General features: G+C 43.1%; 1 protein-coding gene across 1 annotated transcript; it reads left to right on the top strand.

Annotated features, from left to right (window-relative positions):
- The first annotated feature begins 38,480 nt into the window (after window positions 1–38,480).
- Window positions 38,481–116,763, top strand: xylt1 (xylosyltransferase I). The gene is made up of 11 exons (XM_062388732.1): window positions 38,481–38,784; window positions 78,684–79,281; window positions 85,683–85,855; window positions 86,436–86,638; window positions 92,376–92,456; window positions 93,823–94,039; window positions 94,527–94,703; window positions 97,616–97,881; window positions 103,384–103,582; window positions 109,594–109,927; window positions 113,458–116,763. The coding sequence occupies exons 1-11, from the start codon at window positions 38,503–38,505 to the stop codon at window positions 113,778–113,780; spliced, it is 2,853 nt and encodes a 950-aa protein (XP_062244716.1). The 5' UTR covers window positions 38,481–38,502; the 3' UTR covers window positions 113,781–116,763.
- Window positions 116,764–144,179: the final 27,416 nt, after the last annotated feature.

Below are 144,179 nucleotides of genomic sequence, written 5' to 3'. Positions count from 1 at the left end.
TTATCAAAGTGCTACTGCTTTACCGCATTTCCATTCAAAAGAAAAAGTACATTTACTTTAAGAGTGAATTAAACACATAACATCATCTTCAGTGCGCATTATCTTTGAAAGGTCACCTCTACGCAGTGTAGCAGATATGTCAAGGACGAAGCCATGCAACTGATGGGCAATCTGTTTCAAAGATTGATAGCTCACTGCTGCTATCAATGATACGCCCATATGCCTCTTAGCATTCTGTAGATCTTCATTGTTTTCCTTCAAGGGCATCAGGGGTACAAAAAAACCTATAAGATGACTTTTCTGAAAAATAAATGGAGAGATGCAGGAGAAATAAAGAGAGGATAGTACAAGCCGCAACTCCCAACCCCACCCCAGCCAAATACACACACACACACACACACACCACTTTCAACAAGGCAACAACAGGTTTGGAATACAGTGTTGTAACATCTCACGGCGCTTAGAGCCTGTCATTTTGAGGCTGCCAGGAAAGGAACATCGCTGGGAAGAGTGGGGGGTGCGGCTTCAAAGATCTGTCATGTTCCAGGACGACTTTAATGGCCAGTGTGAGAATGGAGCCGCGGTGACATTCACGTCACAGAAACCCGAAGGAGTCTAAAAAGGTTTTCAATGTGCAGAACGGGGAAGGGGGATATACCTTAATTTAAACGTTTTGTTTTTCTGTGAATGAACAGTCACCCGAGCCTTTTCCTATTTTCTTTTTCCAGTGGGAGACACCTTTTACTGTCAGTGGAACGGAGACATTTTCAGGCACTTGTAATCTCTCTGATAATTTCACTCTCCTAAGTAATTCAAATCCTTCAGAGTGACAAAAAAATATCTCTGCAAGATATGAAGTCAACAATACTCTTGGCACTCGTGATAGTAATTTAATTGAAATGTCAGTCCAGACACAAGGACTTCAATTCCGCAGAATCTGTTTTTTTGTCTCTTCGGTCGCTGCACTTCTCTTCCCCTCGCACCGCTCTGAGTTACAACTTCATCTTTCAGTAATAGCCGAGGACAAGGGGTGAGCCATGCATCAGGTGACGCACTCAATGCCGCACTCATTTGACCCATCACCCCAACAATGGAAGCTGACCCTGAACTGCTCCTCCAATTAATCACCTAACCTTCCCTTCACGCCACCAGCTGCCCTCTCCTGCCCGCTCCTCTCCGCACCACCCTCTTATCCGAGTTGACCCAAGGCGGCCAAAAATGCCTCCACCGCTTCCCCGGCCTGCGAGGGTCGGAGACAGGCGTCCACCATTCCGCATGACTGCCAGTATAAATCTGACGGAAGTAATTACCCATCAGCCTCTCGGGGCCATGAGCTGGCTTCCCGCCCCCTCTTCAGCTTCAACGTAGTTCAACCTTATTATACTCATCTGGGAGGAGAACTGCGGTGCATGAGCAGGAAGAGTCGTATTTAGAGTTAATTGCCTCTGGCGGGTGAGGACATCAGTTCCACCGTGTGCCCAGGCAGATGGCTCACTGGAGGCAGGTTCAATCAACTAATTGTAGAGTTCTGATAGGGCTTCAGGGAAGCGTTGACCTAGGGTTGAGATTGAGGGATGAGAGATCCCTTAGACAGAGCACCTACGGGTCTGTGCAGACCACTATTTATTTAACATTCTACCAAATATTCGGTACATGTCAATTCACCCTTTTAAGCCGGCTTAGAAATTGCCAAAAATTTAAAATTTAAAAATGTACAAACAAACAAAACAAAATTTGACCAATTCATTCAGCAGTCCAGATTCCGTGTTGGGTCTAGGACATGGCTACAAGAGTATTTTTATTTAGGTCTTATTGTTAAAGTCAATTCTCCAGAATTCCATAAATCTAGGCTGATTCTATACTTCTGTTCACTGTTTACAGTACGACTACTTTCTTCTATCACACAAGTTAAATGTTTCTTTTTGAAAAGCACAACCAGTGATACTTTGTTGTTTTTGGTCCAGACAACATTTTGGCAAATCTCTAGGAAGGATGGATGCATTTCGTGCCATGTGTTCTGCCTCTTTTAGTCTCCACACTAATTGTTTACCAAATGTAATTAGTCAAACTACAAATGGGAACCAGAAGACTTACAGCCACAACATCTTGTGCAATCTAAGAGCAATACACCTCTGCAACACACACACACTACTGATAGGTGCATAAACGCATGCACATATAAAGCAAGGTCCTGCTCAAGCACATGTCCTTGCGGTTGCCTTGAGCTGTGGCCTTTATAGCTGAGGGAATTGGGAGAGATGTAAATAAAGTTGTAGGCTGACGTGAAATCACTCTGCTGGCCAAAACAAAAGGTAAGGAAGCCAATAGAGAAAGAGGTAAAACAAAGGAAGCCAGAGGTGATAAACAGGGACAAATCAACACCCACAACTGTGAGACAAAAGCATAAACACACACTGTATGTGCAAAATAAGATAATATTTCCTTTTAACATTGTCGTGTGAGGTCAAATTCATGCACAGCTTATCCACTGTCTTCAAATGAAAAGTCTACATAAACATAATTATACAAACCTGAGCAGAGTCGAGACATTTGAACAAGCAAAGAAAGAAGGAAGAGTGGAGCAGGAGATGGAGCGGAGCGAGGTGAGATGGATGGAGCACACTTCACAGAGCGGAGGGAGAGTGATGACAGGTCAGGTGCGCCCATGGGGCTTGTGTCAGTGAATAATCTTCAAAATTATTGTTGAGTCATTCAAACAAAATGGATCACTCAGCAGGTACAATGTCACAACAAGAATATTAAACTCTCTTCTGCCTTTTAAAAAAAGTTATCTTCACATTTCTTCAAACTCAGACTCTGGATATTTCATCAAAAAATATGTACTGTAAAAAATATTGGTGTTTACACACTTTGAACGAATTATCTATTTGAACAATCTCAATGCTTTAAGACATTTCTTTCACCTTGATATGCACAACACACTCACATTTCCCCTATGATATGAGCATATGTCAACAAAACATCTCAGTAGGAAAAGGCTTAAAAGTTTGAAAAGCTAAAGCTGATACCATTTACCTACGTGAAGCACAAATCTTCACTATCGTCTCCTCTGAAAATTGTGTTCAACTTCTGAAAGCAAGACATGATTTTAAACCATAAAGTTGGCAAAAATGTTTCATGCTGAGTTACAGGTAAAAGCAGACTATCCATTAAAACAATGATTTGGTGATTTGCAGGTTTAAAACTAAAGCGTCCAGACGTCTAACTGGGCTGTTAGGCTCAATTTGACTTGAACAGGGTTTCATGTCTATATTTTTAGCTTTCAAATGTACTCATTAAAATATGTAACTGACAGAGGTAAGAACCCAGAAGTCTAGACACCGTTTCACCTGCAAATCATCACATGGCAACTGGAACACAGAGCTGAAAACATTTCAAACTCAACAACCCTTAATTCAGCTCAATTCCATTTTATATGTACAGAACCCATCACGACTTATATTACCTCAAGTCAATTTACATAGTAAAGTTGTGACCTGACAATATTATAGGGAATGGAGAGAAAAGGGTGAAGAGAAGAGAGAGACAGGGAAGGGGAAGAAAGGGAGAAAGAGAAGAGAACAGCTGTGTAACTGTTGTACACCGACTTAACTGAGAAAAACATTCATTATCCCAAATATAATATACATTTTACAGGCACAATTCATGCTCGTATGGCTGTTTCCTACAGCTGGAATTGTCAAACCATAAGAATTGAGAAAACAAGTATACTATAATAACTATGTCGTAAACAGTTATAGACAAATTTACTATCTACTTGCTTCTTTGTTAATCGTGAAAAACCTCAAGTTGACTGCTCCCCCCTGCGTGTAGCAGCCATGACTAACATGTCAAATGTGTGGGACATATTGGTGGGCAAGTTACTTGAAAAAGCTATTAAGTTACTTTACTACTCAAACCGCAGCAACATAACTTGGTTGGATTTTTCATAGACTACTATCAGAGTTAAATACTTCCTGAATCCCAGACTTTAGGAAACACTTTGGATTCCTGTGTTTTAGTTTGGGTGGGCAGACACCGGAACCGCTGGAAATGAAGCCACAGATAAATATGTTGGCGTCCTGATTGGATCTCATCAGTCACAACCATATCTCCACTGCATTCCACTATCCAGAAGTGAAGCTAAAATACTGCCATCATGTGCCAAGGATCATTTGGAGCCTTGCAGAGTCAGCAGCAGCAATCAGGGGATCGAGTCCAGGTAGCAAGATCCCGCTGATGCATCCATTCCACCAGCTGGAAGTCAGTCTCAGCTTTCAATCATCATCTTTCACCCTTGTCTAAAAATAATATGAAATAAGTGATTAAACCAACCTTACTTGAAGAATTACCACTTGATATGGCACATCAGCATGAGAAGAACTACCTAATGTGACAAGAGACATTCTATGAGAAAACTTTTTTCGATGTGTATTTAGATTTTTTAGTTTGTTCCATATATCCAATCCACTAACATGTAGGAGGTGGGGTTCATCTTCTATCACATGACTCTTTTTCTTAAGAACATCAGGTTTAACCGCCAGTGCTGAATGCAACTGACTAATTGCAGCTGCTGCTGACCATGTTGTTTTTGCGAGCAGTTGTTGTGCAATTAGGCTCTGGCTCAGGTTTGCACTTGGCCAGTGTACATGAATGCTTTTCAGACATGCTGTAATGGACTGAGATGAAACACTGGCCTGGACAGAGATTCTGTCATTTCAAGTGTTAACATGAACACAGTGTCAGTCTAAATGAGTAAGTTGAGCAAAATGGCAGATTTAATGGCAGTTCATTATCTGACAATTATAAGCTGCCTCTGATTATTATGACATTTGAAAGCTTACCATAAAAAACATGAAACCCAGTGAAGTACTTTCAAATCTATTGCATCTCATGTTTCACTACTTCCAGCCATAGTGCTCAGGTTACGACACGATTCCAAAGCATCAAATGAGGAAAATCTTTTATGGTTGTTTGAGCATGAAGCCAAAGATGGATGTCACGGATGGATTCTTCATCAAGTGGTTGCCGCTTTAAAGTAACCATAAACTGTAGTAGTGTTTAGGAGACACCGTTTTTTTAATTGGGTCGCTGAAGCCGTGAAGGAGAATTTTCCCTTTGCTGATGCTGGGATAAACTTTTTAAGTTTTACTCTTATATCCAAGACTCATAAACAATGATGTGTGGAACAGGCACTGGCGGAAACATTTCTTGGGGAAAGTCCTTTTGTCTACTGTGATGTTGATCAGACATCAGTTTAGATGACACATGTAATGCCTCCAAGCAGCTGGCAGCTCTGCCTCTTTCTGATAGGGTATCAGTCATAAAACATGATGGTCTCCCATTCCTCATTCAGACACTCACTCAGATTCCTCAAATCCCGCAATCCCCCCCTCACCCGGCTTTCGATCCACTTTGGACCTCTCTATTCGTCACGTGTGAATTGTTGTGCCGTCGAATCACCTTGGCAAAAACATAAGAGCTGAAAAGAGCCCGACATGAGTGAAACCTCACCTTGACTTTGATGAGTCACTACAGGAGCAGAAAACAGCAATGAGCTGCTGCGGCTGAGCCAGACAAACAGCAAGTGAGAGTTTGAGGGATGAGTTGAGGTGGTGTTATACTCATCAGGCGCAATGACAGCCGTGGTGGATTGGATTTGTCTCCTTATATGTTTTTTTCTTTTTTTTCAAGCCACAACTCATTCTGCCCGTGCTGCCACTGAGCTGCAGTAGATGGGGAAAACAAGTGTTGTTTCACTGGGTTATTGAGTTTTTGTTATTTTTGTTCTTTCATTTTAGCGCAAATTAATTCAGTTCACATTTGAGTGCGACGCTTATGGCTCAAGCTGCACCATGAATATATCAAATGAAGTGTGTTACACAAGCTCCTTGCAGAACTGTGCCGCTTTCACTAAGCAATCTGTGTATGTGTGTGTTTTGTATGTGTGTGTGTGCGTGCATGTATGTGTGTGTGACTTGACATGGTCTTTGTGTGTGTTTCCACAAATGTACTCTGTATGTACGAACACTCATGTGCATTAGCAAGCAAGCAACAGGGATACAAAGTGCTTTCGCAGAGGTGAGAGTATTGAAAGTTGGGTTGCCACAGCAACCATGATGGTGACCATAAATCACGTTAATGGTGCCTCTCATTGTGCCTCCATCTTGATCAAATTGAGGTGCTGAAAAAATGAAGAGGCCCTGCTCGGATTGCCGCCTAAGCTGTCAGCGAGAAAATAAATGATTAGGGCAAGAGGCAGTGACAAGTTGGTTTCATGTGTTTTTTCAGCCAATTCTCAAAAATCTGTCTTTATATACTGTCATACATATCAGTGCAGATTAAGAGGGGAGCTGTGAGATAAAATAGTGAATTATTAACAAGTTGCAAATTTGCTGTATTTAATGTATCCATCATTTTTTGGGGTTCGGTTGCAATTGCGGCACGCTAAGTAGGGTACTCCCATTGTCCACCTCATTAGCAATTTTACTCAAAAAACGTCCTCAGCGATCCCAAGGCGTTCCCAGGCCAGATGGGATGCGTGATCCCTCCAGCGAGTTCTGGGTTTACCCCTAGGACTCCTTCCACAATAATGTGCAAAGAAAAGCTTTACAGGAAGGTACCCAGGAGGCATCACATTCCTGAACCACCTCAACTGGCTGCTTTTAAAGTGAAGGAGCTCCCTATTCATCAAAACGGTTGAGTACTAAGTCTGAATTACTGCTGATGATACACCAATCACTCTCGTGCTCCATTTTCCACTCATAAGGAAGACCCAGGAATACTTTTAATCCCTCACTTCGGGCTGCACCTCAGCCCCAATCTGGAGAGTGTAATCCACAGTTTTCTGTGAGAGAATGGCCACAGAGTTGGATGTGCTGACTCTCATCCCACACTCCAGTCGAGGTCATACACGCGGAAGATCACATTCTGATGGAACCAGCAGAACCATCAACGAAAAGCAAATATGAGTTGACTAAGGAGGAGCCAAAAGAGCGAAAGAGGGACCTTAATAAATCGACAATATCGGAGCTGCAGCACCTCAACAGCAAAATTGAAATTGAAGCATGTTCTTTGAGCCAGATCTGGGGGAAGCCTGTCGGTGATTGTGTGGTTCTCATTCTTGACTGAGTGGGCTGGCAGTGGGGTGGGGTGCTTTGTTGGGCAGGTGACATTTGAAGGAAGGAACCTGTGCCTTTTGAGTCCTGCACTGACTGGTTCTCGGGACAGTGACTCTCTGGATCCAAACACAGCATAATAACAGTTTAGTTGATATATGTAACAGCATTCATTTGGTACCATATTTGTATCCTCAGCTAAACAACTGCAAACAAGGATGGTGAGAGTAGAGAGAATGCCATTACAAACTGCAGAGTAGGGTTGTATTGGGTTTATCACTATTAACAACCCTTTCCATAATACAATTAGCTGTTTCTTCTTCAATGTGAATATACAAAATCCGTGATTGGCGCAGCTTTAAAGAAGTATTTCTCTCCTAAGTCAAAGCACAAATCCTTACCCATCACTGTCAATTGCTTACCGTTCAGTGGCCGTGGCCTTTGAGTTTAGAGGGGGAGTGGGTTAAAATGAAATTGTCAATTTGAAGCCAGACGAAAAGCCAAAGAAGCATTTGTTCACCTCTACCTCATCCTTCACAATGCTCCGCAGCTGTCTCTGCACAGACAGCAATAAAAACTTCTAAAATACAATCCTCCCCACAGCACATCCTGTGTACTACTCACAGTTCACTGAATCAGTAAATTGTCCTTCAGGTGGAGATCATTCTAAGGCAATGTATCGTTAATCTTTAATATGATCAGTAGATATGTTGTATATACTGTATTTTATCTATCATTTTTCTGCTGCAGTAATAACTAAATTCCCCCTTGGAGATCAATAGAGTTCATCTCGTCTCCTTCCTTTACCTCCTTTAACAAGACAGGAGTAAAAATGTCTGCTACAACCAGTAATGTAGCCCCCATCTGGGCCAATCTGCCGCAAATACAGAGCCTTATTTTATCCCTGTAATTTTTAGTACCCGCATTCAAAATGTAATTTGTTATGTCTGAGATACCATCAGCTCATACCGTTTGCAGCCTACCTGGGATAAGTATAATTTTGAAAACACCACAACACAGTGGTGAGAGGGACCATTTATGGATAAACAATCTAATCACGGCTGTCTCAAAAAACTCAAAGCAAACAGAAGGAAACAGTTCTCTATTGGAGAAACCCATTTTCATGTATTTGCAGCATGCTGAGCAGTTATTCAGGTAAGATAGTTCAACCACACTGTGGATGTGTTTGTTGTTATTTCCTATTTTACCCTTAGATACCTGCCATGGCTGGCTCTGATCCTGTCTTGTGAACAATTATCATCGCCGCTGCTCTGCAGGTGACTCTGTTTGACTAAACACAGGAGGCCTCATCAAATGATCTCCTTGACTGGGATAAGGATCAGTGACTGCAAAGTGCCCTGTATTCCCAGGGCCTTCATTTTCTCAGAGATGTTAGCGCCCTCCCCGGTGAATTGCTTACATATACAGAGCCATGTACCATGATCTCCCTCTGACACGAAGAGGGCAGCTGCACTGAGGCGAGACCAGGGTGCAGGGCATGAATCTAGATCACCATAAACAGAATTAAAAAGAATAAATACTTGGCTATCATAGAAGCCGAGTGATTTATTTTACGCTTTCACAGCACTGGTTGAACAACAGCCCCCAAGAAATCAATATGTAATTATAGACATCCTACCCAGGGCCGTTCCTCTCCCGGCCTCCACCTCACCCCAACCGCCTAAAAACAAATGTCAGAACAGCAATGGGCCCACATAAAAACAAGACCAAGAAGTAGAGGACTCGTATTTTACTGTTTACTCTCTATACGAGCACAGATGAGTTTGGTCGCAGCTTTGCATTGGTTCTTCCTCTGGGATTTTATATATGTCTGATTTACTATCAAATGACTAATAAAGTCAAAGTTTGACCAAGTGTCTTATAATAACAGTTTTGGACATTCCTAATTCCTATTCGTTCCCCTTCATTCTTTTCATGGCTTTTGAGTGATCGATGATTCAGCTGTTGTTTTTTTCGGAGGCACGTTTTTGAATATCTGCAGAAATGTACTTTTTTTTTAGTGTTTGTGTTTCTTTGAATACAGCTACTGTGATTATGTTCAGTACAGATATGTACTTACCAAAGAATATGTTAAATTACATCAGCCAAGATACTCATAAGTGAATGTCGCGTGGGAGGACAGATTTTCGATCACAATAATAATAATAATAGCTTGAATTTATATAGTGCCTTTCAAGAGACCCAAGGACGCTTTACATGTGTCAGTGGGGACAAAAGAGAAAAGAAAAGAAAGAGATTAGCACCAAACAGGACAGAAATAAACAGCACTAATGGACTAAACACAGTCTGTAACATGGTGCTTCCTCAGCATCTGGTGATGCAGTCGCAGCGAAGGGCCTCTGTGGGCGCTGCAGTCTCTGGCTGTGTCCCAAATCATATAGTGCACTTTATTGTCAGTTCGCCATATCATAGGGGTGTCCGAATATTTAGTCAAGTTTTTCTACCCTATATAGTGCCCTCGTTGTTTCCCATAATGCATCATGAAAAGTAGTGTACTGTCCGAACAAAATAACATCATGCATTGCGCTCGTGGTAGAGAGACGAGAGAGTGAGAGCAGCAGGAACAGCCCGACCTCCGGTTTAAATGGAAACAGAAGCAGAGCAGCACAACACAGCACAAGGTTTATTTCCACATAAATATTATCCGTCAACATGTTTTTTACCTTAAAGTATTAATAGGGTTAGTGCAAAATAAACGTAAGTGTAGTTTTGTACTGGTTCTCCACTGGCCGACGGAGAAAATGCACCGAGTAGTGTCTGGAAGCGTTTCTTTCTTTTCCCGATGAGCTCACTATGTCGTGCTCTGTATATTTACTTTATAGTGAAGTAGGGAGTAATGAATGACTGGGGCATTTCGGACACAGCATCTGACACATTGAACAACAGCTGTACAGTTCTGCAGTCTGCTCATCGCTCTGTGTTTACTCCCAGTTGAATCAATGAGGTAACCAGTCAATCCATGCCCACACTCGAGCTATTGTCAAACCCTTATCTGGCCCAGGCAGTTTAACACTGACCCCCAGCACAGGTAACAGATGGCACAGTAATCCATCTTTCCCGGCCTCAGACAGACTCATCCCATTTCATCCCATCTATCTCCCTCCTCTCTGTCTCTAGCAGCTTCACCCATTCACTTACTCCACCATGATTTCTCTCCTTCAGTCTCCCTCCTCCATGTCTTTCACAGTTTCATTCTCCCATTACTTTTTACTGTATTCCACTGTTGCAGCATTTCTCTCTGTTTATCCCGATCCCCCTCCCCACTCCCGCTCTCTGCGGGTGCCTCTCGGTCTAGCCACGGGAGGGGGAGCTCCGGTCAAATTGACACACACATCAATGCATGTCAATATCTGCTCTCAACGACGGCTGAAATGATTGGGAATCGGAGCTGGTTTGATTTGTCTACACCTTCTTCCGCCTCGGGCTCCAGCCTTTGATTACAAACAGCTTCGGTCGTGCTAGCCCAACAATGTCTGAAAATATCTCCGCTAAGTCATTTGATACAACACACCTCTCAGATTATTGCAGAGGAACAAGTGCTGGTAGCAGCTTGAGGCGCACAATGTTATCAGAGCAGCAGGCAGTGAATGTTGGAAGCAAGGAGGGTGTTGCAATTGTGGTAACAATTAGCTGATGTTATAAAAGCACAAGACGTCCTAACTAAACACTGTTTCTTGTGTTGAATCTGTGGAGGAACAGAGCACGGTGAATGACTTATTGTTAACATAAACACTTCTGCAGTGTGAGAAAAACCCTGATAAGTGAGCTTGCGAGTCGTCAGAAAGATATTTTCACATGGATGGAAAGCTGACCTCAAGGCCGAATGGGATTTTTGTATCGTTTCAAAATGGTTTTTGACCTTATGATACCACCATGTCTCCTCGGGAGATTACGTTTGCATACAACAGCACAGCAAATAGCATGTATTTTGGAGAAAATGTAATTACTAGCTGGATTATGTCCAAAGGCAACATTTATTTAAACGGATGAAGGACTCCATTAATGAACCAGTAACTGAACGGCCTGGAGGTAGGTGGGGGGGAATACTGTCACAACAGAGGCTCTGGTTTATAATTTTGGAAATATACAAAGGCAGGGTTTACATTAAGGCCAGAAATACTTGCTGTTAACTACATGTGCATGTGCGCATGATGGCTGCCTTGTGTGTAATGTGTCCATTTGGAGTGACAATTGTACACGTCCTCCGAAATTAACGCTACGAGTACGCCAGATGCAATATGCACTAGACCAGTAGGGGCAGAGTAGCGGTAGTATTAGGGAATGGGAATGCTCTGCTGAACTGATTGACTCACTGTGTGTGTTGTGGTGTATCATCAGTGGGTTCATTCGGCGGAGCACATCATCAAACTTCTTGGCGGATATTTGAAAATACTGCTAGTGTTTTTCATCCTCAATTTCTCGCATTGGCAGAACAAGAGAAACGTACTCGCCATTATCACGCCATGCTTGATTTGAGGGCCGTACAGACCATCTACGATGACTCTTTTTCTGCCGTGATTCAGAATGGTAACGTCCCTGAGTGTTGCAATGTTTATTGTTTAGATCAGAGATCAGAGGTCTTCAACGCGGACCCCTAGGGGGTCCGCGTAGGTACTGCAGGGGGGTCGCAAATTCTTTGGTTGATTAGAATTTTTTTTTAATTTGTTATAAGTTTTAATTTATTTTCGAACCAATTCTTTCCCCACAAATTTAAATTTCTTTAAATACACATTAACATTCATCCAACATATTGTGAGGCTAGTTTGACCCTCTGCCTGACAACATTCATCCGTCCAAGGTTAGATAAGGTGTTTGCTATCCATTAAGGTCCGATATCTCACTAATGTGGGAGTATGTGTGCCATCCACAGATGGCTTGAGGATTCACTGTCTCTTCTACATGAATGTTTAAAATAAAAACATGAATCTGTGAATAACTTTAATAGCTCAGTGTTGTATGCAAGATGTATATGTTTATAAATGGCAGTGGCATGGCCACCTTATACCTTGAACATGTTTAAATTAAAAACATGAACATATGAACCCGGGTAATATTTGAATAGCTTAGTACTGAATGCACAATAACAGGGTAGCTATGTTTATACATGGCACTAGGCCAAGTTTAATATAAATCACAATTTTATACAATATATATATATTAGGGGTCCCCGCTCCATCTTTCCACCATTTGGGGGTCCTTGCCCTGAAAAACGTTGAAGACCCTTGGTTTAGATCATCCAAATCTGGAACTTTCATACTGTCTGATTTCTCCGATGTGCCCTCTAGTGGTATCCGCAAGTATGTGAACAACTACGTTCACGACACAGCTGGTTGTCTACGTAAATGCATGTTTAAACAGCAAGTATCCCACTAACAGGGTGTGTCGGAGAGCAATGTTCCATCCTATTCTTAGAGCTGAAAGTACTTTGAAAGAACATGTTGGCCAGATACTAGTTAATGGAATTTGGATCCTCATTATTTTTTTCAGTCCTCTGTCTTATCTCCTCAACTGTGTATTGAATTTTGTATATTTAGTGGTATCTTTAAATTCTTATCACCATAACGACATTTTTTAAACTGAATCTAGCAGGTAAAGTGATGGCCGCAGGTTCAAAAGAGAGATTGGGACGGGGGGGAGACCTTGTTATAAGTGTGTCAAGCATTCTTCAGCTTGCTGTCATACAGGATGTCTGACGATAGGGCTGTGATACGCTGAATTGACCAGGAATTAAAGGGGAAGCGATAGAAATTGAGTGCAGAGAGAACCGAGACAAGGATGTGAACAAGAGCGAACAAAAAAATGGAGAGGCAGGAAGGAAGAGTGAAGGCCGTATCGCCACTAGGCATTGGCATTTAAGATTCATTATGGGCAGCCGTGCCGATAGAGAGAAACTCGGCCGTCACTCTGATATATGATAGCAGTGTTTCCCCCTAAATTCTGACGGCCCACAGTAATTTGGTATTTAGTAAGTGATGTTTATCTGCCCTTTTTCCTCTTTCTCCCCTCCACTCTCCGTAATAGCTGAACATTGACATTTTGGTTGGCCTTAAGGAGCTACTGTAAATAAACGAGAATAAAGTCTCTGTGGATCAGGTTTGAAAGAAAAAGAGACAGACAGCATACCAGAGCCTCTCTGTTTTTTTCCGATCAGAAGCAACATCAGGTGAAGTACACCATGGCTTCCTGGGATCCAAGAGAACATTTATACGACAGACTGGACAATCATTCTGCTGGTTCGCTGCGTGGTCGGACAGGTACGATTTGATCAATCTATGAAGTTAGTGCTACAGCGGTGAGGGGAAGGTCAGAGTCAGTGAATGTCTCACAGGTGTAGTTAAGTGTCTATTTCAGACGTGTGGGCTTTGAGAACCATCAGGTGAGGGCAGTATTTCTCAAACCTTTTTGGCTGCCATGTATTTATATTTACTGGTTGGTTGGTCAACCATTTTTTTTTTTTAAATCCCGGCTGCGAGGATTCAATAAGTTCAATTTAAAGACCTTTTTAAGTCCCAGTCCCAGAACTATTTACACTTTAAATTGATTAAAGATAAGGTGCAGTAGCCTAGTAGAAAATAACTATTGAAAAGTTAACTTGCAAACTGCAGGCAGTGAGAGTAGGTATCTGAAGTGTTTCCCACATCAAGCCGAGTGAACTGAGATACATTCAGGGTGTTAGTACTCAGGTATCAGTCCCATGCTGGTCATACTAATGTTTGTATTGTTGAGACACAACACAAAGAGACATTACAAATTATGCAAGATACCAATACACTTACTAAAAATGTAACTTATTTAAAGTGCAACGGAAGTAGCAATAAATTAGCATGGCATAATTAAGAACTACCTGCACATTTTTAAGACTGAGTGTGTAATACATGAACATAAAGACATTTTACAGCCTAACATGTTTTTTAAGAAACCACTTAAATGTCATTTGAAAGTAATCAAAAGCATGACCCTCATGCTGCTTCTCACCTTTACTTTGTTGAGTGATCGTTGTGTAAATGAAATATAAAAACTGACCTGAGATTTTAGACACAGAACTTTGACTCTGTGCGTGACTTTGATGTGTTCAAATGACGACTCTTCAGTTTTTCTGCCAAAATGATTGCAATCTTTCCCTAATGTGTTGTTTTGCAGTCAGAACAGTTGATAATCTGAATCTTGATTGCTTGCTATCATCCTGTGAGCCCTGCTTGTAGGGGCATCATGCCCCACAGGGGGGAAATGGTTTGATAATCACTGGGTTAAGGAATTACCACAGTGACATTAGCGCTGGATTGCCTTGATATGCTACGGAGGAAAAGTTTTATGATGTAGAACTGAAAACCCAAAGTGGAGACTGCCATTGGAATCATTATGGCTAAGATTGCAGATTTTTTTTTTCTTTCGGGCTTCATGACAATCATGCATCTCAACGTATTCACCTTCATAATCTGAATTCATGACATGCACTGCCATGTGTGTTTGTTTTGTGATAATTTGATCATGAATACATTTAAATAACGTAATGCATGTGTGAGTGTTCAGGTGAGATTTACATACATTAACTTGATATGCAAGGACACAGGACAAAGAGTATCTGCAGAGTCATACTATCTTACAGCATCGGGGCCTGTCCACTAGATGCAGATTTTCAAAAAGGCCTCACATCAGACCAGCTGTATTCTTTGCTCTGGGCTATGTGACATAGATATGAAGGAAACTCCAGTCTTCCTCCATCCAGGCTGTTTTCAGTCGCCCCTGAGCCTAGACACATAGCTAGAAGCCCAGCATGGCAAATCTCTGCTGGTTGCCTTGCTTTTTCTCATCATCATTCCTCACCTGGGGAGCTGATCCAGCCCTGGTTGCATATGTGACAAGAGGATAAGAGAGAGAGTGAGAGAAAGAGGGAGATGAAACTTTCATGAGGCACAGGGCTGGTGTGGGCAGCCACAATGAAAATGCAAAGATTGAACTTTTCTCCAGGACTGAGGGTGGGGTGATGAGAGTAAAAACAGCCTGGAGCTGTGTGGGCGAAGGAAAAACAGAGGTAGTGGAGGGGCTGGGAGAGTCGGGGAGTGAAGATAGCCCCTGGATGTGAGGAGGGAAGAAGAATAAAGGATTTATCATTGGGATTTTTTTCCTACTCCTCCCCTGTTTTCACCGACCCCCTTTTTGTATTGTTTACCCCCTTTCAATCTCCTCCTGTATTTATTCCACATCAGCTTCATTTTTCATTTGTTTCGTCCACTATCTCATTTGAACCTCCCACTCTATTATACTCCATTTCTACCAATGCTGCATTATCCTCCCGGATGTGGTGGGCGTCACAATGAGAACTGTGACCACAGGCTGGAGGAAGCGTCAGGAGACCCGGCTGGGAGGTGGCAGATGTCTGGGTGGCACCTCAAAGGAAGTCTCTAATGTCTTCCAGTCCACTATCATATCTGTACACACACACACACACACACACACACACACACACACACACATACACACACTAACATTGGCTGAGCACTGGCTCCATGGTTCTCCCTCATCGCATCATCTTGTCTCCCTCTTCCTGGAAATGTGTGGTGCCGTGTTATGATCGATGGGTTGCGTTCAGAGACGGAGCAGCCCCCACTGTTTGTTTGTCTCTGTTACACATGGCTGCAGAATGACAGCTGGGACCGGTGCATGTTTTTGAGTCTGTCTGGCAAGAAAAGTTAGACTCCTCTGGTGAAACTCCGGCTTCTGTTCCAGAGTAGGAGAGAGATGAGGGTTTTTGGCCGTCACCGGGCTCAGATTCGTATACCCTTTGGTACGCCATGTTCACTGCGGGCACTTGAGGAATCTTGAATATGATATCCTGCTGCTGAGATTTATCTTGTCATGGCTTGATTATGCAGCAAAAAAAAAAAAAACAGGGCAGGAGATGATTATCAAACATGTTTAAGAATATGAATTGTTTAATTTATTAAACAATCCCTTCTGTGCATTTATTCCTTGCCTGTGTGATACATTCCAATTTGTGATGTGTCTATGTGTATGTGTGTGAAATGCCAAGTCATAAAAAAGGATTAGTCAGTAACCATACACACATGTAGAGAGATTTGTTTTACGACTCAGGAAATGAGAAGGGTCTTACCTGAGTTCATTCGATAATAAAATCTGTTTTTACAGCCCAAAAAATGAAATCCGAGCATTTCCTCATCATGACTGACGATGAGTCACTGACTCACTAATCACTATTATCTTGGCATGGCGCATTGCAAATTAACCAAAACGACACTGATAAACCCCTCGTGGCAAAACTAATCTTATAACAACACTTCCAGCGTAAAAGAGTTCCAGAGGCACATTTGTCCCAAGGGATCAAAAAGGATCTCACCTGCCGTACTGGTGAAACAGATGTCACCAGTACGGCAGCTGTCACTGGCCCCGAGGCATAAATATGGAAGAAGTAGCATTGGGATCATGTGTTGTCATGTTTTACTATTGACAAGGACCTGATCTGAGGCTCTGAAGCTTCAGTAGAACAGTGATGGACTACCTCAGGCTACTTGTTTTCTCCACAGGACTTAGCATGAGGCGTTTTGCACCTTCAAACCATTCAAAAATTGCAAAAAAGTGAAAACAAAACTAAACAATAAAAACTCCATAATTGCGGAACAAAGAGATGTGCAGCATCCTCGTCTGGTCTCCACTACCACCCGTACCCATGGAGACATCAAACGAATCCTCCACACAGCAGGGAACATTTTGAAGCTGGTTAAAATGATATAGCTGAATGCAGCTGATGTATTATCATATCATCATCCTCACGAAACAGACACAGGCACACAAATACTGAGTGGCAAGCTGGCTTCACACTGCTTTCATACATCCTTCTGACAGATCATGTATCAACAGTGTAGCTCTCCAACTAAATGTCCTGTGTTGTTGTCTCCTAATGGAGCTGGCTTCACAACTGTGCATATCTCCATGAGAGATACTGAGAGATACTGATGCTACAATATGGTGAATTATTAACAATATGTATAATGTATGATAAACATAAATATATGAATGTGTAATACTGAACATGCAGTGAACACATACAGTATTTACATTTTTACCGTATTAGATACATGTAAATTGATAATGCACACTTGTGAATAAAACATGTGTTTCATATATTCATGTAAGAATGTGTAAATGAGCATGTTGCAGCTACAAGAGAACAGATGAACACGCACAAATATAATAGTATCGCTATGATATAGATACACAGGTATGGAGAGAAGTTACTGTTGATCATTATCACTGCATCTCTTGGTGCTCAACTTGCACACTAATATGACAAATATGAAAAACAATTACACCAGGAAAAGGATGCGCTTTTGTGCCAATACATAAATGTACATTAATGTTAATATACACATACACACACACACACACACACACACACACACACACACACAGAATTTGAATACAAATACTGTCCTTTTTCCTCCCTCTACCTTCACCTGTACATGCAAATAAATCCCTTGTCTCTCGAGACCCTCGCACATGAATACTTACACAGGTAGCGGAGTCGCCTCGGGTTTTCTGCTCACCTTTCGTCTTAACCTTGATGTTCTCTCCAATTGACACACATCTGTTTAACACGTGTAGCCCTGAACATGCACTTCCGCCTGAAAAAGAGAAGAGAGGGAAGAGAAGAACCGAGGGAACAGGTGTCTCAACAGACTCTGCTTGGCATTCAGAAACACAACTTCCTCTCCTCGTACCCGGCATCCCGTAGAGTCGCACGAGGCCCTCACGACGTTGAGAAACAGAGCGGGACTCCTCAGACATACCTCACTCAGAGATTATCTCTAAATACAGAATCCCTGTCAATTATGTCCATTGAGTAGCAATCGATATTTGATTGGTTTGTGTTTGGTTTTGTGTTGCATCGGGTTCAAACTTGTATTTTCTTGCAGGTGGGAGGTTATAAAGTATTTTCAGTTACTCCTTGTCAGTAGCAGCCAGTGGTTGGGGGTGCTGTTTTCCATTGGTCCATCCCTCCCACTCTTGTAAACAGGATATCTCAAGAATGCCTTGAGGAAATTTCATCTCATTTTGCTTTTACAAACACTCAATTAGACTCAAGGATGAACAGATTAGAAATTGTGAACCAAATTCAAGGTAACTGTGAACGCAACGTCTCAAGGAATACCTTAAGGGAATTTCTTAAAATTTCGTAAAAACCTTCAAGCGAACTCAAATATGAACTAATTTGATTTTGAAAAGGTCAAGTCTATCGTGACCCTGCAAAACCCTTATTTGCCTCGTGAACACGTTGTCTTAAGAGCGCCTTAAACGAAATCCTTTAAAAATAGGCACAAACTAGTAGTGTGTGGAAATAGGGTGTTGACTAAAATCCCCAGACAATGTTACAGGCCTTCAGAAGCAAACAAGGGCAAAGAAGAGTGAGGGCGAGATGGCAATATCTTTGGTTACAGGAAGAAAAAATCCTGAGTATCTCTGCCACCTTGTGTGTGAGTGTGCGTGTACAAGTGCGTGTGCGTCCGCGTGTTTGTGTGTGTGTGGATGGGGTGTTATTGCTAGGGGCAGAAAATCAAAGAGAAAATAAACCAATACAGGCTATTCTCTCCATTCTCTCCCTTGGTGGTTCTCAGATTAAAAAAAATTCAGCAGAGATGCATCCCCCTCTCTTATTATTTCCACCCATATTTGTTTTTTATTCCAGTTTTTTTTTCTATTTTACAGTTTACCATGAACCTTTCTCCATCCCTGTCCGGTTGCCCCCCCCCCCCCCCCCCCCCCCCCCCCCCACCACACACACACACTCAGACCCTCTGGAGAAAATGACTGATGCTGTCACTGCTCACTCGGGGGTTTGCAGGATGTTAAAGAATGCTGCTTGTGCCTGTAACTTAAAACGATGCCTTAAGTGACAGAAATTAATACTGGCATGCCCCCAACACACACACACGCCAGACACACACACACAGACCTGCACACGCACACGCACACACCTTAATTTGGAGCATCCACAGTCAAGTCATGCCCCCCTTGTAACCACACACCCAGGGATAGATGTTCCCGCTCTCCCACTTCACTCCAACTCCCAGCTCTTATAAACTGAGCTTGTCACCTTGTAAAACAGCCTCAATTCTTCTCTGTTTCCTGTCTGACTTTGAATGAGTCCTCACTCCATCATTCCCCCACTCCATCAACGTGATGTGACTTTCAAAAGAAGAGTGAGGGGTGGGGGGGGGGGCGGTTGTCCTCGTGGACAAACTAGTTCCTGCAGATCCTGTCCACCCATTTGTGGCTTCCATTAGCCCGGCCCCTGCAGCCTCACTGGTTTCACACTACATTTGCCCTCGTTCACTTTAACACTCCATTGGGTCTCAAAAAGGAAGGGGCGGGGTAAAATTGCATTTTGAGTGATGTTTGTGTCTTTACCTTGCCTCAAAGTCAGCGACAACAACAACAACTTAGCAACACATGCTCAGCCTTGCTTAAAAGTCACAGCTGGCAGACTGAGGCTTTCAGGAGTTACTTTGACCTAAAATTTGAATTCCCCCTTGTCTTTGCTGCATTGATATTGAGCCGATCTGTCCATCTTTCATAAGACTATAATTAATTTTTGCCATATATTTATGGGAAAAGTGTTTAAGATTCAAGGCTCTGTGTGAGTTTCCTACATAATGGTATAATAATCTTCAGAAAGCATGTAACTCCTCACATCCTCTCCCTTGCTGCAGCTCCTTTTTTCAGCCACTGTCTAAAAGGCTTGGTTGTAGCTCCTGTCTCTATAAGGCCCCCCTCCTGATCGGTCAACTGCTTGCAGCGCTTGTACAAAAGGTCGACCTCCACCCTGAAACCTTCATATCACTGGAGGAAAGAGAAAAACTGAAGAAACTTAAAATTACTTCTTCAATATCAGTTCAACAGGAGTGAAAATTTTGCATGTTTGGTGTTTCATTGTGAATGAGAAACAATAAAAAATATATATATTTCTACAGAAATGTCTCTCTCGCTATAAATATATATATATATATATATATATACACATGTGTGTTTTTGTGTGTCTGTGTGTCTTCATTGTAAAATGTGTTCCTGGAGTCACCTAATGCAGCATGAACAGAGACATATATTCGGTATCTCTGTGTGACTGTGTGGACTGTCATCATAATAGTGCCCAATAGAGCAAGATAAATTTGGAAAACTCTACAAGTATGTAGCTGGTGTATGAGTACTCATGTTCAACCGTTGTAATGACTTTAATGCTCGTATTACTGTAGTGATAACTTCTGTGTACTTGTGTAATACTGTAGTAACTAGTACTGAGTCAACAGGTTACTTGTGTTTGTGCTCCCTACATGCTACATTATATGCTGAATATACTAGACAGCTTCTGATTCGATTGGCTCATTCTTCTAAAGTGACTTCCTTTTAGCCTGACATGATGCACAACATTTTAATGACTACGTCTGAGCTGAACTTAATTTACACGTCAAGCGGATTCCAGTTGCATAAACACAGCTGCTGTTTGTTTATGTTAACAAAGTCTTGCAAGTGCCAATTGTTCCTCGGTTACTGATAATAAAATTACGCCCTCGGTTTCTACTCCAAACTGCTGCAGAGCGCTGACCAGAAATAGGCTGCTGTTTGTCACATTAATCAGCGAGTCGTTTGCCAAGGCGAGAGATCCTCAGCTGGACTGACTCATCCAATAACCATATTCCTACCCAAAATACTGCTTTGGTTCAACTTTCCTCCTCTTTGTTTGCTTTTATTGCCAAATTGGCATTGCGTGGCACAATGGTGGGCTGCTACTCACTTTCGATCCAGTCCATCTCCAAGTGCTCCTAATGTGTTGGCGTACATGTGCTACTCTGCAACATGCATATGCAAACGCATGTGTGCGAGCTTTTACTGTTTGAGCGAAGATTTGCTGTGCTTTAAATGCTAATCTGCTCAGACAACGGCACCAACCGTGTCCAGCGGCTATACACTAAGGACAGAAGGACCTTGACAGCGATGAATCTGTGTGAGTGTAAGGATGCCTCCACCGACGCTGACTGGTCAGCCTCTCTCACCGCGTGACTGTCAAGACAATTTTGATGGTGCCCGTAGCGAAGAATTACACAAATAAGGTTTGAGGGAGGAGACAACGGACTGAGGTCTAGACAACTGAAACACACTGGGGATTTCATCAGCGACTGGAGGTAGATAGATTAATGTCACGGTTCATCAATACACAAAGAATTTTTTTTTTGGCAGCATTACATTTATCACCATATAAGCATACACTCATATATACATTCATTAAATAGACAATTTAATGAATTAAAAACAAAATTAACAATAGTCAAATATGGTGGAGACAATACTCTACAAATTACACATTGTTAGCAGCAGCATCAAAGTTTTTACATGAAAAGGCTGATATCAAATGAAGTAAAGGCAAGCTTAATTGAGTGACAGGACGCAGAACAAGATAGCAGTATGACAGAAATACAGAGATAGTAGTGGTGGAGATAAAAGTCGGGAGAGAGACAGACTAAAAGAAAGAGAGATAACGGCTGGCAGCCAGTGGTGACTCTGGAGGGAGTCTGGGATTGTTGGCGGTTGAACAGCACGTCAAGCAGCTGGTCAGTCTGCGCTATTTGCTATCTTGGCCTTAAAGCACTGCTGAGATGATAGCATCCTCAATCCCAAACACTTATACATGAACAGGACACACACGCACATGCACAACCACGCACACACACACACACACACACACACACACACACACCTCCATATGTCATCCTCTGCACATAACAGACTTCTTGCTGAAACCATGCCACCTGGATATCAAATGAACTCAAGGGAAAAAGTCTGAAAGGGAGATAGAAACAAAAAAAAAAAAAACATTTGTGGGCTCAGGCCAATATTAGCAGTCCACATTCTGCAGAAATCACATGCATCAACTATAATAGCTCTCATTCATCACAATGCTCATGGAGGAAGATCAGCCTCATGCATACGTTGCACCCTGCCAAAGACATATTGCTCGTTGTCAGCGTGAGGGGCACTTTGTAGATTAGATTCATCACTGACCTCATCAAGTGCACGCAGGAAACAAATTGGCTGAAAATGTACAATGTTTGTCACTGGTTGACATGTGGCCTATTTTTCTCCCCTCTCCGGTCGCTCCCTAATTCGAGGCATTGACGCCGCAGGCCACTGCACAATGCAAAGAAATGTAAGGGCCCCTCTGCGCCGAGAGCACGCACTGACTTGTATCCAGACAAACAAATCAATAGGCAGTCCACTCCGTTTCATTATTGTTCCGGAAAAGTTAACCAGCAGCACCAACAGCGGGGGCACAACAACCACTGAGAGTCATGAGGAGGAGGAACAAAACAATATGAATTCCCAATTCATTTCAGAGCAAACACTTACTCCGGCAACTTATTGATTGAGCACAAGTTGGCTGAAAACTATTAGTGTTTTAATGCTGAATTCAGCAGCTCTCTCGTTGCAGTGCCACCACTGCCTCTGCCAAAATATCAGATGTGTTATTAAAGTCTGACCTTAAAGTGAAGTTCACTCCAGACTTCAGATGGAACTTGGAAAATTGACGTGATATTTCTCTCCTGTGTTAACTAAAACCATCATCTGTCTCCAGGGTTGTGCTTTTTGTATCTTTAAAGACGCCTATTGTGTCTTCCTGCCCATCTGTTGAGAATTTTCTGTTTTGTGTTAATCACGGAATGAATCAAAATTGTATGAGATTATTTCCCTACAGAAAGGTAGAAAGAGTGCTAAGAGTTTAAGAAAAAAACTCAGTTTGAATAAAGCTGTGAATCTGGTATCCAAGTGTGTAATAGGCTGCAGTTTGTGTTGTCGCAACCTCTCTAGCAGAGGTCATTGCTAATCAGCCAAACCAACAGGGGAACATAATCTCTCTCACCTACGCAGCTGAAAGCTGGGCTGCTCTGAGGACTTCTGGCACATATTTCCCAGGCTCTGTATCCCTCATTACCTGCCTCCCCTTCCTCTTCTTTTCTTTTTTATAAACACAGTCTCCTACTTCTCTCACATCATAGCTGTTGTTACTATTTTTACCATTCTAACAAGGTTGCTTGGTCACTGAGGACTCTGGGTAGTGGCAAGGGAAAGAAATGTTCACTGAGATCGAAGATGCAAACACACTTCTTCTGTTACGCCTGCTCGCAGAGCAAAGGGCCCTATGGCTGAAAGTGGAGCCCCCCCGAGATGGGGAGACATGGGAGTAAAAGAAGACGGAGCAGGTGCAAGAGCTGCTGCTGCTGCTGCATTCCAGGCGATGGTTAGACAAACTCTTAACCTTTAAGACAGATGAAAAGAATCAGCCTGGAGCTGAGCGAATTCGAAAAATAAAAATCAGGGTTTAAAAGAGGGTTGTATGATGTCTTTTGGGGAGGAAAAGTTAAAACTTGAAAAGTTTAAGGGAAAAAAGACTTTGATGTATCTGCTGAATGAAGAGGAACTGCACCGTACCTGTTTGAACTAGTCCTACCCTTTCATCCAGTTAACCGAATGTCAAGTATCAGTTGATCTAATGATTCTTTTAGATGTGTCTCTCTAGGAATCTTTTAATACCCTTTTACCTGCCGACAAAGCCATCCTTACTGTTTCCCCTTCGATTCCAGGCTTTATGCTTCGATAACTTGCTCCTGGCTCCAGATTCCTAATCATACAGCTATAAGAGTGGTATTAGTATTTCTTATCTAGCTTTCTGTAAGAAAGCACTTAGGTGTATTGTCAGAAACCATAAACTATACTTTTAAAGATGCCTTTTGTTTGCTATTGCTACACACTGATATTAGCAGTAAAAACTGTTTGCTTACCAATCAAGGATGGTTAGTAAATCCGAAGATAATGATTTAGCTTCTTTTTCTATCAATTCTTAGATTTTGCTGAAATTAGTATGTTAACCGGCAAGCTCGGCCCGTTTGTTACAAAAGTTGTTTGTGAAAAGATTTCGCCACTCAGCTCTCTGCTGCTCAGAGGGTGTTATATTTTAGCCTCATGTCCTTTGTATGCAACAATGGCTGAAAGTCTTGAAAATAACCCATGTTTAGCCCCAAGAGGCATAGATTTTCACCATCCAGTGTGACCTTACTCCATTGCTGGAACCATAAATAATTGACATTGGGTAAAGGTGATTTGATCAAATCACCATACAATGAGGGAAAACAGTATGCTAACTAAAACAATAGAGCTCTGAATAGATTTTGACAAAAAGCCCTTCAAAAGTCATATAAGTATAATAAGCTGATAAGAAAACAGTGCAAAATAACTGACAGGGTTACTTAATTACCAACAGACACACTAAGCCTGCATGGTGCTGCAACGATCTTGTTGTCAACAATAAAGCCTGAATATAGCTCTGTGACCATTTTTGAGGTCATATAGTTTTCCTGTGTGCTTTCCACTACAGTGTACATAGCATCAACAGTATTTTGGCAAAAGAGGGAGTTTGACAGTGTGATAAAATAATTAACCTTGTTGCTGAGAGTTGGATGAGAAGATTGACACCACCGTCCTCTATCAATTATAAATTTGAAGCAGCCAATTAGTCCAGTTCTAGCGTCAGTGGGAAACAGCTTGCCTTGCTTCGAGTCAATAAAATCCATCCAACAGCACATTCAAAGCTCATTAGTGAACTAACTCTAATATCTTCTTTAATCTGCGTAAAACACTGTTATAATGAGACAATTCATTTTATGCAGGGTTATATGTGTTGACCAGGTGTCCAAAAATGTAAAATGCCTTTGTGATATTTTGCTATACTGCCTTAGTTGTATTACCTTATAGAAAAAGATATTCACAGAAACAAATTATTAATTATATACACCGTATGGTGAAGATTTCCTGTCTTTGCTGTGCACAGCTGGGTTATGAAAGGTCCAGGACATATGGAATCCAATATCTTCCTATTTACATAGAGGTCACACAGAGTCCATTTGATCTAATCCACTGTCTTCTATGTAATACGAATAACTATTGCTCAGAGGAGAACAGTAAACGTCAATGCACAGAAAGTCCTTTTCTGTCTGTCAGACATGGAGACATATTCAAACCCATTTAACTGTGCTTTACATTATGTCCCATCAGCAAAAAAAAAGGAAGGGCTGGATCTGGTAAGGATAAATTATTCAGTGCTTTAATGAAGGCGCACAGGGCTAAATTTGCTCTGTTGTAAATGGTGCCTCACTGGAAGAGGAAGTTCACTGAGTGATTCAGGACACACAGAATAGCCGTAAGGTCATAGACTATCAATATTAATAGATGTAAAGCTACAGAGAGCCGTACTAGTCCCTAAAGGTTAATGCTAATGACAGTTTACATGACATGACATCCATACATTCTGTTTTTGTGCAGATTGAATTTAAAGTTGTCCTTTTTCTGTTTTATTCAATCACAGTGACATCCAGGGCCAGTGTGTAATATCATCCCCAATGGACAAAATGAGCAATAAAAGTGCATATTCCACATTTGTATCAGTCACAGCCATTCTATAAGCTAGGCTGTGGCTAGGTTGACCATGTCGGACAGACAGTCATCCATTTTGTATTGACATTTAAAGTTACCAGAGAATTTGTCTCATTGAGTTTTGTGATCTTATACAATGACCCTTAAGGCCACCATGAGGATGGCATTGTAGTTGTTTAGTAAAATATCGCTGCCACTTTTGGATGCACTGCCTTCATATTTCATACAGGTATTCAAGGTCATGAATTTTAATAACTTTTGTCATCATTTCATTTTGCAACAACAAGCCACATTTTCATTTCAATACATTGGTTATAACCAAATCCAAAGAGATCTTATTTCATTCCCGTCAACCCTAGCCAATCAATAAACATTAGCATGCTAACAGGCTAAACTTAGATGTTAACATAGGTGCGGAAAAGCTTTTCGAGGCGCTTTGCTGCGCTTCTGCCTCCGGTGTGAGAGGACGATGGTGTGACGTTATTGGGGTTTTGGTAAATGTATTTATCACCTCATGATTAATCAGCCTCTTGTGGCGCCCTCATGGCATTTTGCGCCCTAGGCAACCGCCTATGTCGCCTATGCCAGGAGCCGCCCCTGGTTAAGAGAAACAAAATTTCACAATCCAAGGAAGTTGTCTAAAGGATATTGTGCAAGTGCATTTAAGGAGTGTCCAAATCCACCTATGCTGATTTCGGGCTCAGAAAGGATTGCAATCAATCACAAATGTGTGTAGGGTATAAAATGCAAAAATCAAGATATTCTTCCATTCACTCAAGAAACCAGGTATGTTTGCACTTTGCCAAAATGTTTTTCCAGGAAGTAATAAGAGAAGAGGAAGCGCAATTTTTTTTTGCAGATGCTTATGTACCTTTACATATATCTTGATCAAATTAATGTCAAATAACAATGAAACACTGTAGAGTTAAGGTGCTTTCCACTGCTTCATTGACAGCAAGTTGAAAGCTATTTAAACATTTTGATGGACGTAACAATGACAACTGCATGTGTCTGAAATTAGCGTTGAACCACTTTGAACCAAGTGTAAAATAAAGCCTTTCCTCTCTTTTTTCCTCACCGCCGAATAGACCAGTAATAAAGCAACACAACAAAAATGTGTAATGGTTGACATGCTGGGAGACCACCAGCCGAGTTCTTTGAAACTGTCAGGTCCATGTTGCTGCTGCCAACACTAAAACACCACAAGCTGCTCTGTTAAGTGCTTGCTGTTCCACTATGGCAAGAAATAGGAGAAAAAAACAAATCAATTATCACAACAAAAGACAACTGTGACTCACTATATCAGTCAGTTATAAAGGTCTGTTCAATCTGCCCCACATTCATCCATCCACTATTTTAAAATGACTATTGATTAACTAAGTGTTAATTTCATCAGCATTTAATCTATCTCTACTGTATAAGTGTTGTAGATATATACTTTTTAAAAAGCATTGTTCATGTCTCATCCTTTGAACATTTCCAAAGGATGATCCCAGTGTAATTTAACTTGCTTCCTATCGGCCTTATTGAAGTCTAAATCCATGGATGTATTCACAGTCAGACCTCATTACATTCTGTGAAACGAGCACAGATTACATATGATTATGTTGCTCCACTGCTAATTAAAATATGTGAATAGAACGTGAGCTAGAAACACCCTTTTCTCTTGCAGGCCATGGTTCTAATTCTTCCCCATTTCCTTTTTCAAAAAAAGCTTCTCTTGGTTTTATATTCAGGTTCATTGGCAAGATGCTGCTGTGAATAATATGTCATTTTAAATTAAACTTATACTTCTTTGTTGCTTTATAAAGCCACTGCACATTACGTGGAAATCAATTTTTAAAAGTAGCTTATTTCTGCAGGGATCTGCTTAAAAATGTCATTCTGAATGAATTGCCTCTTTACTTCAACTCTGACAGTGTGAAATAAAGTCAAAAGGTGAAACAGATATGTATATAAAAATGAGAGAGAAAAATAAAGCAAACTTTTCTGCTCCCAAGGTGTTGTTATTTATTAACTGTATAATTATACTATAAAAAATAAATACAAATAGACGTTTATCATTTTTTGCAGGTATATTTTCTTAACCACAGACATCTATGACTCTGCGGAGGTAAGATGAACCTGCAGTGGAGCAGACAGCAGTGCATATCTTCTGAACACAGCAAATACACTGGTGGATTGAAGGCATCAATAGGAAACCACCCAAATTAGACTGTGCTGTTCCTTTACTGTGCAGCACACCAGATATAACTCTCGCCACCCGAGCAAGTCAACAAGAGATTTCACTCGACTAAAAAAATGTCATTCTGCTGCCAAGAGTACACAATCTGCCACTTTTGTTGCTTAGCAACAAAAAATGTTATGGATCTGTAAAAGTGATGTGCTGACCTTCTGCTAACTGTACAGTGGTCTTTGAAGAGGACACTGGGATCCAGGCCAGCTGCTATGGTATTGAGAGTACCACAAAGGCAGATGAAACTCTGACACGTGAATTATGGAAATCTGTCTGGTTTCAAACAACAGAAAAAATATCTCTATTCTGATATATGTTTCTACCTCTTTGGGTCTTTTGGCTGACTTCATTTTTCCTTATCCGGTTGCCCTTCTGAAGCTGTGGTTTGCACTGGATGGTTTGTTTTTCCCTAGTGGCGATTTCAGCTTTTTACCTGATAAGAAATGCTGCGTTCCTCCAGGATAAGCTGTCTGATGTGAGAAAAGCTTGGTATCCTGGAATACATCGCTTTCCTCGGGAAACATGCTCACAGTCATACACATGTGCACATGTGCCAGTGGAATCTGACAACCAGCCTCGCGCCTTGGGGGATAAGGTAACTGACTTCAGATCAATTGGCTCAGCTATTAAATGAGCCAATCACAAAAGTAAGCTGTCACCAGTGGGCTAAATGGATCTGTCACAACGTGTCCCCAAGAGGTGGGAATATTTTGGACCTCTCAGTAAGTTTGCCGTGATCTTTGTGAATCCTGGATATTGCGGTATGTGCTCTAGGACACTGAACAGTGATAAGTACTTATCTTAGTTGGTCTTGGTTTCTACAACTCCCCTTGTTGGCTGCTTGTTTAGCCACGCCCCCCGTAGTTACTGTTGCTATGCATTTTTATATTTCCCTTTTGGCAAATTTAGCCATAGAGAACCTGCTAGCATATCTATCTCTCCATCCGTTATATAAACCGCTTATGCTTTGAGGGTTGCGAGGGACTCTGGAGCCAATCCTAGCTTAGATTGGGAGGAAGCTAGGGACCAGGCCGGGTTACCAACGTATTGCAGGACCGGCATATGAGGCAAACAACAATTCATACTCAAAGGGTTTGAACTGTTGGAAGAAAAACCCGCAGAAAGCCACGCAGACACAGGGAGAACATGCTAATGCAACACAAATTGTTATGAGCCAATTAAAAACGCTATATCCAGTTGACTTTTAAATGTTGTTTTGTCTTAACAAAAGAACCTAGTCAAAATTTGGTGATGGATGGATATGATGGTATTGAGGCAGATGAATGTGATTGACCAATCATGATCAATAATTTTTTATAGTGCATCTATAAAAAACAGGCTTTTTTTAAACATGAACACAAACATCAGTGTGATAAACACTACCTAATATGATTGAAACCATCTTTGAGAAAATGAAAATGTGTAATATGACTTTTTTAGTGTGACACATGTCCCATTCACTAACACGGAGGAGACAGGGTTTATGTCCTATATACTTCAGCCAGACACCAGGGCGCAATCTAGAATATTTGACTCCACTTTATGAAGGGCGGTCATGTCGAAAATAACAATGAGTTTCACCGACACAGTTCAATCTGGCAAATCTAACATAAAAATTAGGACATAGATACTAACATCAATCTTAACTCTGATATAGAAGTGACTAGAAAATACAGAAATGCTCTAATACCTGAGATACCTGAGTAAGCTAGTTTACCGCACATGCTAATAAGATGTACGGGCGGTGTGGCCTAGTGGTTAGAGTGGTGGCTCTCCAACAAGAAGGTTGCTGGTGCAAATCCCACTCTCACCCATCTGCATGCCGAAGTGTCTTGGCAAGATACTGAACCCCTAAATAGCCCCTCATGAATGTTGAGTGTACTACTTGTAAGTCTCTTTGGACAAAAGCGTCAGCCAAATGACATGTAATGTAATGTAAAAGATGAAAAAAGTGTGTACTTCATCCTCATACTTCTACTCTCCAGCCTTAGGATGTGAGCGGTTTAAAACTCTTGAGATACAGAGTCACTTAGTGTCTAATGCACATTATTTTGATGAGGTGCAATCCTTGCGGTTGCTTAACTGTGATTGGATAATCACTGTCCAGGGAAGGGGATCAGTTCCAACAGCTAATTGAAAAAGAACCATCATGCCTTCAACTATTTTAAATCGTGCCATTTTCAATCTCTGACAGAGAGATTACAGATTAGTTTCTGTAAAACAGTGTAAACACTGCATGAACTTTTTGACAGTAGTCAACGAATGGTTCTTCCCGTTCCCGCGCGTACAGTGCGATCTGCCGTGCACCGACGCCGGCCGCTGCCATAGTCTCGTCGTATCTCAGTGGGAGAAAAAAGGCTCCCTCTGGTCTCCTGGGGCATCGCTGTCAAGGACACCTGTCTGCTGCTGTGTTTCTCTGTGTTCCGCCACTCTCCAGTCAGCACGCTGCCAGATTATATAAAACACTGAATGCATGAGAGTGTCCTACAGCAGGATGCCTGAGGCTTCACCAGTCATGCTGCGCAGCGCCCACCCGAGTTTCTCTCCCTCCTGTCCCAGACTCACTCCACCAGCTGGCTGCTCATCTGTCTCCTGCTCTCCTCCTCCTCCTCCCGGTCTCCCAGTTATGTGAACGTCAGAAGACACGCGCACAGTGTGTGTGAGGACGGGCTGCATGCTTGCATGAATCTCCCAGCGAGTTACTCTGGACAGTCGGTGTGTGTGTCTGTGTGTGTGTCTGTCTCTCTGAGTGACAAAGAGGTCGGTTATAATTAAAATCAGCATTTGTTGCCGCAGGGAATGGTAACCATCGTCGTGGCGACAGTCGGCCCACTCGGTCCCCTAAGCAACAGAGCTCCAGCTAATGAGGAGGGACGACATGGCTCTGCTGTAAAAGGAGCAAGAGCTGTTCTCTTTCTCTTTTTCCTTTTCTCTGTCTTTTAATCAATTTAGATTGTGCTCATAAATGCTTTTGTTTTTCCGCTCCCAGTATTCCCTCCCTCATCTAACTCTGTTTGTGCTCTTTACTAATTTAGCAGCCCTTTACGCACTGTTTAAAAAAAAATTGTTTCTCTCCCATTTTTTACCAACTTCACACCTTCTTTCCAATTACATCTATTTTGTCCTTCAACCGTTCTTCATCTTCCTCTCCTTTCATTTTGCTCCCATTCATGGCAGTGGGTGCATCTCGTCCTTCCCTGCTTCCTCTCATCCTCTTTCTCGTCCCTGTCATGATTAACAACTTTACATTTATTTAATTTGCACCGTCTCTCTCCTCTCCCTCATTCTTAACATTCATGAGAGGCTCGGAGATTTTTGGACAGTAGGTGAGCATATAAAGACATTTGTAATTCAACACACCATTTACCTGTCTGTGGTCTGCAGCCTTATCTCTGTAGCATTGGCTGTTCGCCTGCAGGAAATACCACTAAGTTTATCATTTCTGCTGCAATTCAAATGCCAAAATAATTTCAGGGAGCTATATGATGAGAATACAGATTAATCACTTGATCGTGGATGACAGAATACTTAAGCGGCTCTTCTTTGTGACAGGTGCCGCAATCCAACAGCATCATGCTCCTCCCGACCTAATGGATGACGGCCTGCAGTTTGGACGTATAGAATACTACTCCATATTGGGCTGTAGTTTGGTGTTCAATTGCTCCTTTGTTCCAGCTCTGGGCCACAGCAGAGGTTGACGGGGAGAACTGTAACAAACAGTTGGGCTGAAAATGAACAGCTACTGCAAGCGAACCACATGCAATCCTGGAAATGGCAGGAATGTCTAATTGCCTTGTCGATTCAAGAACCACAAGGTCAGCAGCTCCCACTCTTGAGAGAATTATCTTCCTGTGGCTCCTTTGGAGTTGTTATTTTGGGCTTTGCATAATATGCTTTGTCTGCGTGTCAGTCGAGGCATTCCTGAAGATGAAAACCACAGTGTGGTGCTCAAAATGATTACCTCTTTTTTTTGTGTTTCAGCAGCCGGTAGTGTGTAAATTCACTTCCCTATCCCAGGCTCCACAGATGCAAAACTTGTGTCTTGTGTTTAAAATTTGCATCTAGCTATTTTCTTGTTTTCCTCCCTCAATTATCCCGTGTTGCCCTTCATTCAAACATCAAACCAACTATCAATTTCTCAGGAAGCAGCAGCTTTTGTCTGAGTCAGGTCTACAATCTTACTTATTCACCTCAGTGGTTTGTTGCTCTGAAACAAAGACGGAAGGACCAACATGACTTTGACCATGAATAGCTTTTATGAGTGTCCTCAACATTATTACATAAAGTGTTAACTGAACTCCGAAGCTTTCTGAGCATTGGTTAGAAGCAGGAAGCGGAGGTAGCCAAGGTTGAACATAAGTGAAGTAAAGAAAGAATCTTGACAAACCGTTTTATTCTGGTTGATTCAGACCCTTTAAAACGTTATATGACAAATATTGTTGCTTTATTATTTGTATTTAAAGCAACATTATTTGTGTGTGTGGGCAGTTGTGTAACGGTATCTCAATCTGCGGTTGTGTAAATTAATCTGCAAATGTGTATTCAGAATCTATGCTTACGGAATCAGAGTTGTGAACAGGTAAAAAAAAACTGTAAATGTGGGATTTGTACATGTGTAGACAAATCTTCAAATGTGTGGATAGGTTTTTAAATAAGTAGTGTTTCACTCAAAGAGATGGAAATACAGACAAGCCATCAGGTATGACTCAACCAATGACTGCAAGGCAGGTCTCTCGAATGGCGTCGGTTTCATTTGAGATTTTTGCTACACTTCTGAGATGTTAGATCTGCATCTGTATCCACGTAATGTTGTAACCCTAACCCTGAACTGAGGTATGACAAGCAAAGCGGCCATTTAAAAAGATAATGTCACTTAACCACTAACATGTTTTCAAAGAGCCTGTCTCGATGACAGCAGCCATCATACCCAGGTTTGGTCAGGCAGTGTAGGGTCAGGGTTTGTCATATATTTTAAACAAAATGCATGGGGAGAACTGTGAGAAAATGCATAAGTTAATTCCCCTATTTCAGATTTTTTTTAACAAATCTGATTATGAACACATCTGCAAATCTCAGCGAACATGTCAGATTATTTTAGGTTTTTTTTAGATCTGATTACACACACACACGCACACACACAACTCAGCACACACAAATACAAATACTGCTACAAAATTGGTCCCATAAAACCAAAACAAAAACATTATTTTGGCTGATAGCCTTTAGTAGCCCAAAGCTCAATCACTTATTCAGCAGCTCAGAGTAAACATGATGCTTGATGGAGGCAGTCTCCTCTTCCAGTCACCAGTGCACTGAGTGTGTTGGAACTGTCCCTTGTGTGCCGGATCTTGGTAAATGGAAAACAATCCCTGCTGCAGTTCTCATTGTAGAGCAAATGAAGCTGCAACCTCTAGGTGAACCAATGTTACAGCTTTAACATCAGCAGGCTCAAACCTTTTACAGCAATGGCTCTTGTTTGTCACTGTGTCACAGTTGTCACTCAGAGTAGCTGAGGAGACTGTCTGGCCTCCTCATCAGAGTCTGGAGTACTGCTCTTTAAAGATGCACTAATCACTATTATTATGCAAGCGACAGCTGAGGCCATAGGCGTAATGTTTTCTGTTTGTCTGAACATTTGTTCATACAAAAAGTTTATCGGTCCATCTTATTATGAGCACAATATCTCAGAGATGCCTCGAGGGAATTTCTCGACACAAATGTGCATTAACTTTGACTCAGGCTTGAATTGATTCAAATTTGGTCATTGGTCAAAAAGGTTAAAAAGAAAACTTGCTAAAGATGTTTCTGACAATAACTCAGGCATTCATACTCAAACTAGAATGGCATTCAGTGGAGAGCTCTGCCAAGATTCCCCACAATTCTAAATTGCTTAGGTATCAGTCAACCAGGCTGGATGTTTATCATTTGCTAATTTGCTTACAAATTTAGCCAGAAAATCTTGCTTGATCCAGGCATGTGGAGTTTTAAATATGGGATATATGAATATGAAATGTTTGTGAAATTTAGAGCGATTCTATTGTTCTTCGGTATCCACTGTCCCGAAGTGTAGCCAACAGCAACTTAAGCAGAAGCTGCAGAGCTTCCTAAATTCGGAGTCACACATCAGTGCAGTTGTTAGCCTGGCATCGGCCGCAGCCTCCTCTCAGGCTGGGATTTTGTTTTGAGGGTCAAATTGTTTACAAGTAAATTACAGTCTTCAGTGCATGAAATTTACATGATTTTACATCTTATTCAAATTAAAAACGCTCTACATAATCATATTTAAATGTTGCAACTTGTTCTCTGGCTCCTCTTTATTTACCCAAAGACCTGGCAGCGTAAAACAGAGGTTTGAGAAATGACTGAGGATCTTAGGTTGATAAAAGATAGAGGCTCTGAGTAAATCTTAGCGCTTGTCGTCATAGTTTGCCACCAGGTAAGTTGGCATTTGGCCAAGCGTACCCTGCTTTTTGCCAAACGGACACTTACAAATTTACATATACAAAGCTGCTTTAGAGCTGCATATATCCAATAATTCATTATGAACTGTGTTCCAACAGTCAAGAAGATGGTGGTTAAGCTTCTTGCAGATTTGTGATATAATATTCAACCATAAGAAAGGAATTCATCAAGAACACAAAAAGTTGGTGTGTATAACACACATAGATACACAAACATATAAAAACTAGAAAATAATGTGGCTGTCTTTATAAACTGAATTTTCAAGACTCATGACCTTTGGCCACTGAAATCTAATCATTGAGTCCAAGAGACAATTGACAAAAGACATTAATTGAAATCAGACTTGAAATATCCTGCTCAAGAGGCTATCATGAACTTGACCTTTGACTTCGAATAGTTTAATCCATGGGTCTAAGTGAACACGTGCCAAATTCAAAATGATTCTCTTTTTATTTAAGATAACACTTTCAAAAGGCAAAGGGAGTTGTGTGGGAATATTTCTGCCAGACGGATGTTCCTGACATGTTACCAAAATCGAATCAGTTCATATTTCAATCTCCCTTGAGGTGTTGATGAGATGTTCCATTCATAAAACCCGAAACGTGATTTACAAGGTCACTTCGACATGGACCTTTGTGCACCAAATTCTAATCACTTCATTCCTGAGTCCAACTTAACATTTTTATCGAATTTGAAGAAATTCCATCAAGTGTTCCTCAGATATCATGTTCACTACAACGAGGAGCGTGGCTGGACAACACGGACCCACTGGCTGTATCCAGCCGAGTATAATAATTATTGGCTGTTATTAGAAGTGAAAAAAGGGAACAAGCACATTTATTTTTTGGGACTCCCACTGTTCACATTTGAAATTGTTCTTATCAACTAATTTAATTAATACGAATATCATTTCAAATGGATGACGCTGTCAGCATGAATATTTCGAATGTCCAAATAAATCATTATTCAGTTCAAGCTCTCTGATAGCTCAGTACATTGGAGCATACTTAGCACTGAGTGATGAGTGGTCTTTTCGGAGAAGTGCACTACACCATGATAAATGTTATGATGCAGCCTGGATGTGGCCATGACACACAACCTTTTTAAGGCCTGTGATTGGCTGATTCTGGATGTCTGGGTAGACATCATATTAGTCCTCATTTTACAACACTGTGGAGTCACTGGCATCAGTGCTTGAGTCACATTAAACCTTCGGTATATAAAGAAGATTTCACATTTTTTCATTTACAAATAAAAGTATGTAATAAAAGTAACATTACTTTTATAGGAGTATATGTTATTCATTTAATGAAAGGGCCGTGGTCTTTGGTTGGCACCATGAATATCATCTTGTTATCATGCACCAGGCAAAATTATATGAATTATCTTATTAAGTATAGGTGCAGTGTGTGGCTGTGCATCTGGCAGAGGAGCTTTTTCCGTCTCTGTTACTGGTGGTGTTGGCTTGTGTAAAGCTCAGGAAGCTTATTTAACAAGCATCTCTGAATCACTCCGCAGAACTGAGCTGAAAGTTTGATTGAACTAAAAATATTCCCAGCTCAGAGATTGACTTGACAGTTATTTATGAAGCTTCATACACAATCTCTCAGGAAATGGCTGACATTTTCTTGTGAGTCTAAATGATACAATCGTTTTTAACACATCGTGTGCTTTTTCTTCGCAATTAACACGCACAGTCAGGGCTAACAATCAGATCTACAAACTCTATGCAGATGCAGTGATGGATTTATTTCCTTTGGCTCCGCTCCTTAGACTAATTAATGTGAAAGTTCGGTCGTGGATTCATTACAAGGTGTATCCTCTGCGCTACTGAATGGTTTTTATGTGAGCTGTTCAGGGACAAATCCAAGAAGACCAGCAGTTTGAGAAGCATCTTTTTAAATCATTTTAAGAGGCAGAGAAGTGATTGAATAGGAATAGTGCCGATGGAGCTCCAAGGTGCAATAAACCCAGTCACAGCTGTGAGGGAGCCAAAAATATCACTGCTGTAGAACTCACCACCAATTCAATGCAAAACTGCAGGAATTTGTTTAGTGTGGAGCAGGAACAGAATTGTGTGTTCAGTGTTTTCAATATCATACATTCTGTATTCCCGCACTACAGTGCCGCTAAAAGTGCAGTACTTCTTCAGAAGAGTTCACACACAGAGTCTGCCGAGTGAGCACAAATCGGGGGCTTTTGTCTGGGACTTGTGCAACGGGGGAGAACTGGCAAATCTGGCTGAAAGTGATGTTGTGTGAACAAGGATTTTGCTGCTTCAGTTTCAGGGACCTGCTGTGGCTTCACGCCGGCTCTCTGTCACACTGTCTTGACTTACTCGGACACTCAAACAACTATGGTTTTCATACTATGGCAAACAATCTGCAGTGAAAGGGCTTATTGAAGAAGATATCAAATATTGATTGCAACCTTTATTTCCTATGGATGTTTGTGGCTCCAGTTAGAACCTTCAATACACAGCAGTCCGGTCTTTTCTTGAAGACCGGAGAAGTGAATGAGGTAAATGGTTATATTCCTGTGCCTAAAACTGAACAAAGTGTCCATCTCTGACTGATTACAATGATTTGAGATTTTTGATAAATTATTAGTTTAAGTAACAGGGTGGCATTTTGGTTAAATAAGAAAATTAGTCAATCAGATGACCAACTCACTTTATGGCAATTATCGGCCATGTCTTCGGGCAAATCATTTAATTCTTAGCAGCTCCACTGCACAGCTGTAACATACCTCCTGGAAAGCAGAGAAGAAAATGATAATTTACCTCTTGGATTCCAGCTGGGATCCAGCAAGTGGGGTGTAAATGGAGATTATGTTTCCAAAAACTTACAGAGGAGAAGACAGAAATTCCACAGGGTTGCATAGTTTAGAGGGAGCCTGAGGAAATAATATATTGGGGGGGACCCAGAGTTCCTGTAGCAACACCCCTGTATGGACAAGTTAATTCACTGTCAAGAAGTCCTAGAGGCCCAGTGATAGTCTATGATAATAATAATGGAACAGGGGAGGATCCAGGGGGGCCAAGGGGGGTCACAGGCTCCAGCTGAAATCTGATTGGCCCTGCAGTGCCCCTGTCCTGTCCCTGGTCCTTTTTTACATGAACATGAACAATACTAAAGAAAAATATGGCAATTCATTCACAATACTAATGTTCTTGAACACTGCTAAATTGTATTTTTTCAAAGCTATAGAGCTAACAGTTAAAAAGGACGGAGGCTATATCCACATTACACTGTTTTCAAATGAAAATGCATCAACTCTGCTTAGGTTTCTGACCCCGTTTAAATTTGTTTTAGACTGGATAGGAAGAAACGGATATGTTTGGAACCAATGATGTAGACACTCACAACAGCTTGCAGAATGGGTCTATTCCGTCATGAGGTTACCTTTGTAATGCAAAAGAAAACGAAAGGACATTAGCTGCCAGTGTTAAACACAGCGTGGCTAATTAATCTCAAGCAATGCTGACCCTGTTGCCTTCACTAAAAGCGATTGTACAATTTAATTTAGCATTTTACAACGATACAACTGTTGACACGAGTAGAATGCGAGCTCATACTCAAGCTATCTGCAACAATTCTGCATCTAAAAACCAAATGCCCAGTGCACGTGAGTGGTCAGGTGACGTGCGTCTGCAGGCGAATTAGTATCAAACTGATATGGAGTCAAAACTCTTGTGTGGACAGAGATCATTTTAGTTGGAAAACACTATTTTCAAATGATATTGTAGTACTATGAATGTAGTGTTAACTGTGGACCTTACTGGATTAGCAATTGTACGTGGATGTTGGCCCCTCTGTGTGATGGACATGGCCCACGCCAGAATTTGGAAGTATTGGAGTCATTATCTGAATTTCTTTAGAGATGAGCATTTAGTCCAGCGTGTGTGTGTTGTTTCTCTCACATAGAGAGGGGACACGGCTGCCTGTGAACACCCTGTCAGCCAGTTCCACCACACGGTGGCGCTGTGCCTCTCCTTCCCCACGCTCATCCTTGCCTCCGCCACCGTAAAGCTCAGCCTCCCTCCCTCCCTCCTGCTCCTCCTCCTCCTCCTCCTCCTCCTCGTCCTCCCTCTACTTCCACCGCTTCCTCCCGTCGCGCTGCGCACAGCCACAGACTGCTCCTCCAGCTCCGTGCAGCCCCGGTGCGAAGAAGATGGTCGGCGGCTTGTGCGCTCGCAGGTTGGCCCGCCGGTCGCGTTCCGCGCTGATCGCAGCCCTCACGGTGCTGCTGGTGCAGACGCTGATCGTGTGGAACTTCAGTAGCCTCGACTCCGGCGAAGACGGAGGCGCCAGTGTGCGGGAGAAGAGGGACCGGGTCGCGGGCAACAAAGCCGCCGGCAGCGACTATTTCCAGCAGCGGGTCCAGCAGCGGCAGCAGCAGCATCTTCCTCCGCCGCCGCCAGGGAGGGGGGCGGCTCGGCACATACAGCAGCCGGTAAGACACACCGAGCCGCTGCCGATGTGATCATGTCTTGTAGAAAAACAGAGGTTGTGCTCCTCGTCGCCGGGGATGGAGCCCGGAGCGGTTGGCACTGTATGGCAGGCGGGTCCAAACATTCCCAGTTGCGCTTTTTTTGGGGGGGGGCAGACGAGCACACGGCCTCGGCTCTGATTGAATGAGCGCTCGGTTGTTGTCAGCCTTCGCAGGGTCACGGTAGGATGTGTGAGGAGGCGGACGAGCCCCCGTGTTCCCCCAGTGATGATGCTGAGGAGACGGGCATCCTCGGCTTAACGCTCGCTGAGGACAGGAGGCACATTGCGCCGCGGGAACGAGCGCACTCCAGCCCGGACTCCAGCTGCAACATGCCAACGCTGGGGACGAGATGTGAAGTCAGCGTGTAGTTCACACCAGGACAGCACGGCAGGGCAAATCCCCTCCACGAGATAGCAGCCGTGGAGGTGTGTGAAGAGTCTGAGTCCCTGACTGGGGCAGTAGCTTCTACCTGTCACGCTCTATTTGGTGTTTAGAGTCAAACACAGGAGCTGCACGGCTCAGCAGCTCTGTGAGAGCAAGGCCAAACTGAAACATAATCTCATTTGCGAAGGGTTTGCTTTTGATGAGTGCACAGAGATTAGGGTCGTCTGTTGTCTGTGCGAAGACAAACTGTTTTATTGGTAGTGGCACAAAACACAAAAGGTCAAGATGGATGTGATTGTGGAGCCAGAGCACACATGCACCCCTGCACAATGAACATCTTGCAAGTAGAATGAATAAATTAAATTACACATAGCCTGTGGAGCTGGGTCCATTCTCAAGCGGAGCAGCTAATGCACAGTGGAAATTTGAAAAAATTGCTCCCCCCCATCCCAAATCTCAAATGTTTATTTGCAGACTCCGCTGACTGACTGCTCCCTGTGCCCCCGAGGCGCACACACAGAGAAGCTTTTTGTATTTGTACAGTGCTTCTTGCGGAGCATGTGATTAATTTCCCCCCAACCTGATGTCTGGAATTAAATTCTCCAAAAATTGAGCCTCGCGCTCGAATGATCTCTCAAGCAGTCAGCCCCCACCCCCCACTGCCCACAAAATGAATAAGAAAGAAATTGGACGCATTTACTCCTGGCAAGCTCGCTGGATTTTCCACCCTCCGTAAGGCTGCCAGCCATTCAAGTAGAGCCCATACTCCTCTCCAGCCACCATGCAACCAGCAGATAACCGGCTGCTGCGATGTAGTGTGATACACTGTGGCCTCTGCCGCACAGTCACTCACTTTGAGCCCTGCACTGTATCATCTGTCTCCTTCGCAGATTTTACAGTGACTCACTCACTTCATCTGCTAGGACCCGCTCGTCCCACCTGCCGGCATCTCCACGGCACAAAGTCACGGCAAGGACAGGGTTCGGTTTGGGCCATTTGTTCTGTACTCTGACAGACTGGGAATCCCGCAATGAAATATCGGTGTAATATCCCAGCAATGGTCCTGCAGGGACTGTGAGGTTTGTTAGTGAGGTGGCATTAGAGCACTTTAGGACATTAGTATTTCTCCCTGTGAGGAATATTTGTAATTGTCCTACAAGGACTCAGCGTAAACGACACAACGGCAGCTGTGGACCGGTTGTGTCACAACCTGCTCACGCTGCGTCAACACCCATTTGTGCAAATGTGTGGTGCTATTAAAGCACACAGTGGATGTGCACCCTTGTTTTTCTAAAGAAGGGCTTTCCTCCCCACGGGCCCAAAGCACTTCACACTGCCTGTGTAGGACAGTCTTTCCACCAGCCTGTCAGCCAGTCCACCCTCTCTCTCTCGCTCTCTACGGACCCCCCCCCCCCCTCCAACTCTTAACATTCAACTATATAGTCATCCTCAACTGCTTAATCACTGAATTTTCATTCTTGTGGGTGGTGTGTAGGTGGTGTGTGTGTGTTTGTGTGGCTTGGCCTGGCAGAGTGGTCCAGCCTGAGGGTGACGCATAAGCGCCAACTGATGCTATATACGAGGCACCACGCCTGACAGAAGGGAGCGCGGCACTTCCAGAATAGAATGAGCCAGAAGCTACAGTGTGACAATACTGTAGCGTCTCTACGTGATAACTTGTGTTGGACAGAAACATTATGCGCAGCCCAGGATGTGTCACCGCAGCAGGCAGGAGCTGCGGTCGTCATTGGTGGTTGTCTCCTGTTTGTGTCTTTTGAGGAAAGGGTGGTGCCGAGCGAGGATGTTGTTGTTGTTGTCGTCCGACAGACTCCACAGCTTGTTGTTCACCTCTCAATACACTATCTAAATATATAATGACAAGAAGAACATGAAGTTAGCTGGGAGCTCCAACCTGTTGCAGACGCCCCATCACAAATTCCTACTTATCAATTATTCTGTCTTGTTTTGCCTGACAGTGCATGGCCTCACAATTATAATTAATAAGTGCTTATTAGGGTAGCCCCGGTAATGGAGCGGAAAAAATGCTTTTGGGCTGAAATTAAACCAACCTACCTTCGGCAGGAGACGGAGTAAAAGCTTTGAAAGGCATCTGACTCCGAGCTTCACATCTGGTCGTCAGCATTTTCTTTCCATCTGCCACGGTAGTCATATACTGTCATGAACCCCATTGGCCCAGCGGGCGTCCGGCTCACACATGTCGTAAAGAGTTTTCCTGTTAGTCATGGTAATACATGTAGCATTACCTCTGATGTACACTGTTCCCCTTGCACGGAGTTTTCCTAAACGCTTTCCTACGGTGAAGACGGCAGTTCAAATGGTCTGAAAACGCACGTTCACCTCAGGTTTCTTCCCTCCATTGTTCCACAGCATGGTGATAATACTTACACTACAAGCTTAGCCACAAAAATATTACACATCATTTCATTATAAATATCTTCTGTGCAGTTATTTTCCCACAGTGGTACGTTTGGCTCAGGGCTAATTTATACAAAGGAACGCATGCCAGCGGATATTTTACTTGAATAGTTTGTGACTGCCAAACATCTTGTTCATTTTGTCTCTGAGAGGAAACAACAGTGCAGCACGGCTCCCGGTTCGAATCCCAGCTTGGCAGAGGGTCTCTATGTGTGGAGCTCGCATATTCTCCCTGTGTTTGCGAGGCTTTTCTCTGGCTTCGTCCCAAAGTCTAGGGACACGCAGATTGGAGTTATGTTAATTGGAGACTCTAAATAGACCTTTGGTGTGAATGTGAGGGTGAATGGTTGTTCTATTGTCTCGCTGGCAACTTGTCCAGGGTGTTCCCCGCCTCTTTGCCCAATGTCAGCAGGGACGGGCTCCATTTCTCCCCCTCGATCTGCAAACCATGGATGGAGGAAATTAAGACAATAATAGAAGCAAACATTTCATATTACCGGCTTTCCACCTGGCCATAATTTGTTTCCTATAATTTGACGAAAACACTTATTCTGACATAGTTGTGGTAACTTTTGATGCAATGTTTTTGATCAGATCCATTGAAAAAGTGTCAGAATTAAAACTAAAGGGCCTGGAAATGATACCCGCATGCTACCTAATCACAATATACTTCACATGTGCTTCTCATTTGGTAGCTTCGCTGGAACCCGTCGCTGCTACCAGCCTGTTCTCCAACCACCAGCACAACCACGACATGATTCATCCCACTGTGTCCATGATCACAGTGCTGACTCATAAACACACACACACACACACACATACACACAGGCAAACACACATACCAAACTCACATAAACAATCCAAAATTATGCAGATGCAGAGAAGCAGCTTCAGGCTAACATACCCACACACACTTACATATTTATAGCAACACATACAGTCATATATACACATTGTATAAGTAGTTTTTTAGGAATAGCCAGACAGTGTAGTGCCACGACACAGACCGGGACAAGGGGTCATACATCCACTCATAGTTGACACAGCTCCAAAGCAGCAAGGTCTTTGAGTGTGAGTGTGTAAACACAGTGACACCAAAAATCAGGTCTATGTTTGTAGCATCTTATCTACCTACTTATCCCAATGAATTGAACATGGCTTCTTCTACGTCACCAACTGGGTCAAACTGCAGGTCAAAATCGTCGCCAGAAAATTTTGTCTATTTGAAAATGTTGATTTCATCATATTGGACTGACATCATGGCAACAACATTTATTGAATCACTTGCTCTTCTTTCTAAAGATCCTGTTAGTTGTATAACAGACCCCTGAAGTAGCCGACAAGCAATGTTTGTGAATCACAAAATGATTTTTGGGTGTGGTAGCCTTTGGTGTAACTTTTTGTACACGATTATTCTCATATTTCGTGTCCTGAACATCTTTTCATTCAGTTTGCAACAGCTCGGCCCTTCTCACCTTTCCCATGCCCTTCTCTCATGTAGCGTGTTCTTTTGCCACTCACTGTCGGCGCTGGTGTTGTATTGCAGCCCAGCCACTCAAGCAGTGGGAATTGGTTCTTAAATCGCCACCCCCGAAAGTAAATCACGTGGCGAGTTTGGACATTTGAACATACATAATTACAGTCCAGAGACGACCAGAAGATGGGCTACTTTGTGATTTTAAATTTAAAATGTCCCGATCATTACGCCAATAAAGTGTTACTTGGTAAAACCTGTAATGAGAGAAAGTAAAGTACAGCCTGCCTATCAGTCCGTCCATCTGGCGTTATTTCACGCACAGCGAGCTTCTTTTTCAAGTGCTGCTAGTCTCGGAGAGAGTTGGAAACATATTCACATCTGAGGGAAGAAGTATCCACCTCAGACTTGAAAGAGATGCATCGAAAAAACCCGAGACACTTTGATGTTGAAGGGTAATTTGTATACATGACACCATCTGTCTCCAAAACCTGCGACGGAGAAAAACATTTCATTATTGTCGTAATGCAGTGCGGCGCTAAAACCCTGTCACGATGTTTCACAAAGCCGATCCCACTCACATGTAAAATATCTGTGTCAGCATGGAATCTGAAAACTTCAGACTGTATGTAGTTTTCAGACTGAAAGTTTGGGTATCCATAGCAGCACAAACATCACACGCTCGCACGTCCCCGCCGAACGCTCCGTCGAGACCAGGTGCGAAATGTTACTGCCGGTCTCTTCAGTGTGGTATCCAGGTTGTCTGTTTGCAGCAGAGACCCCAACCCTTTCTCTGTCTTCCTGTCTCTTTGCTGACTGTGTGTAAAGGAGGAATATCTATTTGACAGGTGTCAGGATGTTAGAAATACTACACACACATGCACACACACGCAGGCACACACACACCCATGACTTCGGAAGACAATACATTGACTTACGTTGATTTCTTGGAGACTCCAATCTTAATCATAGCTACTACTACCATAAACCTTACCTTAGCCTAAACCTAATCTTAACCTAAACATAACCCAATTTAAACCTAAACGTTGACCTAAGCTTAAAACATGTCTTCACCTTAAAATGTATTACTTTCCCCCATAAAGAAGACAACCTCATAATGTGACCCTATAAACAGATTTAGGTCCCCACAACATGAGTATAACCTGGACCACACGCACACACACAAACACAAACAGGTTTACGCAGCTACTGTATCTTTTATTAGAATTTTACATCGGCATCCATTGTAGAGAGCTCAATCCTAGGAGCAGCCAAACACACAGACACACACACACACCCACACACACCCACCCCCCCCCCCCACACACACACACACACCAACACTGTGGCATGACTCAAGCAGTCCTGTCAATTATGTTGAATCTTGCTCAGGAGATGAAGGTGGTGCAACTTTCATTATTGTGTTATATTTAATCGGGTTAATGGATAACTGCATAATCAAGTTTATAGCAAACAGTGCGTCGAGGGGTTAACATCAGCCCAATAGTGTATGTACACTAATCTACATAAAATATATCTCAAAAGGTCGGAAATTTAATTTAAAGAACTCTTACTCTGCCAAATCTGATGCTCATTACCAGGACGCAGTTTAATCAGCATTCAAAAAGCTAATGAACTTCAGCAGAGGAGGCTTCAATGAGACTGGTATCTACACTCATTCAACAGCCGCATGTTTTAATTTGAGCATTTCATCAAAAAGGCAGAATGTGTGAATAGCCCTGATGGAGGAGAAAGGAATGTTGCCTTAAAGATCCAGCATCTCAAATGACAATTTGCTTCTTTTTGCAAAGCTCTCCGTAGTGATAAATTTGATATTTTCGACTTTTGCTGGTGAGACAAGCAGCCTGTTTTCATATTGATGAAATGATTAATGGAAAAACTAAGGTTAATAAAATTTTAATTAAAAACATGATAGTTGCTGCTCCCTCTTTGCCAATGCTGTCATGTTTGAGATCCACTAATGAAAGACAAAAACGTACCAAAACATCTTATCAAGGTCCCTTGTATGCTGCTCATCCCTGTACCATTCTTGCAAAATGCTAAAATTATTTGTTGGCTGGTTTGATGTATTTGGTCTTAAGTTGGGATGAGATCAGGCGACTTATTTCCATTTTCCACTAAGGAAGTTCAATGGCCAGTCCTCAGCCAGTTCCTAATCTTATACTAGTTCTTTTAGTTTTGATAAAAGAAAAGAAATTCAAGTTCGACCCTCCTACCAACATTTTGCTAGAAGGAAGAACTGCTTACGTAAAAGGTTCAGGGCAAAATTATTGTGACCAACAAAACAAATAACACAATCTGAAACATTGAGATGAACATTTATAACAAACAGAGGTTGTGTCTTGTGCAGCAGGCAAAGAAGATTTAATATTTTTGGATGCCAAAGTGAAGCAGCCGAGGGACAAACCACCTCCTTGTTCTGTGGTCATCAGCTGAACTAGAGGGAGCTTCATGAGCAAAGCCTGTGGTGGAAAAATCCGAGACATAAAGAGTGAAATATGCAGTTATGTAATGAAGTGGCTCTATGGTGGACTGTGAAAAGGCTAACAGTTTTTATAAATAGGGGTAGGTACGTTTTTTTCTAGAACACTTTTTAGCTCATTTGTTGAAATCCTCTCCACCGACCATTTCATATGGTTTGAATGAAATGATTGGTCGGCGACCTGTTTGTCTCTAACCCGCCTGCCTGCCTGGGTGCACACTGCAAATGCTTTCACTGCGCATGACTGGATTCTTCAGCCAGAGAAGCAGAGGCTACAGCCAGAAGTTACAGACTTAGTCACAGAAAAGTTGGCTCCTAGCAGTGTGCATTCTTGTGTTTTGGGGGCATAGGTTTGACGAGGGGGCTGATGGGAGGTGATGAAAAGTATTGGTAAGTGTAGCCTGCTCTCGCTAGCTGCTCCAGGATTAGCTTTATAAGGTTCCCAAGTTGAATTAACTCTGAACCAGCCCTATTGCACTGTCACCAGGTTCACCTTAATCGCAAAGGGTTACAGTACATGAGGGCCATATCACAGACAGAGAAGATGCCTCATGTCTTAGTGAAAACTGTATGCTGTATTTTCTAGAGTCCAAACTCGTAATTTTCAGGGCTATACTGTACGAACACGGAAACTTTGTCTGAAAAGGGAAACGTGGTGATTTCAAAAGAGACCTTCACAGAAAATCCCCTCTGAGTCTTTTGTAACAGTGCTTTTTAAAAGGGATTTAACGAACACATAACTTACTACCATCTTGTCCTTCGTTAGAGTGTGAATGCTGTGTGTGTGTGTGTGTGTGTGTTTTTGTGTGTGTGTGTCTGTGTTCATGTGTGTGCATGCGTGTGCTTTGTGCTCAGCATGACATTTCTGTGTGCCTCATCTGCAAAACTTCAAAAACAAAGATCATAACTACTGTACATCTCTCCTCTGTCAAGTCTATTCAAACTACCATCAATTAGAGCTGCATCACTCACATGCACACACACACAGACACACACGCACATACATACACACATGGACACACACCCTATCCCGACATCACCCATGGCTGCTGTTGCAGATGGTTTCATTCCCCAACACATTAATAACGCATCATCCAGATGAATGAAGCTATATAATACCTAGCGTTGCCAATAATCCCAAAGGTAAGAGGCTTAGCAGGCAGCCCTGCGAGAGAGACAGAGAGAGAGAGAGAGCCGGCAAGACGAGGCAGGGGCCGAATTTGTTTTATCTGAAGTTGGGTGCATGTGGACATTAAGTGCAGGGCTAAAAGGCTATGCGCACAGACACAGACACACATACACACACACACACAGGTTTGGACTAGACCAGCACCATATGGCAGGGTTACCAGACCAATTGCTCAAATCCCCTGCTGTTTCGTAGTTTCAGGATTATCCCTTTAAAAAGATCTTCTGTATGTTATAAAAAGGGATAAGTGCAAAGTACTGTGAGCCACACTACTAGAATTAGATCATGTTGCATAGATCATGATAGATGATGATCACATTAAACAGTTAGAAAGATATATTGTTTTTAAAAAATGACAAAAAAGCACAAGTTTCAAATTCCAGGAGCCGGTGGGGTCAGCGTGAGTAACAATGTAACATGATTCCTGGTTGATTTGGAGGCACCAGTTGTCCCTGCTGGTGACATTGAATTCGGTTTAATCCTCCAGGTCACAGAATCTGGGGCTATCATAACAAACTATTGTTGTTTGAATAGAAAAAAAGCCTGGCTTTCATTGAACATTTTCCATCTTCCTGCGAGCATATCATCTGATTCGATGCTGCACACGGCATCAGTCTGCGATCGGCAGGGCACAGTGAGCTGAGTTGGTTACCTCGCTGAGAGGATGGAGGTGTGAAGCCTGTCGCCTGCAGCTCTTCATCGTAACAGTCCACTGTGGCTGCTCCTTCTCCTTCCATTACTCCCTGCAATCCTTCAATCTGATCCTCAAAAACTACCCAATATGACCCTTGTGTGGTGTAGATGCATTCTTGATGAACAATAGCACTAAGAGCAAATAATATCACAGTCCAACCCACTTTTTATACTCATATTACATACATAAATACATTGTAAGTGTAAACACGAAGCAGAAATTTCTTCTCTGCAGTTGGTTGCTTTGTTGCAGAAACTACTACAAACAAAGAAGAGCAATGGCAAAAAAGTAAGAGCAGGGATATCTTTGCGTCGACCTAGAATAAAGTGGCACTATTAGCTGCAAGAGTTAAGAACACTTGTATTTTCGCTCTGTGTTTCCTTCACCAATGGTTGTTGAGGCATGACTGATAACACCTAATCAGGGAGCAAACATTGTCGGCGACATTGTTTCTAAAAGCCTCCATTCCTCTTTGTCCAGACTGAAGTGCAACTCGAAAGTCTCTGTTTTTCAGGGGCATGAAAACTCCACAGTATTACGCACACCAGTAAAAACAATGAATTAAAGCTGCAACAGTGTTCGTCAGTGTTGGTGAGATTTGGTGATCAACTTAACGGACGTTTGTTTAAATACAAATCTTAGAAGCAGCCGACTCCCCCAGATAATCACACAGTAAGTCGGTCTGGACAAAATGACCCTGATGTCATCAAGTTAGCCTCAGCTAGGGCTTGGTGATGTTCACTGTATAACAACACGTGTGTGAATACAGTTGCTTGTGATGTGATTCACGAATTATGAGGAGAGTCGTATTTAATGGAAGATAGTGTATTTTCTCCTTAATGGATTGTGAGCAGATGTTCTCTTCACGGTGCTGCTGCCGTGCCGGGCAATGGGACGTGATGAGAAGCTGCATGAGCACGTTCCCATCAGGTCAGATTGCACGCAGCGACAGTGGCATGTCCTTTTTCGTCACTGATTTCCCAGTCTTGAGCACAGTGTGCACCAAAGCCTCCATATAGTTCCTCCTGCAACATTCACCATGAACAGCCTCGTGTAGGGGGATCATCAGACAGCATGGAGTGGGTTTGTCTCTCAACCGTAATGGTCACATCGCATCGGAAAACACTTGACAGCCCTGTCGTCGGGGGAAGCACATGGCAGATTGCCCACTTCGGTGAAATGGCTGCAGTGCTGCTACATTGACATGCACCACGCTGATCCACATGAAACACGCAAATGCACATGAACATGCAATCACACCCACACAGACTAATGACACTGAGCGTGAGCCACTGCTTTGCTATCTCCTCAACGTGCCATACACTAATCCCCATGTATTGTGTTACTGTAATAAGACAGAGTTAGTGACAGGAAGAAAGGCGAGTACGTGGCAGTGGTGGTGAAGACACAGGGTGATGACACGTCGGTTGGGTAGAGATAGGCCCTGTCAGGGAAAGCTTTTGTCCTTCCAGTCCCGTGGAGGAGCAAGAGCAGAGGAACTGACAGTGGTGCCTTTCTCTTCCTCCTCCTCCCTCTCCTCCTCCTTTTTTCTTCCACTCACTACTGGAGCTGAATGCCAACAGCCCAAAAGCCTTGTCTCTATCTGCGTGTTAGAGAGAGAGAGGAGAAAGAAAGAAAGAGAGGGAGATGGAGACAGGCAGCAGAAGCGAGACAGATATGCAAGACAGAAGAAAGCTGCATCATGGAATGTTGCGGGGAGAAAAAAAAGAAAAGATAAACGTCTCATCCCTTCAACAAATCCGACGTCGACTCAAATCCTGGCGTAATCCTTAGGGGAACCCGGTTTGGTTTGAAGGCTTGTTATAGTAGCCAGGCCCTGGCTGGCAGAGACTGTGCGGTTGCAGACCATTTCTGGAAACTAGCCTGAGTCCAAATGGCCTCCACGCATGCAGGGAATCAGGTCCATGATTTTTCCCTCTGTTGGTGTACTTTAGGACTTAAACGTAAGCTGATGTGAAGACGCAGATCAAATGGTTTTATCAAGCATCTCTTAATTGGAGCTTCTCGTTCAGGATTATACTGAGGAGGTTTAGCAAATCTACCCAATGATCCCAGTTCTCCTTTGTCACCTTAAACAACGTTGTGTTTGCAGTGGTTTAATAATTCACCCTGATAGACATTTTGCATCTGACACATATACAGTGTTTCCCTGCATTAAATGGTGTTTGAAATGAAATGAATATTTTACTCACAACATAGACCTAGCATGAGAATATTTTTATATTCAACATTTTAAGATAATTGTTTTGTTTCCTATGATAATGGTTAGGGTTAACAAGGTTCATGAGAGCAGTGAAACTGAATGACAGTAAACTATAAAGTCGCTGGACCTAAAACTAAAACAATAAGCTGAAAGATAATCAAATGCTCTGCAGAGCGGAGGGGAACTGCAGAGGAGGTAATTCTCTGTGGTTTCATCATTGCACGTGACACCTTTCTCACCTCACACAGTGATTTGATCCACTGACTGTATAAAAATATTGATTGGTGCAGCTTTAAAGCCACATCGAAGGAATCATTGGTAACATTAGTATCTATGTGGTAGATATTGTGGTAAATACAGCAGTAAGCTGGTGTTTGACAAAGCAGGTGAACGCTACATAATTGTAGCATATTCCCCCCCTTACACACTTGTACCAGTATGTCGTATGTGAGAGAATCAGGGTTTATGGTCAAGGTCACGTTGATGAATCCCTCCCCTTAAGGTCAGTGAAGCGGTTCAGCTGAGGCTGCCTTTGCCTCGGGGCAGACACCGTACGGGACGTTTCAGGGTACGCTGGAGACAGCCGGGATGTACCAGTTAAATTGTACAAGCTCATACACACCTGCAAACACCACACGAAAGCCGACACGTCCATGCACACACCCACACACTCTTCAGAGGCCCCCTCTGTGCTGAAGGCGCACACCTACAGAATGCATTAAATCATAAAATACTCTCCTTCCTGCATCACAAAAAACACTCACCCACACAATCTTCCTCAAACCAACGCACACACACTCACACACACACACGCACAAACACACACACACACAGACAGACACACACACACAAAAGCGTGCAGATATACAAAGGCCTCTATCTCTCTGCTCCTTCCCCCGTTGCTCATGCAGCACATTCACATACTTTGAGGGTAAATAAACTTCAGAAACATGGTGGACCGCACAAATAGCTGCTCTTCAGTATTCATGCCCGCCCATCAGGACCAGCTCGCACTCATTACTGAACAGGTGTTTGCTCCATCAGCAGTGCATTTACATCCTGTCTGTCCTTCCCCGCCTGACACCACTTTTGCCGATCCTGTGCATGCGTCTCCTCCACCACTTCCTCGCCCTCTTCATCACTGCGTGCTCCCTCTCCTCCTCGCCCCTGGTCGCCCTCTCCCTTCTGAAGTGGGGCTGTCTCACCGCACCGCTGAGTCGTTGACTGGTCCTCCAAGACGCCGCAGGCCTCCCAAATCAGCTTCAATGAGGAGCCCTGCCGAGGCAGTCGCTGTCGGGGAGAAATTGCGCTGTAATTGAGCTGTGTGATAATAATATGTTCTTCTCACTGATTTCTTACCAGCGGTGAATCATCAACACCATCATCATCGTGCCATCACATCAGCAACGCTCCGCAGACGCTTCCACGCCGCTGCCGCCGGAGTTGCCCCGCTCTCTCACTCGGTTCACTCTCGTCCTCTCTCTCATCTCGTCAATTGCCGTCGTTCCACTTATTTTATTCCCATTTCCTCTCTTTCTTTGTCTTTTTCTCTCGCTCCGTCCCCACCACTATTTGCTCCTCTCATCCGTCTCCAGCCCTCCTTCCTGTTTCTGTTCCATTCCATTGAACATAAAGCCTCAGAGGTATACAGAAATTACAATGTATGAGAAAAACGTTTCTGTGTGTGGAGGGTGGGTGGGAAGCGGAGGAGAAGATAATTAGGGCGGCTGATTGTGTGAGCACAATGTCAAATGTTTTTGCGATGCACTTAATGCAAGCTTCACAAGAAAGCTTGATAATTTGTCTGAAATAGCTTCTTTCTTTGTTTTTACGATTTGAATTTCAAGCATTTCAAACATTTAACCTATAAGTCCTCTCTTTTTTTAACTCTGTGGATTTGACTCTGTATGAAAACATTCTCATTTCTGCAATCCCACATTCACAGGCAGATACAACTTAATAAAGGCCTCGATGACAGCTGGTGGAAGTTTTGTTGAAAGTGAGAGATTGATGATTTATGATGGAAATGTGATCAGATTATGGGCATAAATAAATAATATTGGAAGAATAAACACAAGGGGAAAAAGCATGATTAAAGTTGTTAATCAATTTGGGACCCCCCCCCCCCTCCAAACACACACACACACACCGCACGCACACACACAAACATGCACACAACCAGTTAACCTGCATCGGCAACATGGCAGTTTTGTCTTTACACCTCTGTGTGTGTGTGTGTGTGTGTATGTGTGTGTGTGTGTGAGAGAGAGAGAGAGCAAAAGCCACCATCGGGGGGGGGGGGGGGGGGGACTTTACACATGGCTTTAAGTACTTTAACCATCCTCATGAGAATTGCCTTTCCATAGAAGAGAACCATTAGGAAAATCATTGACTGCTTATTGGTGTCAGCACTCTCTATATATGTGTGTATGAGAGTGTGTGTGTGTGTATGTGTGTGTGTGTCTTAGCTCAAACAAAGAACAATACCGCTCTTTTTTCTCTGTTTCTCTCTCCCCAGAATGTCTGGTCTGGTTTCTTTTTTTAGGGGGCGGTGGTTAAATCTCGTTAAGTTTTTTTTTTAACTCTCTCTTTGTCCTTAACTTACCCCGGTAACTACTGTGAGTTAAATCATTTTCCCCTGGCAAATAGGCCTACATCAATGTTTTTATGCAACTCTCAGTTTCTCCACTGGATCGATGAATGTGTCTCACGGCATTCAACCAGTACAAGGTGGGGCTGCAATCTGTCCGATTATCATGGTATGATAACCGTCTCGGAAAATATCATGGCTTTAAAGTGTAAAGTATATTAATATTGTTAATATTATTATTAACAGTAGCAGTGGTAGTAGTAGTAGTAGTAGTAGGATTTTACTGTTGAAGATGGTTAAGCTCTCTTTTGCATCCAATGGCAACTAATGATTATTTTCTTCATTAAATGATTGATCGTTTTTAGTACTTCTGAAAATGGTGTCAAAGTTCTCAAAACGATTATCACACTAGTTGCCAGGTTACTGTAGTTGAGAGACGGCAGAGCCGCACCATTCCTGTCTACACCCCCACTCTCCTATTTCAGCCCTAAAGCATGGGAGGTGTGTGTATGTGTGTGTGTGTGTGTTTATTTATGGGCTAAGATCTATGCTGTGGAAAACAAAAGCACATTTTAAGGTCAAAGCTTAAATGTTCCCTAGTGTTTTTTTTACGGATACAAATTAGTTTAAAGTGTGTTCTCCTTTTGAAGCTACTCTGTATCGTCATTCATCTTTGGAATATTCTAAGTAAGGCCACGCTGCAGATTTTTTGCTCAAGCTGCTGGAGGATGGAGATTATCGGTCTCACCATTTTCTCATATAGCTGCAGAATGTATGTGGAAACGCAAATGTCTGAGTCAGTCACACTGGGCATTTCCCTGCCACCCCCCCTGGTAAAGTGCCCGGGAAATATCCGATTGAGCCCATGTCAGAATACAGAAGAAAAAAATCTCCAGTGAAGTCACAGTGACGGAGAGGAAACTGGAACAAAAACACAATACAATAATATCTCAGGTTGAAAAAAGAGGTGTCTTACCTGTAGAGGACGCAGACGAAGATGTCAACTCCAGAATTCATGTCTGACAGTATCTTGTGTCTGGGGTGTATTAGCGCCTTTACTGGTATTAGTTTTACAGGTCAGACTCTGTTAGTTGTATTTGTTATCAATACCAAGTGTATATGCTATAATAACCTTTGTGACAACACCAAATATGCTACCATAATTTACATATACGTGCTAAATAGTAAAAACTAGCTGTTGTATAAACTGTTACTTCAGCATGGAAGCAAGTTTGCCTCTTTATTAATATTAGCCTCCTGCACATTAGTATTAGCCTATTGCACATACACATGTCTTCCAGAGGAACACAGACACAATTGTCTTAACTGCTGAGAAAGAGATTTGGTCAAGACAATTAGAATTGAGCCGGGGCACGTCTGCAGGCTGAGCACTCACTCTATTTGCCTAAGAGACACAAATGACTGCAATTTACCAGCAATAGAGGAGGACTGTAATGAGTTGGTAACTGTTTGCCTCATGTGAGCGTGTTGCTCTGAGGTGGGAAGAAATAATCAAAGGACTAGGACTATATTTTCACTGGCATTATGTCCAGTGGCAGCAGTGGAGATTAATGAGTAGGAGGCGTATTAGCGTCTCAGAATTATTCTCCTACCTTTTTCTCATTTTATTTTCCTTTCTTTCTCTTCCTTAATAGAGTCTGGATATAGCCTATGTATATTACATCTGCTGCAATTATTCCTTTTAATTGGGAGGTCGTGGTTGTGATAGTGCGTGGTACCATTAGCAGGGAATATGGACTTCCATGTTCGTATGCAGGGACAATTAGTACATTTACATTTGAAATAACACATTTGTTGAAAGATTTCTTTCTCTTCTCTTTGAGAAATATATGTTATTCGTTGGTGTTGTCCAATGTGTTTATCCTATCATTATTTTGAATTTAATATTTTCATAGTGCATTAGGAAAACCAGACCATGGTTCTTTATATCCATGAATAAATGGTTATATAATAATTTGATCATATATGTCTCTGGCTCTCTGTCATCTCTGTACTGTCTGAGTTACGTCTGCACCTGAGGTTAAACCCCCTTTGGTTCTGGCTGCCTGGACATTGCAGCTTTTACCGCTCGGCTGGATTTGGCTTCTCTATCTTATCACAGGCTCTTTGATATGAGAGCCACATGTGATAAAACTTATCCCCCATTATTACCAGTGTGAGACCTTCACTTTGGTGACCATCCTCATTACACCATGTATCAGCCTAGTTTTTTTGGTGTACCGACTGTGTGACTCAAGTTGAGCATTAACCTGTGCAATTTAATGCAGAATGTGTCTTTCTATCATACTGGGGTCTTGGCCAAGCTTTGAACTTGACGGTTCCTTCATGACCTTGGTGGTAGAACTTGTCAAAACAGTCTCAGCTCTGGGTTTGCTGACTTTCTGACATCTACCACATGTGCTCATTTCAGTCTTGTTCTCAAACTCATCCCAGCATATTTGCTTTTTTGAAACAAATTTAGTTAAATACAACTGTACTCTCTCCCTGTATATCTCAATAGACCATTTCTCTAACATTCCAAAAACCCACCTCGCCCTTGAATTTGCTCAGCTGTGCTCAGAATAGGTGAGTATGGGGACCTTGAGTTGAGATTGTGATATTTACGTGGCCTGACACATTGCTTACAAGTCCTTTCCCAGTGGTTTCAAAGCATTAATAAAATGTTTTCTGCATTTTCCTCCCTCATAGTGAAGATTCACTACATTGGTGGAGGCACAGTACGACCTCAGTAAAGAAGTCTTGTTAAGCACGGTCACATAAATCCTATTTTACCTATCCCATGTATGGAAGTATAGACCGGTGACACCTGGTGTTATTCCTTTACATGTATTTGACTTGAAAGAAATGAAGTAAGGACATAACCCCCAGTGTGCTGGAGCGTATATGCTGAATTATAAATGCAGTGCCTGATCTCAAAAGAATCCAGAACAATGTTGTGTTACTTATGTTTAATGGATGAAGCCATGTGAGTTTATGATAGCCCGTGGCTGTACATACTGTTCGTGTGTGTGTGTGTGTGTGTGTGTGTGTGTGTGTGTGTGTGTTTGGTGTCGGTATTACTAGTGACATGGGGACCTTTGTGTTTATACAGTCATCTGGGGACTAGTCTGCTCATTAACATTTAATGGTATGGGGTTTGGTTTTTCATCCCCACACGGAGGTTAGGGTAAGAGTTAGATGTTACACTATAGCCGGGTCAAATCTGGAGAATTAGCCACGGAGTTTACCCAAAGTTTTCCTTATACAGGTGCACAACACAGCGGGAGGTTTTCTGAATGGCCAACGGCAACATATTCTTTACATTATTCAGGTGAGAGGTGGAGCAGCTGTGTGCAACAGGTAGAGGCAGTAGGTGACGTGTTACCTCCGCTGTGGAGATCACGTGATTATTCTTGGCAACAGACAGTTCTTATCAACAAAAACTCTCGAGACATTTCCGTCAGTATCTTCTTTTTTTTTTTTTATTTTAAGAAGCACCCCCAACCCCCTCTCCAGCTTGCTGTCAATCCAGCAAGGGTTCCCCTGCTGTGTTCCCGCATCGAATCCTGGATTTCTGCGGATTTAATAGTTGAGGGACTAGGCTCAACAGTCCACAGAAACTGTGTTGGGGAACCGTTGAGGAACTGTGGAGTTCAGTGCATGTCTGAAATAAGCTTTAGACTGTGAGTGAGAGTGTGTGTGTGTATGTGTGTACGTGTGTGCATGTTACTGGGGTGGGATGAGGATATATCTGCATGCTGCATTGAACATCAAAGGTCAGGAAAGGTGATAGTTCTCTCTGTCTCTTTCTGTGTGCGTGTGTGTGTGCGTGTGTGTGGTGCTACACATGGCATGTCAGCCTGCAGCCGGCCCGATGATTCAGAGGACACAGGCTGCATGACGTGCTCTGTCTTTGACCCTTCTCTACTGCAGCTGTTAATACAACACTGCAGCTGCGTGTTCCTTTATGTCGCAGTTTGGTGCTGATGAGGGCAGCAATGGAACTAAATGTGTATATCAGTCATACACTTGTCAATATTAGTATGCAGTCATTGTGAAGGATATCCACATTTTTGTGTGTTTTTCTCATCTGTGCACAGCTGTGTGTATTTAGCGCATGCTGGGTTACCCCAGGCCCTCTGCGCTCCTGCTTTGGCTCCCAGGGGCTCGAAAGGATTTTTTTGCAGGGAAATGCTGACAAATTGATGCTGCCGGACTGGCTAACTGCTCCTTCTGTGGCACTGTCCACAACATAGTCTGAATAGCAAGCAATGGCCGTGAGCACTTTCTCTGTCTCTTTGTTTCCCACGCACACACACACACACACACACACACACACACAAAAGTACAGAGAGAGAATATGGCTGACATCACTGAGCAAATCCAGAATTTCAGATGGGCCCAGCTTGAGGAGAAAGCCCCAAATCCAGCCTAAAATCTGGATCAGAGAGCTAATCCTCACCTCTGGGGGATCTGATCTGATTCGCTGCGGGGTATGGCTATTGGCCATCGCTCCCTTCCTCATTGCCTTCTCCTTTGCTCTCTCTTTCTCCCCTTTTTTATCTCTCTCGCTCTGGTTTGCTCTCAAATTTTGGACAGCTGTTTCACACTGTGAAAATTGAGGAAAAATCGCTTTAATTTAGCCAATAATGCCCCAGTCTGTGCATCTGCTATGTCAAAGTGATTAGTGCAGCAGAAGCTGTCTTTACTATGGTGACATGCCCATATGGTTTGCGTATGTAGCCTACTAGTATGCATTAGGCTTGATCTGTCACTTTGTATTAGAATTGGTTTTACATGGTAATATTGTTGTTAAATCTTTCCCACAACACAGTAGGGAGGGGTTGTGTATCTGATTCAGTAACACATAGTCACATATAACCATACAAGATGGAACTGAGGTAATGGTTTTCCAAAAAGACAATACATATTATAGAGAGCTTATTTTAGTGTATTTGTGTGTTTATGGAGGGATACTGGATAGTGATTAAGCAATGTTGGAGACCATCAGCAATTGTCTGTCTATGAATTTGCATCATTGGGGAACAGCTAATATTTTGGGGCTTCCATTGTAAACAAGGGCGAATGTGAATCAAATGGTCCTTCATAGATGTTAAATGTAAAAACTGGAAGTCGCTTTAGATTAAAAGCGGCGGCTAAATGACATGTATGTAATATACAGAGTGGATGTCAGCAAAAACACACACACAGTTTACATTACATTTCCTTTAGCTGATGCTTTTATCCAAAGCGACTTACAATAATTGCATTCAACCATGAGGATACAAACCCAGAACAAAAAGAATCAAGAATGTTGACCGTCCAGCACATGAGTCAAATGTTTCTCCACACAAAACACAAAAGGTGATACTTTTTGTTGGTGTTATAGGTCCAGGCGACATTTTGGCTGATCTCTAACATATGAAAGCAGATAAGTTCAAAATATGCCGATGCATTTCAGTCAATGTGTTCTGTCTGCTTGCTCTCCATACAGACAGTTTTTTACCTGGAGGCAACCCACCCTGCTCAAGCGGGTTCAAACTAGAAACAGAAACTAAGAGGCTTCAGGCCCCTAAACCTTGTCCCTTGCCGACAGATTCAGTTTGCATATTCACATGAATCATGCTGTAGAGGAGAATGACTTGGTAACACGAGACACATTTTACGCCACGTTACAGTGCTGCACAAACCCAAACACGTACAAACAAAGCAATCTTTGCATTCACAGTGTGACTGAACCCAGTGAACCTCAGCTATCCCTACACGGCTCAGGAAAGGTACTCCTCCTCGCTGCATTGGTCACACACACACAGAGGAGGCTCTGTGTGGCTCTTTAACAGTTTCCCCTCAGACAGAGTAAGTTGAGTCCCGGCCTGGTTTCTGTTTGCCACACAGTGCACCGCTGTAGCCTGCTATCCTTGCCTCCATCTTCCAGGCCTTCGGCTATACCAATAATCAGCTACCCTCCACCACTTGCCAAGGCTAACCACATAATTACTGCACTCATCTGGCCGAGTCCGCTCTCGATGCAGTGCGGAGGCATGATCCCACAGTCGGAGAGAGCCGCTTTAGCCAAACCCTCGAGCATATGAGACTACAAAGCTCAAGCTCAGCCCTTATAACCCTCGCTGCAGTGTGGTGGAGATAGAGCCGGTATTCTCAGCTTATCTTCCTCAGAAGGTCATGGATTAGCAATCCTTGGGCCTCGTAGCGATGTAGCCTAGCTCTGACTCATTCTTGTGGATCGGCAGCGGGAGCACAGTCAACACACCAGTATCGCAGGATGAAATGCTCAGAGTTGTGGTAGGAAAGTCTGATCAGAGGTGGTCCGACTACGGTGGAATAGGATCTTGCCGGCGTTCGCCTTGAGGACTGAGGCGCTCTCTGTCTCTAAAGCAGAGCAGAGCACGAGAGGAGAGGAGAGCAGACCGACTGAGGGAGATAACGACCATTTTTTGGTGTGTGTGTGTGGGGCTGACAGGTGTGTCTGTGTGTGGGCCTTCTCCCATCTCAACTGTATACAGAGCATGTGAATAAGAGTGGACAATGATGACATGAGTTTCCCCTGCCTACTTCCCGTCCCCATAACAGGAAAAGAAGAAGTATAGACAAAACCCAGACAGGAAATACTTTAATTGAGCAGTGCACTTATTCATGAAACATGGGGACCTCTCTGTGCATATCAGAGAGACCAGTGGGGCTGTACAGACTCTTAGATCTTGGTTAAATTTAGTGTGTCAACTTTATAAATAATTTCGCTTTTTTCTTCCTGTTATTTCACTAAGCCTTTTCTTCTCCATTTCTAATGATTTCAGTGTCTTATCATCTGGAAGACAAACTCTACATGTCTCAGAATATAAAAAATTTAAACTTTTTCAGTGATGGCAAATTGTCCTCCATGTGCTGTTAGACTGAATAAATGGTTCAACACAGGCTGTAATCTGTTTTGGAGTAATGGGCCTGATCTGCTTGGAGATGAGATTAAATTGCTTTTCGATAAATATTAGTCGATCATTTGACCATATAGTTGATATATTTAAATCTAAATTTCCCATGGGATTAATAAAGTATCCATCTATCTATCTATCTATATAACCCAAACAAATCTGGGAACAGGATGTTTTATTTTGGTCAGTTTTATTGTGTCATATAACCTGTGGCTTTGCTTGTCTCTGTTTGAACTTTTGGAGCAAACAACATACGACAAAGGAAAAACACTGGTTGATAGTTAGAAAGTTGACTGTTTGTATTTGTCACTCTTAATGGATCACGATAGCTCATGGCCATTTGCTGCGTAATGTAAAGAATTTAATTGATGTGTTATCTGTGTGATCATGATTTGCATCTGACTCAAGTCAGATAAACAACTCCCATGTCTATCTGCCTCATGACATCAGCAAAAAAGCTTTTCTTATTGTCTTGATTAAGAGCCCCCTAGAGGCCGAAGTTAAATATAGTTTGTTTAAGTAAAGCATAATTAACAAATATAGTTTTTTTGAAGCGTGAGTGAAAGTGAGTGTGTTGCTGTGATGATAGCACTCACCTACTTTCCTTTCAGATTCTCATTACATGACTAACATTTACATTTAAAGCTGCTATTGAAGGCACAACAAAGACTAGTTTATATGTAGCAGTAGACTATTCCTCAATCCAATCCAAGAAAGACATCATCGTCTGCATCATGTAAAATAAGGTCAAACTAGAGGCAATGGTGCCACCGCACAACCTGAAGGCGCCTGAGAGCTCAGCTCGGTGTGCCGGGGCCTCACGCCTACGATCGTAAAAGAGAATTGCAACCAGAAAGGTAGTTGTGTGTAAGACCCCTTCAGCAAAACAAGTAGTCATAGTAAATGTCCTGCTGTGCCGATGGAAAGCGTGTAAAAGATTTTTGCCTTGTCAGACGCTTTGTAGAAAAGTAATTACCTCTAGTTTCCATTGAGGCTGGAGATAAGCCAGGACTGCTGGCATACTGAAGTCCAACTCACGGAATATACACTCTTCTGTTATAGGGGAGAGCAAACAAGCTCACGTACACAAGCTGCTGAGAAGTATCATAAAATGTAAAGAACACACTCGTGCACAATCTGAAGTTATACATATTCCTGCTGTGCGCACTGTGCATACAGCACAGACACTGTCAGTCGATGTCAGGTGGAACAACTTCATATCTAAAAGTTTGCTTCCCGGTTTTTCTTTTTCATAAATCTCGTCGTTGTCCTCCACCACAGAGACACTGAAAAGAGATTTTTTTATTTAAGGCTATTAATTTATTTAAATCGTGATTCAATTATGTATTCACCTCTGCAGTATTTACTTTTGGCAGCGGCAGGATTTAGTCAGAAAAACCGGGGCTCATCATTAGGAAGATAACCCGCTGAGCAAAACTGTCAAGTGCAAAAAGGGAAATAAAGGAATGGAAAGAATGAGAGACGGAAGAGGCAAATGACAAACACGATGAAATAAAAAAAGTTTTTCCGGAATAACATTGCGTGGGAGGAGATTTGGAGTGACCTAATTAAAATGCTGGAATCCTGAGAGGAAGAAATTAAGAAAACGTCAGTTAGGCTGAGCCGGAGGAGGGGAGATTAAGAGGCGCAAGCTCGAATACTGTCTGATTTCTGCTCTTCTTCTCTTTTATCGCTGGTGCATGAGAACATTGGCCTTTAACAACAACCCAGTGAGTCGATGCCCTTGTATTAACCATCGGAGTGCACGTAGAACTTTTGCAGACATGTTAAAAGAGAAAAGGAACGGTGCTGCGGGTTGAGAAAGTTTCAGAAACTTCCTGGGGAAACTTTGAAATGAAAGCGGAAAGCTGAGAAAAAAGGAAGATAGAGAGAGGCAGGAAGCTACAGAGCTTCATCAAAATAGTACAACCCTGCGGTTTAAGCTGTTTAAGGTTTCCACATCATTATTGCACAGGTGCACTATGAAGTCTATTATCATCATCCACCTAACATCCTCATTGGCTCCCACAGCCGTCCCAAATATATTCCCTTTGTGCGGAGGCTCCATATGGGGCCAACATGTTTCTGCTGTGCCGGGCAGGACGGGACCATACGGCCGCTGTCAGCCTGGATGTGTAGCGTGTATTAGAGCAGATGACGGTAATGGCAATGTGTCGATTGTCGGCACACAGGAGGAAGGAGATGGGCTGAACAATGAGGCAGAGTGCAGTGGGAGGGGGACGAGAGGGAAGAGAAGACAGCTGGTGACCAAGATTGCTGTTAGTTAGGGTTGACTAAGTGACATGTTGACAAAAGTCAGATAAGAAGACTCTGTACAACCAAGATGAATAAGGCGAGCGTCGGGGAGCCTCTGATGCCAGTATGCTTCAGTAAAGTACAAGATCTGTGATTCCACTTCCCTTTGAAGTAATCCATGGAAATAACGTCATGTGGCATGCATGAATTTTAGCAATGGATGGAGAAAGAAGAAGTGTCTGGTGCAGCATCCCTAATCTTGAGACTTCACAGCCGTCATTGGCTTGCACAGCTGTCGAATGTTCCCTGTGCTTTGACAACGGCACCACAGTGTGCACCCTCGCACGTTGTTTGTGCAATGAGCTCTCACTTTAATTTCAATCTCTATCAACTCGCACAGTTGGATTTCAACAGTTTTGCCAATGAAAAGGATGATACCTCTAAACTATTGAATAATAATTGCTCGCAAATGAACGACGGTTTCAATTTGCGTTTTCAAGAGAGCAGACATGAAAGGCAATTGCCCCCTCCCCCCCCCCCAATTTATTTTAGTGCCACATTCCAGCACCGAGACTTGTAGTGTTGGTTCAGAACTCCACAACAACAACAGGTCATTTGTTTCAATCTAACAATAGATGGTGGAAACAAAGGAGGATTTTCTCTCCCCCCCCCCCCCACTGAAAAACCTTGCGTCAGCTGGGGGAGGCTTTACATAATTTCTGTCATCATTCCTCACACAAACCTTAAACATCCTGTGGGCTGTTTTAGGTGTGTGGTTCTCAGCTCTCCTGAGCAGCACCAGCAAGCCTGTGTTGGTGGTTATTGGTGATAGTGTTACAATAGCTGTGGGGCTACACTCTACTTAAGTTGTCACGCTTGTAAAGACCAGCAAATTCCAGAGTGTAGATTGCTGGTGTGTGCGAGTTTGAAAGAGAGAAAAGAAAGAGGGGACTGGAGTATAAGATGGCAAACATGGTACCTGAGAGGAGAAGCTCTGACCGACTGCTGCGGCCACGGTTGGTTTTCCTCCACCCACCTGTTGTTACACACTTCTGATTGCCCATTCAAATTTAATAAGGACGTCAGTCAGGCCGCCTCTCTATATAAACCGTTGAATGAACATTTTGTGCAGACTCCTGGTTGAGGATCTTGTTTGTTTGCTTATCATTGCGAGATAAGGCAGTTTTCAACATTTTTGTCAATTTCTCATGACATAATGTATCAGCATCTCTCACAGAAGTCATTCAATCTATGGTGGTCGAGGGAGTCCCTCACAATAGCAAATGTAGTTGAACTATCAAGATTCTTTAAACTCATAATATGATTGGAAATGTTTTTTTTTATGCTTGGTGGAAAAGATAGCACATTGAAAATAAAAATAAAAATTGATGAAGAACGGGAACACTCTCTCAAACACCTTGGCTTCACAGGATATGCTTCTACTTCCACTAAAAACAAAGCAAAACCAATTAACGAAGTTGAATTAATAAATAAAGGCCAAAGTGTGAAGAAGAAAGGTAATGGGGTGTTGAGTCAGGAGTGTGTAACTGCAACTTCAATTAAGGTGGAATTAAAAGAAACATACACTCTTGTTTTTATTGACATGAATTTAATTCTAAAGAGGCTCAGTTGTATTTGAAATGCTGTTGTCTGGAGGAGCTCAGAAAGCTTCTCTCTCTCTATCTCTCTCTATCTCTCGTTCTCTCTCTCTCCAGTTTCCCTTTCCTCGCTCATTTTTTAATCATCGTTTCTCATTTGCGCAGTTCTCTGTGTCTTCTCTTCTGCTGCTGTAAGTCTGTGTCTTGTACGTCTCTCTTTGCCTCTTACTCCTTTTTTATGCTTCCACTTCCTTTCACACAGTAGCTCTGTTTGCCTCTTCACTTCTCCCACTGTGCGTGTGTGTGTCTGTGTATGTCTGTGTGTGTGTGTCTTTTCCCAGTGACATTTCCGTGCCAGGTGTGACAAATGGCAGGCAGAGAGGAAACATTTATTCCCTGTGGTGAGCTTAATTAGCCTATCAGCTAAGCCTTGGCAGCAGCTTGTTTTGAAAACCACACACACACACACACACACACAGACACACACACTTGCAGGCTCGCAGATTTATCCTCAAGTAAGAATCCAACAACAAGTGCACATTCAGACCCAAACACACACATATAGACATGCACACATGCAAAAAAGGAAAATCACTTCAGCACATGAACCGCACAGATAATTGGACGGTACAATTAAACGTTGTCTAAATCACAGCTCCAATCCTTGTTTTTCTTCTCTGGCTTCACATCCACAGGGACTCAACTGTAGCCAACCTCATCTTTTCTCTATTAAAAGGTTAAATCATTTACAAATTACAGCTCTCTTCCAGCAGTTAGCATATGGTGGGTGTGGAGAGGCCATGCAGGGCCAGCAGGCAAGACTGGAGGAGCGGCGGCAAGGAGGAGATAGCATGTGTATCTCCATGTGTGTGCGTGTGTGTGATATTATGAGCATGGTTTCGCCTCTACTGCAGTTTTACATCATGTGCCACCTGCGTGCATCAATGTGTGCATGTGTGTGTGTGTGGGTGTGTGGAAACATCTGTCCACCTGTGCTTCTGTCCATTGTCGTGCCAAACCACACATGTGTTGCTGAGGGTGGGGAGTTTGGACAGTGGGGGTCGGGTGGGGGGGGGATAAGTGTTGTCAAGCAATCTTGCAGTCAATCAAGATGGCTGTAACACAATGCTGCTAATTACACAAATGCAAACACACACACAGGCGCATAAAGGGCCTTTCAGCTGAATGAGCACAAGGTTCTTTCTTTGTCTCTTTGCTCCTCAATCCGTGGACAAATTACAGGCTGCAAAAGAGACTCCCTGTCTACCTTCGTCTTTTTCTCTCTCACTCTGAGCCCAGGCCATGGATTGCTCCTGAGCACCCCCGTTGCGGAGAAGGAAATGAAAGCCCAAAAATGTTGCTGATGTGTCTCCGCGTTAAGCACTGGGTTTTCTGGGCTTTGATGCCAGCCAGGTGGTGGAGGGGATATTAAGGTGCCCTTTAAGGGTAGAAAATGGGGGAGGTGAACATTGTAATTTGACCAGACTGTGTTATGACTTGTTGCGGGTGTGGCCTGGTCCAGCATCCCTGCTGCCAGCAAATGGCTTTTGATGTCAGGGTTAAAAGGTTTGCCTGGATTGCTTGGAGAGACGGCATGCTGCTCTTAGGTGGGCTTAGTGCTGGAGAGTCAACAATGAGAAGAGAAACACAGTGCATGTTGTTCTCCAGCACCTCGGCACTTATGCTGATTAGACAGAGTTGCTGCAAAATTGGATGTTTGCTTGTTAATAATTGTTTCAAGGTGTTAATATGTTATGTTCACAAACTTGAGATTACCTCTGGGACCGAGAGGTCACATGCTATAGAGGGAACATGCATACATGGTGTTTTTTCCAGACACAAGCAGATTGCCTCTGTCAGTGTATCAATATAGCTCCCTTTCATAATCTCTACCACTGTAAACTGGCACATTCAGTTTGAGTGTGCATGTATTCCAGTTTCCTGGTCAAAGGAGTTATACAAAATAATATGTGACCCATTAGTCAAGGAAGACAATTCACTTGTTCTAGGGTTTCGCATTAACAAGTAATGTATAAGCTAGCTTCATCCATGATATTTGAAAAATTAAAGGCCCATAGAGATTTTTTAAATCATAAACAACAGACCTACTCTTGATTCCCTCTCCTTTCGATTTCTTGAATACTAAGCACAGGAAGGGCATTGCTGCCTCTCGCATCACATTTGTTGTTTGCAAACAGAGATTGTCATTAAAGACAAAATGTGAAGACTTTAATACTTATTAAGACCTTCCACAAGTCATAGAATTGCACTGGATGCATTTTATAGCCAAATATGAACTCCTTAATAGTGGTATCAGGTTAGAAGCAACAAGGATATGCTCATCACCCTGACCATGACCACCGTGAATTACAATGTACATCACAAAAAATGCTAACAGCTAACCCTAACCCTCATTCGTTGTCATGAGAAGATGAACTCTACTGATTTTGATAATCCCCTGAGTTTCCCTTTTGCACCACTATGAGGTCTATATTCATAGATTGGATAGAAATAGCTCAAGAATCACTGGATTGAGTGCCCAGAAGTTTAGTATAGAAAGGAATTGTAATAACTTTGGTTGGGTGAAAATTACAACTTATGGCGTATCCATCAGCCTCAGATTTAATACTCACTAACTTGGTTTATATTTTATTTCTAATAATAAAATAATAATTATCTTTAAGAGCTTGAGCCAGACTCTTTTAAACTAAAATGTAAGGACTGCTCTATAACCTAAACGTACCTCCAGTCATCTTCTACAAATGACTTGAGCTAGTCTACTGCTTTAAAGGGACAATGCTGATCAGAGGGAAATGATAAAAACCTTGGCTGGTTAAGAAATTCTGTTGCAGCAGTTTCATTCCATACAGGATTATAATTAATCATTAGCTCCTTTGATAAATACTGTTACTGTAATTGTTGCAAGAGGGGAAACTAATTCGGTCACAAAGGGACTAAAGACTCATTTTGTTTATTAGCAAAGCCAGCGTACAAAATGTTCACCCGGTAAACATTATCAGTAAGCTGTAGATTTCTTTCCTTTGATCCTTAAAATAACTCTGACAACAGCCTAAAGTCTTAAATCTCCTTCCTGCTTCAGGGTGTGCTGTGCTGGACACTGGGCCCTTCAATCATTTGGAGGTTTTAATGATCTGGGTGTCAGAGCCGAAGATCGTATCAGCCGTCTCTGCGCTCATTATTGCTAGCTTAGGTGCTTAACTCCTCACCTTCACTCTCTCCACTTCCCCCCGCTCTGCCTGTAGCCCAATGATCGTTATCTCCCACAGATAAGTCCGACAGACATTTGTGACTTTCCAAAGTTATCAGCCACATTCCTCTCAAACTGTAGATTGGAGACTGGACTTTATTTTTTTATTTTTTCCTTCACTTTGTGGTGACCGAACCGAACCGTACAACCAATGAGGCTAACACAGCGACTCGCATAACAGTCATTAGTTGGTTGCATTTGTTGTTTACATGCAAATCCGTCCTGATGATGTGACTCCCATGTTAATGAATTATAATTGTTTGGAAATTTACGTTCATGACAATATGTTGAACTGCTTCATATGCAACAGGAATCAAGCAAATGTGAATGCAATGACTGGGCCGTTTATACTTTTGGAAAACACTTTGTTCTGCAACCTGACCAACAACTTTCTCCCCACTAATGTACATTTTTGTAAATCTTAGGGCTACGTTTCATTTTAAATTCCAAATTTCTGTGTTGTAGTTTCTTGTAATTAGGCGTAGAGAGCAGATGTAAATGAGGCAACAGCAGTGCATCTAAACCCAAAAGTCATAGTGCTATTGGGTCCTGATTGGGTCTTATCAGTAATAACCTGCATAGTGCTTATAAAAGCTCCTCTCAGTAACAGATTCACCTGATCATCAGTCTATGTAAAGAAATCCTTGGACATCTGCTACCAAGCAACCAGCTGTAGACTTGCCTGCTTCCTGTTTGCACCAGATGACACATGCCCAGTGTATGTTAAGTCATGTGTTATGCATTTTCATGTGTGTTAGTTTGATTGATTTTCTTAAATAAAAAGCATATTCATGTGAAGTTAGCCTTATATTCATGTGAAGGTAGCCTTACCATTCGCCATTGCTGCTCCTCGATCGTAGCATTTTCTCCTACTAACCAACCAACGGCAGAGTAGACAATCTGCTTCCTGTTTGTCTATGACTTTTCATGTGTTTTCAGGGAATGGATATTATTTCCAATTCAAAGTTACAAATTACATCACATCTAATATTAGGCAAATGTTCTTTCTCTCCTGTTTACCCTTAACTTTACCTCTCTCTAGTCTGTAGCTTTCTAAATAACCTGCTGCTGTCTGTGCAGTTCGGCTGATGGGGCAATTAAGCTCCTAGAAATAACCTCAGGTGATTGTGTCTCTCTTCCATCTTTTCATCTTGTTTTTCACTCCACCATCAGTCTGCTAGTGCACAGAGATGATTTTCCTCTGCGGGTGTTAACAGAGCAGATTGAGCTCTAACCTCCGCGCGTAGTTCATATTCTCTTTGTATTGTCGGGTCACTGGCACTTTATGTATTTGCACAAATGTGTTCCCAGAAAAAGCCTCTTAATGATAGTCTGCTCCTGATGTAGCCGTGCAGTGTTCTTCTCCAGAGCTGTATTCATCTTGACAATTGCATACGAATGAGACAGAGAGAGATGACGTGTGACAAGACTTGAGCGTCATTTTAATCCACGTTAAGATGCGTGGGGAGAGCTATGTTGTGCATCTGAGTCACCAGACGTACTCGGAAATCAAAACATAATTAATAAATGTAATTAACAAGTGCCCGAGGTTCCCATGAAAGCACATGTGTAATAGGTTGAGCGTAATAGGTTGTGTAAGCGTTCCCCTGGAACTGTTATTACCTTTGATAAGAAGGTAATGTTTCTTTCTGACGATCCCAGAAACCTTGAGCTTGACATTTCATTTTGAGCTTTGGAAGCAGTTGACAAAAACAATCTATAACTCTCAGCCACGTTAGCTTACTTCATCAGCACGATAAAAGCGGTTTAATGTGCTTCAAAGCTCAGTCACAAGATAGCAAGTGGATATTGAGTTGGGTTTTGCTTTGACAAATCATAAAACTGTGAATAAAAGTTGGTGGAAAGTCAGATCAAGGAACATGAGATACAGGTTTGAATGCAGATCTGCAGATTTTGATCAATGTTTGTGGAGAAAACCCGTAGGAAATAGAAAGTGTGTTTGCAATATAGACGTAGCGGCTTTCAGACATGCACTGGACTCATTTGCTGTATGTGAGAACTCAAAAGTCAGAGTCAGCTGCTGCGGACTTTCTGCAGATTTTCTCTTGCTAGCCCCCAACTAATGAATCTACTAACATGTGACAGTTGCAAGCAGATGAAGAAAGGTTTCATAGCCAGAAGAAGTTCTTCACATGCGAACAGAGAAAGGCACACTCTGAATCCCATTTGCCGGAGTTTATGTCTGAAAACGACTCATCTGTGTTTGCCTGCTAGTTTTGCTAGTTAACATTACTGAATTTTGATCTGATGAGGTCACAAGTTAGAACACGAGGTATGAATGTCTGCACCAAATTTCATGGTAATCCGCTCCATTAATTGTTACTGAGATATTTTACTCAGTACTTTACAAAAGTCTTTGTGCTGTAATCTTGAAAAAATATTGTCCTGCCTCGGTCGACATTAGAATTCTCTGTGTGTCCTCTTGAGTCATATTTTATGCTAATAGTTGAACAGTTGGAGCAGAAGATGTAATGTAGTATTATTTCTAGTCAAGCTGGTGTTTTTCTTTATTCATATGTCACATAATTCAGTGCTTCTGGAGTCGTGTGCTACCGACACAGTTTCTGGTTGCATTGTGAAAATAATAGAATGTAATATATTTGCACATCATTAGCATGCTGTACTCATATTTATGAACACAGGAGCGACACAAACACACACACACACACGTATGGATATTTGCACCCTCATCCAATAAAACGGATGACATAGCATTTGAATGGATTTTGCATGAAACACAGAGATTGTCATTTTCTGTCCCGCCGTGGCTTAAAACACCTGACCCGCCCGACGTGACCCCGCCGACCTCCGCACCAGGGTGACTCCGGGGTCATGCCGTGTCACAGCTATGTCACGCAGATGCCTGGAATCTCAGTTATGTTCCCTGACACTCTCACCACAGACCTGACATCATACATTGACATTGTCATTCCCACAGCCCATTCATGCAGAAGAAAGAGAGGGGATGGAGGTCTTTCTAATCACTGGTCTCTTCCCCCCTCCTTCTCTCTCTCTGTTGATCTCCTCCTCTACTTCTCTTTTCTTTGGATTTATTTTGTCTTGCTATATCCCCTCCTCCCCCATCTACTTGTAATCTCTCTAATACCTCTTTTTTCTTCCACATCACTGCTATTCTTAACCGCCAGTATTTTTGGGCCTCAGTAAAAACTCTCTGAACGACTCTTCATACACACTCTCTCTCTCCCTCTCTCTCTCTCTCTCTCTCTTTCTCTTTCACACAGCCACACACACACAGACACACATACAAACACACACACACACCCCTTTCGCACCCCTATAGATCAGCTGTAGGATCCCACTGTGCCGTCTGACCACGTGGACTCAATTCACAGAAGGGACCCTCTGTTGCGGTGCCATTCAGCAGAGGCCCATGATGTCACAGGGAAACTGCCTTCATCTCCACATATACACACGGACCGTGCCTAGAGACGCGGCTCCTCCCCCACACCCCTTTCTTCTCCTCGCCGTGGTGAATGGAATTGCATGGCTGTGCAGTTCAATCACTGTCAAGTGTAAAGAAAAGGGGTCTCTTGTGCAAAATTTCATGATTCACAATTGATTAAATAGGGGTGTCATTTCATGGCTGAACAGGGAGGTGTGCGGAGACAAGGGGAGGGGAGGGAGGGGAAGACTTTTTCATGCCCATGTGAGAGATATGGCTCAGAAATGGCTTGATGGGCCCCATTCAGAGCCGGAGATGTAAAGTTCTGGGGTTAATTCACAATGGAAAATAAGAGCCCGGTATAAGATGGAGGAGTGGGTAAAGGGACACAGCGGGGGAATTTGCCGGTATCTTCTCGCCTCGTCTTGCTAACAGGCTTTCATGCCACTGAGAGATACAGACCCAATACACTGTACGTATGATTTAGATTCCTGTTGTCATCTGGAAACCCCCAGGGTTCACCCAGCAAGGAGGGAGAACAGGAAGTGGGTTTGAGAAGGAAATAAGACATTTTATATCATTACATTGTTCCACAATAGGACACTGACTACAACAGTAATGAGGTTAGAGAACTATATTTCAGGACTGTATTGGTTTGCAAACCTCTAAATGTGACGGTGAGGTCCATCGATTGCAGCGCTGCTGTTCTAAAGTCAGAACTTATTCAATCTTGGTAGGAAGTAGTATTGAAAAACATTTGAGCGACTGCCGCTCATCTTTAGACCTCAGCCAGACGTAGAGTTATTGCAGTTTCACTTCCTTATGTTGATGAAGTCTTTTTATTTCTGAATTTCCCTGAATCGATATATACAAATTGTTATATAATCCACACATCAGAACCTCACAAAAAATATCATTAGCCAACTACAATTTTTGCTGAAAATAAAGTGTACTGAGGTGGGTTTACAGTATTAGTAGTTATCAAGACTAGCTGCAAGGGAGATGTTTTATGCTAGAAGTTTGACATTCCCAGTTGATAAGTAGCAATCTGTGTTACATTAAGAAAGCCTGTTTTGTCACAAGCACATGACTACAGATGATGTTTTTATGTATTCATCTAGACAAGTTATCTAAAGCTGAGGGTCTGGACTTCCTCTACAGTTTGCCCTTCACACATGCACAATGCAGTCAGATGTTCTCTTCTCACGCACAACAACACAGATATCTCCAGAGTGTTATGGTAATGATCTGTATTGATATTAAGCTTTTCTAGTCTTGATGACCACTTAGGGCGCTTTACAGTACTTTTTTTTGCCATTCACCCGTTGGAGAGCTGCTTTATCCCCTCAGTCACAGCCGCCATAAGTGTTCAGGTGAGGGGCGGTGCAGCTGACAGGCATATTATTATTTTGATATACTGTACAAATGATGATTGGATGGAAATAGAAATCATCTCATCCTAAATGCATATTTTGTTCTGTGATGAATTGGATAAGCACATCGCACTAATTATCTTGTTGAATGAAGTTTGGTGTAAATTGCTAACTTGGCAAATTCTTTAACTCACAATACAGAGTCATTCACTGTTTTTTACTGTATTGTTTGAGTAGACACGACAAGTTAGCAAAGATGTGTGTGTGTGTGTGTGTGTTTGTGTTTGCCTGCGTGTGTGCACGTGTGTGTGTGTTTGGAGTAATCCACCAAAGTAATCTGCTGGGTTTTCCGAGTAGGGATTTTTAAGGGGAGAACAAGACCTCGTGAGACTCAGGCAGACTGGCTTCACTTTTGCCACATGCTTCGGGGATTTCAGCTCCGATGTTCTTCACAGTGTGAGCCTCCTTGTTGTTTGCACACACTCAGAGTAAATCTTTGAGGTTATTTGAGGTTGAATCTCGACCCCATTTCTCTTTAATCCAATTTATGTGAGAAAGCTGCGAAGGCCAATAATCTTGATTTCAACACATTTATTGTATTTTCTCATTTATTTCCGCTGTAGCATTCTCACAGCTAAATTAAATTATGCCCATTAGTTGACTCATTTACCTTTCAAGCAGTTATCCAATGCTTTTATCCAAAGTGACTTGTAGAAAGTGCAAGCGTAGAATAAGCTTCAATTCCTGGATTCCAGGTACTCAAAACAGCCTAGAGAAAGGGTTTTAATGGAGTGAGGGTAGAAAACTAATGTGTGATCACACTACATGAAGTATTAGTGGCCAGGAAAAGCAAAGTTTTTTCCTCTGCAGGATGAAGCTAATTAAACATATAATTATGGCTGTATTGAATGTGTAGTGAGGTGACACCGAATCCACACTAAGCTATGAACTGCAGTAAAGTATTTCTGAAACTCATTAACCTCTTTTATTAACTTTAACCTAACTCTTATTGTTTTTTATTCATGCTCGCATACTCCCTAAGCTGCCTTCAGACCTGTACCGAGCTCCTGAAAATCTCCTGACATTCTCCAGAGGGGCTGTATGTGATAATGCAAATGTCCGAGTGTGAGTCTGTGGACTTTTATGACACACGACGGATGAAAAATATACACAAATATAATTAATCCATTACGACCTGTCCCCGCCTGCTGTACCACCCCTCACCTGAATCCTGGGGACATTTTTGTGTTTTTGAGAACGTGTCTGAGTTGACAATCTCCTGCAGCCTGTGAAGAGCAAACTCTGGAGAAAGTCCTGACCCAAATGTACGGAAATTCTCTGGAGTTCATGTCTGGAAACAGCTCTAGTTATGTGTTTTTCTTCTTGCGCAATACCATAGCACAATGATGATATAATCCATAAATCCAACCACAGCAAATATCCTGTTTATACAAATGTTTTATCACTAGGGAAATACTCTTATTTACTTTCTTGTCAAGAGTTAGATGAGAAGATTGATACCACTCGATTAGTTTAGCTTAGGCCTAATCCTCCTTGAGAAAGGCGTACTGGCACTACAGCAAACTGCATCCACTTTGTGCTAACCATCAGCCCAACTACAAATATAAATAGATGATTCTGGGTTATGCTCACATATCAACAGGCCATCAGAGAACATCAGCGAGTGGGCTGAGCGTTACGTGTACATGAGTGGAGCTCTGGGGGGGGGGGGGGGGGGGGGGGTGGAATGGAAATACATTGTGAGGGAGGCGGAAGTCTTTTTTTAATTCCACTCTGGCCTTGAGGAAACTCGTCAGGAAACCAGAGTTAATCTATTTCTTCATGTGTATCTTTGTGGGTTTCATACAGAGTTTTGCTGTATTTGGAAAAAGAGACGTTTTGAGGAAGAGAAACTCATATCTTCCTTGTGTCTGTGCAGAAGTCTGGGCTTTTTGTGTTCTTGCCCAGTTCAAATCCATGTGGGCAAATATAGTCAGGGAAACCATATAATTACGACCCAAGACTGTCCAAAAGAAAGAAGACGGATTCAACAGCAGTCTGTGAGATCACCTCTGCTCTTTGTTCGTGATGAATACCCACCGATTTCATCCCTTGGATATTTGTATTTCGAAGACGTTGATCTGTTGTTCTGTGCCTCCAATCAAAAATAGCATTTCAGTCAATGCTCTTTTCACTGTCTCTTCTAGGTATTGGTCCACATTTGCACACACACACACACACACACACACACACACACACACACACACACACACACACACACACACACACACACACACACACACACACACACACATACACACACACACAAACAAACACACACACAAAGGCACACTCCGTTTTCACCACTTTGCCTCAGGGCTTGTCACAGGGCACACAACAAGAGGCTTCTGTGCATACCAACCCATACTGTTCATTCAGAGTTGCCGCTAATCATGCATTTGCATGCACACACACACACACACACGCACACACACACACACACACACACAAACATGTACACAATTACATTACATGTGACTAGCATTCCTGTGGTTTTGGCCTCTGGAGAAAGAAAGGGATTGAAGGGATTGGCTGAAAGGAGGAAAAGAAAGAGAAAGGTTGCAGCGACAAAGGAAATAACTAGAGGACAAAATACAATGAAACCCCCAGATAGAGGAACCAAGCATCATATCTTTTACGGAATCCAGTTGACTGAAGCATAAAAAAAAAACCTCTCCATGACTCATCTGTGTATCTCTTTACCCTGTTTCCAGCATGATTTTTTCTCATTGTCAGTTTCGACACTTTAGACCCTTGGAAAACTCTGGGCTTTGTCTTCTTTGCTGCACTTTGTAACTTATTTTATTATTATTTTACAAAGAAAGAGAGTGTTTGATACCTAAACTGTGAATCCAAAGACACAACAAAGAACAGCTGTTCTCGCCCCAATACTCCGCTGCTGATAAGCTACGATAAGTACGACTTTCTAAGACGTCACTAAGCATTTAGGTCAACCCCGCTCTACCCTGGCTCATCTCTCATCTGCTGTGTCCTGGGGTGCCAGAGCAGCTGTGAACTAAAGTCTGTCAGTGTATCAGTCTCCCGTGTCATGATGCCAGATGCCACATCTTGCTCAGAGTAACACAGGGATTCAATCCAGGTAATTAATCTGAGCTTGTTAGCCACATGGCGGGCAGGTCCTGGCGGAAACTGCCCCGCGCCATGCTGAAGTTACTCAACACCCACCTACTCTCCCAGTCCGTCTGCTCTTTGCTATATGTTGACGTGCAATCTATTATGGTCTGCATGCAGCAGGTTATATGGAGAGAAGGGGAGTGACGATTCGGAAACCGAGACCAAAACCACAATACATCCACAATCTCATACCTAAAGATGACTGAACCAAGACACCACAATTTGCCGCCACAGCTGAAGGTGAACCACAGATTGTGAGCTCATTACAGTATTGATTTTAAAGAAAAATGTCTTCATGCACAATTGTCACAAAAGCCTGCCAATTCCAAAATCTTTATTCCAATTAAAAAATAGGGCAAGGTATAAACTTCATAAATATTCCACACTACACTAATTTAATCTTCTTACGCTTTGTGTGTTGCATGACAATCACGTCTGTGTTAAGAGTGAGTCAAGATTAATGAGTTTATGATGGAGAAAAAAAGAAGATGTTTGACCCAATCTGTAGATTTGGAGAGCCGTTACACTCCCAGTTGACAGAGTACACGCTGCTGACACACGCAGTAGCTTATCTCAGCTCGCCTCCCCATAGGAATGATGTCTTTTAAAGCGAGGGTGCAGGGAGGATGGGGTGAAACTGATATGTGCTGCTACCTTGCTCTCCCTCGCCGAGCAACGGTAAATGATGGCATTAGGGAGGAGGTGAGGGGGCGGAGTAGATGAACCGCTTTCCTTCCTAGAACGAGGGATGATGCGTGGGTTGGGGGGATGAGGAGGAGGAGGAGAAAGGAGAAGCTGGACATGTGCTGAGAGAGATATGTGGCCCTTTTTTCTCTCTCTCTCTGTCTCTGGTGCACAGGAGATTGGGAGAAAGGGAGAGAAGAAGGACAGGTGAAATATTTCCCCGTGGCGGAGGAAATGAGGGAAAGTGGAAAGGGCCAGCTCTGTGTTGAGAAATGGAATGAACCATTCCCAAGGGGGGGGAGGCTGGTGGGGGTCCTGAAACTCCAATCCCCACAGGCCTCTCCTTCCCTCTAAATGTACCTACCAGTGATGGATGATATTAGCACGTACCACCTCTGCCTTTTTCTCACTCCAAACAAGTGATCAGAGAGCTCGCTGTTGGTGTGTTTGTGTGTGTGTGTGTGTGTGTATGTGTGTGTGTGTGTGTGTGTGTGTGTGTGTGTGTGTGTGTGTGTGTGTGTGTGTGTGTGTGTGTGTGTGTGTGTGTGTTTGTGTGTGTGTGTGTGTGTGTGTGTGTGCACGCAGCCAGCACAACACATGCCAGGCAATCCTGGTTTGGCCTCCCCTTCAGTCCTAGAAAACATATCCCCTGCAACAATCGATAGCTACCCCCTGCTTCCACCTCCGTCTGCAGTCCGACGCATGCCGGCCCTATCTCCAGCGGCTGCCACTACTATTAATTGTGTGCCCCCGCCGCTTCCTGCTTCAGGGCCCGGTCCCCGAGATTAAAGAGCAACACGGCCACTGGAGTCCTTTGCTCACAGGAGGAGGGGGAGGAGTGGGAGGGAAGAAGGGGGCACAAGATTGTTTATCCAGAGAAAAATCTCCTCACCGCCAGCTGACAAATACTACTCATTTCCACTCCAGGGCCACATGGGGCTAACCTCCTCTGATTCTTATCCGTGTCAATTCATTTGGAGCAAATCCACATCTTTGTGATGCTTTTAGGTAATTCTAAAGGAAGGCAGGTCACTCTACAATGGTGAGACGATTAATAAGTCAGGTGGGTGTTGTTATGTTTGGAAGGGGCTAAGGAACCAGGTAACCCAGTCTTTCTAGACCTCCCTAGGTCCTCGGTGGATACCTCCACCAAGGACCAACAGTCCCCTTCCGAAACCACATCTACATCCATTCGATCGATTTTTATTTGGATCTGCACCAAGTTGCCCAGACTCATATTATAATCTGCTGTTTATTAGCTGTATAGCCCAATGGCAACCCATATACTTTGTTATACAGTACAGAGAGACATGCCCCTGGACGTAAGGATATCTGTGAAAGCAGAGATAAGCGATTGTATAGAGAGCAAGAGTTAGATGATTTCATTGAGTTTTCCTGTTCCTTATAATTTAATTTAAGCCAAAGCCTAAATCCAAAGTTTACAAATATTTAAATGTTACATCCGAGCAGCAAAATCAAAACCTAGTATTTATCTTAATATCACAAAAGACAAAAATACAAAAAGAACCAATACATTTTTGGTAATTGGCAAAAAATAGTGGTACATTATTTATCACTCATCAAAAAGCTCTGTGATGATTTTATTGTGGTATTATATTTCCTTGCTTTGACATTTTTCCAGTTTAATTGTCCCTTCCTTATCTTCTCATGTCTCTTGCCGTGGGACTCAAAGTGGGACTATCCGTTTCCCCAGTGCAAACACATGCCACCTCTACCTTACTCACTGTCTGTCTCTCTCTCTCTCTCTGTCTTAAACACACACACTCAAGTGAAAATCCACGAGAAGCATGCACTGTACAAACATAATCGTGAATGCACGCAGACTCATTTTACCTCTGCAAACATCCAGCGACTTGCACTGCATGGATTAGCCTCCTAAAGTATTCCCTTTGAAAGTTGGCAAGTGGAGATTTCTTTTTAGGTGATCACTGCCCTAAGCAGCTGTTACACGCAGGATTAGCAGGTTCTGCCATTCAGACAACACGGTCTGTTTAAACTGGCTCGCTGAAGAAAGTAGAGAAAGACAAGGAGGGGAGGGGAGGACGTGAGATGGGGTTATGACAGGCAGGAGCCGAGATGGAGCCAAGACTAAAGGGGGGAAAAAGAGAGGGGGGGGGGGGGGAGGTGCGAGAGACGTGAATTGTGGAACAGACGATGAGAGAAGGGGAGCGGGATGTGGAGCAGAAGGGATGGGAGTAGAAAGGAGCGGAGCAGAGGGGTGGAATCAGGATGTGTGAAGAGAAGTGTGAAGGAAAGTGGAGGCAAAGAGTCAAGAAAAGTCAGGAGAGGAGGGGAGAAAGGAGGAGGGGAGAAGAGAGGAGAGGAGGAGGAGGAGGAGGAGGAGGAGGCGGAGGAGGAAAGGGAAAAAAAAGGTATCCACTTTTAAAAATCGCACCTCTACCAAGCTTAAAAAATGACAATATTGTTCTCGCTGTTTTTCATCCAGTTTTTCTTGGGTCCCCTCTACCACCTCCCACTTTTTCCGGAGTGTGAAAATGTGTCATCCCGCCACCTCTGTGTAATTGTGCTGGTACAAGGTGTTTGAGGAGAGAAAGACGGTGGATGGGTTGATAACAGGCCTGACTGTAGGGGTTGGCAGCTCACCCTGTGTCTCCTACACAAGGCTGTGTCACATGCCTCATATTGCATTTAGCACCCGCTCCCTCTCTCTAACGCTCCTTTCTCTCCTCTTTTTCTGTGTCTTGTAAATGGTCAAACACATCACGGGATCCCTGTTGTTGTCACGAGCTCTATCTTTCGCCGCTTGTGTCTAGCAAGGTGTGGCGGCCGGGCATCTTCCTTACTCTTCCGTTAAATGCATTGTGGCACATCTCTCCGGAAAATGCTGCGCTTCCTGGGAGCAGAACTCATGTCTCGTGTCAGCGCTCTTTTGCCTCTCGCTACCCCACTTTCGCTCATTGCCCGTTTTTCCCCCCCTCCTCTTTTCTGCCAGCCCCTGTTCCGCTCCTTCGCTTTTAGCCCATTCTGCTGGAAAGATAGGGAAATTGTACATTCAGACGTTCACGTACACGCACACACTATCTCATGTATTCAGACACACAACGCTGACAAGTGCAAGCCTTTCCAGTCACACGCCACACCAAGAAGATTTATTCACATTTCTCACATGGCACCACTAAAAAAGGAAGCAACACACACACACACACACATATACAAACACACATACATACATAAACACACCCTCACAAACTCACAGTCAAATTTTGTCCCTTTATCCCTCCTTGGTAATCTGTTTACGGAGTGCTGGGCCCATTTGAGGGAGAATTTAATTGAAACAGGGTCTAATCTGATGATGGCACATCGCGGCAGAGCCCTCAGCCCCTGCATCACCTCCGGTTAAGTTGCACCTTGTTCTCCTCACACTCGGTAGCTTGCTACTTAATGTCATGCCTCACGGTCCAACGCAGCGCTGACCACTCAAACATGCCCCATTGATTGTTAATCCTACATTTGATATGCACCATGCTCACACAGTTCTGATCTTGTTTTTCTTGTTTGTGTCTCCCCTCCCTCCTCTTCTCTCTCCCCCTCCCAATGCCCCCATTGTCTTTCTCCTCTTCTTCTTTCTCTTCATACCAGGACGGATATTACTCCCACCGGCCGAAGGAGAAAAGTAGAGTCGACAGCAACAACGAGAACTCTGTGCCCAAAGACTTTGACAACATAGACAATAGTAACTTTGGTGCACGCTCGCAGCCAAACCGGCAGTCTGTCGGGGCCACGAGCAGCAAGCAGCAGCGGGAGCACCTGCAGGAGAAAGCCCACGCGCAGCAGCAGGCCTGGCGGGACAACTCCCCCGGGCTGAGCCGCAGCTCAAATGAAGTACTGCCCGTCGGCCACCAGCCCCTAGCGGTAGGGAACAATTCGTCCTACCTAGGTGGTCAGGGTGCCGTGGGAGTTCCACGGCAGCAGTCCCGCGCCTCACAGGCCCAGCAGGCCCAACAGGCCCAGTCACAGCACAGACATCAGCACCCCCAATGGAGGCAGGCGACCGCAGCGCCGCTGGAGGTGACCTACGACCAGCCACCCAAGTGCGAGATCAGCGGGAAGGAAGCCATTTCAGCTCTCTCCAGAGCCAAGAGCAAGGAGTGTCGGCAACAGATCGCAGAGGTGTACTGCAGGCACAAGGAAGGGCAGTTAATGCCTGAGAAGGTCACTCGCTACTGCCACCTTGAGGGTGAGTGCATGGGTGAAATTACAGTGATTGATTATTTGATTTTAGTTAATTCAAATTGTTATTCCTAGGGAGGTTGAACAGTCACTTTGTATTCTGCACAAAAATCCTCTCACTAAATGGGTCGATATCTATCAAGCTTGACTACGAGGGCACATCTGAATCAGGAGTATTGAGTCCAATTTAGTTGTATTAGGTGTTGTACAGTGTCGGATGCCGCACAGATAGCTCAAGATACCTTCAAGCTTCTGAAAACATGGTGTACTTTCTTCCAAGTCAAGGAGAAAATCTCTAAAGATGACAATTTATCAATAGTGGAACCTCCTTCTGGTCTGTGTGGGTTTGAGTGACACATGTCTCCACATGCTGATTGATTGGAGCATTGAAACATGCCACTTTAAGTCCTGGCCACTTAACACCAGTGAAAAAAGCATGGACAATCAGTCAAAAAAATGTTCAGTGGATGAAGAGGGACAGTAACATGGGGTCAGAGGATGTAACACAATAAGGTGTAAGATATTTAACCCCTTTAAACCTAAGGTACCGAACAGAATCGCACTCTAAACCTATGTCACGTTCGAAAACCACCTAAAACCTTTTGACGTTTACTGAAGAGCTGACAGAATTGCCAATGTTTGCAAACAATTTATATTTCTCAGCATCTTAAGCAGACAGAGACATGAAATTAAAACATGTAAGAACTTATACATTCAGCTTTCATTGTAAATCATTACCTTTTCCCTAAAGCTTGTGAACTCCTTCCTGCTCAAACATGTCTTTAACCGACTGAGCCTTTGAGCCTGTAATCTGGTTTAATATCGCTCCCCTCTCTTAAAGCACCAGCCATCGTCTGAAACGCTACCTCCATCAATCAATCAATCGAATTTCAATGTTATATTGCATGTTCACAAATCACAATTTGTCTCTTTAACAAGGTGCGACTTTCTCTGCCCTTAACCCTCAGCAAGAGTCACGAAAACTACCAAAAAAACAAACAGGACACACATAGGAGCAATTGATGTAGTGTATAGGTAACACTACATCCTACGTGATGGATGGTGATCATGGATCTCTGCTGCGGTCCCATTGTGGATCTTTGATCATACACTTTTTTGCTGGCTTAAAGCCCTAATTAATAAAAAATACATAGTACATCAGCCATAATGCATTTAGCCTTTTCACAAGTATTTGAGCAAATCACTATGTAGTTCATCAGTCACCTATCTTGAAATGATGATGCACGTGTGTTATCCGGCTCTGAGGGGAGAAACACGCAAACGTCATACCCAGGTAAATACCATGTTGCATCCAGTCTAAATGGGGCAATTATGAACAAATCTCCAAAAAGCAAATGTTAAAATGGGGAGAGGGGCCAGAGGCAGCAGTGCCGTTTAAATAATTGTTTCCCTCAAATCAAGTTGAAAGCAAAAACCTCCCACAAGAATCTCAATTCAGGATATCAATGAGCTAATTAAGATTTTTCCGTCAGGCTCACAGAAAGTACAAAACACAAAGTGAAACTTCTTTGAAAGACCGCTGACAGGTTGTCAATGGCCTTTCTCTGTATTGTTTGACATTTCATTTTTTTTTTTCAACTTTATTTCCTCCAACTCTCTGCTGCTGCACAATTTATTTTACGGCAAAAAAAAAGAAAAACAATGTCTGCAAAGCTGAGTTCAAAGAGTCTACTCTGACCAGCCGGGCTTCAGTACAGGGCAAAATATTTCCGGCTCCTGTAATTGCAGTTCTCGTCAAAGGCGAGAAAGCGTCTTTTTTGCTGATGTGTAATTGGTGAAGTAAATTGTTAGGGAAAAATGTGGATGCTGCTTGTATTCTCTCCAAATTGGTTTCCAATTTTCATTTGTTTTGTCAAGCTGGCTGCAGAACACAGGTTCCTACACACACACACACACTCTCTTTTTTTATCCTCAGAGTTTATATACATCTGCAGTCTGGTTGTGGATGCTGTAAACAAAATCTGTTGCGGATGCAGCCATTGGTGAGCCGGACACATCAGCAACCATGTTTAAGTGAACAGCACATATACACACAGATGCATTTCCACTCATGGGAATGGACTGAATGCAGAATGGACAGCAGGGGAGGAGTAGAAATATATTAGACATCCCACCTGTTGTACTCAGATACCTTCCTTGGCCCTCGCTCATGTTATTAGAACTGGAGGATGCACGGTGACTTAGCAACTTTTGTACATTCCCCTTTCCCAGGAGCAGGGCTATCGTCTGTCTGTGCCTAAGCTCCTGTCATCTCACAGAGCAACTCGCCGTCCCACTCAAACTGACGGTTTGATCAAAAGAGACAAAGAATTGAAAAGGGCTTTCCCCTGGTGGTCGGGCTGTAACAACACGACAGCTAAATTAAATCACTTTTCTTTCTTATTCTCTGCCTGCCCGCCTGCCGCCTGCCAATGAATTATCTCTCTCCATCTTTCTCTCTTCCCTCCCTCTGTTCCCCTGCCCAATTCAAGCCCTAACCTTGTTAGCAGAGAATTGTCCAATTTGATTTGATCAGTATTCTGTCCTTGAGGCCTTGCTTAGATTAGCAATTGTGTTAGCTCTGGAAGCATCAATGAATAGCCCAGGAACGTGTTCAGTGTCTTGCCTCCCATATGATGACTTTGCTAATCGTGAAATGACAGGTCTGTGTTGCTCCAGCAGCGGTGTGAGCTGGCACACGGTGACTTTGATCCCATGTAGCGTTTACTTAATGGTCATTAGAGGATTGATACTGAACCTAAACCCTGCAGGTTCTGAAGGTTGGGCTGGATTTGGACAAAGGTTTCAAGTTTCGAGTTGACCACATCACCTGAACATTAGAGAGCAAATGTTTGACTTTTGAACTGCTTATTAAAATAAACCGGATAAATTTAATTTTTGAGATCCAGATTTTTGTTTAGATCTGCACAGATGTGCAATTCCTCATAAATATCAGCCGCCTAAATATATCTGATTTATTTCATCTAGATAATGCAATTAATTGCAAGAAAGTTCCACATCAAAAATGTACGTGTTCTTTCTTGAGCCATATCACAACTTTCCACCAAGTTTTCTGACAAAGAGATCTGTAATCTGCTCTGTGATGGTAGTTGGAGACAAACTGACACTTTGGAAGAAATCTGCCCTTGTCTGGTTCCAACAGCTCGGCAGCAGCAACACGGCTCTTTCACTAATTCTCCTTCTGACTGAGGCTACAGCATCTTAGATGTTCGCTCACCACACTCGCCTGTGTAACACTGTCTCTGTCAGAATGTGTTCTTGTAAAAGCTGATTGTTGAGCACACACACTCCACAGAAGAGCAGTAACATTATCCAAAAGCATTTGTCCTTACAACTCATCCGGTGCAGGTTTCCAGCTGTAATGACCTTTTCTAGCACTGCAATTGCTTCCCTGCAAACCATTTCAAGAAATATAATTAAAGTGGTAACCGCTTATAGTGATCACATTTGTCCCGGGTCTCTCTCCCACACACACACACACACACACACACACACACACACACACACACACACACACACACACACACACACACACACACTCAAGACTGATCACCATATAATGATTGATACTTCAGCTAAATCCTTCTTCATAACTCAGCTGGTCTCTCGCCCTGACTCCCACCCACTCACACACACAAACTTAAAACAACAGAATTTGGAAACTTCAATGCATGGATCGATTCGGTTGAGATAGGGGGGGAGAAGCAGTAAATAACTGACAGCCGGTAAAAACAATTACTTTTTTTTATGAAAAGACCCAAAAACGAACACTTGGTTCTTTTCCTGATCACTATACCCTAATTATCTAAACAGCATTTATAAAGAAAGATTCAGTCCCAAGCTTTTGGATCCATATAAACGGCCTATCACTATATTTACGCTGTTTTTGTCAATTTCTCTTTTAAAGTGCAACATTCTGCATCTACTTTCCTTGACATGAGGCTTGTCAACGCTGACATGCAACAGCTACTTGTGTGTTTTGTTCACCCTGACTGTGACCTGACAGTCGTACAGCCAGAAGGACATGCTATTCTACTATTTTATCTTATTTCCTTTTATCCCTGAAAAAATTTACTGCTGTCATGGGATTTTATTTTGTGTGATTTACAGTCTATGTTTGCCAACCTGTCTTTGGGGATGGTTTTGAGGAGCACCCACTGTCCTCAAGATATTTAAAAATGCAATTTGGCACAAGCCCTGCAAGATATTGCTCAGCTCTTGTTCTAACCTCTCATATGAGCAGTTAAGATGGAGGGCGGGTAAGAGCCTGAAGTTACACAGGACGATAGAGGAAGAGACGGGAGTGATAGCAGATGAGGGAGAGGCAGTTTAAAAGATGGATGATGAGGGGAAGCATGATGAAGAGTGATGAGTTCAAGCCCAGGGCTTCAGTTTTTTTTTTCATTTGGAATATATCTCTGGTGTCTTCAGGTGCAGGTCAAAAAATACTACACGTTAAGCTCCTCTGCAGATAAAAACATATGCTCGACAGTAAAATCTGACAGACAAATGTAAGTTCACACATTCACACACACAGATACACACACACACACAAAGAGCAGTGCTCATTAGTTTGGCTAGCTAGCAAAGCACACACTCTCACTGAGCTTTGTGAAGCAACTGGCCAATTATCCGTGTGCAAAGCAAACCAGTGAACCCTCTTAGCTGCCCACCAATTACGGTTCAATCTGATATGGCCTACAGCAGCTCCCCTCCCTGAGCTGTCTCACATACACACACACACACAAACACACAGAGAAAGAGGGGGGGGGGGGGGTGTTGAGTGACTGACAAGAGCCACGGCCAATTAGAGCCAAGGGAGCGTGTCATTAACCTCACCCTGGTGGTCAGACCTTTGAACAAAGCCGTGTTGGACACCTGGCCTTAAATTTGAATCAATGAGATTAGTTGGACGGGAGGGGCCATCTTATACACTCCCTGGCAACTCATAAAGAGGAGACATGTCGGACGCTTGCCCTTAAACTTTAAGTAATTACAGGACCCCCGGGCCAGACACTCAGAGGAGCCTGGAAGGTCTTTTTTTGTCTTGTTTTTCTTTTCTTTTCATTTTTTTTGGAAGAACCATCACCTCGGGAGTAAACACCCCCCACACTTCAGTATTCCCTCAGCTTCCTCTACTCTATCACAGACAGGCTCTTGGGAACTGAAGTCCCAAATTACAGTCATTAATCTCCTTAAGGCACATCCTGTGAACAAACATGTCTCATAAGCTGCGTGTGCACATTTGCTGTGATAACTGCCAGTTCAAAGGAAACAAACAATTTTCCGTGGTAATGCTCGGGACACTCGTCAGTGAAGCACAGCCTTGAGAAAGGTTTTTGTTAGTGTTTGAATCGCAAGTGTTTGTTTGTTTTAAGGCTGGTACGATGTTATGTGAGGTCACCAGTGGCTCTCCGGGGGGTTGGATTATAGTTCGATAGTGGCTTGGCACGCCCTGACCTGGGCGGTGCTCGCTTGTTGTTATTTGTGTGAAATCCAAGGCATCGTGGGAGTTTTTTCCGGAGAGGAATGATAGCGCACTGTCAATCTTTGCTCCACCCTGGAAGCCCCCCCAGAGAAAACCCTTACAGGATTTCTGTGTGACGGAGGATAGTAGTTACAGTGTGTGTAGTGTTTTGTAGAAATTGTCATAGTTCCAATTCAATCATGTAAGAAAAGGGATGAGCGAGCCGGGGTTTGGTGGTGCCGGTTTATGGTTCCACAGCGAGGCTGAAATAGATGTATGACTGTCTTTTCATTTATTCATGTATTTATTAATATTTTAGTTGCAGCATGGCTTCGGTTCCCTGTGCATAATTGTGACCAGTTTGGCCTCCTGAGAACGACTGATGTATTTCAATGAGGCAGCAGAGAGCAACACCTCCACTTAATATCATAATATCCTCGTCTTAACATACAAGAAGGCCTCTTGATTGGTCGTTATAAAACAGGTACTTCCTCAGATAACATTGATAGAGAATATATAATTACCGACTGAATTGTGACATAGCAGTTCATTATAATAAATGTGCTAATCACCTCTCAAACTGATACTTACTGTGTTGCCTAGCAACCTTGCTGTTTAGCTATCTCTTTGTATTGTTTAATTAAAGAATAACATTGAATAATCATTTATGACTGTATTCACAAGGCTTTCAAATTATCTTTCTTTGTTCCTTGAATTTATTTCTAACTGCTCACCATCCTGTAATGACATATAGCACAACCTCTCATAATTTATCAAAGAAATAACACATGTGATTTTATAATCAAACAGCCACGGGTTGTTTGCAGATTGAGAATCCATGCAACTGTGTGAATGAAATGCAGATGAGTGAACGGATGAAGCACATTAATATTGACTGTGTTGTCTTTAAACCTGCACAGGTAAAGCCAATGTGAATGTCCAGTGGGACGAGGACTCTGCTGAGAGTTTCCCATTAAAACCAGTGAGAATAGGGTTCGTCTTGGTGGTCCACGGACGAGCCGCTCGCCAGTTTCAACGCCTCTTCAAAGCCATCTACCACACCTCGCACTACTACTACATCCACGTTGATCAGGTGAGACACACTGAGCAAACGTGAGCTGCTTCTAGACCTGCATGGATCTCCGGTTAATCTCCTGAAATTATTACATTAATCATGTCTCTAACATGCGAGAGGTGCAAAACTGAAAAGACAAAAAGATTACAAAACAAAAGAAGACTCTGTTAAAGATGTCGACTTAAAAAGACGACAACATTTTAGAGCTTTTGGTGATAAGGGCTGATGCCAGTTGTTGCTGTAGACAGAAACTTTAGATCTCTGCAGTGGAACTCATTTTAGTTCGCCTGCCTGCCTGCTGCACCAGCCCTCACCTGAACGCTCCAGAAGGTTGTTTTTGTTGTGAGTGCATCTGACCAGAGAATCTCCTGCTGTGCTCCTCATGTGTGAGAAGGCAAACTCTGGAGAACGGTTTTCTTACAATAATATGAGGCTAGTCAGGCTCTTTTTGAATCTGGTCTTTGATTGATTTAAAGTTATTCCATTTATTTGTTTTTCAATCACATTCACTTGACATTCACTGAAATATAATCTCTTGATGTCCTACAGAATACTAATCAATGTTTGGTCACTTTCATTCATCACTTTTTCATTTCAGCGCTCCAACTACTTGCACAGGCAGGTGCAGGCCTTGGCTGCACAGTATCCCAACGTGAGGGTGACACCGTGGCGCATGGCCACCATCTGGGGTGGTGCCAGCCTGCTGACCATGTATCTTCGCAGCATGGCTGACCTGCTGGCCATGAGGGACTGGAGCTGGGATTTCTTCATCAACCTCAGTGCTGCTGATTATCCCATCAGGTAACAGAGCAGGCTGTTGCACCACAGTAAAGAGTAGAGGGGTAGGGCCTGAGGGGAAAGCAGAAGTTCTCCTAGAATTTTAAGTGTCCATTAAAGGTAACAAATCTTTGGATTGGACGTTGTTCTCTCTTTAAAAATGCAGCCGCACTTCATGTACAACAATAGTGGACAGCTCTCCGCCAATAAGGGGGAAATTCAATACACACAGGTCCAAGCTCCTGTGGTTAACTGTGAGCTTTAAATACAGAGTCACTCCAAAGCAAACAGATCAATGAAGTAGAATCTCAATCGCTATTCGTTCACATCTTCTCTTCCAAGCCCCTGCCTCCTTGCTTGCTTGCACTGGATTGAACTGGTTACATGATGAACTGATTACAGTTTAATTGCCCTGGGTCAATATCTATTGACTTTCGAGGTCTGTTGTGTACTGTACGGTCCGAAAGTCATCTCTCCTTTTCCAAAACATCCCTTTGAAGAGGCTGTAAGAGGTCATTAAAAGCCACAACGTCTACTTGAACTGGACATGTAGCATGGAAACAGGAGGAGAAATTTCATGAGTTGAACAGTTTTTTTTATGTGAGTTTATAGTCCTCTGGGAGTTCAGGGTCTGCTGGGTTTTTGATGTAGCTCTGCAGCAGCCAATTAAAATCCCCCTATTAAGGAGAGAGTTATCTCTCCTGCACAGCCAGATGTCCACCAGTTGAATTTAGACAAGCTGTAATAGCCACTGGCGAAAGGGAAGCTGGATCTGATGTCTCCACAGCTGGAGCCAGGATGCAGGGCCAAATGCGGATGTTGTGTGTGGACGGGTTCAGTCTTGTTGTGTTTAGCCGTTTTCAACATTTCGATAAACGCTGCTGACATAATGTCTGCGCACGTGCCCGCTTTCCTGCACCGGTGTGTGCACGGCTGAGTTGAGTGTGTCTCAGCACTTGTCTGTGTACATGTGTGCATATCTATCCTGTTTGCGTGTCTGTCAGCGCATGATTAAGGGTATTTGCGAGTGCATGCGCCGAGACACTGTTTCCTTCCCATCTTCCTGCCTCCTCATTTGCATGAGGGCGATGTTGTTGAGAAAAGGGCTGACAGTAGAGGTTTTAAGCCCCATCTGTTGGGAAACGAAACGATTGATGGAGCGAAGGAGGGAGCCGAGAGGCAGAAATGACAGGGAGAGGGACGCGACAGTGAGAAGAAACAGTTAGGGGAGGGGAACGACAGGGAACTGCATGTTTTGAAGACATGCAATATGAAAAAATGGAAATTGCACACTTGTATCTTTGCTTAGCAAGTGCATTTGTAACCACAGATTGGATTTGACCGAGTCTGCACGCTGCGTATTTGACTGCATTGAACTTGAGAATCTGGCGGGCGCAGGTTCCAGCCCTTGTAAGAGTGTCCGCGAGCAAGAGACTGAAACCCAATCAGCTGACATCCTCCCTCAGCTCTTTGGAAAAAGGATCGAGTGAAAAGAGACATTCATATCCCCGACAAATAAACACATCAGCATTACATCATCATTATGAAGTCACTACAGCGCAGTAAAGCATGTTGGCATAAGTTCGGGCATCACTTTAGAAAAATCTTTTCATTACTTATGCTGACCCTTTTACACTTGTCCAACTGAAACTGTCCAACCTGCTCCGTAATGTCCTAAAATCACACAGGCTGGGCCCAAATGGCACTCGTCATGGTGCGGTCAGGAATGCGGGGGGGCTCCCCTGCCCCGCGCTGCCCTGACTACTGCTGTTGTTATCAGTGGGACTGGAGACGAGCATTATTTCCCCTCTAATTCCCTGATAATGTCTGTCCTGCCGCATGGATGGCTCTGAAAGGCAAATCCAGAGCCCCTTACACCAGCAGAGGGGCTGTGTGTCCACGGGGAGATATACTGTGTGTGTGTGTGTGTGTGTGTGTGTCCAGAGGGAGGCCAAAGGATGAGTTACACGCTAGCTTTGCCAGAGAGTACAGCGCTCTTTCCCAGCTTTTATCTACAGTCTCCTTGCTTTTACCTCTTTTTTTTTCTGTAAAGCCCCTTTCATAGACTTTATAGCTGCTTTTAAGAAGTCGGAGCTCTGTGAGACAATGAGTGGCTGCAGGCGCCATATCTCCTAATCTCTTCCACTTTGTCATCTGCATCAGGGGAAAGTGTTCCTTTTTTTTATATCTTAGCTCTGTTCCATGACTGATAGGTGTCATTTCCTGCAGTAAAAAAAAAAATCTTTATGGCACTTAAGAACTGAGCCACACCATTTGAGAATTTAAAAAAGTTAAATTCCAAAGTTACTTAACTTTTTGAAGGTTTTCCGAGGACCAATATAACAACTGTGTGATCATTCTCTCCTCAGTTTGAGTGTGAGTTCATAACCTGACAACCAGAGTGTTCAGATATTCCCAACTGGGATGGTCTATTAAAAGTCCTCGTTAGAAAAAGGGCAGATTATGAATAAGACAGTAAGACCATGGAGGTGTAACAGTGGCATAATGATGATGTTTAATTGGCTATGATATTGAAAAGGTGCACATTTTGGTATGGGAGGCGGAGTGGAGACTCACAGCAGTGTGTGTGTGTGTGTGTGCTCGTGCTTGTGTGTGCGTGTGTGTGAGAGTGTGACTGTGAGACAGAGCAGCCACAGGGCTGACAGTAAGCAAATTAGACCCTGTGGATGGGGTGACCACTCAGGTGGCAAATGTGGAGCTTGACATGAATTCCCCTTGCGCTATGTGTGTGTGCGTATGAGTGTGCGTGCCTGTCTCTGTGCATGTAGCGTATATTGTATTGTCAGTGTGCGTACTAGCAGATACACAGCATGCGAGCGTGTGTGTGGGAAGTAGAGACAGAGAGGGCTGTGATGTGTCTGTACAGCACATCATCAGTTAGGCTTTATGGCTCAGGACCTCCTAAGATAAGCCCCCCAGGCTGTGAAATTGCTCCTTCAAGAGAAAATGACATTAATATGCGCTTGTCCCTCCCCCCACTGATCCTTGAGCTTTTTACCAGAGCCTCGCTGCTATTTCAGAAAGCCAAGCCGTCATGAAAAGCTCCACCACAGATGAAATGTTAGAGCCATTGACTAGAGCAGCGCCTGCAGAGCAAAGCTTTTAGCCCGTCTGGCCCGCATGTGAGGAAGTAGACTGCTCCACAATGTAAGAGCAGCGTGAAGTCATTCATCAAATCCACAGATAGCACAATCTTTTGAATGATCCTAAATAGTTTGAACAGCCTGCAGGGGCTAAGGGGCTGACACCGAGAGAGGCTAGGGGCTGTAATTGATTGGAAGTGACCCCGAAAACTTTGAAGTTGGAGCTTGACTGTGTAGAATGATGTGTATGCAGACTATAATAGGCAGTTTTCTCACTTATCTGCTGATAGTTTCTCCCCTTCAGTGTCAGTTTAACACTTACGACACTTACGTATGAGCAGGATTGTGTCACATCACAGCTCGTCTGGAAGGAAATTAACAGGCAGCTAACACATGCATCATGTGATAATGTGAAACTTCCAGTGCAAATACACTGAGAACGGACTTTACAGTGAAGAGGGAGATATCGGAACAAGAAGGGGCTGAGGAATCACTGCTGCGTACTGCTCCATTTTGAAAATAAATGCATAATACATACAAAATGAATGTTTCATAGTCAGTGTTAATATTGTGGCTGTGACCATCAATAAATCAATGTAGGAGAAACACTGAGAAATTCTTTCAGTTCAGTATGAAACTGCATCGGATCAGATGATGTCATGAATTTTCATGACTGAACAAACAACTATAAAAGTTCAAATTTGAAATGACTGGACTGGAGCATCTAATCCATAATTGTTGCTTATTATTTATTTAATTTAACATATGATACAGAGCTAATCCACCTCATTGGACCATAATGTGTGTGTGGATGGATTGACAGTGATTGAGTGATTCTCATTGGTGCGCAGACACAAGTACCGAGTCCTGTTCTCTCTGATCCAATCAGGAGATCATAGCCAAAAACAAACAGAAACTTGGTGACAAAGTGCATGTCACCAAAGTAAAAGTCACTTTTGGAGGCTCTGAGAAGGTTTTAAAGAGAGAAATCTGGATTAAACATTCATAAAACTAAGAGTAAAAACAACCTTGTTTACAGCTCTGGGTGTGTAAGAGTGCTGCAGTCATTTATAATGGTGGTCAACAGGGAAAAAGCTTTTTGTGCCAGTGGGGAATGTTTCATAGCACAACCAGGTGAACACTGAGGGAAAACAGCAGCAAGTCTGAGTGGAGGTGCCGTTTCCAGCGCTCCTGTATCCACTCTGTTGTTATGGAGGGTATTTATATCAAATCATTACAATATCGCTTGAGGGACCAAAATGATTTACATAGCATTTTATTATAATCATTATTATTATTTACATTTGTTGAACTAAAATCGTACCCCGCAGCAAATCAACATGAAATCATATGATCAAGGAGTAAACAAATTCAGTCATATAAGATAAAAAAAATCATTAAAGGTCAATCAAGAACTGTATGAAAATTATTATAAGAAAAGGCAGAAACTGTAAAAAAAAACGTCTAGAAAGTTTCTCCAATGTGTTTTTTCAGAGGGGATTGAAAGGATCTCACTTACTCATGCAGCCACATTTCCTCAGGCGGGTCGTTCCAGAGCCTCGGGGCCCTGACTGAAAACTCTCTGTCCTCTTTAGTTTGGAGCTGTGTCGCTGCAAGAGATGAGAGACCTCTGCCTGAGGTTTCCCAGCCATGTCTGGGTTTATGTGGTACCGAAAGGTCATAACTGTAACTGGGTGAAAATGTCGTGTGAAACTTAAAAGTTAACAGTAAACTCAATTCTAAAACGTTTGAACATGGAGGTCAGTGAAGCTAAACCAGGAGTGATGTGTCTATAGGTTCTGGTTAAAGGTTCTGGACAGCTGAGCTCTGCACTGTCTGGAATTGAGTGATTTTTGTCTAATATTAAAAAAGACAGTTGTAACTAGGGGAGCACTCAGTAGAGTACCCACCTTCACCAACGCCCAACAGTCCCCTTATTAAAATTCACTAGATCCAGATTTTTATATATTGATTTGCACCAAATTTCACACATAAAGACAGATATCAAAACAGAACCTCCTTAACAGAGGTTTTAATCAAGGCATGAATAAATAAAAGCCTGCCACATGGCCCCTGTGTCCCTATCAGTAAGAGAATAAACTACTTTTTTAACATTATTTACACAATATATATCTAAGATTATGAAAACTTGATTGGATCAGCTTTGTGGTGAGATGTTCAAATATTTCAATGAATATGAGGCAGACAAGGAACGACAGTAGTGAATTTTAATTGATTCCCTTTACTTGAAAACAAAAAAACAAGCTATGCTAGCCTTATGCTGGCCAAAGATCAGAGTTGGGTTTATATGATGGTTGAAGTACATGATGCTGCACTTAGCTGCTAAAATCCCAGATACTAGCCTGTGGAGTTGGTGGAGATAAAAAACGGAGCTAAAAGAGAGTTATATCGTCGGCCAGATATTAAACTCTAGATTAATGATAAAGTTAAATGGTGATGATATGTCAGTGCCCCCTGGTTTCACTGCCCTCAAGTGGCAGAGGAGATCATTGTTGCAATTTGCATAATTTAGCCCCAAAAGTCACTGAAAAAAGATTGTTTCCTTAAGCATGGCCAGACAACATCAAGGTTGTGCCTCTAGCTCATTCTAACCCTATGTGTCTCTGTCAAAGCTAAGTCTGTCTCTTTCATTTCAGGACCAATAACCAGCTGGTGGCCTTCCTGTCCAAATACAGAGACATGAACTTCATCAAGTCACATGGCCGGGACAACGCCAGGTGAGATGTAACTATTTCGTACCATTAATTTAAAAGCTTTACTTCACCCCTTAGTTTTGACTGAGGTGTCTCTCCTTGGAAATTCAGGAAATACATTTTAGACGCAGTGTCGGGAGGCGTGGCTAAGACAAGCCTATCCCCCACCCACCTTTCACTCACACACACATAACTAAGCTCACCACCCACCCTTGATTAGAGGTCGTAGACGTAGAGATGTAAGGCTACGTAAGTATTGGCTCTGAAAGGTCCAAGATGGTTTGAAACACTAGGTGGCGTTATGAGCCATGTTCAGCCCATCTATGTAGATCTTTTATAAATTTAGTAATAAATACAATATTAATACCAGTGTTTACTCAAAGAACAGGCATATAATTTAGTTTACAACTCAAAACACGTTTTGTTGCGTATCATCACTTGGATCTCCCCACAACATCGCTGCCTTATTGTTTCTCTATGATAAATTGTATTTGTGTGACACTCACACACACACGGAGCAAACTCCTGCTCCCATGGCGTGGTCACCGAATCATGACACCATTAGCCGCCATCTGTGGCATCATTAATTCACCTTCTTGCTGGGGTTAGTAAGCGAGGTCACCGCCAGACCGTCCATCTCCGATGAAACCCTCTGCTTCCTGCCTTGTCACGCCACCGGTGGAAAACCAGTCACCACCGCCACCGACTCTGAGAGCAAAAAACTCAAGAACACGGGAAGATGAGGGAAAAGAAAAAAACATCCAGCATGGATGCATGAGTCAGCGTGACTCAGCTTTATGTTTGCAGTCACAGTTTTTATTCAGTGCTGTGTGATGGAGTGGGTTTCGTGCCTGATTTAATTTTATATTAACAACAGCAATGAGCTAGCAGTATATGCTTATGATTGCATAAAACAAATAAAAATGCGTAAGAGAATAAACATCCTCTATGTATGTGTACGTGTGAGAGCTCCTGCGAAGCACAAGGTCAGTGCATCAACAGTGTTTGTCACCCGTCGGATAACAGAGGGAACATTTTGACCTGGGTGGCCTGAATTTGACTCCCTGTCTCTAACACTCGATACGTTCACAGGAGTAACACCTTCATTATGTATGCACGGTGTCGCTCGTCTTACTGTGGATAAACTCGTCTTGTGACAAGTGTGAGCAACGTATTTGCCGAGTCATTTAAGGCCACACACGCATCTACTGATTCTCCTCATCCACAGAAAAAAATTCCATTTAGGGAAAGTAACGATAAAAAAGCAAAAAAAGTGCTGATGCAGATCTCTTTTCTCTTAGATTTTGTTTATTTTTCACAATTAATTCATCAACTATGTGTATCTTTAGTTGTCAGTCTTTGACATAACACGTTTATGTGTGTTTATCAGGTTTATCCGTAAGCAGGGTCTGGATCGTCTGTTCTTCGAGTGCGACACCCACATGTGGCGGCTGGGCGATCGTAAAATCCCAGACGGCATCTCGGTGGACGGCGGCTCCGACTGGTTCCTGCTCAACCGCATGTTCGTGGAATATGTGATGAACTCCAAGGACGACCTGGTCACCAACATGAAGCGATTCTACGCCTACACACTGCTGCCTGCCGAGGTAAGACAGGAGAACACATGGTGATTGAACAAAGGTTCCCCCTTCTCGTTTTTCGCCCCAAAACAGACGCACAAACACACACTCTTGTCTGTGTCTGTGTCTGTGTGTGTATGTCAAGTGTTTCTTAACCCGTGACTAACAAGTGAGCACTGCTTTGTTATAGAAGCTGTAGACACAGTTGCCTTTTGGTGTCTGTGTTAGATGTTCAGGGGAAAAAGAAGAAGAAGTCGGAGGCCGACATTAATCATAAATTGAGATGAAGGTGTAAAGGCTGACTTTGAAAATTGGATGTTTATCATGAGCTGCTGTGAAACTCAATTCTCTGCTCCAAATCTATTTTAGTTTGTGTGTTCCGGCAGAGTAACATAAATGAACAAATAAAATACAATAACATTTTCTAATTTTCTTTCTTCATCTCGCTGTCTTTGCCTACTCCCTACCCGTTTTACCTCTCCCTCCCAATCCCCTTCTGTGTCCGGCTTCCCAGTCCTTTTTCCACACGGTGCTGGAGAACAGCGCCTACTGCGACAGCATGGTGGACAACAACCTGCGCATCACCAACTGGAACCGTAAACTGGGCTGTAAGTGCCAGTACAAGCACATCGTGGACTGGTGTGGATGCTCCCCGAATGATTTCAAGCCCGCAGACTTCCACCGCTTCCAGGTGATGATAACACACAACTGTAATGTGGACACGTTCACTTTATCAATATTAGGTTATGAGAGCTACCCCATCTCACATTACAGATGTTCATAGCTGCTGATGCTTTTGTCTTTTTGGGATTTGTAGTACAGTAACGGAGTATTTTTACGTTGTGGTACTAGTAATTCTTCTTCCACCTCTGCATATGTCATGATGAACTACTATACAAATTACATTTGGTGATAACAGTAAAGCAGCATCGGCAATTGGTGACTCAAAACTACCATCTTAAACTACACACACAGCCTCAGATAATTTGATATTATGCTTGCCATAATATTGAATATTAAATATTAAAATGGATTGGTTACTATGAATAACCAATGTGCATGTCCACAGAGACATGCACATTGATTCTTAAACATGTGGACGTGCACTCTCTTCTGTCTCTGTGTCACAGCTCAGACCAAAGACTTTCACTTCTCTCTTTACGTCTCACTTATGTCCAAAATCTCACTTTTAGCAGTTTGATAAAAACAGGCCCTGGGCTTCAAAGCTCCTCTGGATTAAAGGTCTTAACTTCCAAGTAGATGTCCATCAGAGTCTCACCCAGTAGACCTGATATCAAAATGAAAAGCATACATCGTTTTGGAGGATTGTTTGCTGCACACGCACCTCAGTGCATCATGGGAAATCTTCGGCAGTAATCTGTAAATTCTCTGCCCTCAAGGTCTGTCCTCTCACCCTCAGCATCCAGCCGGTTCCCACAGCTGTCACAATCGCTACGCGCAAAATTATGTCTATTAGTGTGACCCTGAACAGTAAAAATATAATTAATAGTAATTAGATCCTGCCTGCCTTGGGTATACAGGGGAGAAGAGGGTTAGTTAGCTTTTCAAAATGAAAGTGAGTGATTGGCAGTGACTCCGAGACCCCCAGAGAATGTCGGTATCACTGTTTGACTTTTAATGGGCTCCTACAAACTAAAAGCTACCAGAAGAATCAAACGCATTTTGCCACAGTTAAAGACCCCTTCAGGGCTGTGACTCACTTGGTCTCTCCCGTCCCTCAAATACCAGTCAAAGCTGCAGACCTGACCTCAGTCCTCTCTCCGCCGGACCTGTCTGCCATCTGTCTCGCCTCGGTCTCTGGCTGTTCAGCGCCAGCACATTACCACAGGTCCTTGGCAGGGCTGCAGGGTCTGTCTGGCACCCTGGTACCAGTGAAGACCAACCCTGGGAACAAAGCAGCCTTTCCAGAAAGCAGCCAGGCCCCCGATATTTATAGGATTTAATATCCCTTTGAGAGCGCCATCTAAGTTTCCCTTTGAACATTAGAGCGGAGGGGGGGAGATACAGACAATTACAGTGGGCAGGGATTTGGTTTGCGGATTGGAGGAATAATTCAAGGTACAACTGTTGAGTTGCGCTCACGGGGGGGTGGGGGGGGGTCCTTCTGGAGCGACTGAGAGAAAGTGGTGCTTTTTGTCTCAGTGCATCATTGTTTAGTGTTTCAGGATGAGGTGCATTTGGGAAGTGCGTCAGAAAGACAGGCTGTGACAGGTCGGTGCTTTCAGACGACGGGTCAGAACGAACCATATCCGGGAGCACTTATACACTAAAACCCCCTCCTCCTCATTTCTTTTGATATCTTGGGCCAATCGCAGCAGGCTGACGCATCGTCTGGTGCCATGTGAAGGAGCACCAATTTCCCACAGTTGCCAGTTTCAGCCTGAGAAAATGGCAAAGTCTCCGAAATTGAGATTTTTTTTTTCGCAGTTAGCACCAAGGCGTTTGGTGCTGGGTAACTAAACAGTTTTGTCAGTGCGACTGAGAAGATGTCTTTGTGTTTAAGCCAAGCTGCAGAGGCGGCAGATTTCATGATGCACCATCAACCACACGAGCAACAGTGTGGCAGGGACAGAGAGGGTGAGACAGAGATGGAGAGGTGGAGGGCGAAACACACAAACACTGTACAAAGAACTGTGAAGAGAGAAATGATGAATGGAGGGAAAAATACAAAAAAGGACCAGTGTTAGAATCAGCCTCTGATGTTAGGCATCTTCTTTCTTGGTCTATCACCTCTAACCGTGTCTATAATTCCTGTGATCAAACAGTTTCTCCTGATCAACTGCGGCAAATAGACCTTCATCAATACTTTCATTGATAAAGCAATATCCTTTAAAGACCTCTCCTGCTACATCAATTGTTTTCTCCACACATTTTCCTCTGCAGCTCCTCGTTACTTCCTTTCACTCTCTGCTCTGGATCTGAAAAAGAAATAGATAAAGAACTCAGAAAAGAAACAGTGTCTTTTTCTCCCTCCCATGAGACGGGGTATTCAAGTTGGGCGGTTTCCTTGTTAATTATCAATTATAGCCGGTGCATTGTGTTCACTGGAATCATTTTTAATTGACTCACAGGAACCACAGAGAGCAGTGGTTCCCAAACGTTCAGTCTTCTGAAACCTTGAAATGAAGCAATGTTCAATTGAGACTTCTAGTAGACGAAGGTGTGCATCTGTGGTCTCGGTGGACCAGGGCCTTTCTGTGTAGAGATTTGCATGTTCTCTAACGGGTTCTCTCTGGGTTCTCCGGCTTCTTGCAACCCGGGTGTACCCCGCCTCTCGTCCGATACCAACTGGGAATAGCTGCTGCTCCCCTCGCTACCCTGCAGGGACAAGAGGGATATGTAATATATATCAGAAGTCCCAAGGCTGGGAACCCCTGACAGACACCTCGTACATATGGACCATTTGAATTTACAGTGCATAACAATGAATTTGCCTTATTTTATCTGCTACATTTTATCTACTCTACCTTCTGTCATCACGTTCTCTCTTCTCTGCCCACTTTCACACACATCTCACACATGTTTCCCCCCTGTCTTCCTGGCACAAAACCACATCTCAATCTTCTAATTTGTTCCCTACAGCAAACTGTGCGACCGACCTTCTTCGCCAGGAAGTTTGAAGCCAGCGTGAACCAGGAGATAGTGAACCAGCTGGACACCTACCTGTTTGGACCGTTTCCCCAGGGAATGCCGGCGCTAAACTCGTACTGGGAGAACGTGTACGACGAGCCAGATGGCGTGGCCAGCCTGTCGGACACACGGCTCACATACTTCCACTCCTTCTCTCGCCTGGGCCTGGCCAGGGCGGCCGCCTCGCTACAGGGTAACCCAAAGGATCACAGCTGCAGGTAAACACAGGCAGATTCACCTGTGCAAATACTCTTTGTCTACATGTCTACATCAGCAGAGACCTACATGCACCTAAATGCACAGGTGCACCTCACTTTGATCATACTCTCAAAAGCTGCACATGTTGGAACGAGAAACCACAGAATGTGTTCAAGCCTTTTGAATCTCTGCTGATGTCTATGTCTGGGATCATATGTCATGGAAATAGGATAACAATGAATAGTGCCAAATAACAGCAGAGAACTCTGGTTAATGCTTTTCATTTTGTAACGTGATATCTTCCTCTGTAAGTTTATCCCTGAGATAATGAGGCTATGTAGGTCATAGCACTGAAAGCTGTCCCTACATGCCAGCGTATGATTAGTGGCGATGTATAAATTCCTGACTGCTGTTAACATGGGTGGTTAAAATGAAAAGGGAACACCACCCTATAGCCAAACGGAACATTTCAGCTCCCTGTACTTCAGTAAGGGTTTTCGTCCAGTAGCATCTGGTGCAGGAGCCTTTATGTTTTGCTTCCCATTAGTTTAATTGCACATTGACGAAGCCCAGTGATTAAAAAACCGTGACAAATTAAATCTGCTGATTCAAAACCCAGAGGAAGAGGTGCAAACTGCTTGTTAGTGTGACGCGAATCTCCATGCATCTCATAGAAAGGCACCTCAAAACAAAGGATAAAGCAGAGAGACACAACAGGAAAGAATAAAAACATGAATAAGACATTAGTCTTAATGATGCAACAGGCAACAGACATTAAGACTTTTACGCTCTTGAGAGAAGATATGACAATTTAAATGAAACAAAGAATGAAGGAAAACAGTTGGAAGACACACCTTGTTCTGAGCTAATTTACATTTTGTCAGTGGTCATCTAAGTCATGACAATTCCTATTGGTCTGCTGAGGAAATGTTCATAAATCCGACCAATCTGGATTCACAGCGAGTGATTGGCCATTCAGATGACCTTTTTTATAACTCATCAAACGCCAAAAAACGAATAAAGTTATATATATATATTTATATATCACCAAAAGCTCTTGAATCTTTTAGGGAGGCACCAAGGATTTGTTATAAGCAGAAACGTCCTGTACCGCCTCCTGCATGCTCCCCCCCCCCCCCCCCCCCCCCCTCGCCTGAACGCTCTGGACATTTTGCTGTTGTTATGAACATGTGTGACTTGGACACTGTCCTGCTGCATTCTTCATGTGTAAAAGGCAAACTCCAGGAAAACGTCCAACCAATTTTCCAGAGTTCATGTCTGAAAGCAGCTTCACTGTTGTAGAGGAGGAGGCGACATAAAGCTATCATCGAGTGTCATCACTGATGGTTTTCTCCCTGTAAGTGTAAGTGTGGCACCTAGTGATTAGTACCCCACCACCCCCGCTGCATTGTGGGTGTTCTGTCCTGTGGGTAAAGCCAAGCCGAGAAAGGAAACATGTTTCCATCTGTCAAACCTCAAAACCATCTCTCCACTACAGCTGTTTCTACTCATACACCGCATCTGTTAAAAAAGAGAGTGAGAGCAGACCATGGGGAAGGAGGCTACTAATACGGGTGCGTTTGTGAACATGAGTGCATTTGTGTATTTGACAGAACACTGGGGTCTCCACATTGCTGTCATTGCCAGGAAATGAGCCAGTGAGAAAAAGCATTTCCAAACAAACCTTACAAACAAGCCAGTCTTCTAACGTTTACATGTAACTGTTTTAAATTGGCTGAGAAGCCAAAGGTCACTGTGCAAGGAAATTGAAAATGTGTGTGTGTGTGTGTGTGTCTGTGTGTATATAGTCTAAGTTTTGTATGTGTGAGTGTTTAAGCAGTTGACTCAAGAATGAACCTGTTGATATGTCTGTGCATTTGTGTGTGTGTGTGTGTGTATGTGTGTGTGTGTGTGTGTGTGTGTGTGTGTGTGTGTCTGTGTGTGTGTGTGTGTGTGTGTTGCTTCCTTGTAACATATACACAATGACTGAAGTGTCACCTGATGTTTGGGAGTTGTCTTTAGGCTCTTGGTCATGTCAGAAGTTTTTCTTAAGCAAACTGTAAATCAATCTGCCGTCTGTAAGGTGTGTGAATGTTGTGCTACAATGTTTCCCATGAAAACAGTTTGATAGTGTTTTACTGAGTCTAAAGTCTTTGATTGCATTTAATCGTGGAGTCAATTGAACACAAACTTTATGAAAAGATTAATATCATAGCAAAACATCTGATATTGTATGATGATACATTGTGCTAGGACTAAACTTAAAATTCATAAATCTTAACAATAAATGAGTATCAGGGAAGAATAAACCTGTAAACGTACCCAACATTGGCACATTTTACTTTTTTACTAAATTTGATACAAAGTTTTTAAGCAAATCTCTAAATTCTTGAATATGGGGTTCATGGTTTACTTCGTCACTCATAATTTCATAATTTAACGTAATATGTAGGAAATTGTGATGTTTCACAGACAAAATAAGACATTATATAACCAAGTTTTACTTTAACTGCATTCTGTTCTAATCGGAAAATCTATAATAACGAATTAAGTAATTATCAGTGGCAAACATAACTACCATGACATCTGAGTCCCACACCAGTCCCCTTACTTTCCAAACAATAGTTACCTGTTATCTTTGCGAACCAGGTTTTTCTAACATCACTTATTGCTGCTCTGAAGTTATTACAACACACAGAATCCGACCAGGTACTAGCCTATGATGTCATATGGTCATAAATCGATCACTGTAGCATTACTGGGTGGAGGACATGAATAATACACTGTTTCTTTTAATACGCTGTGTAATACATAGACATGAAAACAATATTTAATGTGCAATAAGACAAGTATATGATTTGGTCACAGAGTTGCAGCGAGACATTGTTCAGAGGAGAAATAAAAGCTAAAATGAGTCTGCGAGTTTCTATTTATTCAGCCACAGTCTGGTTTATAGGCCTAATGATTAAATAAACGATGTGTGTGGTGTGACTGCACAGGGCCTGTCTGCCTGGAGCCTTCTTATTTTTGTTTTATTGATCTGGAATTTTACTGATGAAGCCGAGTAATTAAATCCAATCAAGTGTTTGCTTTTAAGACCAAAGGGAGTCACAGCAGATGAGTCCTCATTTGGCCAAATGCAAATGTCTGCATGAAGTCCCGTGCTTGTATCTCAAGCCTGTATGTTTGTGTGTGTGTGTGTCTGTTTGTGTGTGTCTGCGTGTGTGCGACCACTTGCCACATACACTCTTTTGTCAGTTTAGCTAAAACTAATGCAGTCTAATTCAACAGTCCTGCAATAGATCCTTCTTTTTAACAGTTGTGGAAAAAGTTCTCAAACATTTTACTTCAGTGCAGATAAATACATAGAAATAGGCTAAATATACTCAAGTAAAAGTAAAAGTATCACATTACCTTTCCAGTTTAAGAAAAAGTAAGTACTTGTTTTTAAAGCATTAAAAACAAAAGTATGAGTGTAGCCAATTCTCTAATGCAACATCTACTACATCATTAACTGTGCCTACTTTATACTTCCTTCAATATTGAGAATAATACAGAGTCTTGTCATGTTAAATGTGAATGCTGCCTATGATGCTACCAAAAACACTGGTGGTCTAATGTAACCTGTCTGCTCTGATTGGATCAACGGTCTTCTCTCGTCTATATTTGGATAAAAAGCGTCAGCTAAATGAAATGTAATGTACTGTAATACATTACTTTTAAAAATATAGAAAAACAATGGGAAAGTAATGCGGTGTAAAAGCCAAGTTGATGAGTTAATGAGTAAAAGGGAGAAATACCTGAAAATAAATCATTTAAGTATAGTACGTATACACAAAATACATACTTATGGACAGCAACTCAGTAAATGTACCCCATCAGTGCTTTTTGTCTAAGAGGTGTGGATGATCACTTTGGAAGGCATGTTCTTTGCAGACCGCATTCGTTTTAGCTAGGTGCTGTTAATAAACTAACAAGTGTGGCTAAGTGTATTTTGCATGCCTGTAGCATTTAGATGTGCTCCCAGCAGATGGAAGGATCAGCCTGAGAGTGAGACGGGAGGAAAAGAGAGGAAAAGGCCACAGAGAGGGATTTGGCTCTTTATGAAATCCTCTGTGACTGGCCTGGAAGAGACTGTGGAGTAAAAGCTTGAATGGAGCTTCTGTGCCGGCTACGCCTTGGCCTCCTTTTCACTGCGTCTCACACTGGCATCAACACCACGTCTCTTTTGGGAAAGACAGGGCAGGGGGGAAGGAGAGCCGAGGGACGAGGCCCAGAAAACAGGATGAAAGGAGGAGAGGAGAGGGGCAAAGAGGGGCAGGCAGAGGGGGGAACAGAGAGGAGAAAGAGAAAGAGGCATCAGGGGAGGAGTGAGTGTGCACCGCTATCCTTTTGGGTGTAAATATTTGCTGTTCTGCTTGTCAGGGTAACATTTACTAGGACGGGTTGACTCTTGGTCCTGTATTAGAATACTGATGAGGCCATGAGCACTAGGGAGGCAGCCCGCACGTTTGCGTGTGTGCGCGTGTGTGTGTGTTTGTAAATAGGAGGAATGAAGACGAGTGTAAGGAAGCATAAGAGACGGAGGATGAGAAATCTAGTTTGGGGGGGGGGGGGGGGGGGTGCAGAGAACAGCTGTGCAGTGTTCCCCAGCACTGCCCACCCTCCACTCTTTTTTGTTTTTCCAGAAGTCACTCCGGCAGGCCGCCCGAGGGCCGGCCCTCTGCCACGTACGAGTCGACACACAAACAGAACAACAAACTAATCAGAGGAGCAAGACCTTCACTTGGCTTCAGCTGACTGGATGACCCAGTTCAACTTTGTTCAGCAGACTTGTAACGTGTGTGTCTGTGCGTGTGTGTGCGCGTGTGTGTGTGTGTTCAGAGCTCTGACTAATCTGAATCTGCTGCCAACGCAGCCCATGACTGTTGTGTAATTTTCTGTCGCGCACAGATTGCTGTGGTCTCGACCGTCTTGTGTCCTCTCCATCCGTCCCTTCTAATTCACAACCACAGCAACTGCTGCGACAACCGTCACATTGTAAAGCAATCATAAGTGTGGAAGACGTTTATTTATTTACTTAGAAGATTTCAAAGGTACCCCAGCTTTAATTAGGTATTCACCAGCCCATTACTTATCTTTTATCTACTGTAATAGTGTGTGTAAGCATAAAAATAATTAAAGTCACCCATTACCCAAGCGTACATGCAAGTAACGTTTAAAGGAAATCATCAGTATGGTCAACGCACGTCTGTGACCAATTGGTTTTCTGTTAAAGGTCACTGAATTAATGTCCGCCGTGTCACACACAGAACACATCGACTCCCCACTAACCTTCACTGCGAGAATAAATTAGCATCCGGCCACATTAGCATGTCCAAGGCCGCCCCAACCAGAAAGTAACCAGAGGAGTCTCCATTTTCTTCTCCTCTTACAGCGTTGGCCCTGAGAAGTGGCACAGCAGGTAGATGGGCCGATATCAGGTTTGCTAATGGATTCCCACTCTCTCCGTGCTCTGCCAGGTACTTCCCCATGGGCCACCCGGTGTCGGTGCATCTCTACTTTCAGTCGGACCAGTTTCAGGGCTACCTGGTCAAGCATCACGCCACCAACCTGGCCACGAGCAAGCTGGAGACCATGGAGACCTGGGTGGCGCCCAAGAAGAACTTCAAGCTGAGCAACCCTGCGAGCAGCACGTTCAGCAGGTTGCAGTTTGCGGAGGTGAGTCAGCATATTTGCTCGAATGGTATCACATGTATTTTTCATTTCCATTTAAGCCACTGGTTTGGCACGAGCCACAGAACATCAGTCAGCGGTTACCAGTGTCAGGAAATGAGCTCCATTAAAATCCTAAGCACCACACAGGAAAAACACAGTTATTCAGCATGTAATTAGAGGTGAGATATACAGCTCATTGCCATGGTGAACTCACATTCATTGCTATGGCGACCTTGCCAAGACTCATGGCGCTGCATCTCCCCACATTTAAAATTGTGCCTGTAATGGCCTTGTAAAATGTAAATTGATTGAATTCATCTAAGTTTATAGGGATGAGCGCATCCTGTGCTGCTTATTTGTTGTTTCCTAATAGAACGTCTTCTCACCTTCACACTGGAATGCTTCCCTTGATTGTCTTGTTATGTTAATCTGTGTTTCTGTTTACCACAAGGCCTGTTTAGGATACAGCCACTCGGCTGTGATGTGACAGCCACCGAGTGTCTTCTTAAAAAGGACAAAATTAACTGAGTGAATGTAAATTGACCTTTTTCTCTGGTTTATCATGCACAGCTTGGTCGGAGGCAGAAATGTCAACCGATTTGTGAATGGATTTGTTTGCTTTGTCTGCGCCTTTGGATCACAGTCACACACCTTGACCCTGCTTGACCTTGTCTAACAGTCTCAGAGTAAACTCATAAGGCATCCGATTGAAAACACATCAACGTTGCCTACAGATTTTAGTTTGCAAACTTTAGTGCTGCGTTTTCGTATGGATGTGCAGAAACTTGATGTTTGGAAACGATGAGGTACACGCTCTCAATTGATTGATGATTGGGTCGTTTCGATCAGGACGTGGCCTTCGATGATTCGTCAGACCCCTCTAAAATAACCCCTTAGGAAGGAAACAGCCTGCATAAGCCTCAGCTACCAGTGTAGAACGCAACAAGGATAATCCTTTACAAGCACTGTTTATCCTGTTATCTTCGCATTCGAATTTTGCATTTTAAAATGATACAACTAATTACCTGTGTAGGAGACGAGCTGTTATTTGAGCAATATGCAAACATGTCCATTTCTAGCTGTGTTTTCCTCCTGATTACACCGTCACACGCATACCCAGTGTACATGAGTGGTGACGTGGTGTGCGCTTTCAGGCATGTTGGTATGCACGGTTGGTTTGATAACGCTGCTTTCAAAAGGAAATGTGAGAGCATGGATGTGGCCTGAGCTCTGTGCGTCGAGCCTGTGACACCATGAGTGACAGAGAAATGATGTGAGCTGTGGCCTTAACTGGATGCTCAGCCCGAGGAAGCCTTCGCTGTGTAGAGCTGTGTAATGGCTGTCAGTCAGTCAGTCAGTCAGTCCATCTGTCAGTCCAAACGAGAGCAGAAAGAGCTTAAGTTAGGCAGCGCGGCGTAGCTGTAACAGCTCCGTGCTCTTTGTCAACTTAGCAGATATGACCCGTTACATTAAAGCTATATGCTGGAGTTTGGTAGATAAACCATATGGTTGGCTTAACAATGTGTTTCCTTTCCTCCTTGAGATATGAAGGGAGACAGATATGTCTTTCTCTTCCCTCCACTGCTGCCTCCCAGCTGCCTTTATAGGCCCTTTTACAGCATGATTTAGTGTAGGACCACTTACAGCTGGCCCTGTTAAAATTAGTATTTCACCTCAAGTCAGATTTGACATTGAGAAGTATATTATGCTGCGTTGAATAAATCTCAAACAGTCAAATGACTGGCTTTGACTGATGGTTTAGTCCTTGCACTACAACATATTCACAAGCACATCATGGTAGAGGATGTATAGAGGGAGACAATAACAGCTGAGATGATGATTTAATCCAATAAAGATGCTTCACAAATTAAAACCTCAAAATTTACAAGAGTGGAATCAAAATGTGTCTAAAAATGTAACATGAGAAAACACAAATAGCTGTTTTACATTTAATACTTAAATATGTTCTTAAATTGTGCTAAGCCTTTAAAATGTCAACTGTGTATCATTCCATGGTGACTTCTTAATACTCCCCCATGTTTAGATTTTATTAAAATTAAATAAGTATTAGATTTCCCCTCTCTAAAACATCTGAAGAAAAACATTTAAAGTTATTTGACATATTTTATCAACTAACTTAAAACATACTGGCCCCTTCTTGTTTTCTTATTAACTTAGAAAGACGGGTTGACCTAGGATGGACAGTTTAAGAGAGAGATTTCTTTTTCTTGTATGTGGCTGTGACTGCTTCCTGTTCCAGCTGCAATTCAGAAGGTTCCTGTTTAGAATACAATTTTAAAGTGAAGACATGTTCTGCTCCGCGTTGAAGTGCACGTATATTCAAAATGTATTGCTAGAAGAAAAGACACTGGAGTATTTTGAGTGACCTCAAACACTTTCAAAAGAAAGCTTCTTGGCTATTGAAGCCTCTAAATATGATTTGAGACCCCTACGGAATCCTTAAATCTTTTTTGTAATATAAAAATAGTGATCTTTAACTGCTAGCTAACAAACTGAAGAGCACTGACAGACATGGTAACGAGTTATCTTAGTCATATCAGCAGTTTAACGGAATTGTTGAGATTTTGAGGAAATGCACTCTTTCATAAAACTGATAATAATAATATTACTTTAAAGTTTGTACAGTCGATAAGAAGGTACTGCACGCAGCCAGTTAGTTTAGGATAGATACAATATTGAAAACGCAGGAAACAATAGTTTGTAACAACCTATAGAACAAAATGTGTTCATTGTCCCACGCGTTGATTTTTACTGGCAGAACAAAAAAATATGCCCTGAGCGTTAACAGTGTAAGTATAAAGACATTTTATGACAAGCTATCTGCTGCTGGCTGTCGATATGAGGATTTATCCCCCCAAATGCTATGCTTCCTTTATACTATACTTATTTTATCTTATTGTCAAACTATTTCTTTTGGTCTGTATTGATGCATCTCTCAAACTCTCAGCTTGCAGCTTCGACTACATGGTTCCGTCTTCTTTTGAAAACATTAGATCCTTGCTGTCAGTTCCTCCCTCCATGGCTCCACAGTGTATCTTTATTAGGTGGCATCCATCCGTCTTACCCATAATCCCTCAGTAGTGCAAATGATGCCCTGGGGGAGTCTTCTGCTGCGTCTGTTGAACACCTGGGTTTTATTACCCCCCTCACAAAAAGGGCCACTAATAAGTCTCTGAAAAGAGCTTCAAGGGACATTTGTGCCCTGTGGTTTTAATCAGGGTCAGATGCAGACTGGGACTGTCCATGCCACTGCCTGATCAAACTGACCTGTCTTATTGAAGGGCAGACTTTCGGCGCCAGCAAGCCAATGACGTAGATGAACGAAAGGTTTGCAAGGTCGCAGTGTCAGAAGGAAGAAATGGGTTATGAGTCGGGAGCATTTTATGTTCTCTATAATGTCAGACAGGGAATTGAGCAGTCGATGAAACAAGGAATATGAGTAAACGACATGATGAGGCAGTGTTGAAGATAAATGGGTAGGGGCCACAATGACTTTGGCAGATCAGCATTAGTTCCACAAAACCGTGTTCTTCTAATTATAGCTATAAGCGAAAGAAGGTCATAAGCCTCAGACTTGGTGAGGGTCTGCAAGTCTTGATTGAGTATTGGTCTTTAGCTAAAGCTTATTGGGTAGTGGCGGCGAGGGACAGGTTGAGTGTGGAGGTCATCGTAAGCTATAGGCAGAGGCTGAAATGGGCCAGAAGTTAATCCCTGTTTGACCCACTTTCATCCTGGAAGAAAGACTTTCTTGCTTTTCTATGCTTCCATTTTCACCCATAGATATACCTCAGATTCAATCACAGAGAGAGTGCTAAACTTTGGGAATGTAGCTCAAATGTTCCATCTCATACCCACAGCATGTGAACACTGTCAAAATCTCCCTCTCAAAACTCTCTCTTCAGTCTGCAGACTCTCTTCCAGTGGATTACAGTGAGATTCATCCGTCAATACTCCCTCCATTTCTGTCTCGGGCTTAGAACAAGAGTGCTGCCAATCAATTGGGGATGTAATGTGGTGCCAGCGAGTTAGCCCTGAATAAAGTAATGAGCTCCGGAGGTGCCAGACAAGAGAGTTGATTAGTAATTTAAAGAGAAGAGAACCGAGGTCCACGTGGCAGAAATGGCAGAGGTCAGTCCAATAATTGAGATGAGAGTGAGGTGTCTTTTACGGAAAGGCTAAGACACTCACACCCTTTCTCTGTGGGGCTCATTTATTCAACTTGTGTCTATTTATAGTGTACATTGCAATCTCAACTCTCACAGGAGGTAATACAGAATCAGTTCCAGTCAGTCATTGATCGTCCTGCGGGATGAGGCTGTGTTAATCAGCCACCATTGTAAGGAAGAGCGCTTCCTAAAGCCGCCGTTCCTCTCACATTTCTGCCAACACGCCAGCAATCTTTCACTGTCAGTTTGTGTTCTGTGTGTGTGTGTGTGTGTGTGAGTGTGTTTCCTCAATCGCAATCACTCCATACTTCTCATTTTGCATACCGCACGGTTTTGCAATGCCTGCAATCCGACACACAGAGAGATCACACCTCTTCAGTTACAGTCTACACCACTATGACGACATTAAATTATACTTTTGTTCCTTTCCTGTTCTTGCAATGTATTCTCTCTCTCTCTCTCTCTCTCTCTCTCTCTCTCTCTCTCTCTCTCTCTCTCTCTCTCCTTTCTGTCTCTCTTTTCTTGCCATGCATCTTTGTAGAAACATGTAATCGGTTTTCTTTTGTCAAATCATAGGTTTCAAGTAGAAATACCCGGCCCGTAATTCTCGGTTTAGTCTAACAAACAAAAACCAGCAAACTTGTCAACATTTGTGTTTATTTTTAAATCTTACAAGATGTATTATCTTAAACTGGCTCATTGGTCCATTGGCAGTCCTCCAGTGTGTTAAAGGCTTTCAGCTATTCCCATGTTCTGCAGCCAGGGGCACCGTAATTTATTTTCCTACTGATTCCACGAACGTCTGTGTGAATGTATGCGGAACTCATATCATCGGCTACACACTTGGCAAACTGAAGATTGTGTCCATTGCTTAACAGACTTCTGAAATACCATGTATGAAAAACTAAAAACAAGATAATTTAATCATCAACGTCCAGCCTGCTGACGATAACAAAGTGACAGTGTACTGTAGCACTGTTTGAGGAGGACTCACTAATGACAAGGAATAATTCTGAAGTAGCATTAACACAGGACAAGAGAACAGCCCATTCCAAACCTGCAGTTTAAAACAGGTACTGCAATAGTATCTCATAATTCATGAAAGTTAAATTTGACTTTGATATTATCTGCTACATTAATCAGTTTGTTTTTTGAAAGATGTTTTTATGGAAGCTTCAAAACCTGATTTTTGTTATTGTTTCCTGCCTTGACTCTCATCTTTTCCTGTCACAAAGGCAGATATCATCACCGCCTTCCTCTGTTTGGATTCAGTTTTTTCATTGGTTGTACTCATCCTAACTGTATACTAGTTTATCTTCAACGCTAATGCTGTTCACACCGGATACTGGTGGCCATTGCCTTCCATCTCTCTTTTTTATTGCTCTGAGATGTATTCGGAGAGAGCACAGGGGTAGACTTAGTCATAGAGCTTCCTCAGCCTCTCTATCTTCACAGATCATCGAGTAACTATGGACAAATGTGGAGGATGAAACAATCAGGGCTGTCAGCTTGTGCCTATTATAGGATTATATAACATCAGAATGGAGGGCTGGGATGCATTGTGGTGCTGTTTGATGAAAAATGCATGCTGGAGATTATTTCCCTGGATGATTCGGTGTAGATATTGGTTATCTTGAAAGTAGGGTGGTGCATGCACAGAGAGGGTTACTTATTTATGATCACTGTGCACAATATGCTCTAAGTAGTTGGAGTGAATTTATAGATATTTATCTCTTGTGCTTTTTTTTGCTTCTCTTCATGTCTCTGTTCTTACCCCATTCTGTCACTCACTCTTTTTCTCCGTGTTCTTTCTCTCCCCGCTGTCAGATCGGTGCGGAGTGGGATGCCAAAGAGCGTATGTTCAGGAACTTTGGCGGCTTAATGGGGCCCATGGATGAGACGGTGGGCATGCAGAAGTGGAGCAAAGGGCCCAACGTCACCGTCACGGTCGTGTGGATCGACCCCACCAACATCATCGCCGCCACCTACGACATTCTGATCGACGCTAGCGCAGAGTTCACCCACTACCGACCACCGCTGAACCAGCCCCTGCGGCCGGGAGTGTGGAGCGTGCGCATCCTGCACCACTGGAGCCCCGTGGCCGAGATGAAGTTCCTCATCGCCCCGATGTCCCATCACAAACACCAGCCCATACGACAAGGTGAGAAAGAGAGACCGTTAAATAGCGCCTGCGTTTGCCATGAGGCTTATTTGAACCTCACACTCGCCGTTTGTCTCATCTTAAGCATAATACAAAATTACTATTGATTGTGTTATTTGTATAGACAGCCCAGCGGACATATTGCAATGTGATAACAAGCACATAAGGTGTCACCCTTAATGACAAACATTTCACCACACATCTAACTTCAGTGGAAGCTCAGTGCTGCACATAGATCTGAACTGTGCAATATTTGTGAAGCTTGTAACATTCACTTGTGGTTGACAGAGGAGTTGTTTACTAGTTCAAGAACATTTACTCCAGGACTGTTGTTTTTGTTTATTATAACATAAGTCCCTCTACATGTCAGAAAGTGGTTAATCTCTATAAACAGATCATGTGAATATATGGAATCTGTAGATGTGGGACTAGTTTCTGATTCTAGTCTGACCAATCACATTTGAGCAGGCTTTGGTTGTCTGCAGGTAAACAGTCCATGTGGAAAGCAAAAGGTGGAACACATTGACTGAATTGCATTGCTACCGTCTTTTTAATTTATCGGTATTCACATGCATAGATAGTTGTTAATAGAGATTAGCCAAAATTTCATCTGGACTCAAAACGATATGTGTGGAGACTAGTGGGACGTGGCCTTGCATATCTGCTGCCAACGCCGGAAGCCCCAGAAGCTAATTTGTTGTCAGACGATAGCTGATTGGTTTTGAGATTTACTCACAAAATCGGCCTCTATGGTGCTACCGTTTCAATTGGTTTCCAGTTGAAGTTTTCATGAGTTTTCTAAAACAAGTTCACGGTGCCCTGTATTGGGTGAAGTGTTTGAGTCCACAAAACGTCAGATTCAGGGTTAAACAGCGTTGCAGCCAGATCCAATACAATTTAATTATGTGGTGACTATTTCTTCAAACGTACTGAGAAAAAACCTGTCCTGAAAAACAAATTTGTCTCCCTATGTAAGCTTAGGCCCTGCAAGGTGTATAACAGTTTGAAACACTAGGCATTATGAGCCACGCTCAACCTATAAATGTAGGTCTTTTATAAATTAAATTAAATTTTCTCTCTGATATTAAACCAGTATTAATGTTAATCATTGATAACTTACTTTACAACTAAATAAACACCACTAAGTGTACACTGCTGCATCTCTTTAAGTAACATTTTTTAAATTTGTAGTGATACAATTTTGATTATGTACTACAGTTGTGTGTTCTTCCACCGCTCTGTGTACACAGTATGTGCGCACTCAAATCAGAATGAGATTTGAATTCACAACCTTGAAAATTACAAGCTTTAAAAGGATCACATTTGTTGTTCATTATTGCAGAATGGAGGCCTCCATGTGGCCACTTAATGGACAGGCTCAATTTAGCTTCGATTCCCAGTAACTTTCTCCCTTAGATCAGTGGTTTGTGTTCAGGATGTTGAAATTGAAAACACAGAAGCTCGACTGTGGCTTGTGTTGAGTGAGAGGAAGTTCATATTCAGTTTACATTCAAAGTATTCATTGAGCAGCCAGAGAAACCTTGCATTCACTGCGAAGTAACAATTTCCAGTTTAGGTAGACGACACAAACACACACACAGACACACAAACACCAGAGCCTTGTGTTTGCAGTGATGCCCTTTCTAATCAAGCCTCTGGGCCTCTGCAGACCTGGGTTGTTTGTCAAAAAGTCACCCCTAATAACCCAGCGAGCTGCTCATACATACTAAACAGAGTGTTAAACAACAGAGCACTTAGCCCTCCAAAAACAATGACACAATTAAGTCAATCAGGCAGCATGGATAAGGGGCAGGATTGCATTGTTCTAGACCGTAAGCAGCCAGTTTGCTCCCAACGCACATGAGAGTTGAGGCGTCGGCTCCGGCATAATTACGTCTTTCTCTCTTTAATAAACTCCCTGAGCCGTTTTAATGTCGATGAGAGGCAACAAATAAAGTTAGGGCTCTTTGTCTCTAACCTGAGTCTCAGTGGGGCTGTGGGGGGGGGGGGGGGTCTGCCATGAAACACTTTGACTTAACATATGAATCATACGTTATTGGTGTTTAGTAACGTTTGGATTACAGTTATTCTTGTGCTTCACTTAACGTCTGGCTGTTGAGATTTGTCTCTTACGTATGTGTGTGTGTGTCGCCACAACATATTTCCAGCAGCGTTGATGCTCAGTTATTAGATCGGCTCTGTCACACACAATCAGCGGCCTGTTTGATTGGTGCCTCTTCAAACAGTAAGGCAGCAGCTCAGTCTCAAATCCTGCGTCTCTGAAGGTTATAATGTGATGTTAGCTTTGAAAGAGAGGTGGAGTAAGAGTTAAAACCTGAATTACAGTTATAAACTTCATCAAAGAAGAAGATTGTTTATCGTAGAAGTGAAGAAGTTCTTTTACTCGTGTAAAAGTACCAAAGTGTAAAACTTACTTCCTTTGATCGTAAGTGTTATCAATATTCCTGGACCTGCATTGTCTAAAAACACTCTGTATATAGAGTAGATGCTGCTGTATTAGTCGGTCAGTGGCTTAAGGACTAGCTACAGTTACACTGTGTTTTAAAATGACACAAATAGACGATTCTTGTTTTACATGTACCTCGGCAGAAAATGACCACTAATGACCCCTTGTGGCCACAGGGACCACAGCTCTTTCTTTGTGCGTGCGTGCGTGCGTATTCTTAGCGGCTCCATCCAACCGCCTATAATTCACTGGCATGTCTGGCACCAGGTTGCCCTCCTACATGCAGTGCAAGTTAAACTTTATGGCATGGCCCTCCACCAGCATTGGCAGCAGCAGACACATGCACGCTCACACATGCTCACAGACACACAGTCATTTCCATACATAAATTGTGCAGAAATGACTCGACAGAAAGAACTTCATGACACACACTTGTCCTACAGTGCTAGGTTTGGCATGAGTTGAACAGGCGGAGCACCTCACGTCTGACGGCATCTTTCTGTCACCAGAGCATGAAAAGCACTGATGTCTGCAAACATGTGGGTGTGAGGGGGTTTGGGTTCCACTGCCACACTTAGAAGGCATGGCTGGAGCCCCAGTTAGAGGAGCTGTGAGGAATTTACAGCTCCACTGGAGCTCAGGGCGGAGAAGGTGTTTCAAGGAGAAGTTAAGTCTGCGTTTTCTGTCTTCCTGCACAGCTTGACCGTCATGGGAAGAAAGAATGAGTGTGCGTCTGGGTATTTCTGACTGTTTCCAAAAAGTCAGCATTGCAGTGACTCGACAAACCACATCAAAGCCTGGACTGTAGGGAGTCCAGTCAAACCAAAAAAAAATCAATCGAAGCAAATTGGCTTCCAGTTAAAGCTTCTCAGATAATAATCAAGCAGATCACATTAATGACTTGTTATCTCATGACTCCTTTTTTCTCTTTTCTCCCTTTCTCCGCAACCTTTTCCCACTCTGCAATCCTCTTGCTCTGTCTGACCACTGATCATCAACTCTTCACACATCACCGTCTCCTCCACGCTGCTCTATTTCTTTCTTCCTTCCCACGTTTCCCCAGAGGAAACTGTGAAGCTCCACAACGGGCCAGCGAAGAACAGCTACATGGAGCAGAGTTTCCACGGCCTCAACCCGGTGCTCAACATCCCTGTGAGCCCGGGCCACGTGGAGCAGGCCAAGAGGAACGCGGCGCTGACCGGGCCAGAGCTCGAGCATTGGTTGGACAGCCTGGTGGGCGAGCTGTGGGAGGCGGCCGACGTCTGTGCCGTGGGCCCCACGGCCTGTCCTGTCATGCAGACCTGCTCCAAGATCCCCTGGAGCTCCCTCAGTCCGGACCCCAAATCCCAGCTCGGAGCACCGCACGCAGACGGGCGTATCAGGTAGCAGTGAGGCCTCCAGCTGGACGGGAGGCCACGGCACAGGAGTTTCACTGTTGATTTGTATTTATTTAAGGGGTTTGTTGCAAGCCAGGGCAGGAAAATTGCTCTTCCTCTGTCTCGGGGGGGGGGGGAAAGAAAACTAAAGGAACGGTGCATGTTTTTGTTGGGGAGGTTGGTGAGGGTGTCTGGACAGAAGGCAAAGAGAATGGTTTTCAGATCCTCCCGGGGGGGTTGCTCCTTTTAGGGGGTTATGCTGGCTTTGCTATTTCAGTTTCTCAGTGTATTTATTTTTCTTCTCATGGCTGAGTTTTACTGTGATCAAACGTTTTCAATTTTCAAGCGTCTATTCTGCTGCTGAATGAGTTATGAAGTCAGCTTTTAAAGCCCTGCACGGGGCACAGCGGTCATGTGAGTGTGGATTGTCGACACTGGTAGCAGACTAAGATCTGCTGCAATAAGGCCTTAGCTGTAAAACCTGTTTGAGGAGGACGCCTGGTACTGGATTAAACGTGCCTCCTCCATGTTCAGGTCTGCAGAAACAAATCTGTGCGTTCAGATGAGCCCGAACAAGTCAAAAAGTTTGCTTTGATACGACTCACACGCAGCACCATTGGCGAAACTTTGAACAACAAATATTTTAGCGTGATTAAAGCCACTTTCTTTCAAACCTCTGAGTTTCTGATAGTCAAGTGACTCGGTTTGTTAATCAGTCGAATAAATTGGCAACAGCAGCACAACTTCAGTGCCTGATCAGGACGTGGAACTGTCGTGGCTGAGCTCACCATCTGCTGCTGCCACATTTCCTACATGTGGAATAAAAAAGAGAGAAATGCAAGTACAGAGGCCTTCATTGCATAATTACAACTATCTGGATTATAATAGAAATGTAATGTAGGTCTAAATTCATAAATGCTTGATTTGTGGTCGTTGAACATTAGTATTTTAAGACGTAACATTGCCATAGCTTAGTTTTCTTTAATAAAACCCAGATGTTGTGACAGGCAGAGGACGAAGAGGTTATTATTTTGTTCGTTTTCGATTTTTTTCGATTTTTTTTTTACCAAACTGCCTCAAACTTGAAACACATTAATCTCAAGCTGACCTAAAAATTCTCATCCTTATATTCATAATTTTTTACTTTTTTTCCAGTCATTTCAATGACTTTATGTTGTACATAGTTATACAAGAAGTCTCAAAAACTCTGTGTGAATGGGGGGGGGGTTGAGTCCATGAGTCATGAGTCACTATTTATTTATAAGTTTATATTAATACTGATATTTTTAGTCGGTGACTAAATAACTGCGACGCTGCCTTGGCAGCATGATAAATATTTTTTTGTAAAGAAAAGCCGCCTTTATTTACAAAGGCCAACACCCCAAACTTATACTGTACCTTTTTATGGCCCGCTCCTGTGTGTCAGTCAGTGTTGTCCTGTCTAAATAGAGCTCCTCGTCATGGTTTCTTACAAGGCTGTTTGCAAAGTGCATCACACGAGAAAGCCACCCTGACCTCTGGGGTCAGAGGTCAGCTGCCTAACAACCTCACCAAACAGAGTAGGTGAAAAAAAAAGAAATAGAGAAACACTGCTCACGAGCAAACACATAGGACAACGTCTGGATCGAAGGAGAACCTGCTGTTATTTGGTGTTTCACGGTTTGAGAATGATAGTGAGTGGTAGTGCTCTTCATGCTGTGACAATAATGTACAAATTCAAGTGAGCATTATTGTGTCTAGATTGCAAAATGCATAATTCATCAAATCGGGTCTGAGGCACCTTTACATCTACATTTTAAGAACCTTTTTTGCCATCAAGACAATCTCTGGACATTACACACAGTTCACTCTGGGGGAGCAACTGTACCACAACACATCCTGAACGTGAGGTACGGTCGCACATTTGTCTTACTTTGAAATAAGTTTCATCTGAAGCCAATTTGGATTTCAATCTGTGATTGTCAACATTGTTTAGCCACCACTCAAGCTAAGTGAGTGTTTCTGCTCCCGCTAATTAGGAGACATTACTGTTCATTAATGTCAAGTTCACCTTGCCTCAGTGTCGGATGTGTCCATTATAATCGCCGTCGCTCCTTCCCTCTCCAATCGACACTGTGTCTGGGCTTTGGTTGTAAAGAACTACTTTTATTTTCCACTGGCCGGCCACTGCTGCCATCTTTTGACTTAAAGTGCCACCGTGCTCCGAGTAATTACTTCACACAATACATATGACGATGTAAGTTCAATGACAGTTTTGGAAAAAAGGTGGATTAAGATGATAAATGTTACTCAATGTGAAAGTCCTATTTTGTAACAAAATGAATAACAAATGAAGAAGATGTACATAGGTATTTTGTATTGAGATATTGTTTAAAGCCGTATTGTACATGTAAATACAGATGTGGTAAAAATGACATGGAATTATTAAAGACTTTTTAAAATGTCGATAATTGGGCACAAATGAATAGATGGTGTTTATTGATCAAAGTACATAACCTGTTTCAGTGTTTTCTGGACAACAGCCTTGTCCTGTTTGCCTCTCAGAGAAAATCACATGCCAGATTGTTGTTGTTCTTGCTGGAATGTATTGTTGAGCAACTGTTGCACAAATTTCTCTGAATGAAGTTCCCCCCCACCCCCTGCTATTATCTTTTTATTTTTATTTTTTTCTGGGGAGGCTCTGTGTGCCTTAGCTGACTTTTAGAACCTTCTCTGCCCATAAAAAGAACAAAAACCTGATTTTGTTATTGTTTTTTTGACGTTATATGAAGAATACCGCGGGTCTGTCCAGTGATTCACTGGTACTGCAACACCAAAAAGATGTCTGCTGTTGTATAAATATCATCAGGCCTTCTGTCTTTATCGGCTTTTATTCTTTTTCTTTCTTTTCTCGTCCCTCTGTGGGATTTGTTTTGTTGTACTTGACTGGCTGGTTTTACTTTTCTCTGACTGCTTTTTGGAAATAAAATTCTATGGAAAATCTACTCATGTGATCTGATGTGCTCCAGCTGTAGTTTATGTTCACAACATGAAGCCTTCTGTGTCTCTAAGTAACTTTAAAGATACATCCCACGTCCATTTAACTGAATATACTACTGTGAAAACAGTATATTTTCAGCCGCTCATATAATTTCAATGATATTTATATATAATGTGGAGGGATAATAAGTTTGTTTGCTTGTAGTTGGATTGGCTCTGCTTGTGCTCAGATGTTTTGACTCTCGCACTCAGATATCCTTCGCTCCAGCCTCAGCTCTTTTCCTCTGGCTCCCGCTGCTTCTGTGCTCACATGAAATGTCTCACTGATTTCTCTTTTGATCACGGATCTCTTCCACCAATGGAATGCCAGGTGTGGTGTTGATGAATGGAATTAGCCCTGCCCTCGTTACTAAAGTGTGTAAATAAGGCCACAGAGAAGGGAAGTGCATGAACATCGTTTTTCTCACCATTTTTAAAATAAGGCTAACGCACTCTCAGTGAAGGTGGAACAATTTAGTTTGTCAGCACTCCACGTGGCATTTCTATTGGTGGAATTTTGGCGCAGATCTGGACAAAGAGGCAGATCCAGGATTTTTTACCTTTCTTTAACATTGAAAGTTTTTGACAATTTCCTCTTAAAGGGGACATATTATGCCCATTTTACCACAGTTGATATGGTTCCTTGGGGTCTTAATGAAATGTCTGTAACATTTTTTGGTCAAAATACCACAAGGATCATTTAAAACAGCACCTTTTTACCCTGTGTAAAACAGCCCTCCTCAGATTGACCTGTTTTGAGTGCCCCGCCCCCCCCTCACCCCCAGTGAGCCTGGCGCAGCAGCAGCATCCTTCCAAACTGTTGAGTCAATGTTTAGAGGTGTCCCGGGGGTCCCTTGTTTATGCGGCCACTTAAATGTCTGACGGGTAGCAGCAGCAAGCTAAGGCTAGCCGGGGGGAGCCCCTAGGGAGCTCGCCCCGGCTAACGTTAGTTCGCGAGCTATACAGGCCTGCGGAGCCAGCTAACATTAGCTCGCTCATCCAAGTTCATGTAGAAAGACTCCCTACATGGGCATGGCGTGACTATGACGTTTAATTCGGTCGTAATCCCATTCGACGCAATCTAGTGTATCGTTTCTGAAAAAAAGGAACTACAACAAATCACGGGAGTTGTTTTTTTCCAGAGTTTTTGGGAAGGTAGACATGCCTGATACCCAAAGTAACATGTAGAAGCACTACAAAAGTGGAATTTTCATAATATGTCCCCTTTAAAGAAAATAAGACACATTTTAATCGATAACTATGAGTGTTTGAAGTCTGACTAGATCTAAGGAGACTGTTGTGCCTTGGCGGAGGCACACGCGCTACTCACTGCCATTCCAGTTTAAAGAATGTATTCTATTAAAGCTGCACCAATGGAATAGTTTGCATGAACAATCTGAATCCCTGTGTAAAACCTGAATGTTGCCACATGGAGTGACGAATCCACAGAGAATTATGGCCACTCAGTGTTACAGAGATGTGCTCCACTGTAAACTCTGTTCGCCTCACAGTTGGAAATCCTTTTGGGGCTTTAACCGTCACTTCATGCCTTAAATATTTTCCTCAGCCAGACCGAGGAATAGCTGAATCCTTAACTGTGGGTACAGCTAGTTGCTCCCATATGTTTTCCACCAAATTAGCTTAAACAACTGTCTCCTCGCAGAGATTCTCACCCATCACCCACGTCCTGACAGAGCTCCTCAGTGTGCAGCTACAGGGAAAGTTTTTAGAGAAAGTATTTCTCACAAATGATGGCTTCCTGTAAAAGGGGCGATCCTATAAATCCAATAAATACAGCTCTGATTTGGAGTTACACTCGTTCTGCTGCTCCATCTGATAACAAGAGCAAAGAACAGCCGGTAGATCGTGTGTTTGCATGTGCTTGTGCGTGTTGGTGTGTGTGTGTGTTTGTTCCCCGAGGAAGCAAGTGGGTAAGTCACTATGCCAGAAAGCAAGAAACTATATCAACACACACACACACCTACGTGGTTGTCCCGGTTAAGGCAGATGAGGAGGGCAATGTACAGACGTGTGCTGCTGAATTTCCCCTGAGGATAATCGGCGCCGTGTTTGTTCAGTTACAACGTGAACGGCTGAAGGCGATCCTGCTGATGCTGGGAGGAAACGACTGGGATTAATGGCAGGTAAACACTGATGATTATTTTCAGCTTTAAACTCTTGCTCACCGACACACGTGCGGCTTCATTAATTAGCACATGGAGAGCAGGGTAATGCATGTTTGTCACCCCTGAATACATTTACTGTCACATTATAGTTAACCAAATCACTTCCTGATTCACAACCTGCACATATTACACCTAAGAAATCCCACACCGACATTGAACAATAATAGAGATCATTTTCAAGATGAACGAGTGAGTGGGTGAACATAAAAGCCTAAGAATAAATATGATTGCCTCATAACTGGTTTAAGAAAAAGTCCATCTATCAATTATCTATATTGCTTATCCTCTGAGGGGCCTGTTGAGTCCAGAGCCAATCCCAGCTGATATTGGGTGAGAGACGGGACACACCTTGGGCAGGTCGCCAGCGTGTCACAGGGTCGACGTACAGAGACAAGTGGCTTTTCACAATTCCTTATTCAGTGAGGTTCATATTTGAATCATTCCTTGTTTACTTTTAGCTCCATGGCTTTGAGCAACGCCACACATTAAATATTTGTTGAGATATTGTTCTTCAAAAACGAATATCATATTTATTGTTAGTATTGCTAGAAAGTAACTAATGTATTAAAAAAAAACAAGTCTGCTGACAGGACAAGGGAACTGCACCGGCCGAACAGAATTTTGCTGAGGCAGGTGCCCCCCTGGACCCACCCCTGGATCTGCCCCTGAATAGTGCACCAAATGTGTATTATTGTCAAAGACTTGGTATTAAGTGCTGAGAACTAATACTAAATATATCCCCTGTTAATTTTTTTAAAGTTTACTTTAATCTGAAACACAGGTAGCAGTATGAATCTGTGCTTGTCTGACTGACATCTCTCAGAGGAGGTCCGCACACCCCCTTAAAACCCACCTTGACAAGACCGAGCTACTTTACCTTCTGGGGAAATGCTCTCCCTCCCATGACCTTCTGATCACCATCGACAGCTCTGTGGTAGCCCCCAACCACAAGGATCCTGGGTGTGACACTCGAGAGTCAACTCTCCCTTACTGCCAACATTGCTGCAACAACCCGCTTGTGTAGATACATGCTGCACAACATCAGGAGGATACGTCCCCTTATAATAGTCTTTTACAATATGATAAACTGGGGTGTGCTGCCCTCTCCCTTTCTTTTCTCTCTCTGTCTCACCCTGTCTTGCTGTGTGACTGTGAAGATTTATAAATCTGATATATAGAATCATAATACAGCATGAGCGCATCCCTCCTCTCCCCTTTAATAATATTTAATATACTTAAATCCAATGTAATATGTGATTGGTTTTACTTAAAGTCACCAACTCTCCATCTAATATTGAGATTCTTGATGATTGATCTCACCTCTCGTCCCTCCTCCTCTGTGCAGCCTGCACGTCTGAGATACTGAGCTTCAAGATGTCATATTTCCAGCTGGCAAAACTGTTCAGCAGCCAAACTTATCTCAGAACCAAGTCAGCATCCTCGGGGTAAACAGAGCACAAAATATTCCAAAACTCACGGCAATTACAAAATTTACTTTCAAGCTCCAAGCAAAATGGCAAAAACAACATGTAGAGAACTATTTGTTCTACACATATCGGAATAATAGGCTGCTGCTAAAATAGATAAAAAGAAGATGTTGTTTAAGAGATATCGTGTCTAACACATTAGACTATGTATGTGATGTATATTGTTACGTATATTGCCTGTTCAAACAACTGGATGTATAAGCAGATACTTCAGTATGATTTGGACTGTGGTGAACACTTCTGCTCTGCCTTTGACTGACTATTAAAAAAGCCACTTGCTTTTGGAGACGATGAAGACTTTCAGGGAATCTTGTGCCCGTTTTACCGAGAAGCTCACAGTTAAATGTTAATTCAAGAGACCATCAAGTGTCCATCTGGCCTCTAGCACCAGACAGCGTGCCAACACACAGACGGAAGAATTTTTTTATGCTTTTCCATGTTTGAAGAGTCAGTCACTCATAAATAAAAAAACAGATAATTCATATCAGGCATTTCTCTATTTGATTCTTGTATACTGGAACCGTGCTTAAATTTATTAAACTTGATGTTTGCCAATGTTATGTTTGGTGTTTAGGGTGAGAATCTCAGCCATCCGTGAGGAACTCGGATTAGAGCCGCTGCTCCTTTACTTAGAAAGGAGTCAGCTGAGGTGGTTCGGGCATCTGGTAAGGATGCCCACTGGGCGCCTTCCTTGGGAGGTGTTTCAGGCACGTCCAGTGGGGAGGGGACCTCGGGGAAGACCCAGGACTAGGTGGAGAGATTATATCTCAACACTGGCCTGGGAACGCCTCGGGATCCCCCCGTCAGAGTTGGTCAATGTGGCCCGGGAAAGGGAAGTCTGGGGCCCCCTGCTTGAGCTGCTCCCCCCGCGACCCGACCCCGGATAAGCGGATGAAAATGAGAGAGAGATGTTTGGTGTTTATTAATTTCTGTCTCTTAACACATCAAGCACGTCATCCTTTATTTACTTACTATACACACACATGCCAACCAGTCCCAGCCTGAGCTTGGGTTGTGACCTGCATCTAAATGCATGCAATCATATTAATGCTGCGTCATAAAATAACCAGTCCACTCTTGCTCCGCAGGGCAGGGGTTAGAACCCTGTGGACAGAACAGATGTGAAGGAGGAAAACTTCTCTAATAGTGCAAACTGGTAATTCCCTGCCTTAGCACCGATTTGCCTTCGGAGAAAATTACATTTTAATTACAATAAATTAGTTTTTTTCATATTATTAAATTAAACACAACTGCAATACAACAATAATGGTCGTGTCAAATTCTGATCTCATGAAAAGACCAAACGCAGCCCTATATTCTAAATATCTATGGATTTTATTATTGTAGAGCTTTTTCTTGTTTTATCAACTACACAAAATGCTTTAGGGTACAAGCCATAAACACCCATTCACACACACATACACATTCACACTACACAGCCTTCAGCAGCAAATTTGAGGTCCAGAATCTTGCTCAAGGAGACTTTGACATGCGGACTGGAGGAACTGGGGATCGAACCACCAACTTTCTGGTTAGTGGCCGACTCCCTCTACTTCCTGAACCACAGCCGCTGTAGTCAAAGCATTACCAGGTATCATGAGCATGTACCTGCTTTTGAGTGTTGTGCATTAATCTAGGGTAGAAAATAATTTTCAATACATCCATTTTTTACTCCTCTGTGTTAATCTTTTTATATAAACCTACAGTGTCAAGCTGTTTGCAGAGATTATTTTGCCTCATTATAAAATGAAACGGTATTTAATTTATAGTTTGTGTCCAACACATTGTCGCAGAGCTGATTGACCCAAGGGATGTTTTTTGTCTTTTCATACATGAGGACAAAAGCAAATATGTACAGCATCACCGGCCTTTATGTTAACTGACATTTATTCTTTAATCCTTCCACAGGTGGAAACATGAGAGAGAAGGGGAATAATGGAGGGAGAGTGAGTGAGAAAGAGGAGATTTGACATAAAAAAAGAAGGGTACCCTGTGGTGAAGTCATATGTGTCCAGTATTCTGAAGGGGTCTGCTCTATACTCCCTATGGAAGTTAAATCATTTCCTGATATGAGTTTTTATAAATATTTTATAAATATGTTAATAAAATCTTTTAAATACATAGAAAATACCAAGATGAATGATACAGTGCAGTGGGAGGCAGAAAGTCCAGTGGGCTTATTTTTAAGTCTGCTACAGGATGTGAAGAGTGCATGTGTATGTGCCTGTGTCACAGCTCATCTATGTATCATAAAAGAAAAAAAAAAAACAGAAGCAGTATAATATTTTCAGAATACGAGGAAGTATCGAAGATGGAAGTGAACCACCAACCTGTTTAAACGTGGTCCTTTTGCCACCTCTATGGTGATTGTAACCTTGTAGCTTATAGTAGAGGTAGATACATGTATAGGTATTGGGACTGGGACGATAATTTAGGACGGGAATTTGACTTCTTTACAGGCCAACCTACTTGATTTATTTTGGGGGCGCAGTGACTCATTGCCCCTCTGCCATCTTTTCAATGATGTCATCTTTGTCCAGTGTCATAACAATCTCCTTGTTGCCACAATGAAAACAGTGACAATAGGATATTTCCAAGAACTTTTACTTTGAAATTCCGCATCAGATTGTCCTTGGCTGGGTTGAGTTGAGGAGTGGAACTGTCAGTGTGAAGTAAAAGTCTGCATAAACAAGTACTTTATTTTTATAGCAATCTGAATTTAGAGAGAAAAGTGTGAAAATATGGTGTCTATGTGAAGGTGAAATCCGGCTGCTCTTCTTCCTGCACCGCTGGGTGTAGAGGTCCTCCATGGATGGTAGCACCGTCCTGGTCATGTGCTGGCCTGCTTCACCACCCTCTGTAAAGCCTTACTGTTCAGGGCGGTCTAGTTGCAATACCAGGCAGTGATGCAGCCAGTCAGGATGCTCTCTATGGTGCACCTGTAGAAGTTGCAGAGAATCCTGGAGTCCATGTGGAGCTTCCGCAGCCTGCGGAGGAAGAAGAGCCGCTGTCTGGCCGTCTTCCTGATGGAGTCTGTGTCATGGGTCCAGGTCAGGTCATCACTGATGTTGACCCCGAGGAACCTGAAGCTGCTGACTCGCTCCACCGCGGTCCCGTTGATGGGAATGTGTCCTTAATTTTATACTTATTAGATTTAATTTGTGTATTTTAATTAATTAATACATTCGTTAACTTATGAATTTATTCATGCATTTAAAGACTGTGAAAATTTACACAAAATCTACTTGATCAAATTAAATAATATTCAAATAAAAATCAGAGAGAGGTGACACAGATATTCCCCCTCACTCCTGTACATGGTGACCCCCACTGTCTGCATGTCAAGATCCAGCACATTTTACTGTGGAAATAATGAAAAAATGGTAAGGCAAATCTGGCAACTTTTTCATTATGGCACTCATAACTTGTTCATATTAAATATTATGTCATTCAAAAAGCAAGCCTGGACATGTAATGCAGATATTGCCCCTTACTCTTGATCATGGTGACCCCCACTGTCTGCATGTCGAGTTTCAGAAGGTTTTTACTATACCCCCCCCCCCCCTCCCCTTGTTCTTGGTGACCCCGTGTGTCAGTATGTCAAATGTTGCCAGATAAGTGCATCTGAAAGGTGTGTCACCTCATTCCTATTAGGTCTATTACAGCTGGTGAAGCAGGCCAAAAAGACCATCAGGCCAGCGGTAGAGGCTGCGGTGCTCCCGGTGTGCAGTCCGCCACTGGGGACTGTATCGATCCTACAGGAAGATTACTTTGTCACTGCAACCACACGTGTACTGTATGACATATCACATCACAGGTACTGGATAGAAACAAGTGGCATTAGACCAAAATACCAATGAGTGATTTATAGTTTATAATGTGTGCTGAAACCTGCTAGTTGAGGAAATGGGTGGCTGAGCCTGAGACCTTCTCAGTGAGGGAACAGTGAACGAGAGATGTGAGGGATTTCATCAAGCTCGCCCCTCACCCTGCCTCTCATGTCTCTGTGCCTCAAAGTAAGAAGTAGTATCCAATAATTATTAAGAAAATTGGTGAAAATATAACTTAATTATATTCTCACTCCCGTATTAGTCGAGATGGACAGTTATTGAAAGGCTGGATGGAACTCATTCACCTGGTGTGGTCAGTAAAAACCTGTATTGTTTTAAAGGTCCCTGGCTCCCCAGTGCAGTGTTCACCAAGGATACCTTCCGGTATGACGGATGGCCAGTCTAGCTATGAATGAGACTGGAACAAAACTAGAACAAATCTGCAGCCTCACATCAAACTGCCAACACCTCTTCACTACCGACAGACATTAAGCTTTATAGCCTCACCTGCCTGGAACTTACCACCTGCGCTGGTACGTATAGGGTGAGCTAAAAAAGAAAGACAAGCAGAAACCACACTCAATACAAGTCCAAGATTGGACTGTGTTACTGCCGACCTCACTATTCAACCTATCTACACAAATACAGAAGACAAATGTAATAGGTTACTATATTTAGTACTAAAATGTAATCCAATGCAACACATTTGACCCATTCTCTCAAGTCATCTTGAGTCCCCAGCCCCCCCTTTCTCACAGAGCTGATCTGTGTAAACCTGTTGTCCCTCTCCCTGATCAACGTGCTGATCTGACCCCACATACCTGGAAAATAGCAAACAAACAGTGCAACATCACAAACATAACAATAAACTGTCAACAAATACTTGCTGTAAAAGAATACAACACACAACTCAAATAAAAGAAAGGATCTACATATTCGAATTGTTAATCAAAATTTGAATAATAATCAAATGACCACATGTTTAATGTAGGTAGACAGATCCTATAGTGAAAAAGGGGGATAAAGCCACCTCCGCAGAATTCAGATTAATTTCCCCAGGACACTATTGATGTGTCTGAAATTCATGCAGTTTGAAGACTTGATGACATATGCATGTTTTCTTCCATTAGCAGTACTGAAAACACCATGGATTTCACTGACTTTATGAACTCCTCCTCTCAATGTGCGGCAACAACATTGCCAATGTCATTTGCTCATGAGTTTTAAGGATCTACACCGGGGCCTGCAAAACCCTACGGCTGAGATGAGAATGGATCTGGTTGGGGAAACTCCCATCTGAAGCCACCAACACCAGCCACTAAAGGATTCTAACAGAATGGAAATGGCTGGACTTTAATTACCAGCTGCCTGGTAATGGCACTTATTTCTTCTATTTTCTATTCACTGGAAAGAATAATGACATCATCTTTCAGGGCCAGCATGCTGCTGCTACTCTGTGGAGAGAAGCACGTCCGCTGAACACCAGAAAAAGATCCTTAACAGTCAAATCGGATTTGAAGCACATCCACGCTGCTCAGCTCCAACTTATACTGCCAGGCTGATATTTTTCCAGCCAGGCAGAAGATGCTTGTAAGCTGGAGTGGTTTGCTAAATATTTCAATAACAGCACACCGACAGTTAGAAAGAGAGCAGGAGATGCGGCAGGGCCTGGTGCCAGACACTGTGGGAGCAGCGGTGAGGGGTGACAGGTTGGTGTCGGTGTTACATGAGGCAGTCTCTGAAAACATCAGCGGTCGGCCGGTAAAGGCACCACCAACTCTAAGAGCGAGAAGTGGGCCAAGGCCACACAGCATTGATCAGAGAGGCTGGAGGAAGGCGTCCGTCGAGCTTCCACTTATACACCTGCTGGTACAAGGTGCGTGAGAGCGGTGGAGAGGCAGGAGGAGACAAGCTTTCACTCTTACAGACAACCTGACCACAGGCAGGGAAGCCCAGCTGTGTGTAAGTTCACACACAGACATCATACATTTATGTATCGAGAAGATGATTGGGAAGTGTCTGAAGAGATCTGCTGTACATCAGGCAGACACAGGAAAAATGTAAAATTAAATACAAAAATGAATAGTGAAAAAGGCTTTGGAATGTTGGATAAAGATCTTGTTTTCTTTGAATCAATAGAAGCAGCTGCGGTTTATTATCATGCAGGCGGGTTCAGTGCATGCATTTTAACATCTGGACCTAAAGCCAGTGTGGAAACCAGCATAGAGATACCACGCAGGCAGATTGAACCCCTCTGCCTCCATCACTAATCTATGTGCTGCACTGTGTTCTGTGCTAGAAATATGTCCCTCACTGACCAAACAGGGAGTTTGCTACAGTGGACAGACAAAGCAGATCAACACAGAGGAGGATTTCATGTCTTTTTTCGTATTACGTTTGATGAAGCCCCTCTTTGTATTAGTTCTGGCTTGTCTTTTTTTCTTATTGTCTTGTGAAACGCCTCTTTGTATAAGTCCTGGCTTTTTTTGAACTTGCAGCCAGGTGTTCCATTTTGAGCACCTGTGCTTGTTGTATAAACTCTGCAGAGCTTATTATTATAATGACTGAAAAGCAACTCCTGTCTGAGAATTTCATTATTTCAAATCTCAAGATGAATTTCCATCACAATAACATAAGACATTGTTGTAAATAATTAATTTTACCTTGACTATTTGGTTTGGCCCATGTCCCATGGACCAACATGGAGACAACAGGGTTAGGAACCTGTATTTCAGCCAGCCACCAAGGGGCGATGGAGATGCTTGGCTTGACTTTTGGGCAGCATTCATGTCTTCCATCTTTGCACAGGATGCATCTCTACTCGTGCTACTGTTTCGTCCTTGAATTTATAATTGTCCTGATTTTATAACTTGAGACCATAGTGGATGCTCTTTTTATTTGACATTCAAGATCTCTTACAAATGCCCAGTTTCATACAGTCCATGTGTTCAAACCATAAAATGTATATGAAAATGGAAGACAGTTCCCTAAAGTGAAGCCAAAACATCTTGATCGCCCTCTGGTGGCTGGTTGAAATACAGTTCTTAGGAAGCCAACTGCTCCATACCAACAAGGACCAAAGACCAGAAATCTAAGTTCTGCTGAATTATGGAGGCCAACGTCCACAGCAAATGGATTATTCTCTCTCACAGAAAACACTGCTCCTGAAAGACCTTGTTCTCATTCCTGGCTTTTGTTTCCCCATTTAGCATCTATATGTAAAATGCCTGGCTGGCAAATAGTTTGGTTCAAATGAATATGGCAGAACCAAGGCTATTGTTACTGTGGCTATGACAGTGTTTACAGCTGATCAGAAAGCCTATCTGTAAGGGTTGGGACATTTCCGACACTCACTCTAGAGTAGACCAATAACAAGAGAGTGGGCCAGCTGACCAATCAACAGTCTGAGATTTTGGGGGAGTTGGTTCTAGAGAAATCCAGCATTTCTGACAAAGGGTGAAAAGAGGTGCTGAATTACAGCAGGAAAACCTTGTCAAGTAGAAGCCCAAATTAAAACAGGAACCTGTAAATGAGCCCTTTAAACTGAAACATCTGTTCAGGAGACAGACAAGAGGCTGTTGTTTTCAAACAGCTTTTATCCCAAAACAAAACAGCTCTTCCCCACACCCACTCTGTTGAATTAACATATTAGGATTATTCAGGCTCAGCCTAACACAGTCATTGATTCCCCTCGAAGCAAAAAGCCTGGGGTCGATTTTAAAATGCTGATCAGCTCGCTGTGTATTCGAGTTGAGATGTGCAGTAGGAATAAGTCAGGAGGAGGAACAGGGATGGAGACGGAGAGAGACAAAGGACGGTGTGTGTGTGTGTGTGTGTGTGTGTGTGTGTGTGTGTGTGTGTGTGTGTGTGTGTGTGTGTGTGTGTGTGTGTGTGTGTGTGCGTGTGTGTGTGTGAGCGGAGCAACTGAGAAAGAGACAGAGACAAGGAGACAGCTCCCAGCAGAACTCTAAAACAACAGCGTGTCTTGCTGACGGATGATACGCAGAGGCCGGCTGGCCAGCCATGCGAGCAGCCCATTCCCTCCTGAACAGCCCGTCACCGAATAGGATCCCCATCAGCAGTGCAAGGGAGAGGAGAGGAGAGGAGAGGAAAGAGAGACGAGGGAGAGGAAAGGTGGGGAGGGGAAGGTCAGGGCAGGAGAGAAAAGGGTACACGAGAAAGAGATGAGAAGAGAGGAGCTGGCACGACACATAAGGGGAAGACGTAGGTTAGTGGGGGAAGAAAGACGAGAGGGAGGGGGAGGTGAACCAGAGAGGAGGCTAGGGAGATTTGAAAAGGGCAGTTAGGCCGACTTCCTCAATTATTCATTGAGAAATCAATACAAGCCCCATGCAGCGGCGAGGGAGGCAGAGGGAAGAACATGAGAGGAGGAGAAGGTGGATGGTTTTAATTTGTGATCAGTTATTTCGCCGTTGGATATGTGTGTGGTGTGAGTCACAGCCTCACTGTACGTTTCTGACGCGTTGGCTGTGGAAAGAAATGGATGTGACTGCTGTGTCGTGAGAGGTCAGACCGTCCTCAGTGCTGCTTTACTGCAGAGATCCAGGCCGTTTCCAGACCATGTCCTCTCACTCGGGTCTGGACCCCCTCCAGAGTCAAACTTTCACACATGAAGAACGCGGCAGGAGATTCTCCGGTCGGACGCGTTCATTCAGCTGCTCAAATCACGTGCTGTTGTTTGCAGCACATCCTCACCACCAGAGGCTCTTTTGACATCTTCGTTGGTGTCTCCTACCTGCACGGCACAGCTTTTTTCATCCGGAGACATTTGTCTTTTTCCAGTTTTGCAGCTGTTGTGTGTGTTAGAAACGGCATTGTCACGCCCAATCGCATATGGAGTTTTTACTCAGGGGGCTGGCAGGAGAAACCCCGGAGAAAGTCCGGAGCCCCTCGCTCAGACATTTACGTCTAAAACCCCTCTGGATAATGTCAGGAGATAATCTGGAGTCCAGTGAACGTCTGAAAGCAGCGAAATAGAGTTGAGGGAGAGGTAAACAGATGTAAGACGAGAATAAAACTACGTCATGGATTTTCTCTTCCAGGCTGCGCTCTCCCTCTTGTTTTAATACGTGTCTGTTCAGTTGTAAAGCTTCTGACTGGCACCACAAGTAAAATGCATCTAAGTGAGGCCAAGAGTCGTCCGCATGTGATCAGATCTGCCTATTAACCCCCCCCCCCCTCCCAGCCTCAACTCCAAACTTTCCCTTTGTGTGCTGTGGCACACCGGGACCCAGGGGTAGATCTCTTAAATGTCACGAAGACTGATGGCGAGTGTGTCAAAGTGTGGTGACATTACTGCCTCTACTCTCCCTCTCCCTACGTCAGGCTTGTCTGCCTCCCGCGCTGACATTTCGCCGGCCGTGTTTACGTGGGACTCACCGGCCAAAATGTCACTCCAAGATTTATAGCTGTGAACACTGGCTGCTGGAGTGGAGAGAAGCTGCGTGCAGCCAGGTAGAGAAAAGCATCGTACAAATGAATTTGAGCACTCATCGGCTTTCTGTCTTCTCACTTTTCGTTTCATTTATTTTAAATTTTTTCCTTGATGTCCGCTGTCGTCTTCTCTGTGTTGTGAATTTCTCTTCCCCTCCAGTCTCACTTTAATTTTCTGTTGTCCAAAAAAACAGATTCCCTTCTCATCCTTCAGTTTCATTTTTCCTCTTTACTTCTTAACACTTCACTTGTCACCAACTTATTTTGTTATTTAATCTTAATGAGAGAAAAGTTTGCATTTTAAGTTTTTCCTCCTCAGTTGCTGTTTAAAGGATAAGGCTGCTGATGTATTTTTGTTATTGCCATAAAATCCCGTAAAAAGTATTTTCCCAGCAAGACTGGGCTCCACAGAACCAATCGTTTAAAAAGTGTTCACATGTTGCATTACCTCACAATACATATTGCATTTCCTCGTACATACTTTTGTATCTGTATCCTTGCATCTGTCCTGAGTACGGTCATTTGTTCCGAATGCATCTGACGACATCCAGAAGATCACTGTATATATCTGCTACATCAGAATCCTTCACACCCAGCTCAAAGCAAGCTGGTCCATACTGAAGGGTTCTGGGAGGCCAGCAGAAATGGGCTATGAATTAGACTGTGAATATAGACGAGCCAATTTCCAAATGATCGTCAGCTTTGAGTCGGTCACGTTAGCTTGACATGTCTGACATGTCAAACAGATAAATGAGTCCTGAGCCACACTCTACTACATAAGGCTCAGTGGGAATAGAGGAAGAAAAGTATTGTGTAGTAACGCCAAAGTATTACGAAACAACGGAAAAGTATTACGAGGTAATGCAATAATGATCTCCATGTCCCAAGTGGCTTTGTAAGAAACTGTAGTTTCCAGCAAACATATCGACAGGTGTCAGACATTTGTCATATTTTTCGACTCAGCTCCAGAGAGTGGGAGAGCCATGGAGCTGATTTTCAATGAGTGGGTCCCAGGTCTGTTTATCTCTTGCACATGCAGTCAACAGTCAGTGCGACAGCTCAGTCACTAACATGACAATAAGTTCACACAGTTTATTCAAATGACTCCTGTGTGTCTGTCTGAAATCTGGATCTTTATGTTGAGGTTTTTTCTCTGGCAGAGGAGGGTTAAATGAGATGGGCGGAGAAAATCACCTCCATCATCCAGAAGGCCCAGCAGAGGATGTTCTTCCTGCGGCAACTGAGGAAATTCAGCATGCCGCGGAAAGTGATGGTTGAGTTCTGTACAGCCATCATTGAGTCCATCCTCACCTCATCCATCACCGTCTGGTTCGCTGCCTCCACTGCCAAGGACAAGGGCAGACTGCAGCGGATCATTCGGTCAGCTGAGAAGGTCATCGGCTGTGACCTGCCAGCTCTCCTAGACCTGTTCCACTCCAGGACCAGTAGGAGAGCAGGCAAGATCATCGCTGGTCCTTCCCACAACCTGTTCCAGAGACTCCCGTCCGATAAAAGGTTCCGGGCTATCAGGACTAAAACCTTGCGTCACACTGACTCTGTTGCACCCCCCCCCGCACATAATTTATAACTCTATATTATTGGCATTATCACAGGCACCTTAGAGCCGCACGTAACTCTATTACTGTATATATTGTTGTTCGATATTGTTGTTGTTTTTATATTGTTGTTTTTACAGTGCACCAACCACACCAAGGCAATTTCCTGTATGTGCAAATATACATGGCAATAAAAAGAATTCTGATTCTGATTCTGATTCTGATTGGCTACTTTCCCTGACTTGGACTCTCCGGTGCTTGCTGATGATCGAAAGCAGTGACAATCTCCAAACACTCACATGATGTGAAATGTCTTCTTTAGTCAATCTTGTCTATTGACTTTTTACCTTATTCCTTATTTTTCAGCCTCTCATCTTTTCTCTTGAGAACTTGAGAGCAAAGGTCGGTCAATGGAAATGTAAAATGTTTTCTCCTTTATGGCTTGGAATGCTGGGGCATGGTAAAAGGCCACATGAACAACATCAATGCCTTCCACGATGAATGCCTCGTGAAAATACCCAGCATGGGCCTAAAAAGATCTCAAATGAAAAACTTTACAAGAAGACTAAATAGCCTGGTGCTAGAGATCAGATGTCTTCAGAATGGACGAGGAGCACATACCAAAGACCCAACCCCTAAGAGAGACACCAGCTGGACACCGCAAACAAGGTCGGCCCAGAGGGACGTGGCAGGGAGCCCTTACATGGGGAGAGGCCTAACTCACAGTGCAGGACAGGCACAGATGGGCGGATCATCGATGTGTTCAAGGGACGACGAAGACTAAGATAAGATTCTCTTCTATTTTCTTTATAAAACTCTCACTTATAAATCACCCCCAGCATTTTCCTGGCCGTTTGAAATGGTCTCACTTTGAGTAGTGAAAGTGAATTTGCGACAACACTGTATCTGATATCACAGTTTTCGTTGGGCCTGATTTATTCTGTGGGGAGAAACAAGAGCGCTACGACAGACAAATCTACAGTCAGCACAATTTTTTCCTCTTTTAACGTTCCTGGTCAGAATAACAGGGTTTCAGTGAAAAGTGAGCAGTCGGGGGGGAACGCGACCTTTCAGGTGGTTCAGTGTCACGCCCATGTACCACATAACTCTGCGCGGTGATTCCTGTGAGACAAGAAGTCACGTCTCAAGGGCATTTTGCTTTCCCTCCTTTATGGGTTCCATGAAAAACGTCCCCTCTCCCCCCCCCCCCCGCTGGGCCCCGGCATGTCGTGTGTGTGGCCCGTATAACAGTTAAGAGGAACAACAGCCGCAGCCTATGTGCTTACTGTTTGTACACACATCATATGTCATGACACGCTGAGTGTCATCACGGCGAGGTGGGGACATCAACTGCCTCTCTGGGAGCGGCTCGGCAGTATAATGTGTGGGATGCATCATTCCTCAGCCGCTGCGCCAACCTCCAACCAGCACAATCCCTCAGTGTGAGGAGGTGATCTGTCAAGCTGGCAAGGAGGTGCACCGAGTCCCACTGAAACAGACACCGACTTATTTCTTCACGTAATTGACTAAATCTCGGCGACACCATGTGTGACTGTTTGCTCTGGGTATGTTACAGCACATGGAATATCAGTGAAAACAGCCACCTGGGAGTCAACCTGGATGTCAGTTGGATGAAAATGACGTGATTCAACCGACTCTGGAAAGGTTGTCATGAGTCCATGAGGGCCACATCAATTTTTAACACATAATGCTCTAATAGCAGTAGCAGAAACGCTTACAGCAACTGGAAGGACCAGGTTATCAGCTGATGTCTTTGTGGTGTACTGTCAAATAAAAATTGTTCAACTGCTTTTCCTCTTAATCTGCTAACCCCCCGCTGCTGGCTGTGGATTTTTGCACCTGCTATCACACCCAGCCATACATACCACACCCTAGAATGCACGTCTACATCACTGCAGAGAGATGAGAAGTGAATCAAACCTGAGTAGAGTAACTTAAACAACATTTTTAGTTGCTATTAAATATTTATTGAATCAATATCTACACTGTATGAAGCTATATAAAGTAGTTAACACTGGCTCCCCTCTCAACCTTCAACAACAGGGAAATGCTTTTGTAAATATTAACAATAATTTAATGCAATGCACAATAATATGATGAAAAAAAAATCTGCAGAATTAGCTGATTTGAATGGTTTGATTTTGAATGATGGACGTTCCTCCTGATCTACCTGAACCAGACCAGTTGCTGCTTTAACAAATACAAACAAAAACAGACTCTGTCCAGAACATTTGATATTTAAAAAGTTTCCTCACTGAATATTAGAGATAAAAACGCTGTTTTTGAATAATGTCACCATCTTTTCAAGTGATCTACTTTACAGCATTTACTCTAATTGATACAGTGGCTGAACATCAAGAATTAACCACACACTATGCCAGAGTTCTGGTTATTGATTTTAGTTCAGCTTTCAGGACAATTAAAAAACATATCCTACTTCACAAGCGTCTGGATCAAGGGTCTGACTGTGGTATCATTTGGTGGATCAGATTCCCTCACTCCCCACAAAGAGTGTCTTTTTATGGCAACGTGTCAGAATTGACTATTTTAAACACGAGCACACCCTATGGTACCATTCTATTGCCGTTATTATTTAGAGTATGCACCAAAATGTTTTGAAGAAAGACAGTTTATTTAAATACCTGAATGATACGGCTCTTGTCAATCTCCTGCATGAAGGGAACAGTGGAGGGTAGAGTCTGCACTTTATTCATGTAACACCCCGAAAGCTCTGGAGCTAATTATTAATTCAACTAAAGAAATGGTTATATGCAGTAAACACTTCATCTCACTGTGAACCTCTGACAGTCAAAGGGCACCCAGTTGAAAAAGTCAGATGTTTTAAATACTTGACAATTTAATTTGACAGATTATGTTTTTAAGTGGCTATCGCCTACCTACTCATGTGAGTAGGATTTGAATGCATGGCTTTTTCATGATTGAGTATTTTTTACTTTGTTGTTTTGTGACTTTTATGCAAGAAAAACATATGAGTACTTCCACCACTACAGTTTAGTCAGTTTATCAGGGATACATTTTAAGTGTCCCAGGGTGGTGATAAGAGTTGTATTAATCCTTTAAAGCCAGACTGTTTAAACTTTATCTACCTCACAGTATTCTTATTTTTTTCTTGTAAGCTCTCTTACCCAGGTCATCTCTTGACCTCGCTGCAGCAACAACACAGCTCAGAGCAGAAGCTTTGTAAGACAGACAAACATCATATCCTCATCCGGCCCTGTGAGGCGTCTGCTCCCTCCTGACTTCCCTCCCCGGCAGCCTGGCTCTACCGGTGTTTAAGTCCTGCCTGAAATCCAGACGCACAGGCCCAGTCAGTGGTGATGAATGTGGAGCAGGGCCCAGCCCAGGCTCCTGCCATTACCCTGTGACAATTTATTACCCTTTATCTGTGGGCACAATTAACCCCGGCCCAGGAAACAGGGACTTATCAGTCCTTCATTACCAGGACCTGCCCATGTCCCCATCCCTCTCTGTCACCTGGCAGACACACACACACACACACGTTCACACACATATTTTAATGTCTATCTTTGTGAGGACACTCATTGACATAGTGAATTCCTGAGCCCTCACCTTAATACCTAATTCTAACCTGAACCCTAAAACCAAGACATCTCAAACAGCTCTTTATAGTTTCAGGGACAGGGGGAAATGTCCTCACAGTCTGAAATTGTGGGGTTTATATTTTATCTTTTATAATATAGAGATTGTTTTTCTATTCTTATTTCCATTTTTTACATTTTCCCTATGTGCTGCCACTTCCTTGCGCTGTGGTGTCAATTTTCAATTTCGTCTAGATCTTATCTTGTCTTGTCTTCCCCACATACTGTATACCACCATCATGAGACAATTATTCAAAGACACCCACCTCTAATTGCAAACAAATCTTGGTCCATGAATTAATATCTTTGAATTTAGAGGTTTTACATTAGCAAAACTTTCACAGAGCATAGGACATCTATTTTTAAATGTGTCACATGATTCCAACGGAAGCTGTTCACTCACTAAGAGACATCCATTGAAATGAAAATGTGCCATCTGCTCCAGTACCCAGTTCTTAAAGTACATCCATGCTGACGCCTGAGTGACTGATACAAGGTGAGTTTGAATAGAATAGAATAAAAAATAGAATAGAATATGCCTTTTTTATCTGAGCCCTCTCCTCCGTAAACCAGTTAAAAGAGCAAAAACACAACTAGATAAATCCCTCATGTGAAATAATCAAAACCGTAAATTATTGTTGTATTGGTGTAGGAACCTATCGCCAATTGAGAGCAGCTGATTGAAAACATATTAAAAACAAGCTTGATACAATAATGATAAATCTTTATTTGATGCAGTCTCACACCCCAGTGTCCACATTGTATCAGCGTATTGCTCTCAGCTCTTCAAGGCAGTAACATAATCTGTAGGAGTAGCTTTTTGTGAATAATAGGACTAATCTGTCACATTATCCAAGCATGTCTGGGGTATATCCTCCTGGTGTGCATCCAGTCGTCACAAAAGCCCACCATGTACCCCACAGGCCAGGTTGCTATTCAGGCTGATTCAAAGCTAATCAGTGCCAGCCTATGAGCAATTGTCGCTGGCACCAACAACTGGCGACGGCTGACATTTTAGGGCTTCACCGATCGCACTGCAAAATGGAGGAGCGGCGCGCAGAGCTACGGTCAATCAGGTCTGAGGTGAGCCGTGCTGTCCCGCAGCCAGGGCCCTGTCCAGGCTTCTCTGGAGGCCCCAGGTCTCTGCAGTCACATAAACTGCTGCTTGTAAATATTATATAAGAGTGTGGAGTTGACTAATGAATGCAGGCCCTGTCCTGTTGGCCAGGAGCGGGAGGAGCGCTGACAGCCAGGCTTAACGGCACAGACATTTAGGAGGGCTGTTATGTATTTGTATGTGTGTGTGGGTGTGAGTTTGGGAAGTGTTTCTTATTTTGCAGCCTTGCAGGCTTATAAAGTCAGCAAAACTAACTTGATGTGTTATATAAACAAGATATTTTTTTTTTATATAAAAATAATCTATCTGCCCTTTGCTCTCAGTCTTTTATTCATTTGACATCAGCCAAGAAATGTCTCGGTATCCATCTTGAAAATGCTATCAGCCCTTCCTGCTATAGGAGACAGCCCTCACGTGTGTGTGCGTGTGTGTATTTGTCGAAATACAGTACATTACAGTCGCAGACAGTATCTGAACTGTTTAAGCTGGGGGGTTGGGGGGGGGGTAGGTAAATGAAAAGCCGGGGTCCGTGTGGGAGCTGTCACCAGAGATGCAGTCGCTGGAAGCAAAGAAGAACCAGGAAAAGCCAAGACTCCTGCGGCGAACAGATAACGACATAAACAAATAGTCCCAGCCCAAATCCCTCTTACCTTCCTCTCTGCATCACATATTCAACTGCATGGTGTTTATGAAATGATTGAATGAGAGGACACATATTTCAAACTGGGCAGAGCCTGCGCATGATAAAACCTGTAGCCTCATCTTGACCGGATTTCTGGCCTTGAAGGAATCTCTCCGATGAAAATGATATTACCTCCTCCTCCTCCTCTTCCTCCTCCTCCTCCTCCTCTCTTTGTGCTGCAGACAGACACAGACAAGGATCTTAGAGAGCAGGCAGGCAGTCATTTTGAATAAAAGGCTGAATTCAGCGAGGAGCACATTCAAGCCCAAAAGGACCTGCAGCAGCAGCTTGTTATTCCGACACAGATGTTTCCTCAAAGATGCAGTTTTGCGAGATGTGGAGTTCAGAAAAAAACGATCAAATGTCATCGTGGAAAGAGCGGGATCGACACGAGGCGCTCCTCTGTGGAAACAGCCTCCATAATAGAAAACTATTCCCATCGACAGAGCTTTGTATATCTTTGACTTGACAGATACAAAAGCAGCATCTTAAAGCTTATAACTCCCTCTGCCAGAGGCGCCACCAGTAAAACTGCAGCAGCTTGTGTGTTGCTTGGTTGTCTTGCCAGGAGAGGGGAAGGGAGCAGGCATCAAGGCGCGCTGGAGGCAACGTGCCCGAACAAACGTCCACTGGCAGGCGGCGCCTACATTACAACCTACAAACTGCATCTTTAAGCAAAGATTAGTTTAAGGATTACAGGGCTGGATACTTTGAGCTCCTTGAGAGTGCTCAATCTCTTTCCTCAGAGATTTTTCCATCCTCCCTTTTCACTCATCCTTTATACCCATTAAACAGAATGGAGATGTGTGATAGAGCGGGGTGGGAGAGAGGGAGAGAGGGAGAGAGAGAGAGAGAGGGTGACAGAGAGAGAATTAGATTCTCTGACACCCTGCTAATTGAGCGATCTCCTTTGTGCCCGGCCCAGCCTGCCAAGTTTTAATTAGCAACTAATCAAATCAATATGGAGGCTGCCAAGCGGAGAGCGAGGCACCTAGATTGTGGGATGGCTGCCTGGATCACAGCCGCCTCTGCCCTTTTGCACCGGGACGTGGTTTTTCATAGCTCTAAGTGATGAGGGCCAGTGGGGGCGATGGTGGGCAGATCTTTTTTTGGGGGAGAGAAGGATGGAGTTATCGTGAGACGGGCGAGGTAATGATATCTGGCATCACCCAGCTGCCTAAACAGAGGGAGACCCTGTGACCGGACAAAGGCTGTCTCTTAAAATGCATAAATGCATGAGAGGAATCTGTGTAGTCAAAGTGATTCTTTTTATTTTTAAACATAGCAGCTGTGTCCACCTTCCACATGTGAGCGTGAATACCAGGAGTATCCATCTGCCACCTCCAGTAATCTGTCTGTGTGTGACTCATATAGCTCGAGAACCGTCCATCATATTGGCTTCCCACCCGGCAAGTGTATTGATAAGGGTCCAAAGAAGTGCAGTTTTGGATTAGGTGCGATTTGGACAAACACTACATTCAATATAAGTAAACTTTGATAAAGGGTGGAAACAGTAGTCGGGACTCGTCAACAACAGTGACTTTGTCTATCTCGACAACAGCGTGTTCACCACAAGTGCAGGAACAGCTGATTCTCCTGTTTGGGGTTCTGCGTATTGAGTCGAGCTTCACTGAACTTTGAATAAACAAGTGAACAGCTCTTTGCGCAGCAGCTGTGGGGAGGCTTCAGTGTTCTGCAGAACACTTTGTCAGGATGAAAGCTGCCACCGGCATCGCCACAGAACAAGTCAACAGCCCATTCTAAACAGACGCGTTTAGAACGGCCACTGCACTGGTTCTCAGAAGAATGACGCATCAGTGAGGAGGGTGCACAGATGCACATCTTCTCTGGATTCTTTTCCATATAACTTCTGTGATTTTTACTTGAAACATGCCTGTACACACATACACACACACACACAGACAAACACACTTTCTGCCATCCCACTGACACACCTATCCTCCAGCATCCCCTTGGAACGTGTTAATTACACAGAAACCTGATGTGATGTGTTGTGCCATCTTCACAGGCACCAACATACAGTTGAGATGAAAGGCTGGGCCACTTCTGCTCGCTCATCTGCTTCAAGAATCTGTCAACATGTCTTGACCTCCCCTGGAGGCGTCCAGCTGGGCCTGACGTCTTCTAGAGCCTGAGGCCCCCCGACTCCTACAGCTGCTACGTCTCTCTTTGACAAACACACACAAATACATAAACACTCAAACGCACATTTATTTAAATACGTGCACACATGAACGCATAAACATTCACATTTGCCCCGGTACATGAATATCCTTCGGCTTCCAGTCATGTGCACATGTCACACTGGGCCGCGGCCCGTCAGGGTTCTTCAAACACAAAGTCAAAGTGTTTCTGGCCTGTCATTGATACGTGTCTTTTAACAGGATGATGTAATCGGGAGGTGACGTCACTTTTTACAAAGCGTCTAGTGTTGACCCGGCTGTTGCGACAGGTTACACAAAGCAAGTCATTGCCTGGGGTCCCAAACTGAGGGGGGGCCCCAGGCAACAACATTTTTGAGAGAACCCCCTGTAATGGTATGATCAAATAAGTACAGGAGACAGCAATGATGCCATGATTATAAACCCAATTAACAAGGCCCAATGCCACTATCACCGCCAAAAGCTCAATATTTTTAGAGGTTTTGGTTGAGAACGTGTGGTTCTCTTTCGATGTAAGCCCCCCCCCGCCCCTCCCCACACACACAAACACACACACACACACACACACACAGGTCCCTTTTGCCTGGGGACCCTTGAAACACAAAGTCTGGAGAGGGCATCGGCAGCAGTGCAAATTACAACACCCTTACTCTGCAGCAGAGTCTGTTAACATGGCGTTCTGCTCATGTGCATCCGTAACCTGCTGGTAGACGCTTCGTGTCCCCGAACACAAAACTCAATGTCACGGGAAGCTACCCTCGTTAAAGCTTGAACAGATTTCACAAGAACTGTTGCTAAATAAAGGAGTGGATAAGAATAAAAAACAGAGAAAAGCAGATTGTTCTAAAGCAAAGATAAGACAGAAGTGAGGTAAAGAAAAAAAGAGGGATGCCAAGTTAAAAAAGAATTTGACTTTCATTGCTTTTGGAGATAAAAATTGTACGTGCTGTAAGGATTTTATTCTGTAATGACCCTGAATCCACAGATTGCTTGGAGGAACGTTGAAACCATTAACATATTTCGATTAAATCCTTTGCTATAGAAAGCTCTGTTTCATTTCCACAGCTATTTTCATAATCTTTGACAAGAAGATGGGCATAATAGAAAGACAACATGATTTATCTTTGAGGTGCCGAGAACACGCAGCCTTAAAGAGGATATTTCACCACCTGCTGATAATAAACGGGCTCGCATGTTAGCAGATGGGAGCCTGGAGACGCCACCGAAAAATGTCTGTGAAGTATATGATGCATGGAGAAGCTACGGACTGTAAGAAGAGGAATTATTTTTAGGAAAGATATGATTATAAGAACAAGAATAAGAATAAGAATTATAATTTTCTAATACTTGTGGATTTGATAAATTGCTGCAATTAGATGCAATGCCATACGATAACATGTGATGCAATGCAAACCAATGAAATCAGATCCAATGAAATTGACCTCACTGAAAAATTGGCAGGGCTGGTTATTCTCATTAGTTGAAATCCTCTTCACGTCCTGACAGCCATCGATGAAGAGATGGATGCAAGATTCTGCTGCCGTGACCCTCGCAGCACTGAAATAAACATGACCAATGATTTGCAGGTTTTCTTGCCCTACCACCAACTGACCTGCCTGTGCACAAACGGTCTGTGCTCTCGCTGACCAGACTCCTCACCAGTCGTACAGGCACACAGCTGAAGCAGAGACGATAGTCGGATGTTAGGGAAGGAGTGATGGAAAGTTCTTCTTCTGTGTTTTGGGGGGCGTAACTTTGTGGTTTGAGCTGATGCGAGGGGGTGGGATGTGTCAGCTGCATTTTTCCGAAGTGCAGCCTACTCTTGCTCGGCTTTTCCAGGATTGCCAACTCAAAGCTTTTATCATCCCTTCACACAGTGAAGCTTTAAGGCAGCAGGAGGTCAGGGTGTTTAGTTGGGAGCACGCTTGTTTACACTCACACAGGAAACCAGTTCTCACCTGTGCCACCAACCCCAGAGCAATGGGTCCGTCCAGACTGAAATATCTCAATGAATATTTGATGGTTTGCCATGAAACATGCTGCAGATATGTATGTGCTCCACAATGTGAGCTGTGAAGAAAGTGGTGATCAGAGCGATAAAAGCTTGGAAAGCTCATCCAGCATAATCATCAGATGCTTTGGCCCTCTTCATAATAAAGAAGAATAAAGACCCTCACTGCCATAATTAAATATTACATTACACTTTGGTCCAAAGGGAAATGCCGTCACACTCAACAGAAAGGAGAGGTAGATGACACGGTAATGGTAATGACAGACTAAATGTTATTCCTGCTAAGCATCAGCGTGTTAACATTTAAAGCGTGTTGGCGTGCTCACATTAGCACATGGCTTAAAGCACAACTGTGCCCGGCAGCCTCGAGAGCAGCAAACTCTCAGTCTGGTTTTAACCCTTAACCACAATCTGTCTCTATCCTCAACCAGGCAGCGGCAGATCAAACATCCTGAGTCACCAACTGTGATGGTGTTTTTCTGTCCGATCAGAGCACATTCATATGGATCCCTTTGGAAGGCAAAATATCCATCAACATATTTGGTCAATTTTGCTATTAAGTTTGGATTGACTTGTTTCTTATAGATTCAGTAAAATGTGATGTGAAATGACGATTTTACAGTAACTACCATTACTTTCATCATTAATTATTCAAGCCTGAGCAGTAATTGGGTCTTCCTCTGTGATTTACTGTGGGCCGTACCGTTCATCATCCACATAAGAGGCCGAACCGCACCATAATGCTCAAGGTGATCTATAGCGGACAAATGAGAGGCCTAATTAATAACAGTGGCCTGTCGCTGGCACCTCTTGGCCTCGCCGTTATTATATGTGCATTAACAGCTTGTGCTCATTGCCTGCTAATTAACCATTGCTTAACATGCAGCGAAGGGTGGAGGGTGGAGGGTGGATCCACGGCAGCAGCAGCAGTGGCGGCGGCGGGGCCCCCCCCCTGTAAGCCGTCTATAAGATGGGACCCCAAGAAGCTCGGTGCCCTTGGGGACAGCCTGGGACTGCAGGGTAGAATGGATGGCTGCGTTCACCACCATAAATTCAATGCTTCCCTAACTATCTCATTCATCATATGCACACCAGACTCCTGCGCGCTGTGAACACACCAGCACCAGTCCTACCTCCCTGCTTCGTCCTGTAGTAAATAATACAGACTGAGATAGGACGGAGAGGGAAAAACACAAGATAAGTGTATCAGGGAAATGACCATATGACAATGCACAGCCCTCTATTTCTCCTTGGAGTGTGTGAATTCATTTCTTACTGGGTCGGGGACACCAGTCCTCTCCCTCTCTTTCTTCCTCTGTCTCTCTCTCTCTCTCTCTCTCTCTTTGCTCTACAAAATATACATTTTCATATCTTTCTCTCAGCTGGTCACCATTTCTTTCAGAATTTCCTCGGCTCTTTGTAGATACGGGGTGTGTTGGAGCTGTGCTGGGTGGTGGAATAAATCACATGGCTGCTGCAATGCAGAATATGATCTCAGGCAACACCAGCACGGTAACACAAACAAGACGTGTTTGTGTTGTTGCAGAAGCAGCCTTCCCTGAGACTACATGTGCAACCTCATAAAATGAAATCACTTGTTCTTCCTGTTGTTTTCACTGATGCAACAGTTTATTTTCTGTCTGGTTTGTTTTCTACTTTCCCTGAATGTCATTAAGGCAGGTTTATTGCAACGGAGGACGGTGCTGATTAAAGTTGAAACGATTCCTCTGTTTTGTCCAATTTTACACGAAAAAATGATGAGTTGCATTTATGAGACTAAATGTGCAGTGAAATGCAAGCACCCGCACATATGATGTAAGAGCTCGCCGAGCAAAAAGCTGAGAAACAAAAGAGAGCAGAGAAAATCAAAAGTTAGGACTCATGGGCTGCTTGTATGGGAAAATTAAGTTTTTATGAAAGGAATAAATTTAATTAATTATGATTAAATATTAGATTTCAAAAATCCCAGCTGTCGATACATTTATGTAAATATGAATAAAAAAAATTGTGAATATGCATTTAATCATATTTATATGGAGACAAATGGAGTGTGTGAATATTTTATATGCAGGGAAACTTCATCATATGATGTCATTTTGTTTTCTCTAAGCCTTTTTAGCCTTTAAATTCAGCACTATTCTGTGTGTGAATATTTTACATTCAACAGTTCAGCTTTTTGCTCTATACATTTACATATAAAGGCTGTATGAGCTCTACATGCATTTAGCAAAATATTAAATGTGTTTTCGTCTTCAAATAACTCTTGTGAAATGAATCAGGTTTGATTTCCCACTGTCTTGTTTCAGACGCTGTGTTTAAATCATAAAGCTTTATTCAATTTATACGTGTATAAGCTCAAACTTAAAAATATATAACTTCAATTCACTTTTACATATCCTCATTTCAGTTTTCCATTCGTCTGTGATTTTTCGCCCTCATTTCTCTGTGACCCTCTAAGTGATTAATGGTGGCAGAAGACAGTTTGAAGCTGGGTAAAAAGAAATATCTTTCTTTTGAATATATCTGCATTTCACAATTTTGCTGCTATTCCAATATTAATTCTGTTATCTCCGAATCAATCATAATTAGTCTTGCTGCGCGCCAACCAGCCCGGCCTGAATGCAGTATGAGGTCCGGAAGCTGAACAGGAGGAAACCCCACACAAAGACGTGTTTCTACTGCCCTCAAGTGTTCGCCAGAGGAACCGTTAGGACAGAGGAAGAAGAGAGTGGGCTGGTGTTAAGAGCACCTAGTATGAAAAGTGATGCCATGGCAAGGGACTGATACGTTTCTCAGTTGTATGTGATAGTGGCTGTGATGTTTGCACAAGGACCTCGGTGTCAACTCCAAAAATTGTTTCTCCTGCCAAGAATGTGCAACATTCAATTGCTCTACTCAAGCTCCATCACCAGCACAATTCGAAAGACTATAGGAGAGGACAAGTCATTTCACAGTGCGCTCATTTTTCACCAAAGAGAATTACTCCAGGCGATGGAGATTTTGTCTGCAGAATGACAAGGGGTTAGCAGGCACAACGCAGATCAATGTGGATAATGGAGTGGTGCTGTCTCGACACCAGGGAAACACATAACAAAGTGTGTGTTACGAGTGACCAGAGCTGAGAGTATTACCTCAGGAAAAATGAAACAGAACATTTCAATCCATATCACTGTGGACCGACAACATCTTTAAAAGGGTCATTTCACTCGTATCCTGATTACATAGAGTCAAGTGATGCACTTAT

Source organism: Platichthys flesus, chromosome 5 (assembly GCF_949316205.1).
Source record: "Platichthys flesus chromosome 5, fPlaFle2.1, whole genome shotgun sequence".
NCBI lineage: Eukaryota > Metazoa > Chordata > Actinopteri > Pleuronectiformes > Pleuronectidae > Platichthys > Platichthys flesus.
Note: the sequence above shows the minus strand (reverse complement) of the source record. Positions and strands in the feature narration are given on the sequence as shown.

What these genes read in the sequence shown, in the direction of transcription:
- xylt1 (XM_062388732.1), top strand. Translation starts at nt 38,503, where the DNA reads ATGGTCGGCGGCTTGTGCGCTCGCAGGTTGGCCCGCCGGTCGCGTTCC. An exon ending in ACTACATCCACGTTGATCAG is followed by an intron (nt 85,856 to 86,435) that starts GTGAGACACACT and finishes TTTTCATTTCAG; the next exon opens with CGCTCCAACTACTTGCACAG. An exon ending in CAGACTTCCACCGCTTCCAG is followed by an intron (nt 94,704 to 97,615) that starts GTGATGATAACA and finishes TGTTCCCTACAG; the next exon opens with CAAACTGTGCGACCGACCTT.